The sequence below is a fragment of the Carcharhinus amblyrhynchos genome, chromosome 5, assembly GCF_965287045.1.
Source record: "Carcharhinus amblyrhynchos chromosome 5, sCarAmb.v2.hapA, whole genome shotgun sequence".
Classification (NCBI taxonomy): domain Eukaryota; kingdom Metazoa; phylum Chordata; class Chondrichthyes; order Carcharhiniformes; family Carcharhinidae; genus Carcharhinus; species Carcharhinus amblyrhynchos.
The window spans coordinates 100,311,582-100,433,477 of NC_137328.1; the positions used below are offsets into that span (position 1 = coordinate 100,311,582).

General features: G+C 41.3%; 2 protein-coding genes and 1 non-coding gene across 10 annotated transcripts; 1 reads left to right on the forward strand and 2 right to left on the reverse strand.

Annotated features, from left to right (window-relative positions):
• The first annotated feature begins 5,858 nt into the window (after positions 1-5,858).
• aggf1 (angiogenic factor with G patch and FHA domains 1) lies at positions 5,859-53,417 on the forward strand. Of its 4 annotated transcripts, none has more exons than XM_080189319.1 (16): positions 5,859-5,919; positions 6,035-6,108; positions 16,895-17,080; positions 23,988-24,081; positions 24,437-25,284; positions 27,034-27,165; positions 29,405-29,581; positions 33,765-34,077; positions 38,168-38,273; positions 41,050-41,101; positions 41,965-42,066; positions 44,080-44,245; positions 46,579-46,661; positions 49,083-49,207; positions 52,002-52,101; positions 53,098-53,417. In XM_080189319.1, exons 3-16 carry the CDS (start codon positions 16,910-16,912, stop codon positions 53,323-53,325), a joined length of 2,697 nt encoding a protein of 898 aa, XP_080045445.1. In that variant the 5' UTR covers positions 5,859-5,919; positions 6,035-6,108; positions 16,895-16,909; the 3' UTR covers positions 53,326-53,417. The 4 variants fall into 4 exon arrangements, with proteins under 4 accessions (XP_080045445.1, XP_080045447.1, XP_080045449.1 ...); XM_080189320.1 differs by having other exon boundaries at positions 5,890-5,914; XM_080189321.1 differs by lacking the exon at positions 33,765-34,077 and adding an exon at positions 31,936-32,005 and having other exon boundaries at positions 5,878-6,108.
• Positions 53,418-53,498: 81 nt separating this feature from the next.
• On the reverse strand, positions 53,499-101,174 carry LOC145343236 (KH homology domain-containing protein 4-like). Of its 5 annotated transcripts, none has more exons than XM_080189325.1 (14): positions 101,067-101,174; positions 97,100-97,358; positions 94,719-94,841; positions 90,424-90,503; positions 88,268-88,320; positions 87,013-87,167; positions 84,501-84,712; positions 83,495-83,555; positions 81,142-81,202; positions 72,153-72,490; positions 67,393-67,560; positions 62,436-62,542; positions 59,071-59,159; positions 53,499-54,507 (listed from the first exon to the last, which is right to left on the reverse strand). In XM_080189325.1, the coding sequence occupies exons 1-14, from the start codon at positions 101,093-101,095 to the stop codon at positions 54,233-54,235; spliced, it is 2,010 nt and encodes a 669-aa protein (XP_080045451.1). In that variant the 5' UTR covers positions 101,096-101,174; the 3' UTR covers positions 53,499-54,232. The 5 variants fall into 5 exon arrangements, with proteins under 5 accessions (XP_080045451.1, XP_080045450.1, XP_080045452.1 ...); XM_080189324.1 differs by having other exon boundaries at positions 100,924-101,156; XM_080189326.1 differs by having other exon boundaries at positions 54,353-54,507; positions 59,031-59,159; positions 100,924-101,156.
• On the reverse strand, positions 65,153-65,279 carry LOC145343597 (small nucleolar RNA SNORA47). Its single transcript, XR_013886749.1, has one exon. It is a non-coding gene; the product is annotated as a small nucleolar RNA SNORA47 (small nucleolar RNA).
• Positions 101,175-121,896: the final 20,722 nt, after the last annotated feature.

Genomic DNA, 121,896 nt, shown 5'->3' on the forward strand with positions numbered 1-121,896 from the left:
GAATTCTCGAGATCAGTAAGCATGATTCTGCAGATTGTCAGGCAAAACATCCAGAATTAAAAATAAGTCTAAAACCTGGGTGAATTTCATTGTGAAAAACGGCAAACACGCAAAATTAAAATTCCTCATTGATCACAGAGGGGGGAAACAACTCCCAATTAAGGCTTCAGTAAAAGGTCAAAAACTCCATTCCTGGGAAAAAAAAGTGAGAAACTACAAAATTACTCATGTACACGATCATCTTTCTGATTGATTTAAGGCTGGATTTGCTGAGGCTTCAGATCCATTTTTTTCTCAATTAACCCCTTTTCTCTTCAAGGGATGAGTGAAACATGCTGCAGCTGAGGAGGGAAGAGGGTTTGACTCAGGCAAACCATTAAAGTGAAACAAACGGTGGGTTTGTCCTTTGGCTTGTCACACTTGTCTTTCACTGAGCTACAAACTGCCCTGCTACTTACAAGGGGAGTGGGTGTGGTGTGGGAGGAACATATCATGGTCTGTGCGCAAGATCTGCAGACTAAGTTACAGTCAATGTCAGACTGTAATACCTGTCATTTTTAAGGATGCTTTCGGATGGAACCTGGCACAGAAAATCATGCCTTCCATTTATTGGAATGTCATACACGTGCTTCCCCCAACAGTGTAAATAAATGCAGATGCATTTTCAATCTGTGCGGGCCTGGTTGGGATTTTCCTCTAAGACGCATGGCCATGGGCTGCAGTGTCCCCACATGTGATTGCTGTGGTCCTTGGGCTGCAACAGAAAACAAGTAAAATAGTTAAGCTTATGTGACTCCTTGGCACGAAGATAGCTGTTGCATAAGAGTTGCAGTTATCTAAACGTATATTGCTCTACACTCAGGTACTGAAAAATTGGTCCTGGAGCCTACAGTTGAGCCTCAATATTTCCTCCAACTTTTTCTGGAGACCTAGATTGATCCAGGAAAACTACTCCAGCTTCTGCTGCAGGGCAGCCGTGACTCCATCTTCTGTTGTTTGAGAGCTGTCTTATCTGACTTCAGCCTCTGAAAGGTCAGTAGCTCTTCCCAGTTTTCAGCTGATTCTGTGCAATCCTTCAGCTATATTGCTGCCCTTGAAGTACTTGCTTTATTACTCTTGGTCGCTAGGTGTTGGGACTTCATGCTTCTCAGTTTCTTATGACGTATATTCAGGCAAGCTTATCTTTGAGGTCGGTTTAGCTCAGCTGGCTGGACACTGGTTAGTGATGTCAAGTGACACGAACAGTGTGAGTTCAATTCCTGTACCAGCTGATGTTATTGATGAAGGCCTCACATTCTCAACTTTACCCTTTGATTATGTGGTGATTCTCAGGTTAAATCGCTACCCTTTGAGGAGGAGAGCAGCTTGTGGTCATCTGGAAATATAGTGACTTTACCTAACCTTATCCTTTTATCATTGTGTAAGCTAATTTTGCATTACACAGACTTGTATGTTTGAAACATTCTGTGCCTAAAATCAAATGGTGCATAAAAGATAAAAGATATGAGATGTTAACAAGATTGTTGGCATTTTTGAAATGAACAGGCATAAATGTTCCATGGACTATTTGATTTTAGGCACAGAATGTTTCAAACATACAAGTCTGTGTAATGCAAAATTAGCTTACACAATGATAAACAATGAGCAGAGGGACGTACATATACCCTGATTGCAGTAGCATTTTCCAATGCTCTCTTCACTTGTGAGGGGCATATCATCAGCACTGGTGTCACTCTCTACAGTCATGTCCAAATCTTTGGGATTTGGATGTGTATTGATTCCTTCTGCTCCTTGAGGCCCTCTGCAGATGGAGAAAGAAATCCTCAACCGACGCTTGGCTAGACCCACCTTATCGTGTACACATTTGACGCATGGTGGGTCTTGAGATCAAGCATTGCAATGTCCTTTTTAATTTATACAATCGCTTATCATCCAGGAATCGGACATGAGTGAGCTTTGCTGCACTGACTAGTCATCTTCTTGGAGATATGGATTGGATTGAAATCAATGCCAAAAACAAGTCCTTTTCTCCACTGTTACAAGAAGCCTGTCTCCATTATCACCCCTCTAAATCTCTGCTCTGCTAACCAATCCCACCCACAACTTTGAGGGCTCTCTACCCCCTCTCATTTCCAGCTCCAAACTCTCCACCTTTCCCTTCAGTGTCTAAACCCTCCCCCTCTCCTCCAGCCTCCACCTCTCCCTCCAGCCTCTAAACCCTCCTCTCTCCTTCAGCCTCCAAACTCTTCCTTATTCCTTCCAGCCCCCAAACTCTCCTCCTTCCTCCAAACTCTCCCCTTCTCCCTCCTTTCTCCAAACTCTGCCCCAGGAACCCTTCTTCTTCTAAGTGGGGGTTAGGGGTGAGTGAGTGATGGGATGTGGGGGGGGGTTGCGGAGAGGGTGGTGTGAGTGAGTAGATTTGGGTGGTGAGGTGGAAGGGCTGCTGAGGGGATGGTGTGGTGTGATGGGAAGAGAAGGAAGGGGCGAAGAGAACCATAGAATACTTTTGGGGCAGAAGAAGGCCATTCAGCCCACTGACTCTGCACTGACTCTCTGAAAGAACATCTTACTCATGATAAAAATTACAATAACTGTCAATTTAAGACCATCAGTCAGGCTTGTCATGTAGCTGACTTGTGCTCACTAGGAGCTCCATAAGTTCACATCCAAACAAAGGAATATGTCCAGAAATTGCACTTTTTTAAAAATAAACAAAAGTGTGAAGGACAATGACTCTCCAGTATATTCATCATGGCAACATTTCAACCAAGCTTAACTGCCTTGCCAACAAATCAGCATTCCTTTTCTCGTGCTTTTTTCTTCCTTTTGAAATTTGGCATTCTTGCATTTGTCCTGGTGAGGGCAAGATGAAAATCTTCAAAAGCATGTCTCTTCTTCCATCAGGCTTTTGAATTGACCTATCATGTATTAAGCTGATCTTTCATTACACTTTATCTGTAACTGCAACATTATATACTGCATCCCCTTCTTTTCTGTTCCTCTACGTACTCAATGAACAGTATGTTTTGTCCGTATAGCACGCAAGAAGCAGTACTTTTCACTGTATCCCAATGCACATGACAATAATAAATCAAAGCAAAAAAAAATCGTTTTTAAGCAATACTCAAGTTCTGTGTCACCAAATGAGTATGAGTATGCCTTCAGGCCCACCAGCCAACTTAGCCCTTCCATAAGATCATGGCTAATCTTTTACTTCAACTCAACATTTTCATAATACTTTCATTGTTCTTAATTTCCCTGGTATTCAAAAATCTATTAATTTCTGTCTCGAATACACACAAGAACACAAGAACACAAGAAATAGGAGCAGGAGTAGGCCATCTAGCCCTTCGAGCCTGCCCCGCCATTCAATAAGATCATGGCTGATCTGTCGTGGCTCAGTTCCACTTTCCCGCCCTCTCCCCATAACCCTTAATCCCCTCTCTTATCAAAAACCCATCAACCCGCGTCTTAAAAATATTTAGCGAGGCAGCCTCCACCACTTCAACGGGCAGAGAATTCCAGAGATTCACCACCCTTTGAGTGAAGAAGTTCCTCCTCAACTCCGTTCTAAACCGCCCCCCCCTTTATCTTGAGGCTGTGCCCCCTAGTCCTACTGTCTTTTTTGAGCGGGAAGAGTCTCTCCACCTCTATCCTATCCATCCCATTCATCATCTTATACGTCTCAATGAGATCTCCCTTCATTCTTCTAAACTCTAACGAGTACAAGCCAGCTCTCTGAGGTAGAGAATTGCAGAGATTCATAACCTACTAAGTAAAGAAATTTCTCCTCATCTCAGTCCTATGAGACTAACCCCTCTTATTCTGAGACCCTATGACACTACATGACCCATGTTCTATCCCCAGCCAAGGGGAAACTTCCACACAGTATCTTCAAGCACCTTCAGGATTTTACATATTTCCATGAGCATACCTCTAAATTCTAGGAAAGATAGCACAATACACTCCTGGGACAAATCCCTCATCCCCAAGAACCAGTTTAGCGAATTTTTGTTGCACTCCTTCTATAAGGCAACTTTATCCTTTCTGAGGTAAGACCAAAAACCGTGCACAGTACTTTGTCAACTTGCCTTTCCTCTTCACAAATTCAATATCAATTACATCGTGTTTCTAATTGCAGTGTCGTTTTGCTTTCTCTTGGTTGGCAAGAGTGTCTGTAAAAACTCACAAGTTCCTTTTATTTATTTGTAGGATATGGGCGTCACTGGCTGGCCAACATTTATTGCCCATCCCTAGTTGCCCGAGAGCAGTTCAGAGTCAGCGTATTGCTGTGGCTCTGGAATCACATGTAGGCCAGATTGGGTAAGCACGGCAGATTTCCTTCCCTAAAGGACATTATAGAGATTTATAAGATCATATGGGGCATTGATAAGTTTAAAGTTTATTTATTAGTGTCATAAGTAGGCTTACATTAACGCTACAATGAAGTTACTGTGAAAATTCTCTAGTTGCCGCACTCCGGTATTGAGGGAGAATTTAGCATGGCCAATGTACCAGACCAGCACATCTTTCAGACTGTGACACTGTAGCACCCAGAGGAAATCCACACAAACATGGGGAGAATGTGCAGACTCCACATAGACAGTGACCCAAGCTGAGAATTGATCCCTGGCATGCGAGGCAGCAGTGCTAACCACTCTGCCGCCCATTGCCAAGGTCTTTTCCCTAGGGTAAGGGGGTCCAAAACTAGGGGACATATTTTCAAGTGAGAGAGGAAAGATTTAACACAGAGGGTGGTGCCTATGAGGAATGAGCTGCCAGAGAAGAGTATAATTACAACATTTAGACCAGCACATGGATAGGAAAGGTTTAAAGGACTATGGGCCAAATGCAGGCTTTTGGGACTAGTTTAGGAAACAAACAGGGTATATCTTTGATTTGATTTATTATTGTCACCTGTATTAGCGTACAGTGAAAAGTATTGTTTCTTGCACGCTATAAAAAGCATACTGTTCATAGAGAAGGAAACAAGAGAATGCAGAGTGTTACAGTCATAGCTAGGGTGTAGAGAAAGATCAACTTAATGCAAGGTAAGCCCATTCAAAAGTCTGATAGCAGCAGGGAAGAAGCTATTCCTGAATCGGTTGGTACGTGACCTCAGACTTTTGTATCTTTTTCCCAACAGAAGAAGGTGAAAGACAGAATGTCTGGGGTACATGGGGTCCTTAATTGTGCTGGCTGCTTTACTGAGGCAGTGGGAAGTATAGACAGAGTCAATGGATGGGAAACTGGTTTGTGTGATGGATTGGGCTACATTCACGACCTTTTGTAGTTCCTTGTGGTCTTGGGTAGAGCAGGAACCATACCAAGCTGTGATACAACCAGAAAGAATGCTTTCTATGGTGCATCTGTAAAAGTTGGTGAGAGTTGTAGCTGACATGCCAAATTTCCTTAGTCTTCTGAGAAAGTAGAGGCATTGGTGGGCTTTCTTAACTATAGTGACACCATTGGGGGTGGGGGGGGGGGGAAACCAGGACAGATTGTTCGTGATTGCAGCGACTCTAGTAAGAGTTAAATAGGTTTTTCCCCTGACAATCCTCAATGGCTTCACAGACATCAATCAGTAGATTCCAAATAAATGCCAGATATTTTTATTCAATTCGAATTCCACCATCTGCTGTGATCAGATTCAAACCTGCGCCCCCTGCAACATTAGCTGAGTTCCGGGATGAACAGCCTAGCTATAGTACTACTAGGCTATCAGCTCCCCTGTCTGGGGCACAACTTCCCACCCACCTTTAGAGTGTAAAGCCACACTCTGTCCTGCAGAGGGGGCACCATGGCCAAAGGGGTGACGTGACGTTAGTTTGACGTTAGGCGCTTCCGACTGATGTCAGCACGCTGCGGGGACGTCGGGCGGGCAGAAACTAAGATGGCGGGCGGCGTTCCGCTTGTAAAGTACAGCCGGCTTGTCGCCGTTGTTTCTCGGTTTGATGGAGCGCGAAGTGAATTGTGCTTGCGGGAAGGGTGCAGTGGGTGCTGGGCAGTAACGTGATTTATTTGCTTTTTTTAGGTTTGTCATGTGAGGGCCAGGGTCAAATCTCGTGCTTGAGTTGGGAGCTGGGCCCCTTCTGGTTGATTTTCATGGTAAGCCAGAGAAGGGGGAAAGTGAGAGAGAGCCCCGGGCCTCCCGCTCCAAAACACCCCATAATGTGCATTAAGACAAGGGGACTGGGACGGGAGCGGCAGCTTGTCTGGCAGGAGGCAGGGCAATGTTCTGGGTGTTGATAAGAATTGAGTCCCGATCTACTCGAAATGTTAACCTGCATCTCTCCCTGTGTATCTCCAGTATTTTCTTTTGATTTTTATTTATTATTGTCGCATGTATTACTATACAGTGAAATGTATTGTTTGTTGCATGTTGTACAGACTGTTTTCTGTCCTATTTCCAGTTTTGATGTGGATATGCTGGTGTTGGACTGGGGTAAAAACAGTAAAAAGTCTGACAACACCAGGTTTAAGTCCAACCGATTTATTTGATAGTAAACTCAAGCTTTTGGGGTTTGTCCCTTCGTCAGGTGAATGGAGAGTTCTGGCCTCAAACAGAGCATATAAAACACAGACGGTTTACGGATTACTGATTAGAATGTGAGTCTTCACACCTAACCTGCTGTTCAAGTCCTAAAGTGGCCGACAATGTGAGTGGAAGGAGCACTGATCACAGGTTAAAGAGATGTGTATTGTCTCCAAACTGATCACAGGTTAAAGAGATGTGTATTGTCTTGGAGACAATACACATCTCTTTAACCTGTGATCAGTGCTCCTTCCACTCACATTGTTGGCCACTTTAGGACTTGAACAGCAGATTAGGTGTAAAGATTCGCATTCTAATCAGTAATCCGTAAAGTGTCTGTGTTTTATATGCTCTGTTTGAGGCCAGAACTCTCCATTCACCTGACGAAGGGACAAACCCCAAAAGCTTGAGTTTACTATCAAATAAATCGGTTGGACTTAAACCTGGTGTTGTCAGACTTTTTACTCTATTTCCAGTTTTGCAGTTGGGCTCAACAAGTAGTTAAGGCAAACAGCATTTTGGCCTTTATTGCAAGGGGGTTGGAGTTTAATGATAGAGAGGTTTTATTGCAATTGCACAGGGTGTTGGTGAGGCCTCACCTGGGGAACAATGTATAGCTTTGGTATTCCCCCCCCCCCCCCCAATATTAATAAGGATATAGTGGCATTGGAGGCAATCAGAAGGAGATTCACTAGGCTAATTTCTAGGATGAAATGGTTGTCCTATTAAAAAAGTCTAAATGCCTTAGTCTGCGTACCTTGGAGTTTAGAAGGGTGAGAGGTGTAAAACACACAAAGTAGGAGTAGGCCATTTGGCCCTTCAAGTCTGCTCAGCCATTAATTTTGATTGTGGTTGATCATTGAATTCAATGTTCCAATTTCCCCATCGCTTGATCTCTTTAGCCTCAAGAGCTATATCTAATTTATTGAAATCAGACAATGTTTTGGCATCAACGACATTCTTTAGTCGCGAATTCCACACGTTCACCATCCTCTGGGTGAAGAAATTTTTCTTCACCTCAGTTCTAAAAGGTTTCCCCTTGTTCTCAAACAATGACCCCTCGTCCAGGAGTTCCCCCACCATTAGGCACATTCTTTCTGAATCTACCCTATCTAACCCTGTTAGAATTTTAAAAGTTTTATGAGATTCCCTCCTCAGTCTTCTAAACTCTAGTGAGTGTAATTCTAGCCAAATTAGTGTCTCATATGACAGACCTGCCATCCCAGGAATCAGCCTAGTAAATTTTTGCTGTACTCTTAGCTTAATCAAACATATAAGACCCCGAAGGAGCTTGACAGGGTAGATGGTGAAATGTTGTCACTACTGAGAGACTCTCGAACGAAGGGACATACAGATAAGATAATAGGCCAATCATTTAAAACTTGAGATGTGTAGAAATTGCTCCTCACAGAGGGTGCTGAATCTCTGGAATTCTGTGCCCCAAGGTGTGGTGGAGGCTGGATCATTAGAATTATTTAAAGTGGAAGTGGATAAATATTTGATAGCCCACTATTTATTGATCTATGAGGAAATGGCACAAAGGAGTTGGGGCTGGTATAGATTGGCCATGATTGTATTAAATGGTGGGGCAGGCTTGACGGCCCTGGTGGCCTACTCCTATTTCTTGTGTTCTCTGACAAAGTAGGTCATGAAGCAGTCGTACTTTACAATTACCAACTCATTGTAAACAGTTGAAAGAGTTTTCTTTTCGTTATTTTTACTTCACTTTTAAAGTTACAAAGCCAATGCTCAAAGTGGACCAGGCAGACCCAAATCCATTCCTTGCTTGCTCCAAAAAAACAAATTCAAATTTCAGTTGAATCCAATTCATGGTCCCCACAAGAGAGACAAACAAGATCTAAGCTGACAAGATAGGGCCCCCTGTACATCATCCTGAGCTTGATTTTAACCAAAAGGCCACAAAGCAATTTAAACCAGTTGAAAAAGTGTCATGCCAGGTAGCATTACTGCAAATGTTTCCACTAAGCAACAAACTGCCGGTTTGTGTGCAATCACAACACAAAAGATAAATTAGATGTATGAAGGCATTATTAAATGGTTCAGTTCTCCCTTATCAGCTCAATGTATTGCAAAGGAAATTCATATTGTGTGTATGTGCACGTGTATACAAAGCATTCCACAAATTGGACTGATATTGACTTGTCAATATTGGAAGTACAATGTTTTGAAGTGCATTTGGATTAGGAGCGTCAAAGGTCCAACAGTCATCTTGTGTCTGGGAGCACTGTTAAATAGGGGTACAAAAGTTCCAAGAATACTGCATGGGTATATTTTGGAAACACTTTGAAAAGAGGCTGTAGGCAAGATTTGAGATTGATGGAACAACTTTGATTTGATTTATTATTGCCACGTGTGTTAGTATACTTTGAAAAGTATTGTTTCTTGCGTGCTATGTTGACAAAGCATACGGTTCATAGAGAAGGAAATGAGAGAGTACAGAATGTAATGTTACAATAATAGCTAGGGTGTAGAGAAAGATCAACTTAATGCAAGGTAGGTCCATTCAAACGTCTGATGGCAGCAGGGAAGAAGCTGTTCTTGAGTCGGTTGGTACATGACCGCAGACTTCTGTATCTTTTTCCTGACAGAAGAAAGTGGGAGAGAATGTCTGGGGTGTGTGGGATCCTTAATTATGCTGGCTGCTTTGCCAAGGCAGCGGGAAGTGTAGACAGAATCAGTGGATGGCAGGCTGGTTTGCATGATGGATTGGGCTACATTCACGACCCTGGGGTAACACAGGAAATGAGAAAGCTGTTTAGCCCCAAGAGCCTGTTCTGCTGTTAAATGAGATCATGACTATGACTTAACCCAGTATACCCATCTATATTCCTTGACAACTTTGATTAACAATCACATTTTCAGCTTTAAAATTAACAATTGATCTCGCAGCAATTTTATTTTATTCATTCTTGAATTGACATTTCAGAAGGGCTTTCCACCTTTTGTGTGTAGAACTGTTTCATGATTTCACCCCTGTGAAATTGTCTCTCTCAAATACAATTTATAGCCTATGCTCCCTGGTCCGAAGACTCCATAACAACACTTAAGCTTGGCACCATCCATGACAAAGCAGGCCACTTGATTGGCAAATCATCCACAAATGTTTCACTCCCTCTAGCAGCAGTATGTGCCATCATCAAAATGCACTGTAAGAACTTATCCAGACCTTTCAAAGCCGTGACTCCTACCATCTGAAATAACAAAGGCAGCAGACATATGGGAACACTATCACATGCAGCTTCCCCTCCAAGCCACTCACCATTTCACCTTGGAGCTATATAGCCTTTCCTTCATTGTTACTGGAACGCTTTCCTTCCTAACAGCAATGTGGGTGTACTTACACCACAGAGACTGCAGCAGTTCAAGAAGGCAGCTCTCGAGCACCTTCTCAGGGGCAATTAGGGATGGGCTATAAATGCTGGCCTATGATGTGTTGACCACATCTCTTGAATGAATAAAACAAACAGCAGAAGTAGTTTCTCTCTCATCTACCTTTGATCCCCTTAATATCTTTGAGTCAATCATCCAGAATCGTGTTGATTTCTCCTGCAATATCTGCTGACAATTTAAGCCTTGGAATCCCGGTATTGTGGTAAATTCACTCTGCACTCTCCTCCATGATCAGTATATCCTTCCTAAGATGTGCTGAGAGCTGCTGATAGTATGCTCGGTGGGATCTTTCCTAGGCTTTGTATAGCTGAAGCATGGCATCTACCCCCTTGAATTCTAATCTTCTAAATGTGAAGGCCAGCATTCCATTAGCCTCTTTAAATTATTTTCTGTACCTTTGCGTTACCTTTAAACGAGCTGTGTGCTATCACCCTGAATCTTTTAAACCTCACTAGCTTCTCACTGTTTCGAAGGTACACTGTTCTATCGTTTTCAGGCCCAGATTGGATGATCACTACATTTGACTACATTGAAATCCATTTGCAACAGGTTTACCCAATACTTTAGTCTATCAGTATTTTATAATTTTTTCCTGCTTCCACCTTCACTGCCTGCAGTGCCACCTTTGTGTCATTGGCAACTTTGGATGTGTAGCTTTCTAACCATCATCTAAGTCTTGAATAAAATATGTTGAATAGTTGAAGCTCTGAGGCAGATCCTTGTGGGACACGATGAGCCTTGTTTTGCCAATTAATATATCTACCTATTATCCCTGCTTTCGGTCTCCTGTGACTCAACCAATTTTCTAACCAGGTAAATAATTTACCTTCTATTCCATAGGTTTCAATTTTAGCAAATCTCTTTATGAAAGTTCACATAAGTAACACAATAGATGTTCTCCGCGTCATTCAGAAATTCAGATTCGTCAGGCATGACCTATCTTTTACAAATCTGTTGGGTTTCTTTGGCTGAACAACTTGAAAATGTTCAGCTAACCTATCCTTATTATCGCCACTAATAATTTCCCAATAGCAGATGTTAGGTTAATTGATCTATAATTGACAGGTCTTTGCTAATCCCACACTCTAAATGTGTACACACTGCTAAATGTGACTCATCACTCAATTATTATCTGATACAGAGCACTGAAAGTGATCTGGAAGTAAGCGAGATGAGGTTCTGCAGTGCAGTTGAACTGAAGGAACATTTTGACGCATTGAGAGGTCAGTTTCTGGAATGTTTTTAAGTGTACAATAGTAGAGTCAAGTGAAGCAGGGACGCAAACTGCAGTTTGACCCCTTTTAAGTCATCAGGTTCCAACGCCTTTGCTGCCACCATATTCTGACCCATCTTAAAGACACATTTAGTGTCTTTAAATGCCCCATCAGTGTCTCCAATGGCTCCTAGTTTCTGGACATGTTTCTGCTTAAAAACCTTCAAATATAACTGCTGCTTTAACATGTTGGACTGGGTACAAACTCTCCTTAATCATTCCTCATCAGAATCAAAAAATATGACACGTGAGTGAGTTTGCCATTTATACAGCCTTCATTAAACAAGCTTCCATGAATGCTGAACAAATTATCTTGTAAAATTTTAAACTAAATCCATAATTTCTTAACAGTCCTTTGGATAAAACAAAGAAACCTTTCAATACTTACAACATGAGGATAGGTACCCTTCAACTTTTATTGATACACGTGTACTGACATTCAGCAAACTAAACATATTCAGAGAGCATAGATGCGATTGAAGGTAAGAATTAACAGTTGGACCCAAGTTTTTCTGAGGGGCCTTGGCCTTGGAGCCAAAAAACTGAAGTGAAGGTATTAAAGTGACCAATTCTAATTGTGAAATGTGCATTTTAATTTTTGTAAAAAAATGCAGTTTTTAAAGCATTTTGATTTAATTGCTTTATGGACAGTGACAGACAATAGAGAATTTCATTGTTAGTTGAGGCAAACTGTAATACCAAAGTGAAGTTTGTTGATAGGAAGTATGTGTAACTTTATTGAAACTGTTAGTGGTATAGTTTCCTGTGCAAGCACAGGAGATGTAACCTCCTTCCTTCCTTCCTTCCTGTCCAGAGTTCCAAGCATTCCTTCCCAGTCAGACAGCAACTTACTTGTACTTTAAAGTTAATGTATGGTATTTGCTGCTTACAGTGTCATCGTCTGTACATTGGAAAGATTAAACATAGGTTGGGCGATTGCTTTGCAGAACACTCCTCTCACTCTAGCTTTTGGTCACCTGTCATTTTAATTCTCTGGCTTATTTTTATTTCTTTGTCCTTGGCCTCCTACACTATTCTAATAAAGCTCAGCGGAAATGTAAGCAACTTATCTCAACTTTTAATCTTCCATCCATTCATTCCACCCTAGACTATTAGAGATCTCCTCAGCCTTTTTACCTCTCTCCATATGTTTACTTCAGAGGCAATTTAGAGACTTAGATGATAGGAGAAAGAGTTACACATTCAAGTTTGTCAATGAAGCAATGACAGGTGGCATTGTAAGCAGTGTAGTCAGAAAAATAAAATTAGATATTAATAAATAAAATGAATAGCAAAACTGGTAATAGAATTTCAATATAGGCAAGTGTCAAACAATCTTTGGACCTAACAGGGCAGCTCAGGCTGCTTTCTAAGTGATAAAAAGCTAGAAGTAGTTGGGATCCATATACATAGATCATCAAAATCAAAAAAGTTGGTGGAATGCCTACCTGTTATAGCCAGAAGCTGAATGCAAAAGATTGGTTCGATGTCGTGCTGCAGAAATTACAAATCCTGGTTAAACCACATCCCGAGTACTCTGTTCCTGGGCATTGCATCTTTTGAAAGGAGTGCAGCATTTGTTGTTTATAATGATACTCGACTTCAAAGAGCAAATTACGAGGAGAAATTGCACAAACTACATTGCATCTCCTGCAATTTAGACAATGGGTGAGGTGATTTGATAGGTATAAACATATTTCTGCTGGTTGGGTCATGTAGGACAGGCACATTGTCCAAAAATGAGAGCCAGACCTTTCAGGAATACATTTAGGCAACACTTCTACATGCAAAAATTTGGTAGAAGTTTAGAACCATCTCCCACAAATGACACTGCAAGCTAGGTCAGTTGTTAACTTTGAAACTGAGATTGTTGATTTCTGTTTGCCAAAGGTATTGAGGCATATGGAGTTAGGACACTAGTCAGCCATGACCTAATTGAATGGCAGAACAGGCAGGTTTTGCTCTGTGTTGCAGGAACAGCCCACACCGTTCACTTCTCTGACAGATATCCACAGACTTCCCAAGGACTTGGTGGCAAAGATTCCCTCTGATTTGGCATCTGTTTCAGCATAACACCATCCACAGAGGACTATAGTCTGAGAGCTAGATAGTCTCATCAACTGGATTGATGAATCCTCACAGATATGCAGTCTAAACCAGGCAGTACAGAGCGAAATGTATAAATTAGATTGTGGAGGAGCATGGATCTTTGGCAGTAACTTTGGGATTGCTGTGTTTAACTGTAGATGTGTGTATTCCATAGAATGCTGAGAGATCTCTAATAGTGAATGCTGCTGATCTCTTTTTTCTCTTTGCAAATTCTGTGCTTTTACATAGAATATACATCAAAGAAACAGGCCTTTCACTTTGATCATAGTCATATTTATTTGTTTTAAAATTCATTTAGAATAAGGATGACCACCACAAAAATCTACAATTTCCATCCAAAACAAAGTGGTTGGCAGTGCAGTCTTGCTGCAGATTGTGACAATTCGAACGTGACAGGCAATTTACAATGGCCAAACGTGCTCTTGACTGCAGTTAGAGTTTTGTGAGGATAGGAATATGCCTGGTTCCTACACTGAGCTGGCCAGCAGGTTGGACTTGCAGGGGCAGAAAGCTAGTTTCTAAGTTGGGCTGCAAATTACCCCCTCTGATCCTGTTACTTTCCCACTGTCTCCTCATAACCTGTACTTCCTGATAACCTGCACATTTAAGGTGAGTAGACACCTGCAGGATGGTAACAAGGACAAATCTGCAACTTTAGTTGAAACTCTGAATGGAGAGAGTAGTAATACCATCAGATCAAGTTAACAGGGAGGTGGAACAGGGCTAAAACAAAACCCGGCAGATAAATTTTTTTATAGCTGCGTGAGGTAAGATAAGCTGAAAGGATGCGCAACAAATCCTTGGTGTTCCCGTGTCGCAAGTTGTCCACACTCCCAAAAGTGTTTCTTTCACCCCTCATTTACCTTGGACTTTTGGGTTCCCATCCTGTGGGTCCCTGGCCACGAATTGTACCTGCTGTGTTCCTACATCTGCCTGTGGTCAGAAAGTAGATCTTGGTCATCTTTGTGCAGGTCAAATGAGGTCCAGCTGTTGAGAACAACTGGGCCAAGGTTGGGTGGTCCACCTACTTCAAGGAATGGTGTGCATCATACGTACACGCTCTCGATTAATGTCTGAAAGATGTGGAAGGGTAACTTGTTTCAATAGCTCATATACCATTCATTTCATAATTAAAGTATTTGTTGTCAGTCCTTTGTTAATGTGTATCTTGAGGCATCTTGAGGAGAATTGTTTGGTAGAGCAGACGCAGCACGGTTTCGTTAAGGGGAAGTCGTGTCTAACTAATTTATTGGAGCTCTATGAGGATGTGTCTAGGGCAGTGGATAGAGGAGAGCCGGTGGATGTGGTCTTTCTTGATTTTCAGAAGGCGTTTGACAAGGTGCCTCACGAGGTTATTGCAGAAGGTCAGGGGGCATGGAGTTGGGGGTAGGGTGTTAGCATGGATAGAGGATTGGCTGTCAAATAGGAGGCAGAGAGTGGGGGTCAATGGGTGCTATTCGGATTGGCAGTTGGTGACTAGTGGAGTGCCTCAGGGGTTGGTGCTGGGGCCTCAGCTATTCACCATTTATATAGATGATCTGGAGGAGGGAACCGAGTGTATGGTGTCGAAATTTGCTGATGACACCAAGATTGGTGGAACAGCAAATTGTGCAGAGGGTGTGGAGAGTCTGCAGAAGGATCTAGATAGGCTGGGCGAATGGGCCAGGAACTGGCAAATGGAATTTAATGCTGGCAAATGTCAGGTTGTCCACTTTGGTAGGAAGGACTATTACTTACGTGGCGAAAAACTGCAGCATGCGACGGTGCAGAGGGACCTCGGGGTCCTTGTGCATGAGTCGCAAAAACCCAGCCTGCAGGTGCAGCAGGTGGTCAGGAAGGCGAATGGGATGCTGGCCTTCATAGCGAGGGGGATTGAATATAAAAGTAGGGAGGTCTTGCTGCAGCTGTACAGGGCACTGGTGAGGCCGCAGCTGGAGAACTGTGTGCAGTTTTGGTCGCCGCACTTACACAAGGATATTTTGGCCTTGGAGGGAATGCAGAGGAGGTTTACTAGGCTGATACCAGAGTTGAACTATGAGGAGAGGCTGAATAAACTAGGCTTGTACTCGTTAGAGTTTAGAAGAATGAAGGGAGATCTCATTGAGATGTATAGGATGTTGAATGGGATGGATAGGTTAGAGGTGGAGAGGCTCTTCCCACTCAGAAAGGACAGTAGGACTAGAGGGCACAGCCTCAGGATAAAGGGGGGGGGGGGGGGCGGTTTAGAATGGAGTTGAGGAGGAACTTCTTCACTCAAAGGGTGGTGAATCTCTGAAATTCTCTGCCCGTTGAAGTGGTGGAGGCTGCCTCGCTCAATATTTTTAAGCTGCGGGTTGATAGGTTTTTGATAGGCAAGGGGATTAAGGGTTTTGGGGAGAGGGCGGGAATGTGGAACTGAGCCACACAGATCAGCCATGATCTTATTGAATGGTGGGGCAGGCTCGAGGGGCTAGATGGCCTACTCCTGCTCCCATTTCTTATGTTCTTATGTACATTAATGAGCTTCCTTATACCTGGTGATGGAAACTGCTAAGAGAATGCAATTGGGTACTGGTTTGCAGTCACCTCAAATCTATGATCCCCAAGACTGGTAATTAATAGTTAATTAGAAGTCATGGAAGGTATCTGTTTGGTGGTTAGAATTGTGATTACCTCATGTACTTTTGAAATTACCCATCAGTTTCTAATGTGGTACCAGATGATTTTTTTTGCTGGGAAGTCCAATGATTTTTGATTTTTGCCTTCTGTATCAGCTTTCTAATTCAACAGAAAGTTTGAAAAGATGGTTGAACACTTAGAAAGTACAGGAAAAAGTCCTGCTGGCATATTCTTATGTACTTTGTTCTAGTAATCTCCTAAGTTTATTATATTTCTGATTTTATTTTAATTAAAATTTAATAATACCCGTTAAACCTAGTGCTACCAGATTTATTGTAGGAAATAAAACAATGTCACGGCCTGGAGCTATTCAAAAAGTTGCCTCACTACCGCCACCACCTCAAGGACAACTTGGGATGGACATGAAATGTTGGCCTAGCCAGCAATACTCACACCCTGTGAAGGAATGAAGAAAATAAAATGTCATGCTTTGCTGTGATTAAAAGCAAGTATTAGGTGTGGCTCAGTTGATAGCTTTCTCACTCTGACTCACAAGGTTCTGGGTTCAAGTCCCTCTTCAGGGTCTGAGTATAAAAGTCAAGACTGATCCTCCAGTGCAGCATTAAGGGAGCACTGCACTGCCTTAGGTACTGCCTCAAGACATTAAACTTGAGGACTCGTCCACCTACTCAGGTCGCTGTCAAGGACCTTGTGGCAATATTTCGAAGAGGAATAGGAAAGTGTTAACCCAGTAGCCTAGACAACATTTATCCCTCAAACATTTCGAAACAAAAAACAGATTATCTGGTCATTACTGCGCATTTGGATATCATGTTTCCTACATTGCAGCAATGACCACGCGTCAAAAAATAAATCACTTAATGTAAAGTGCTTGACTTCCGGTGGTTGTGAAAAGTTTAAATGCAAGTCTTTCTTTTAAAAGGCTGCTTTGTTCTGATTTTGTGCAGATTTAAGGTTTTAAGATGGCGACCACAGACGGGGACCTATACTCAGATCCTGATTCCGGGCTTCAGAATTTAAGGCAGAAGGTTAAAAATCTCCAGGAAGAATTAACATCTTGTAGAAGTCAGATTCACACTTTACAGAAAGAACTAAATCGCACAGAGTGTTACAATGAAGACCTACAAAAGCAGGTAAGTTTCAATATTGTCAGAAAATGTATACAGTGATGTCTGGTGTAATATTAAAAGTCTGAATGAAATGTGTCAAATGATAGCTTTTATGTCTCTACCTAATCTAGAATTGTTGCAGCGCAGGTGGAGGTCATTTGGCACATTATGTTGGCTCTCTGATGGAGCTATTCGTGTAGTGTCACTCCTGGCTTTTCTCTGCAGCCCTGCAAATATTTCCTTTTCAGATAAACATGCATTTCCCTTTTGAATGCCTCAGTTGACCCTGCTTACACCACATTCTAGACCCTGACTACTTGCTGCATGAAATTAATTTTCTTCATGTTGCTATTGCCTCTTTTGCCAATTGCCTTAAATCTTTTGCCTCTGGTTCTCAATCCTTCCTTCAGTAGGAACGGTTTATCCCTATCTACTTGTGATTTTTAATACTTCTATCAAATCTACTTTTGACCTCTTCAAGGAGAACTAACCCAACTTATGCAATCTCCAAGTAACTGAAGTTCCTCATCCCTGGAACCATGTGAATCTTCTCCTCGCCCTCTCTAATTCCTTCCTAAAGTGTAATGCACAGAACTTGATGTAATGCTTTGGTTGAGGCTGAACCAGTGTTTTATACAAGTTTCAACATAACCTTTGTACTCTATGCTCCAATTGATAAAACCCAGGATATCATATGCTTTAACTGCGCTCTCACCTTGTCCTGTCACCTTCAATGATTTATGCACATATACATTCAGGTCTTGCACCTACTTTAGAATTATACCCTTCATTTTATTTTATCCCTGCGTTCTTCCTACCAAAATTAATTACATTACACTGATTTCATTTGTCACTTACCTGTGCGTTCTACCATCCTGTCAAATCTACTCTTGATCTCTTCAAGGAGAACTGTCCCAACTTTTGTAGTCTTTAAGTAACTAAAGTTCCTTATCCCTGGAACCATCTTGTGAATCTTCTCTTGAAGGTATATGGTGGTTGAAGTTCTTCACCATCTTCCTCATGGTCGACAACACTTCCAAGTTTTGTATCCTTCAGAAACATTGAAATTGTGCACCCTAAGCCAAGGTCATTAATATGCATTAAGAAGAGCAGGAGTCCTAACGCTGATCCCTGGGGAACTCCACGATCAGCCTTCGTCCGCTCTGATAAATAACAGTTTACCACTAGTCTTTGTTTCCTATCACTCAGCCAGTTTTGCATCCATGTTGATACTATCCCATGACCTTTTTCACAAGACTTGAGCAATATCTAATACATTCTGGAAGTTCATTAACCCTTGTCAACCCTCTGAGTGTTTAACTAACTTGCAAATTAGTTAAACATGATTTGCCCTTAACAAATCTATTCTGGCTGTCCTTAATTAATCTTCAGTTTCCCAAGTGATTTTTAATATTGCCCAAAATTGTTTCTAAAGGCTTCCCTGCTAAGGATAAACTGACTGCCCTGTATTTGCTGGGCTGATCTTTACATCCTTTTGTTTTGAAGAAGTGCATAGCATTTGCAATTATCCAATCTTCTGGCACCCTCGAGTCCAAGAGAGATCAGAAAATTATGGCCAGTGCCTTTGCTACTTTCGCTCACTCCCTTCAATATCCTTGGATGCATCCAATCCAACCGTGGAACCTTATCAATTTTAAATATGGACAACCTCTACACTGCTGTCACCTGATTAATGCAGTTAATTAGAAAGCAGCAGCCTGTTATACTCTAATTTGTCCGCAATTTTAAATCTGATTCAATTTGCACTAAATTTTCACTTTGCAGCGTTAATTCAAGTACCGGAATAATTCAGTCTTTTTGTACAAAAGTGACTAAATTATGAGCAAGCCATTTGTAGCAGCTCTGCTGTGGCATTGTTCATTGAATAAGCTGTTTCCTGACATGTAATCATTGATTTAATGGTTGAATGAGAGCAATTGAAAAGTTTATGAATGAAGGTGGTCTTTTATGTTTAACATTTGTTAATATTATGTTTACATTTTAATTCTAAAAGCATTGCTTTAACAAAATGTTTGTTTATCTATGTACTCAGTTTCAAAAGTTGCCTTTTTAAAATTTAGGATAGTAGTGTGATGTTCCAAGTGAGTATAGGTGGATGGGTTTTAGATGGCTTGATAGCATTGAAATGGAATCATGGAACGTTGAGGAAGTGGTGCAAAGTGTGTGGTGTCATTTAGAAATGAAGCAGCATTAACAGGGTTCTTTGTTTTCAGAGTAGTGACAAGGTTTACTACAGGAATGTGGAAGAACAGTTTTAAGTGTAGAATTGATAGGGATGTTATTTTTGGGTGCAACAACTTTTGGAGTGGTGTGCTGGCAAGTTATTGGAGTGTTGGGGAGATGAGTTGCTAAGTGTCATCATCGGACTGAGGACTCCAGAGAATAGGAGCAGAGGGTTTATGGTCCTTGAGTACTAACTCTGATACTATTGGTAGAGGGTGTTGGAGGATGTGGCAGCAATAGGGTTTGTACATGTGTATAGGGATTGGAGGAGAGTGCAAGGATTGACCACCCTTTCAGGCAGTGAGTTCCAGTTTCCAATTTCACCCTCTGGGTAACTGGTTATTGACCCCTCTACAAGTGGTTGAGGGGTTTCCTTCCTATATACCCAATTTATGTCCCTTTTAATTTTGTACACCTGGATCAGGTCCCCTTCAGCCTTTTCTGGTCTAATGAAACAGCTCCAGCCTTATCAGTCTCTCTTCACAACTGAAGCACTCCAGCCCAGTTAATATCCTGGTGAATCTCCTCTGCACGCCCCCTAGTGCAGTCACATCCTTCCTATGGGGTGGCAATCAGAACTGCACACAGTATTCTAGCTTTGGCCTAATGAGCATTTTATTCAGCTCCATCATTACCTCCATACTTTTGAGACTATGTCTTAGCTAAAGAAGGCAAGCATCCTATGCGCCTTCTTAACCACCTTATCTGCCTGCCCTGCTGCCTTCAAAGATCTATGGACATGAACTCCACTGTTCCTCTGGTCCTGTACTTTCTAGGGTCCTACTGTTCATTGTATATCCCCTTGCCTTGTTAGTCCCCCCAGAAAAAGCAACCGCTCAAACTTTGTTCTGTTTTGCACATGGGTGACTTTTATATGCGTACTGACTAGATTAACCAACTTGGCAAGGGTAGTCTTGAGGAAGGATTAATAGTGTATGAGGGATTGGCTCCATAACATGCTGCTGTAAGAGACAATCAGAGAACTGGCTACTGTTACATCTGGTATTATCTAATGAAGAAGGATTGATAATGGCCTTGTAGTTAAGGATCCATTTGGAAGGAGTGATTTCAGCATGATAGAATTTCACATTCAGATTGGAACTGAGAGAACAGAATCACATACTTGAGTTTTAGCATTGGGCAAGGGTAATTATGCAGGCCTAAGGAAAGAGTTAGCCCAAGTGGACTGGGCAAGAGTACTAAAGAGGAAGTCTAGAAGACAGTGGCAGTTGTTAAAGATATCTCAATTAAGGTACCTTTCTGAGAGGAAGTGGAATTGTAAAAGGATGAAAAATCATCCATGGCTTAAGAATATCAAAGATAATATAAGAGTAAAAACAAGGACATGTAACACCACAAAAGTTAGTGGCAGCGTGGAGGATTTGGGAGAATTTCACACATCAACAAAAAAGTAACTAAATACAAGATCAAAAATGCTAAAATGGACTATGAAAGGAAGCTAGCTGAAAACATAAACACAACACCAGATGTGTCTGTAAAGAAGAAGAGAATAGTGAAAGTAGATGTTGGCCCTTTGGAGGATGGAAATGGTGGGGTAATAGTGGGAAACTTAGATGGCAAAGGCACTAAACCAATACTTTGTCTCTGCCTTTACAGTAGAATATAATTCTGTCCCAAAAACTGCAGTTAATACAATAGAACTTGGTGATGATACTATAACCAGGGAGAAGGTACTCAGTAAACTAAGGGCTTAAAATAGGTAAGTCCCTGGGATCTGATGGCCTGCACCCTAGGGTGTTAAAAGAGGAGACAACAGAGAGATGTATAAGTTATGATATTCCAAAATTCCCTGGATTCCAGAAAGGTACCAATGGACTGGAAACATGTTAATGTGACGCCATTATTCAAGAAAAGAGAGAGGCAAAAAGTGGGAATCTTGACCTGTGGTGGGAAAGTTGCTGGAGTTAATTGTTAAGGAGGAGGTGACTGAACATCTGGAAGAGCAAAGTTCAGTTCACCAGTGTGAGCACGGTTTTGTGAAGGGCAAGTCTTGTTTGACAAACCTGTTGGAGTTCTTTGAGGATGTAACCAGCAAGGTAGATAATAGGGGTCCTGTGGATGTGATCTCTCTGGACTTCCAGAAAGCATTTGATAAGGTGCCACACAAGAGACTTATTCAGAAGGTTTGACCCCACAGGGTTGGTGGTAGAGTAGTGGCTTAAATTGAGAATTGGCTGACTGATAGTTGGGATAAATGGATCCTTCTTCAGTTGGCGATCTGCATTAGTGGGGTCTCACGTGGTTCAGTTCTCGAACCGCAACTATTTACAATCTATATACAAGCAGGAACAGAGTGTAATTTGCTGACGACACGAAAATAGGTGGGAAAGCAGACTTTGATGAGGTGATAAAAAGCGTACAAATGGATGTTGACAGGCTAGAGGAGTGGGGCAGAATCTGGCAAATGGAGATTAATGTGGATAAATGGGAAGTTATCCATTTTGGCCAGAAAAATCAGGACAAATTACTATTTAAATGAGAAACAGATTCAAAAGGCAAAGGGATCTGAGTGTCCTTGTGCATGAGTCTCAAAGTGAGTATGTAGGCACAGAATGTTATCAGGAAGGCAAATGGAATATTGGCATTTATTGCAAAGGGTCTAGAATACAAAAACAGAAGTGTTACAATTGTGTAAGACCACGCTTGGAAGATTGTTTTCAGTTTTGGTCACCTCCTTTGAGGAAGGATGTAGTGGCACTGGAAACGGTTCAGATAAGGTTCACTGGATTGATTCCAGGTTTGAAGGGTTTGTCATATGAGGAGCAGTTCAGTAGCTTGGGCTTGTACTTGCTGGAGTACAGAAGAATGAGGGGGGATTTGATTGGGGTATATAACAGGATTTATAAAATAAATGTTAACCAAATGTTCCACCTTCTAGAACAGCCTAGAGCATAATTGTAGAGTAAGAGGGGGGAGGTTCAAGACACAGATAAGGAGAAGCTACTTCTCTGAGGGATGTGAAGCAATGGAACTCATTGATTCTGCATCCACTGCTCTCTGGGGCAATCATTGGATTCAAGAGAGAGATAAATATTTGATCAAAGTGGGATAAAGGGCTACGGGGAAAAGGCAGGGAAGTGGAGTTGGGATGAGATGGAGATCAACTATGATCATATGGAATGGCAGAGCGGGCTCGAAGGGCTCAATATGCCTACTCTTCTTGCCCCTATTTGATCAGCCCGTTCATTTTGTCCTGTAATTGAAGGCTTCCCTTCTCGCTAGTTCCTGCACCACCAAATTTCATGTAATCTCCAAATTTACCCATTTTACTCACACATTCATGTATGGATCATTAATGTGCACTATGAACAGCAAGGGACTTGGCACCAATCCTCGTGATATACTATTGGATACTGACTTCCAAAAACAATCTTCGACCATCATCCTCTGCCTTCTGCCACTAATCCAATTTTGGATCCAATTTGCCAAATTTTCTGGATCCCATGGGCTTTTACAAAGAATAGTGTAACACAGGAGCAGGTCCTTTGGCCCACCAAGCCTGCGCTGATGTGTGTTTTCTATCCCTCTTTTCACCTCCCATTCGTGTATCTTATCAAGGTAAGTCTTGAATGTTGTTAATGTGCCTGCACGACCTCCATTGGCAGTGTGTTCCAGAACCGGTCTCCCATAGAGGATCTTGCTTTAGTGAAACCCATGTAGGCTACATGAACTGCACTGCCCTCATCTGCACACCTAATCACCTTCACAAAAAATTCAGTGAAATTTTTTACACACCTGCCCCGACAAAGCCATGCTGATGACCTGTGATTAATCTTTGACTCTCCAAGTGGAGATTGATTGTGTCCCTTAGAATTTTTCTCAGTAATTTTCCTAACACTGATGTTAGACTCACTGGCCTGTAGTTACCTGGTTTATCTCTGCTTCCCTTCTTGAATAATAGTATCACATCAGCTATCGTCCTGTTCTCTAGCACCTCTCCTGTGACCAGAGAGGGTTTGAAAATGAGCGTCAGAGCTTCTTGCCCCTCACAGTAGCATAGGATACATCTAGTTTGGGCCTAAGGATTTATCCACTAAAACCTCATCTCTCCCAATGCTAGTTTGTTTAATTATATCACAGTACCTCTTCCTGTTTTTTTTTAATACCTACACTGTCGTTTAGTAGATATATAACTAACTAATAGATTAATGATAGACCTTTTTCATGCATTAATGATCATTATTGCTGACTGGTTGTAGAATGTTACCGCATAAAGTAGTTGAGATAATAACAAAGCTCCGTTTAAAGGAAGCTAGTGAGCTGCACGAGGGTTGTTGCAGTTAGCATATCTTCACACCCATACTGTTTTTTACTGTTTGGGGAAGTAGTAGAAGGATTTCCAAGCTGATTATCAACTCATTGAACCATCGTGAATGTGCTTTCCATGGGGAACAAGTCCTGGTGTTGAACTGAAATGCAGAGCTTCTTAGCCAGTGATGCTGGTGCTACCACTGCACCACAAGGCCTCCCCACCACCCAAGGGTAAAAGAGGTAGAAGGATTCACTGAAGGAGGAACATCAGATCAGTTGAGCTGAATGGCCTGTCTTTGTGCTAGAAATTCTATTTCATACTGATGCTTTAAAATAGCAGTTAAATATATCATCAACTGGTATTTTTAATAATTAAAAGGCATGCAAAGAAGTAAAACTTTGTTCCTGTTCGCAGGTTAAAGATCTCAATGAAAAAATCCATGAAAGAGAAAAGGACACAGTTGATGCAGGAGTTCAAACCTATCTTTGCACTTCTCATCACTATAAAGGTAGAAGTTGAGATTTGTCTTGGGCGAAATAAAACTTGACTACTAAGAGAGTGCTGAGAGACAGTTTTCTGTCTGCAACCTTCCTGATTGTTTCATTATGAGAAAAAATCAAGCTTATTCATCAGCTGCAATATTTTTAACTATTCAGAAGAAGTATTGGAAGTAATTCCCACGATTGGTTGACAGGTGCTTCTAGCAATTCCAGATCTGTTTACAATATTAGTAGTTTGATAAAGAAATTATAGTATAAAACCGATTTAGGAAAAGATAATTAAATGATTCAAATAAACTAGATATTGTAGAAACGCTAATGTGTGTTAATCTCATTACAGTACTTTGTCTTTCTGTTTTCTAGACTATTACCATAATGAAGCACAGGAATTTCACTGCCATTTGAATAGCGATCAGAATGGCAGGAATGATGTTTCAAGCCTTCAAATTCATGGAGCCTGTGGAAAAGACCAGGATCTAATTTGGGCCTCTGCTCAGTTTCAAACACAAACACATACAGCTAGCTACACAGGACAGGCTCAGACAGACAGCCAACAGTACACAGGACAAGTGCAGGCAGACAGCCATCAGTACACGGGACAAGTGCAGGCAGACAGCCATCAGTACACAGAACAGGTGCAGGCAGACAGCCATCAGTACACGGGACAGGTGCAGGCAGACAGCCATCAGTACACGGGACAGGTGCAGGCAGACAGCCATCAGTACACGGGACAGGTGCAGGCAGACAGCCATCAGTACACGGGACAGGTGCAGGCAGACAGCCATCAGTACACGGAACAGGTGCAGGCAGACAGCCATCAGTACACGGGACAGGTGCAGGCGGACGGCCATCAGTACACGGGACAGGCTCAGGCGGACGGCCGTCAGTACACGGCTCAGGCGCTGTTGGACTGCCATCAGTACACGGCTCAGGCGCTGGCGGACGGCCATCAGTACACGGGACGGGCGCAGGCTGACGGCCATCAGTACACGGGACGGGCGCAGGCTGACGGCCATCAGTACACGGGACGGGCGCAGGCTGACGGCCATCAGTACACGGATCAGGCGCTGGCGGACGGCCATCAGTACACGGGACAGGCGCCGGTGGACGGCCATCAGTACACGGGACAGGCGCAGGCTGACGGCCATCAGCACAAAGGGTATCCTGAGAAGTCAGATGGGTGTGTAGATTATAACACTGAAAATGCAGAGGTAGGTATTATTTGTCACGATTGAAACCAGAGTTAAGAGGAAAATATTAACATTTCCTAATTCTTTTTGTTATACTGTCTTATTGAAGTATTGATACTTGAATAAAATACACAATCAGCAATGCATGTAAAGGTATTATACCTTGTATCTTAATTGTGCTGATCAGGGTTACATAATTCTGTCAGTTTCCCTCATGATGCGAGGTTCACCTAAGATATAACTCAAATAGGTCTGCCAGTGTCTGAAGTGAATCGTTTTTAGGCTGGTTTTGAGGGGCAGTAAATACCTGTGCAAACACACCCACCAGCCTTCTGTATGAACCTCTTTCTCCAAATCCCTGACAGCAATTGGCAAGCCAAGAGAATTCGAATTCTAATCAGTGTTGTTAGGCAGCTAGTTGCAGGAATAATGCTGTGACTGGAGATGTGTGAAAATTCAGTTTTATCACTGTTGTTTACTACTATCACAAAAGCAACAAATCAGTTAGAACTGTATGATGCATCAGTGAACCAATACAACCAATCTTTTTAAAGAAAGCCAAGGCCAACTTTAATAATGAATGCACTTAATTGATCAAGCAACTGCCAAATGCCATCTCAAATGAGCAAACCGTACATCTAGAGTTCAAAGGTCGAATTGGGCGCAAGTTCATTGTGAGATCTATTCAAGTTAACTGCTAGCAGTTTTAGATTTTAAAGGCGTTTGCATATAATGTCACTCTTGGAGTTACCTGCCCGATTTTGTTTGCAGGCATATTGCCACAGGGCAGGTTATTGTACTGTGATAATTGAACCATCTATACAGTTCTTAAGCAAACACTTCCACATCTGCAATCTTTATCATAAATGACACTAATATACTGTAACAGCTATTAGTGGTATAGAAGGTTCCCTCCCCTCGCATATGATCGCTATCCCTTTCAAAACTACCATCGTTTATTTTCAAAATTTCGATGCTACCTCACCCTTACATTAACATCTGGTCCACCTCTCATTTAAAATTCTTTCGGGGATGTGGACATTATGACAAGGCCAGCAATTGTTACCCATCCCTAATTGCCCTTGAACTGAGTGGCTTGCTAGGCCATTTCAGAGGGTAGTTCAGAGTCAACCACGTTGCTGTGGGTCTGGAGTCACATGTAGGCCAGACCAGGTAAAGACAGATTGGTAGACAGTAAACCAGAAGTTTTTACAACACTTAGTTATGGTTGTCGTGGCCATTATTATTACTGAGACTAGCTTTATATTCTACATTTATTAATTAATTTCACTAGTTGCTATGATGGGATTTGAATGGTCCCCAGACCATTAACCAAAGTCTCTGCATTACTATTTCAGGAAGACTCCATTACACCACCATCTGTTTATGTTTAAATCATGACCTTGTTCCTTCATATCTTCTGAAATCCTACACACTGCATCCTGAACTTTCAACTCTTTGTCCCACCATTGGTAGCTATGCAGTTATCTGCCTGGGCTCCACACTTTGAAATTTTTGGCCTAAAGCCAATGTGCTTCTCCATTTTCCACTCTTCAAAATACACTTCTTTGTCCACAATTTGAGTCATTCCTCCCATTGTTTCTCCTTTGGTAGATGATTATTGTAGTGATGCAGTTGCACTTTGCCCAAAATTAAACCATGAACCATTATCAATGGTAGTCAAGATAAAATAAGTTCAGCAAGCCTGGAGATCCAAGAGGTGAAATGCTTTAGTCCATTTATTAAACCAATGTTGTCTTGCCTTTCAAGGACTTGGAAAATACATCATTAGCAGACAGTTTACGTGCTACTGCAGAAGCTGCTATGTCACAGACGGGTTTCACCTATGATGAAAGCAGTGGGTTGTATTATGATTACAGTACTGGCTTCTACTATGATTCGGTAATGTTTACTACTACATCTTGTCCTTAAATGTTCCCTTTGTTTTGGTATTGAATTCACATTTTAATAAACCAGTACTTTTTAAAATAACTATTAATGGGCTGTATTTTATAACAAAGATATTGAAATTAAAAAATGAAAGTATGTTGATCTGTACAAGACTTTAGGCATAGTTTGAGTAACTGGATAGTTTTTAGCACACTTTTTTAAAAAGATATTGGAACCGTAATGGAGATGTAATTTGGATTTGTAGGAAGGAGAAGAGAAATTTGTTATAATATGCTGAATAGATTAAAGTTGCATTCATTGCAACAAAGGATGCATTTGATTGGAAGTGCTTCAAAAATGCAAATAGATTGTTTCCAATGTCTGGTGAATTTAGGGAATTAGAAATAAATGGGATGAGGATGTGTGTGAAATTATAAGATCTTTTATACAAAAGGTTATTAGAATATGTAATGTATTATAAGTGACTACTGAAGAAGAGTCAATGATGGCAGTTAATCTAAGTTTGGAGAAACTTCAGGAACAAAAGTATTGAAAGATATGGAAAAAGAAGGAAATGAGGTTGGCGTACAATAGAAAACTCTTATGTTGCTGGCTCAGAGGTCTGTTTCTGTGCTAAACTTTCCATGATCTCCATTCTATAAAGATGCATGCACTTGTTTTTAAATATTTTCTATAAGTATTTTACAGCTGCATGTTTTGATGTTTGGTTTTTATAATTTGCTTATCAAACCTTGAATCCAACCAGTCTGAGTCAACTTAATCCATAAGCAATATAGGTGTCCTTGCAAAATTAATGATCAGGTCTTACATAAACCTGTGTTATAGAATTATGGAGCTCAAGAAGAAGCCATTTGGTCCACCTTGCCTGTTGTCTGAATTAGTCCAAATCCTTTGTGTTCCAGATCATAATTTAAGAACATAAGAAATAGGAGCAGGAGTAGGCCATCTACCCCTTCGAGCCTGCCCCGCCATTCAATAAGATCATGGCTGATTTGAAGTGGATCAGTTCCACTTTCCCGCTTTCTCCCCATAACCCTTAATTCCCCTGTCTATCAGAAACCTATCTACCCATGACTTAAATATATTCAGCGAGGTAGCCTCCACCACTTCAATGGGCAGAGAATTCCAGAGATTCACCACCCTTTGAGTGAAGAAGTTCCTCCTCAACTCTGATCTAAACCCGCCCCCCCCCCGCCCAACTTTGCTAAGTGAAAATATTTCTCCATATCTCCCACAGCTCTTTTGATAATTATTTTAGTTCTACGTCTTTGGGTTACCAGCCTTCCTGCCAGTGGATTGGTTACTACCTATCTACTCTATTAAAACCCCCTTGTGATTTTGAACATTCCCGTTCAATATATCAGACTGCTGTAAATTTGCAATACCATTTATAATTTCAAATTTGGATGCATTGGTCATTTTAAAAAGAGTACAATTGTAATGTTGAAAATTGTTTAGTAATGGCTTCGCTGTACTTCTCTGATAGCCCTGCTGACCTTCTATTTGTGAGTAGCTGAGCATTATAGTCTAGAAAAATCCTAGGATCAATTAGCAGTTTGACCCATAGTCTATTCACTGAGCTGATGATAATTAGGGAGAGGCTGCAGTTGGGAGCAGCACTCTGGAGCTGGAAAGAAAGGAATTGGCCAGAACCCTGTTCTGACTGTTTTCAACTAAGCACTGTTGGAAATACACGTGTCTGAATGCTCCCAAAGGATAGAAGCACATAACTGTGGTACATCACATTTAAAATAGCTTGCTCTCTGTTTCACATAGCTCAAGAATAATAGTCACATGAAAACGTACCCAGTAATGGGTCAATACTTTCAGGACAGGCAAGGTGAGGGCATAAAATAACAAAAAAAAAGCATTGTTTATTAATGTCACTTTTTTAAACATCCCCTTTACTTCACTTATTTTGTCTCTTACTACTTCTGGCCCCATTTCAACCAGAAAAAACATACGGGTTGCTTGCTCTTGACTAATCCCACCTGAGATGTGCTGCTATGCTCATAGTTGGCACACCCATTATTCACCACCTATGAAAGTATCTGGTCCCTGCCTGATCCTTTTTTTCTCTCCACCTTTACCAGAATTTTCCATTTAGAATCACAAAGTTCTCTGTGTGCTTCTGCATATAGACTTACCTATTATCACCCTGTGATGAAGCATGTTAACACATCAATATATTACCAAAATTTGTAACCAGTTATTTGTTTATATTGTGAAGACAAGTCAACTTTACTATGACCCAAACACTGGAATTTACTATTATTATGATGCTGAGAGTGGCCTGTATCAGTTTCATTCTCGAGTGGATCTACTGGCATACTGCACAACAGATATAACAAAAAAGGTTAAGAAAAAACGCAAAGGAGTGGAAAAGCTTGCATCAAAGGAAGAGAAGGTATGTTACATTTAGATGTATTTAATGTGACTGTGATTAAAATTAATGTAATTCAACCTGCAAAGCTGCACACTAGAGGAATAAATTAATTACCTTTTAAGAGTTCAAACTTGTTAGTCTCTTAAGATCCAAGTGGAGTTTCTTGCACACTTTTATGCCATGAATGACTCCATGACTTTTAAGTAGCCTCATCCTGATATCCCACCTTCAGTGTTAATCCCTGTCATTGGTAGTGATGTCTAACTGTTAACTGTTACATTTTCTGTGCAAAGTTAATATTTCTGAAAAGCTTAACAAAGCTACATGAGCATGACTTTCACATCTCAGCATCCAGCTAGTTGAGAAGAATTGGAATTTGTCATAAAAATCCATTTTAAACCCAGTTTTGTTGAAGCATTTCCAGAGATTTGTCAGAAACTTTGAAGTGACTCAGCTATGGGGATATCTTGGTATAGAATTATAGATTTTTTACATTTACCAAGAAACAGTGCCACTTTTGGAATAGATAAATAGTAAGCATGTGCTAGACAGACTGCAGATATTAGGAACTCCTTGCAAGCAACATGGTGATTAAAATGCATAAGTACCAATATCCTCTGAACACAGCCTGTTGCACACTGTCTTTCCCTCTGCAACCCAATCATAGTAAGCACAAAACAATGAATAAAAGAGCCATGTCCTCAATCATGGACTCCAAATGGTGCCTTCTAACTGCGGTTGTTCCAACATTTGCACTTCCTTGTCGGCTATATGACAGACGTGCTTCTGGTGTGATGCAAGGACTGAAAAAGGAAAGCTTGAAACCTTAAGTTGGATTTCCAAGTCCAATTCCTTGTACCAGCTTTATTCAACTCCAGCTCCTTTATTCCACTCCTCTTGCGAAGGTTTTGGCTGAGATATGACTGCTGTGAAGCTGACTATACTAAGTAGTAAGATAATGTGAAAGGAGCCCTTGCACACTGTTGCCTCCCTCCCTTTTTACTTCAATGAGTTCTATCTTTCAGCTCGGTCCTTAGTCTTACATGTGGACTGTTCCCTTTCATTACGTGTAGAAACTCAAACCAGGCAAATAACAAAAGGACTGATCATCTTTTGAAGCCATATTAAGCCGCATGATACCTAACACTGAATAGAAAGCACTATTTTAAAAATGAGGAAACCTCGGTCTGTACATTTCTCCTGAGCTTTATGATGACCTGGTATCTTGGAACCAATATCAACAAGATTCTTTGGTAGTTTTCCATCCCAGTCAATCCTCTGTTATATATCAAAACAACAGTACTTCCATCTATCCAACGGTATGTGTGCTTCAAATAGCCCTCTACCCTATCTAGAAAAGAACATTGGTGATTCTTGAGTGATTTTCTTTTTAAGACCATTGTTATTTCTCTTCATTCTTGTCCATCCCATATCTAATCTAGAGCAACTTTTAGGTGTCAGCCATGAATGTGGTCCAGATCTATGGACCACCCTGGTGTTTTATAAATGGCATAATATGTACTCCATTTTCTTCATTCATTAAAACTGCCCACCTGTGCAATATTTTCTGCTGGCTTTTCCAACTTGAAGATGTCAGATGACAGTTCATCATAATGCTATTTCAGACCTGAGGATATGGTGAGCTAGAGCAGTGTCTCCGATCACATAACTAACTGTAATCAAGTATTATCACTTTTACATTTTCAGTTGGAAAATATCACAATTCCTGTTTTGCAGAATGATTGTTGGAACATAACTTTTCACTAGCAGAAACTTGTGAAAATATATTTCAGTTTTTCATCTATTAGTCTTGAGATACATCTTGATGGGACAACATTTTGAGTAAAAGAGCAGTCAATGGCTTGTATATGATCTGTGCATGCTGCATAAAATTATTAATATTAGATTTGAATGGAAATGATTTCATTTTTTGCATTTCCATTTCTTTCAGAATCATTTTCCATTTTCTTAATTTGTCTAATATGGCATTTTTGTAAAATAAGAAATAGGAGCAGGTGTAGGTCATCCAGCCCATTGAGCCCAGCCCTCCATTCTGATCTGATTCTGGCCTTAATTCCACTTTCTTGCCTATCTCCATAGCAATTGACTCACTTGTCAGTCAGAAAAAACAGTTACAGATAAGGACAGGTGTACAACCCCAGGGCCATCCCCAGTTCTTCCTGTAACCAAGGGACAGAAAATGTCCAAATCTTGCTCAGGATGTGTCTTGTCCCTTCAATTTTTTTTCAATTAAGCTGGACTAAGACAGTGTTGCACTGTCTGTGGTAATGAGCGTTAACACATTGATGCTCTGCCAAGGCCTTTGTTTTTTTAATGTCCAACTGCTCATTAGATTCTGTTCCTCCTGTCCCCAGGTGCTGCAAGTGACAGAATCAATGGCTAAATTGAAGATTTCTTCTTTGGGATGGTCAGAATCAGCAACAGGTAGACTAATGACAAAAAAAGTAGATTTCTGCTGGACTGTTCTACAGTGGTTAATGATAGAACTAAACCATTAGTTATCCATGCCAAACAGAATCCAAATATAGTAAACCCTTAATACTACAATACTTAATAATAGATGACTTGCAGAGATATATAAGATAACCTCTGAGGCACAAACTACCCCTGCATTCTTTTTCTATTGTTTATTAATTATCTTGGATTCAGCATTGAAATCTTGATGTGGTACTGAAAAAAAATCATTCATACAAGTAACTCTACTGAAATGCAAGTGTTTTGTGGTAGGGATACAGATTAGTAAAGGTGTTTCCAGATCAAAATTTGGAGCCATCACTGAGAGCATCAAAAATGGACGATAAATTATATGAAGCTCAATGGACTTTGAATATTAATATTGCTCAACTCACTTTATAGAAAAGGGGAATGTTATCTTGCACAATGGACTTTCAATTGGGTAGAATGGGATGGATAATATTTATTTGGCAACAAGTCTTTCAGAAAAGACCACTGCAAAAGAAGCAAATCACCCTGATTGTGCACTTAATATAGAGGATAAGACCTGCCATGTGTTTCCAGTTTGCCCAATATTTTGCTTCATATTGTAAATGATTTACATGATGCGGCCTAAACATCACTGAAGTAGCTGGAAGAGTTATGATATCAAGCGGGGGGAAGCATTTATTCAAGATTAGTATCTTCTGCATCCTTACATTCTCACAACAACCTCCTTCTCAGCAGCATGTCCTGGCCTATCCTGTACAGTGTACTATTATTAAGTTGTTTGGCCATGCTAATGTTGTTTAAGATTGTACATCAGTGCATTATCAACATTTTAAAAGGTCAAGTTATCTGTTGGTGTACCTTAATTTTGTTTTAATTAAAAATAAAAATCTGCTCAAAATCCAGCTATCATTCACCTTCCACTGCTATTGTGTTACAGTCTGGAACTAATAATAATAATGTCGTGGTCAATACTAGTCTTCATCCTTCCAACAGCACAGCCTAAGTAGATCTGTACTTCAAGTCAAGTTGCCCTTATGGTCCATCCACTACAGTTCCCATGGCAGGCAGAACGGGAAAATTCCCCCATGACTAAAAAGGCATCTCAGTTCCTGTTTTTAAAGACTCCAGTTAATCCAAAAAAAATGCAGTAAATCTCAATGAATATAACTAATCTTTATTTTTCCTTAGTGACTTTTACTCTGAAAGTTTCATCTCTGTTCTCTGTTTTCGCTGTCAATCAGTTTTCGTTTCTGTTCATTGCTGTGAGCATCACTGGCAAGGCCAGTCTTTATTGCCCATCTCTAATTGTCCCAGAGGTGGTGACGAGCTGCTTTCCTGAACTGCTGCAGTCCATGTGGTGTTGTGGCATCGATAAACCTACCATTAGGAAGGAGTTCCAAAATTTGGAATTGAAGGAAAGATATGCTTCCAAGTTGAAATGTTGTGTGAATTGGAAGGAAATCTCCAGGTTGTGTCCCAATCACATTTAGTTTCTTAATTCAAATAGCAGCAGTTGATGATATGCAAGGATGGACTGCGAATACAGACTTGAGACATTTTGTCCATTATACGCAAAACATGTTGCATCGCTTGCCTGAAATTTTCACTGCTGCATGTAAATGTCTCCAAAGATCAGAGCCTTTTGAAAGTTTTAACGTTCCATTTGTCATTGACAAATATCATAAAACACTTTGGAAATAGGCCCTTGAAATTTGATATTTCTATTATTTCCTCTAAGGATATTGAAGCTGAAATGCTGAAAGCTTCAGGTAATTACAGGTCCTGTGACCCAGAAGAGAGTGAGGCATTGTCTGAAGAACCAGCAAACAAACGAACAAAATCAAACGAGAACATTGATGATCAAGATGCATCCCGTGAACTTAGTCCAAAAATAGAATATGTCCACGATGAAGAGGATGTTGAAGTGAAATTGGAAGAGGCTGCATTTGGAAGCGAACCAGAAGAAGGAGAAATTACAGACTCAGACAAAGATCATTGTACAGATGAAGTCTCTGAAGAAGAGTCAAGTGAAGATGATAATGAGAGAGAAGGTGAGTGAACTTACTGTGTGATTGTATTCAGTAATAAATACCATTTGGATTTCTATAAACCAGAAACAAGAATCAAACAATTGTGCAGACTTGAATTTATGCTGTGGCAATGTGGATTCTTTTAGTCACAAAATAATGAAAAAAATGAAACGGTAGAAACAGTGATATTCCACTTCCTTGGCAAATGCAACTCTGTGCTAGTTTGCTCCTTAATCTCCACTGCCTGGATCCACTAAAATTAGCATAAATTATTAGGGTGGTCTTGTCATTTAAATAACATGCCATTTGTTTTTTTATCTGAAACAATATTTAAACACAATTTTGTTTTTCAGTCTGTTTCCAGTGATCCTAAATTCATAATATTATTAACATTGCTAGTTCTTTGCCTATATCATTGCATGTTCACTAAATATGCACATGGGCAGATAAGTTTGTGTAGTATTTTGTTTTGTGCTCAAAACATGATGTACATACCTTCAACCTCATGCACTTAGTTTGACTGTATTCTGGCAGTCTATTGATCTCCCTGCTCCTTTGCAAGGAACATTAGCTTCCAAAAGTCTCTAATTCTGTCACAAGCACAAGACAACACTTGTTCTATTTCATTGAAGCATGTGTCTTAACTAATAAGAAGGAAGTCTTGGAAATCACTGCATTTCAGTCTGCTGTTCACATCTGACGCTGCTTGCTCTAATGAATTGAAGTCTCCAACTTGACATGTCTTTTGTGCTATTTCCTTTTCTCTGAAACCTGTTTGGTATGATCATGCAGGGTTGAGATATTTTGAAAACACTAGTGTCATAATTCTGTTCTGCAGGACTGGCAGCCTGTCAGGCATGGCACGTTTTTAAAAAAGGGATAAAAATTGAGTCAACTTTCTGAGGAAGGTTTTAGTAGTTTCCACTGCTGTCACCACCTTCCAGTTGCTTGCAATGTGAGCAAATCAATATTGCTTTGGAAGATAACAAAATTCAAACCAGAAAATTGTGGTTTGATATTCCATAATATGCCAAATATTGTTTTAGGCATTTACTGTTGTCATCCTTCAGAAGTTGTTCTGGAACCTCCAGAAATTAAAGGTTAATCTCCTGGATACTTCTGAGTTGCAGAGGAGAAAAATCACCAGGGCGTTTAAAAAAATGTTTTACTTTGATTCTCTTTAAGCATCTTTGTAGGTTTTATCAATGACAGAGATGGAGAAAAGGGCTCTTTTTGCTGGGGAGAAGTTGTTGGAGGTGGGATTATGATGTGATGGAATCTTCAGGAAAAGTTCTAACCTGAGTCAGCAACCTTAGCTGAAAGCAGTGTGAGTCAGCTGTGCTTATTCATGAAATGCAAGAAATATTCTACAGTGAAGGAAAATGTCTTCCCATTTAATAGATTATTCTTAGCTTTATGCTTAACAAAGCAGATGGTATCATGAGCTCAACTAAGTGTATTATTTTCCTCAAAGGATTTCAAACAGCTCTGATCAAATCTGAGATGTCTTCAAGGCAAATCACTAAGGCTTATCACATATTTTCACTCTTTCTCAGTGCTTCAGTGCATAATATATTCTCCAGGCATCTGGATCATGTTGAAGTAGGAATCACTGGATGCTCTGTTTCTAGTCCAATCCATCTTGCAGTGACACTTCTGTTTTCACAGTCCAATTCATTCTTAGTTCATTCTTTTTGACAGTCTTCCCTGTTGTAATCCACAATGAGAATCAGACGACATGCTTCATTTACTTTTATTTGAATCTTCACTTGCTCTGGACAATTTTCATCTCTTGATGGCTTCTGGGACAGAAGGGTTCACATAAGCATCCAGATCATCAAAGGAATTGAGTTGCCTTAGTTAGTTCTCGTACAAGAGCTTGTAATAGACTTTCAGTTGTTGTATGGGCTTTTCCTAGAATTACACGTGAAGGCTTCTTGAAGCTTAAACAGAATCTCTCTTTCATAGTGGTAATGCTTGTGATCGTTCTCGGGTTAAGCTTTCCTGTCCGTTAGATGGTGGTTGTAACTTTCACATGTCTGTTTTAGAAACTTTCGCCATATCAGCTTGTGTATATTCTTTGTTCTCTGGTAATAGTGATTTCAGCAACACTTTATCACCAAGATCGTATAAGAACATAAGTAATAGGAGCAGGAGTAGGCCAATCAGTTACATTAATACTGTGGCTACAGGACCAGGTCAGAGGCTTCTACAAAGAAGTTATTAATTGAATGGTACTTTCTCACAAGCATATTGGTGTTAAAAGTCATAAAACAGAATAAGCTATCTAATTATAAAATGGATTTAACTGTTCAAGGTGCAGAGCCACACAAGTCTTTAATGATCTGCATTTGGCTCCAGGTCAGCAGGATGCTAACACTTTCTAGGTGGAAGCAATCATAGGTTTGGGAGATGCTGCTGAAACCTTGGCTGGTTACAATAGTGAGAAGTCTCACAACACCAATATCTCACCGTTGTTGTTAGGTTAAAACTCTGGAACTCCCTACCTAACAGTCTGTGGGAATACCTTTATCACATGGAATGAGGTGGTTCAAGAAGGTTGCTCATCACTAGCCTCTTTCAGGATAGCTTGGGGTGTGGGATTAAAGAAGATGCTCATTTGGACAGTCAGTGCATACAAGATGGTCTGAGTGGCTTCCTTCTGTGCTGTAAGGATTCTATGGATTCTAAGTGCCATTAGCAATAGGCAGTAAATGTTGGCCTTGTTCACAGTGATGTTCACGTTTTTAAAAAAATCTTTTGTTACACAAATTCATCTTTTAAAATCATAAAATTTCAGTTTTTAGTTGCTCAAAGATTTGAACAATTAAAACTATTCTAACTTTAGGCCATTTTTGTATGGCAAATGGTTACATGATTTTGTTTTCCCAGTTAGACATAGTTGCATTTCCCTAACAGGTTCATGCATAACACTTGTTGATCATCAGAGATGTTTATTAATCCAGGTTTAGTGATGATTGCCTATATCTTCAGGACCTTCTTTTAGTCCTGCTGAGTTTATCTGCAAGTTCACCGTATAATTCAGTGCAACCCCTTCATCTTGAAGTGGCCTAAGCTCTGTCTTAATTTGTTGATCATATTCTGTTTGGATCCTAATATATACCAGAATAGCAAATATTTGACACATTCTTTACAATTTCTCCAATAACTCCTCACACCTAAGGTCAAGGTGATGCTAAGCTCTTTCAGTTTATATTCTTCATGCTGCACTTAGTGGCATATTGCAATGAAGAAACTCTCTAGCAGTCCCTCTCTTGTTGATTTCATTTCTGTGTAACATAAAATTGCCCTCCAATGCTTCTGCACTGTCCTTTTCTTTGTTTTACTGTTTCTGCAAATAGTTTTTGGCTTAACGAACTGAGATCTATATGTTTTATTTCCTCCTTCACCCTGACCTCTATTCAAGGAAATAGAGTCAATCATGGCAAAAATGTTTTCGTGCAATTGGTAAGTTTGAAATTATTCCCAATGATAGGCCGTAGAGAACAAACTTGAGTCTAGATTTGTTTCATTTTAAAATGATTCACAGAAGCTAAACCCCCAAAACCATGGGCTCTTATTTCGTGTAGTAACCTTTTATGTGACACCTAGTTAAATGCCTTTTGAAAATCCAAATGATACCCTCTATTCACGCCAATTTCAAATGTGATGCAACACTACCAATCTTGGGCTAACCTCCAGCATTGTCATGATTTTGACCTGCTGCAGACTAATGTGTGCGTTGTTGTTGTTGAAATATTAAATATTCATCAACACTGAATATTGACAGCGACTAGCCTTTAAATCAGAAGAAAATAAAGCACCACTGTAAAGAGCCTGTAACCTGACTTTAGCATGTACATTATTTGGTGCTGGTCAGTTTATATTTCTGATTTTCGATATTTGAAATATTTTATTGTAGTCTAATGTCATCTTGCTAAATATGTAGGACTTTCATTTGATTAGCATGACACAAATTATGAACTATCTTAAAGCAAATATCCATGTGATGCACTAAAGCTTATCTTAAAGGTCTTAATTTTGATTGTCCTATCTGTACAATTAAGATTAATCATTTCTGCCCTATTCCCAATTGCTTTCCAATGTATAGGTCAGCTGTGGCCTCCATGCATTCGTGTGATAGTGGTGCGATCACCAGTTCTGGAACCTGGTACACTCTTCATCATCACTGCAGTAAAATCAGCTACAATTGGAAGGTACTGGACAGAACATTATCAATCTTGGTACTGCTATGCCGGTTAAGCAAGGTTAGCCAGTAGAAGGTCAGATGTTAGATTCCACGGTAAAGAATTTCACCTGGCCCGTGCTTAATTGTTCGAGCAATTTTTTGTTGGCAATGGGAATGTTCTCTTTAGTTTAATTATTATCCTGTTCTGCTATCTTGTGATTAAATAGCAAAACACATTCTTGGCTTTATTTCTTCAAATGGTAACGCTAAGAGACATCAGAACTTTCACTATTGCTGTAAAGAAGGAGGCCATTCAGCCTATCATGTCTGCCTTGGCAGACATTGATGTCTTGAGAATAACCTTTTAGAAAAAAAAGTAGGTATTGTTCCTGTTTTCTAAACTGAAAAACTTTTTGAACTCTACTTCTGGAACATTTGCTTCAGAACAGGTTGTATTTGATAGGTCTCTATCGTGTCACAAATATTCTGATACTTGTGGGTTTCCACCAGACTTGGATTTAAATAGTGCCTTTCATGAGGTCATCTCTGGAGCTCCTTTTGGTGTAGTGATCAGCAATGTTTTCAGTAATATGTCCTTAGAATAATAGAACCCCTACTGTAAAGGTGGAGGCCATTTGGCTGCTCGAGTCTGCACTGACTGACAGAGCATTTTACCCAGGTCCACTCCCTTGTCCCATTCCTGTAACTCCATGCATTTACCCTGCATATTTACCTAACCTACATATCGTGGGAAGTTAAGAGGAAATTTAATGTGGCCAATTCACCTAACCTTCCTATGGAAGGAAACCGGATCACCCGGAGGAAACTCACGCAGACACGAGGAGAATGTGCAAGCTCCACACACGCTGTCACCCAAGGCTGAAATTGAACCTGGGTCCTTGGCATTATGAAGCAGCAATGCTAACCACTGTGCTCCTCTTATTACAGTGCAACTTGTTTTTTTTATCCAGTACTGTGAAGAAAGTTGATTCAACCACTTTCTAAAATACATCAGGATTGTTGTCTGCAAAGCTTCCTACTCTGCTATTACGGTATTTGAACAAATGAGGAAGGGCCTCACGCCCTTTGTTCATTTGCTTCCTCCTAAGTTTGCCTTCCACAAATGAATCTCCTGTTCTTTAGTCTTTGATTTCGAACACCTTGTGCCCGTCAATTTTTGTGCACGTCTACTTAGTTTTTACCACTTCAGCTCTCATCAAGAGAATTGAATTGCAACTTCAGAATAAGACCTTAAACACATCATGAATAAATTTGATCTTGTGGCTTAGATGCCTGGCATAAGAATGTAAAAGTAACATCCAGTAGTTTTCTTTCCTTCAAGACTATGGGATATTAGTTCGCCCATTTTGAATGTCTGTTCTTTCTGTGGGGCTTACCAGTGATAAATTCTTCAAGGGAGTAAATCTTATGGGTTTACATGCCTTTAAACAATTAAAGATGTTTTATTTAATGATCCTACCTGGATAACATAAATGCTGCAATTTAGCCAAACATAATAGCTATCTTTTTACATATCTAGGTAGCAGTCTTTTTTTGCCAAAGAAGAATAGAATTAAGAGCTTGTCAATTTAACTTTAAAACCAGAAGAAGACTAGGTAAACTGCAATACTGATGCACTCTGTTGAGTTTTTACTATAAAGTCTGAAAGGTACCTGCACCATAATGAGTAAACTACTTCTACGTGTTGCTTACAAGAGTAGTCAGTGAATAATGAGTGCTGTATTTATATCTAGTATTGGGATGTATAATTCTCATTCTAACTTCTAATTTTATATCATATAATATTGATTATTAATTTATCATTCTTAATCAATTTCAGCAAATTTGTGTTTAGCATGGGCGACGTGGTAGCACACTGGGTAGCACTGCTGCTTCACACTCCAGGACCTGGGTTCAATTCCCAGCTCCGGTCACTGTCTTTGTGGAGTTTGTACATTCTCCTCATGTCTGCATGGTTTCCACCGGGTGCTCCAGTTTCCTCCCACAGTCCAAAGATGTACGGGTTGGGTTGATTGGCCATGCTAAAATTGCCCCTTAGTGTCCTGAGATATGCAGGTTAAAGGGATTAGTGCGTAAAATATGTAGGAATGTGGAGGTAGGGCCTGGGTGATCTGTGATCAGTGCAGACTTGATGGGCCAAATGGCCTCTTTCTGCACTGTAGGCTTTCTATGATTCTAATTAAAATTCCAATTTGCAAAACTACAATATTGAACATGCTGAATATGGGGGTGGCAATATTTGAATTAATGTCTTAATACTGCAGAAAATACTTGGTTTTTTGTTATAACGTGATAAAGGGCGGCTGACAGTCCTCTGGATATTTACCGGTTAAACACATTCTTTATATCCAATTTTTTTTTTAATCTTCTGCGGTCACAGCCTCCTGCTTTGAATGGGACATGACAGCTGATAGTTATGTTGAGATGTAGGCTGGGATTTTCCGGTCCTAGCCACAGTGGGAATCACAGGTGGGCAGAAAATTGGATGGACCAGCCAAAGATCCATTGATTTTTGGGTGGGATTTTCCGGTCCCATGGCAGGTGAGACGGGGAATCTTGGCTGTAGTGATTTTGAGAACAAGCCGAGAATATGCTGTTCCCTTAAATGATTTTATCAACTTTGTGTGAAATCATCTTGACTTGTGTTACTGGAACTCCAGAAAATGAAAACAAATGCAGCGTAGTGTATGTGATTTAAGTTTTCAAATCCCTGACGGAAGTAAAGAAAAATGCAATGTGCATTTTGTTTTAATTTGTTAATTGTGATTCTTTCTACTTAACAGAGAGAAAGATATGGGCCATGCAATCAGAATAGCTGAAATTGGAGTGAGTAAGGTTAGTAATGTAATCACATTAAATTGTAAACATGAAAATAGAATGGCATTAAAAATATTGAGACTAGTTTCAATGTAAAAGCAAATATTTTGTTTTCGGCAACAAATGTAATATTTACAGAACTTCCTTTTCAGTGGCATATTAAATTACCTACCACTTGAAATCCATTTTTGGTACGTGTGTATATATGGTACATCTCAGATTGTGAATTTTTTAAAGTCCCAAACTACGAGTATGTTTATTTCTAAATCTTCTAATTCCTCTCTCTACAACATCTATTTATCCCTTCCTAACAGCACTGTGGGTGTAGTTACAGCACAGGAACTGTTATGGTTCAAGAAGGTGACTCACCACCACCACCCCCTTGAGGGCAGTGAAGGATGGCAATAAATGCTAGCCTAGCCAGTGATGCCCAGATCACTTAAAATTAGAAGCTGAGTGATTAATCAACGCACGGATGAGATAGCTTTAGGAATCTCGCCCATAAGTTCTCATGTATGGGGAAATATTTTATCACAATTTGTCCCCTGTTTCTTCACTGTTAGTGACAGTTCATTGGGTTAAAACCCTGGAACTCCCTTCTGTGGAAGAACTGCAGGGATTCGGGAAGTCATCTCACCCTCACCTTAAAGATAATTAGGATTGGGCAATAAACTCTGGCCTAGCCATCCTGTGAACAAATAAATAAAAAGAAATGTAATATTTTCACCACCATGGATTGATACAGCCTAATGGTGCTGGGAACTGCAGGTGTAACTTTGCATCTTAACATTCTATGCTGTTATAAAGTAGTTTTACATTTTTTACGTGTTGACATATTGGTCTTTGGTTTTTTTTAATGTCCTGGTTTCCTTTTCGTTTAGTTCCATGCTGAAGTATACTTTGACCGAGATCTACAGGAATACATGCTGGTAGACCAGGGGAGCCAGAATGGGACTGTGGTCAATGGGAACAGAATCCTCATGGTATGATTGTTATTGTAATAGTTACTAAGATGTTTTGCTAACCTTCCTCAACATTGTGTGTGGGAGTGTGAACACTTACCATCTTACCAGAAAAGAAGAATGAAGTTAGTTTTGTTCTGAGAAAACTGTTCTGTGCAGAAATTAATACTGTTTTGAGTTCAGAAAATTCTTCATTATCACTTCAATTTTATATATTAAATTTATTCATGGGGATGTGGGGGTTGCGGGCAATTATTGCTCATCCCTGATTGCCCTTGTATTGAATAGCTGGCTGGGGCATTTAATAGTTAACCACATTGCTGCAGACCTGGAGTCAGATGTAGGCCAGACCAGGTGAACCAGATGAGTTTTTACGACAATCGACAATGTTTTCATGGTCACCATTCAACTTCTAATTGCAGATTTTTATTGAATTCAGATTTCACCATCTGCTGTGGTGTGATTTGAACCAAGGTCCCCAGAGCATTACTCTGGGTAACTCAGGATTGCTAGCCAGCGACAATACCTCCAAGCTATTGCTTTCCCTTTTCCTTAAATATGTGTTTTATCACAGTATGTTCTGCGTGTACTCTTCATGGTTTTTCTTTTTGGCCATGTGGGCATTCTGTGAGTTGTCAGACAATTAGAATTCTCAACTCAAAGCCTCCACACCCAATGCTCAGCCCGAGCCCTTCTCATTATATAGTTCTCTGCTCTAGTGACCGCAATAACAGTAACTGGATTAAACTTTATTGTGTGGACAGAACTTTGCATTCACTTTAGGAGACATTCTGCAGAAAATGATCTGCTTCTAAGATTCTAGTTTGACAATCAAAGGCAAAAAATGCACTGCTTCTCAGAAGTGAGCAGAAGCTAAAGTTAAGATTTATAAGGTTGACTTGGGAATTCTTAACTTCCTTGAAGCTACACAGCTGCTTATGTTACTGAATATCATCAGTCATGAGATCTGGTTCTCCAAGTCTTGGGAAGCTGATGCTTTATCAAGTTAAACCTACCACCATTTCAGTTCAATCCTGAGTATACAGGTTGGCATCAGTAGATAAGATATGTGATGCAATAGACTCAGACATTGTTCACTCAGTGGCCCAGGGAGGTTTTACACAGATTAGAACGTAAGAAGTAGGAGCAGGAGTAGGCCATCTAGCCCTTCGAGCCAGCCCCGCCATTCAATAAGATCATGGCTGATCTGAAGTGGCTCAGTTCCACTTTCCTGCTTTCACCCCATAACATAAGAACATAAGAAATAGGAGCAGGAGTAGGCCAACTAGCCCTTCGAGCCAACCCTTAATTCCCTTGCCTACCAAAAACCTATCTACCCGTGTCTTAAATATATTTAGCGAGGTAGCCTCCACCACTTCAACGGGCAGAGAATTCCAGAGATTCACCACCCTTTGAGTGAAGAAATTCCTCCTCAACTCCGTTCTCAACTGTCCCCCCTTATCTCGAGGCTGTGCCTCTAGTCCTGTTGTCCTTTCTGAGCGGGAAGAATCTCTCTACCTCTACCCTATCCATCCCTTTCATCATCTTTTACGTCTCTATAAGATCCCCCCCTCATCCTTCCAAACTCCAACGAGTACAGACCCAGTCTATTTAGTCTCTCCTCATAGTCCAACCCCCTCATCTCCGGTATCAGCCTAGTGAACCTCCTCTGCACTCCCTCCAAGACCAAAATATCCTTGGATATTAGTGCAACACAAAACCCTTCATTTAACTAATATTTAGATTTTTGGAAATATTTCTTGATTTTAGCCTGCAAATTAATATTAAGATTTCAGGAAGATCGTTCTCTGCTAAGTGTTTTGTTTGATCATACAAAAATGAAAACACCTTCTGGTTTATTTCTGATCTGTGGAAATTATTCAAAATACACCAATTTCAGTCAGATCTGTGTTTGGTATTCATTTAATTCAAGTACTCTACACCTCTACTATTCTGTGATGTTTTAACTGCAAAATAACATGTAACTAATATTTGCTTGTTAGCCATCTATTTAATGTTTGTAATTTTTTTCAGCCAAAAAATAAATGTGGTCCTCATAGGTTGGAGCATGGTGATGAAGTGAAATTTGGGGAGACAGTATTGTCTTTCCATATCCATCCAGGAACTGATACTTGCAATGGTTGTGAGCCAGGCCAGGTTAAAGCACACATGCGTCTCAATAAAAAAGAAGTATTTACAGGTATTTGAATATGGTAATTTCTTTATACTTATGTTTTTGCTCTATATATCCACTCTTGTTCTAAAACTGATGAATTATTAATAATAATATGCAATTATGCCCTGATTCCTCACTAATATTATCCCTGTTTGCCTGTTAACTGATTTGGCAAAAATGAATGTTTTGTATTGAATCAACCCTTTGAGCCGGATTTATCTACAGTTGCCTACTGTTAACATGCATTTGGGCAGTGAGAGGAAGAGCTGAGCAACTATTCTTGTCCTGTGCAGGTATGATCAGTTGCAGCTGGAGAATGCATGCTGAATGCTCAACTGCAGATGGTGACACATCACAAGTTTAAAGTGACTTGGACAGACTGCTCAGAACAGTGATTCGCATCTCAATATTCCTGTTATTCCCTGTTGTGCAAAAATCATTCTAAAAGTGTCAGTACCTGTAATACCCCTTTTACCTGTAAGCAGTATTGCAATTGGAATTTTAAGTATTAAAAAACTTACCATATAACAGCTACAAATTTCTTTTGGCACTGTATTGGCACAGAGTTGATGTGCCTAAGCATGCAGTTGCATGACAAAGCCAGTGGGTGGTAGTCCAAGAATAGGTTTACCTTTAATAGCAGAATCTCAAACTAAGGAGGAAAGGCAAGTGTCAATAACTTATAAATACTCTATTGGCACTAAGTCCATACCTCAGATATTCTCTGCCAACTTTCTGAAGAATTTCTTAGCCTACCCATCCTGTTGGAACACGTGCCTCAACATAGAAGCAGCAAATATTTAAGGTGAAGAATTGAGAAACCTCAGTGGTGGGAAAAGATGCCCTTGGCTGCATTTTGTAGCTCCTGCAATGTCTCCACATGACCATCTCCCTCATTGTGAAAATGTAAATCCTGTTATTGAACTGAAGCCTTCCATCTCCACTGGAAAATGATTATTTCCTATTGAAGGGTTCCAATCATAGGGGCATGGATACAAAACTAATATGAAAGATTTTGAACTAAAATAAGAGTAAATATGCAAAGTTACGAAGCTGTACAATTCACTTCAGTGGTTAACGATTGCACTATAAATCGTCATTTTTTTGTTTTACTTTGTCGCGTGTATTAGTACACAGTGAAATGTATTGTTTCTTGCGCATTATATAAACAAAGCATACCGTTCATAGAGAAAGAAAGAGCGCAGAATGTAGTGATAAAGTCATGGCTAGGGTGTAAAGAAAGATCAACTTCAGGCGAGGTAGGTCCATTCAAAAGTCTGACAGCAGCAGAGAAGAAGCTGTTCTTGGTTGGTACGAGTATCTTTTCCCCGACAGAAGAAGGCGGAAGAGAGTATATTTCTGGGATGCGTGTAGTCCTTGATTTTGCTGGCTGCATTTCTGAGGCAGCAGGAAGTGTAGACAGTGTCATTGGATGGGAGGCTGGCTTGAGTGATGGACTGGGCTTTGTTTACGACCCTTTGTAGCTTATCATTTAAATGTAGTTTAGTAAAAGTATCTGCAGTACAGAAACAAATATTGCATCTGTCCATGTAATATTTATGCTCTATACAAGCCGCCTCTCGCCCCTTTTCTTTCTCTTACCCCACCAACATATGTTACTTCATTCCTCCATGTGTTTCTCTAGTTTCTGTCTAAATGCAGTTCACCTTAACTAGGTCTTGTCTGTGTCAGTGTTTATTTTGTGTTTGCCAAACTGGTTTGGGTAAATGGCCTGTTTCCATGCTGCAACTTTCAAATTTACCTCTGCCACTGAAGGTGGGCATAAGTAATATTTTTGCCCCATTTGTTTGTATACCTCAAACACTAATGCCTGGATTTTAACAAAACTTGGTACACTTGGCCCAAAGAAGAACTCAGTTTTGGCAAATATGTGGATACAGATCTTGGAATTTTTTAAAAGAATCTCTTAACATTGGGAGGCCGGGCAAATATTGACTTTTTTAGAATAATGTGCATTGTTTTATTTAGTATGTTGTTTATTTTAGAATGTTGCAGATTGTCTCAGCGCCTGTGGTGGAATTTGTCACATGTCAAAATTTGAGCAGTGTATTCAGAGCAGGTTGTTGGATGTGAGTGTGGATTGACCTGAAGCCACTTCAGTGAAATGGAAGTTCTTAATGAAAAGGTCTTTTTAACCTTTTATACTGACAGAATACCAACAAGGGAGGGAAAAGGGGGAATCCTGGAGGAGGAGCTATGTGTGTTGGATTAACACAGTGTGACAAAGAATGCACTCTACTGAGTGCCATCTTCACACTTGTTAGGGCAGAATCTATTGCTTGTCGTCTTGTAATGTCCTAATCTGTTGTATTGCTTTTTCTTTTGTTTTTCGTTAGCTGCTCCAGTGCTGAGTAAACAGGACAAAGATAAATTACGACGTCAAGAGTTAAAACAGATTCAGGTCAAGTATGGATTGCAGGTGTGTTTTTGCTGAATTGTTTCCATCAGCTCACTGTAAAAGTTAAAGTTTATCTATTAGTCAGAAGTGAGACTTAGATTAACACTGCAATGAAGTTACTGTGAAATTTGCCTAGTCGCCACACTCCACCTGTTTGGGTCAATGCATCTAACCTTAGCAGTTGCATAATTAAAAGTCTTTCTACCAAACATTTGACAAGTTAAAATACTGATCACTTTTTCAAAAATGCCTTTAAAATGGTTGCACTCAAGGTTTTTTAAAATTTATCCATTCATGGGACGTGGGCATCACTGGCTAGGCCAGCATTTGTTGCCCATCTCTAATTGCCCTTGAGAGGTGATGGTGAGCCGCCACCTTGAACCACTGCAGTATGTACACCCACTTCTTCTTTGGCAGTCCTTCAGGGTGGAGGGTGATTTGCTTCCACTCTGGGGAGTTGGGTTCTGCAGTGGTTAATCTGCCAATCCCAGAGTCGCAGACTCTACCACAGGTTTGACAGGTGGTGTTTGATGAGGTGGGTGGGTGGGATATTCTGGATTCTGTGCTGTTTTTCTGCTGTTCGCATTTAGTCTCTGTGACACACGGTGACACTCAAGATGATTGGTACCTTCATGGATACTACTTCTTCAGTTTTTGCGTTCTAAGGCAAGTGATTTCCCCATGTTGATGGGGATGTTGTATTTAATTAGGGAGACTTTCAGGGTGTTTTTTAGCATTTCCCCTGTCCTCCTAATGATCACTTGCTATCACAAAGCACTTGTTTCAGGAGCCTTGTGCCAGGCATGCAAACAATATAGCCCACACATCACAGCTGGTCGAGCACGATCAGTGCCTTGATACTGGGGTACTTGCCTGGGAGAGGACGCTCACATTGGTACACTATCCTGCCAGTGGATTTGCAAGAATTTGCGGAGGCAATGTTGGTGATATCTCTCTAGCGATTTGAGGTGTTTGCTATACATTCTCCATGTTTCTAATGCATATGGGAAGGTGGGGACCATGGCTGCCCTGTAACAATGAACCTGGTGCTAAATTTGAGGTCTCGGTCTTCAAACTCTGTTCCTCAGGTGTCTTAAGACTGCATTGGCGTGTTGATCGATGTTGGATTTCATTGTCAATGTCAGCCCATGCTGATAGGTGGCTCCTGAGGTATGGGAAATGATCTACATTGTCCAGGGGTTCAGATAGGGGGAAATTGTTCAACCTCTGACATCTGACAGCACAGTAGCATAGTGGCTAGCACTGCTGCTTCACAGCTTCAGGGACCTGGCTTCAATTCCCGGCTCGGATCACTGTCTGTATAGAGTTTGCACATTCTCCTCTGGCTGTGTGAGTTTCTTCTGGGTGCTCCGGTTACCTCCTGCAGTCCAAAGATGTGCAGGTTAGGTTGATTGGCCATGCTAAGAAATTGCCCCTTAGTGTCTGGAGATGTGTACGTTAGAGGGATTGGTGGGTATAATATGTAGGGATATGGGGATAGGGCCTGGGTGAGATTGTATTTGGTGCAGACTCGATGGGCAGAAGGGCCTCTTTCTGCACTTCAGGGTTCTGTGATCTCCAGGCCAGAATCAAGACCATCCCAATTTCTGCCATTGAGCTGCAGCCTGTGCATGTACACACATCCAGAGGCCGAGCTACAAACCATCGTCAACGCATTCACCAAGGTCTCTGAGAGAATGGGCCTCGCACTAAACATCCAGGAAACAAAGGATCTCTACCAGCCAGTTCCTGCCACACAAACTGCCCCCCTGACTATCAAGGTGAATCCCTGGAAATCCTTCTAACGCAGCAATAGTGGGCAGTAAGAGGAGAGATTCCTGCTCAGCCCTGTGATTACTGACATGATGGAAAGCTGCGATATGCTTGTAAAAACTGTGTTGTAACAGCAGCATAGACTCCTTGACTGATTCATGTGACTCAATACCACCACCACAAAATGTATGTAAATACTGGATAGTTGGGACACTGGGTTTTGTTGCGGGGGGGGGGGGGGGGGGGGGGGCGGGGGGGGGAGAGAGCTGTGAGGCTGAACAAGTCTTGAGCAAAAAAACGCTCTCGATTCCAGCTTCACCAATTGCCTTGGCTCCTATCTTTACATTACTCTGACCAGCATCTCTTTTTGCTGATCTGTCTTCTCAACCCCTCATGCATTCTTTGATCTGTCCCTTTGGTTCGGTTATCTCCTTGGTCGCTAAGTCCAATTAATGCCCTTGATCTGGACCCTCTGGGACACTAAAGAATTTTTCATAAAATGAGCCCAGCAGGTCACAGTTGAGATTAGTGTAAAAGATCTGGATTATCTCAGTTCTCTAAAATATACTGGGTGTTTCTACATAAGTAGAAAATCTGAAATTCTCTTTCTGATGTGTCATATTTGTGTTAATTTTCAAACAATTAGTAGAACTACCATTTTATATTTAGAACAGCACATATGAAGAAGACGTATTAAAAAACTCAGTATACAAGGATCGAGCGGCAAAACGCAGGCAGGTTGTTGGAAGTGATGGCATCTACAGAAGAGATGATGCTCCAGCTTCAGTCAATGTGTGAGTATATAAATGAGCCCAGTTGTGACTCCACACTGAAAATTGGTGGAACTTTCAGATATTCCCAAGTAATTACTTGTTCATTTTCAGTAGAGAATGTTAATTGCCTACCAAGAATGATATTTGGCGTTTCATAGACCAGTCTTCAAATAGAATAATGTTATAATGCTGTTGGATAAAAAGTCATTCAGGGTATTATCCATTTAAGAGATTCACACTCTATTTGGTTATATGGCCTTTCACCATTGTATTATTTATTAAGCATTGTTCTAGGTTGCACTTTGTTTGCAAGTGGCAGCATTGAAAACCCAAAAAACAAAAGCATTGTAAAAAATTTCTAAATTAACAATTCTATTTAGACTGAGGGCTGATCTTATAGAGGTGTATACGATCATGAGCGGCATGGATAGGATGAATGCATTCAGTGTTTTTCCCAGGGTTGAGGAATCGAGAACTACAGGGCGTAGGTTTAAGGGGCAAAAGAATTAATGGTAACCTGAGGAACGTTTTTACGCAGAGGGTGGTACATACATGGAATGAGCCTGGATATCCAGGTTCTTTATCTGGAGTCATGAATAAAGTCAAAACACTATGGAATTGTCAGCTGCAGTTTGGAAAACAGATAGTTTAAGCAGCTTGAAAAAGTTTGAAAGTAGATGGGTCCAATATACTGCTTCGAGGAATTTAATATTCTGGGTCAAAATAATTGACTTGGCTGTAGCAACTTCCTATATGTCACTAGACAAAGAACAAAAACAGCCCGGGAAACAAGCCCTTCGGCCCAACGAGCCTGCGCCGCCATTTTAACAATACCAGTCCCCCCCCCACCCATGACCCTTATCTATTGTTTTATGGCAATCCACATTGAGGGAAACTAATTTAGGGACAATTTATTACTTCCAGTCAGCCTAATAGCACATCTTTGGGGTGTGGGAGGAAACCGGAGCACCTAGAGAAAACCCATGCAAGCACGGGGAGAATGCGCAAACTCCCACAGACACTGGCCCAAATCCATGTGTCTGCACAGCAAACAGTGATAGTCACTGAGCTGTCGTGTTGCCCAGCATCTGGTCCAGTTTAAGCACACACTAACGACATGAAGCACTAGGCCAATCTCGAACATTCAAGAGCAGCCCAAATACGACCCATCGCGTGTATGCCCCTCATTGGACAACAAGGCGGATCGACTTAAAATCTGTGAATGAAAAGAGAAAAAACATTATTATCATACCATCCACTTACATTACCAGGGATGTCCCAGTGCTAATGAACCTTATTTAAAACAATGTCCTATATCCTCCCATCTCCAACCCACTCATGTGCCCAAGTTACTCTTAAACAACTCTAGCGTGCTTGCCTCCACCACCTTACTTGGCAGAGCATTCCATACCCCCACTACCCTCTGTGTGAAAAACCTCCCTCTAATATCTGTGTTATACCTCTCCCCCCTTACCTTAAGTCCATGTCCCCTCGTACTGTGTGTCTCTAACATAGAATAAACAGAGGTAAGCTATTTCCTATCTATACCCTTCATAATCTTTATATACCTCTATTACATCCCCCCCCCCCCCCCCCAGTCGCCGTCTTTCAAGGGAAAACAGCCCCAATTTGTTCAATCTTTCCTCATAACCCAGTCCTTCCATATCAGGCAACATCCTGACATTTTGATGTTATTGTTAGGTACTTGATGTCAAGAGTAGCCACTCTCATCTGTTAGTTTCATCTAGTGGAAACAATCTCTCTGCTTCCATCTTTTCTATTTCCTTCATAATCTTGCATGTTTCTATAAGGTTTCCCCTCATTCTTCTGAACTCCAGTGAGTACAGTCCCAGCCTACTCAATTTCTCCTCATAAACCAAACCTCTTAACTATGGAACCAACCTCATGAATCTCCTCTGCACTCCCTCCAATGCTTGAATATCCTTTCTTGAGTAAGGAGGCCAAAACTGTACATTACTACAGGTGTGGTCTCACCAGCACCTTTATACAGCTGCAACATAACCTCCTTGTTTTTAAACTGCATCCCTTTTGCAAAGGACAAAATTGCATTTGCCATCTTAATTGCCTGCAAACTAGTTTTTTGTGATTCGTGCACAAGGACACCCAGGTCTTTCTGCACAGCAGCATGTTGCAATTTTTTACCATTTAAATACTAGTTTATTTTGCTGCTATTCCTACTGAATGGATGACCTCACATTTACCATCATTATACTCCACCTGCCAGTCCCTTGCCCATTCACTATCTATATCCCTTTGCAGATTTTGTGTCCTCTGCACACTTTGCTCTATCACTCATCTTAGTGACATATGCAAATTTTGACACAGTACTTGGTCCCCAACACCAAATTATCTATGTAAGTTGTAAACAATTGCGGTCCCAACACTGATCCCTGAGGCACACCACTGGTCACTGATTGCCAACCACTCTTTGCTTACTGTTAAGTAACCAATCCTCTATCTATGCTAATACATGACCCATAACACCGTGCACCATTATCTTACGCAGCAAGTGTTGGTGAGGCACCTTGTCAAATACCTTCTGGAAAGCCAAATGCACCACATCCGCAGATTCCCCATTGTCCATCGTGCACGTAATGTCCTCAAGGAATTTCACCAGATTAGTGAAACATGACCTGCCTTTCATGAATCCATGCTGTGTCTTCCCAATGGGACAATTATATCCATGACATCTGGATATAAAACATGTTTTGATGTTCAAATTTACACATAAACTGCTGTCTAAAGACAAAATGGAAACCATCAAAGCACTAATTTTTGTATTTATTGATTTTAGGGAAATCGGTGACAGCAACAAAGGGCGAAAGATGATGGAGAAGATGGGATGGAAGAAAGGAGAAGGACTTGGCAAAGAGAGTTGTGGAATTAAAGAGCCAGTAAGTTGTCCTTCCCTTTCTCCAGAGAAAATTGTTAGATATAGGTTTTTTGGATCAGCAAGATTGGAAGCAAATGATGACTTGAGACTAAACAGATAATTATTTATTGTATTTTAAATGACAAAACTATAATATGCAGTTGTTCTTTAATAGAGAACTTGATTGTAAATAGCTGGCTTTTTTCAAACTCCTTCCATGGAAATTGAGTATTTTCTTTTATTGCCCTACGGACAACGGGGAACCTGTTGACTGTAGTGCATCTGGATTTCCGGAAAGCATTTGACAAGTGCCTCACCAAAGGCTGCTGTACAATATATTAGCATGGAGAGGTTTGGTTAACTTAACAGAAAGCAGAGAGTGGGGGATAAATGGGTGTTTTTCTGGTTGGCAACCAGTGACTAGTGGTATGCCTCAGGGATCAGTGTAGGGACCGCAAATCAACTTGCATTATTTGTTACCCAAATTTGTGTTTAACATCTTTTGCCAACAGTCCATTTATCAAACTAGAGGGCATTGTGAGCTCCCTTTAGTTCAGTAGGAAAAACATACCTATTGGTATGATACTGAGCAATACAAATTAGGAAAATTCCATGTCTGACACTTCTGGAAGATTTTGGTGTGTTTGACATTAATTGGAGATGGGAGAGAGGAAAAACATATCAGGGTTCTCTTTATTGATCACTACTGAGTAATGATGCTCAAAAGTATGTGCACATCAGGTGACAACATTCTCTGTCCAGACTTGCTAATGAATTTGGATACCTTTATTACAGTTGTGGTGGAAGTACGGTAAAGGTAAATGTACAGATGCTCAAATATATTTCTGGATTGTGGTCTAGTGCAAAACCTTTTGAGAGCAGAGTCGACATGTAATGTTCAAAAATTGATAAATTTACATTTAGGTTTTATTTTACAGCTTTTCAAAGGAAAGTGGAATAAATGTATCTAATAGCGCATCCACTATGTGCCCATTATTATACTATATCCATTTTTCAGATTCAAGTTCAACTTCTTCAGTCACAAGCTGGCTTGGGAGCTACTGCACCAATTTCCATTGAAGATGTGCAAATGTTCAGATCCAAAAAACACAAAAATTGGGCCAAAGCTAGAGAGAGATTTGCTGAAACTTTTCAGCAAGCCACAGAGCAAAAGGCAGAAGTGAAAACATCATGGGTCAAAGGTGAAAATGTAAAGGAGCAGTCTGAAGACTCTGCCATAAGTTAACTTGTAAATAAGTTTCATCAACTGGTGTTTCACTTATGTACTAATATTTTTAAATTAAATATGTTTATTCACTAATTTCAAGTGACTTTGTTGCTACTCACATTACTATGTTCCAGTCTTAGGATGCCCAGCCTACTTTGCTATATATATATATATATGTATACACACACACACACACACACACTATACTCTTTCCATGAAGAATTTCACCTGAAAGTAAAATCTCATCAACTAACCGCATCCCCTCACATCTGATAATGTTGTATATGTTTTTGCTCCAAAATGAATATTGAAAGAGGTGAGGTAACATTTCTTGAAACTTCCCATTACAAATGCAACATAAATAGCATGACATGAATAAAGTCCCAAATATTACTGAAGCTGCTTCTGCCCCTTCAAGTTAGAGCAAGGATTAATGTCTATTACTAGTCACAATGTCCAGTGAATTGTCTAAAAGTGTCATGCAGTAGCTTTTAATAGACACAAAAAAATTTTGCTTTGTATTTCAAATGTGAGTTTTCAACACAAACACATCTTTTTCACAGCTGTATTTAATACACTAAACTCTTGCCAATTACAACATAAGATTGGTGCATGAATCATGCTGCTTGCAAAGTACAAGTGGAGCGGGTAAGAAAGCTGGAGTTTTCACTATGTCCTTAATTCTGGAATTGTTTGTTGAAGATAATCTGTGACTTTAGTCTTCACATTACTGTAGCTAATGGATGATAAAAATGCCAATAGGATGGTTCTTCACATTTCTGCACCTTATGTAAAAGTCCATTTTACGATGGTCCATTACCATTAAAACCCAGGAATCCTGGCATATTGAGTAATAGTAGTGCACACATGGGCTCATCTGTACAACTGCCATTTAGCCACATGTGAAGAACATACATTTACAACATCAGTTAGGTGCCATCCAGAAGGGCATGGAATTTTGGGACCTTGGTAGACCATGTTGTTGCTGGTGGTGATGATGAGGAGGATGATGTTGATGTTGGATAGAATACTGAAAGTAGGGATGGTACATATTGCGTGATGCATTTCCAGAAGGCCGGTATCTCCCACTTCGCTTATGCCGGTCATCATCCTCATCTGAAGAATCCTCTCCATACTGGGCCAGGGCACCTAGGCTATCAATGGTCTTGTCTTGCTTGTGGCTTGGAGAAGAGACATGACCTAAATTTTAAAATAAGAATCCCCAAACACCATATAGACAAAGCCCAGAAATATTAAATATAAAAAAATTAGTTTGTGGGAAAGAGAACACATTGTTAATGTTTACAGAAAGTTAATGTTAAAATGAATCATTTGTACAGCACACAATGAAGATGTCAGAAAACCATATCAAGTTGACAGCAGCAGGTGATGTCCCATCAGAAACATGTAAGAGAACACAAGACAAAAGGGAGAATTAAATTCAGGTCAATTGCTACATATCACTATGCTCATATTGTAGCACGATTTGAAATTTTACAGCATGCAAATCATAGTTCTAAACAATGCCCCATCTTTGATCAATCAGTTTCACAAATGCCATAAACAGTATTACAGTAAATGTTAACTTTCACCAGACTGAACAAATTAGGCATACCTCTCTTTCTCCCCCAAAGACTTAATAATGTTTACAGTTTAACAGCCTGGCAAACAGGCCCTTTGGCCCAATGAGCCTGTGCCACCATTTTAACATTACCAGTCCCCCCTCCACCCATGACCCTTATCTATGATTATGGCATTCCACATTGAGGAAAACTAATTTAGGGACAATTTATTACCTCCAATCAGCCTAATAACACATCTTTGGGGTGTGGGAGGCAACTGCAGCACCTGGAGAAAACCTAGGTCATTAAAAGATTATACCATAAAAGTAAGCTTATTTGTATAAATGTGCAAAATTGTGTAGGTTCCTATACCAAAGCCTTTAAAATACCAGCTGGATAAATCACATTTCTAGGGATAGTAAAGGAAATAGCATCACTTAGTTTTTTTAACTAAGCAAGCTGGTGTTGGCACAGGATTTGATAACTGTAAATCCCCTGGCTGGGAGACCTCCATATTCAGTATTAAATATTTGAACAGTTTACTATAAGTGCTATTTCACCAACGTACATGGTGCAGTCCAGGCTTGTATGTCTCACACCAGTTTGAGTTTCACATAGCACAGTCCTGTTGTTAAACACCCACTAAAAATCCATATGTATTCTTTCTTCCTTTAACCAGGGAAAATAAATAGTCTGAATGAAGGCTTATTTATGGTCATTATCAACTATAAAAGGCATGCTTCTACAGGTGTAGTATGATACAACATATGCAGTCGTCATGCTAAAATTGAGAATTGTGTTCTGTCCAATGTACCAATTGAAAATTCACTCCAATTACAGGAACTGCAGTATCCAGGGTTGGTTTAACTCAGCTGGCTGGCTGGCTTCTTCTTGTTGCAGAGCGAGGCCAATGGTGTGGGTTCAATTCCAGTAATGGCTGTGGTTATTCTCAAAGGCCAATCTTATCAACCTTGCCTCTCGCTTGAAGTATGATGATCCTCAGGTTAAATTACCACTAGTCAGCTCTTCCCTTCATGGGGCAGCCTATGGTCATCTGGAACTATGGCGACATTACCCTTGTTTAGTGTCATTTAAACTAGGATTTGAACTTAACATTCCCATCAGATCTGAAATGTTTCTTTAATAAATTCAATGTAGTTTAACCTATCTCTTCACCCTGATTGGAATATTGTATTTCAAAGTCAAATCTCAGTTCCATTGCATGGTTCAAAAACCAATGTACTTGTTTTCACTCTGAATTGACATTCTCCTGTTCCCTAAACCTACTACTTTCTGTAAGAGCACCATAGTTAATTTTTTTCATTCTTTATTTTCAAACATTGGTATCATGTTAGTGAGACATTAAATTCAATTTCAATAACTTTTCAGTTTCCTGTAATCTCAATTTGAAGAAAGCTTTTGTTAAGTAAAATGAGGCTCTTCAGACATTCAGCTGAGAAACATAGCCAGTTTACATATTGTACTGAAACTTGCTTCTCCAGCTGACACAAAATATTTTCTTCAGACCAAAACTGATGCACCTTTTTTTCCCATTAACTACACCAGCAACAGAAATGAGAAACAATAAGCACTAGTTAAAAACCCAAATGAACCAATCATACCACAAGAGACTTTATTAGTAAAAAGAGAACTAGTAAAGTACTTGCCGTAGCCAAACAACTGTCATTGAAGCATACAAAATTTTGAGGGGCTGTTTCCCCTTTCTGGAGAGTCTAGAACTCAGTCTCAGGATAAGGATTAGGCCATTTTGGACTGAGATGAGAAGCAATTTCTTCAGAGCATCCTGGATCTTTGGAATTTGCTATCCCAGAGGGCTGTGGATGCTCAGTCACCGAGTTATTCAAGGATGATAAATTTTCAGGAAATCAAAAAATATGAAGATTAGGCAAAAAAGTTGAGCTGAGGTCAAGCATCAACCACAATCTTATTAAATCAGTGAGCAGGCTCCAGAGGCAGTAGGGCCTACTCAGTTTTTGTAATTCAACACATGCTGTCACTTGTTTTCTTCCACAGGGATCTGTCATTCCATACCTGCTGTTTTGAAGATACTCCAATAATAACAGAAGAAGCTCAATGACATCCACAACTGCCTCAAGTACCAGTAGCTAACAATATATAGGGGGCAGCTATGTATCTTATTAGCCCAATGAACCAGTCTACAGCTCCAACTCCCATATAAACAAACCGCACATACAATATGTTACTGGAACAGTTCCCAATAGAAATGGGGACACTTCTACAAGAAAGAGAAGTATATGAAAATAATTCCTTACATATACCAATGAAGAGAGTACTTCAAACAGAAGGCACCCTTCATTTCTTTAACTCTCCACTGCACAGTCATTGATATAGGGAAAGTCTACATAGCTTCGTGCATGGTAGGTCATGTTTGACCAATCCGTTAGAGTTTTTCGAGGAGGTTACCAGGAAAGTGGATGAAGGGAAGGCGGTGGATGTTTTCTATTTGGATTTCAGCAAGGCCTTTGACAAGGTGCCTCATGGAAGGTTAGTTAGGAAGGTTCCAGTCACTAGGTATACATGAGGAGGTAGTACATTGGATTAGACACTGGCTCAATGGAAGAAGCCAGACAGTAGTTGTGGAGGATTGCTTCTCTGAGTGGAGGCCTGTGACTAGTGGTGTGCCGCAGGGATCGGTGTTGGGTCCATTGTTGTTTGTCATCTATATCAATGATCTGGATGATAATGTGGTAAATTGGATCAGCAAATTTGCTGATGATACAAAGATTGGAGGTGTAGTGGACAGTGAGGAAGGTTTTCAAAGCTTGCAAAGGGATTTGGACCAACTAGAAAAATGGGCTGAAAAATGCAAAATGGAATTTAACACAGACAAGTGTGAGGTATTGCACTTTGGAAGGACAAACCAAAGTAGAACATATAGGCTAAATGGTAGGACTCTGAAGAGTGCAGTTGAACAGAGGGATCTGGGAATACAGGTACAGAATTCCCTAAAAGTGACGTCACAGATGGATAGGGTCGTAAAGAGTGCTTTTGGTACATTGGCCTTTATAAATCAGAGTATTGAGTATAAAAGTTGGAATGTTTTGGTAAAGTTATATAAGGCATTGGTGAGGCCGCATTTAGAGTATTGTTACAGTTTTCGTCACCTAGTTACAGGAAGGATGTAAATAAGTTTGAAAGAGCGCAGAGAAGGTTCACGAGGATGTTGCCGGGACTTGAGAAGCTGAGTTACAGAGAGAGATTGAATAGGTTAGGACTTTATTCCCTGGAGTGTAAAAGAATGAGGGGAGATTTAATAGAGGTGTATAACATTTTGATAGGTATAGATAGAGTGAATGCAAGCAGGCTTTTTCCACTGAGGCTAGGAGAGAAAAAAACCAGAGGGCATGGGTTAAGGGTGAAAGGAGAAAAGTTTAAAGGGAATATTGGGTGGGTGGGGGCGGTTTCTTCACACAGAGTGTGGAATGAGCTACTGGATAAAGTGGTAAATGCGGGGTCACTTTCAACATTTAAGAAAAACTTGGACAGGTTAATTGATGAGAGGGGTGTGGAGGGATATGGTCCAAATGCAGGTCAGTGGGACTAGGCAAAAAATGGTTCGGCACAGACAGGAAGGGCCAAAAGGCCTGTTTCTGAGCTGTAATTTTCTCTGGTTCTATGGAAATCAGTGTCCGTTGTACTTTTGTATTTTGCCAGTTTTTAGTGCGGAAAGGTCATACCATACACTGGCTGAACAGCAAAGTGAACTTACCTCTAAGGTGGTATACATGATTAATCAAGCAAAGTTAAAATTTAATATCATCCATCCATTAATAGCTCAACAAATAAAGTCCCAGATGTGGTTGCTGATCTCAACTAGGGCAACAATGCACAAGTGATCTCAGCATCACTGGAGAAGGACAAAAAGAGGTGAAAGGTTTGCACAGCAAAATCCAATATGCTTTGTGTCTGTTATCAATGTGGTGACAACTCTATCAAAGTGGATGCCTTGACAACAGGGTAGACTGGCAGCAATCCTAAGTAAACTTACAAGTGGAAAAGCCATTTGTATATCCAAGATACAGCACTTTAGCACAAGTTACTTCAACTGGATAAAAATTAATATATTTGGAACACTAATCTTGGATAATCCTGAAAAGCTTAGGATATAGATTGTATCACCTTGAAAGGACTTCTTTGTTTAAGTGTGGATGGTCCTCACCTTGCATGTTTAAAGAATGCAACATATGCATTGTGGTCTTCGGCATTTCAGAATGATCTCCATGGTTGGGCAGCAGGGGCACCAGATGCCTGCAAAATACAAGAATCATCCAACTCTCAAATATCTGATCATAGTAGGAATTGCTACAATTTTACATTTCTCCAGTAACACAATTAATGCAGACAAATGGTCATTGTAAACCTGTCATACTTTGTATTTCATTAGCATTTTAAATCTAATGGAAAACTAAATGATAAGTGCATGTTAACATGATTTCACACACACTGGAAGGGAAAAGGGCAGCACGGTGGCACACAGGTTAGAGCTGCTATCTCACAGCGCCAGGGACCCAGGTTCAATTCCAGCTTTGGGCGACTGTCAGTGCACATTCTTCTTGTGTCTTTCTGGATTTCCTCCAGGTGCTCCGTTTTCTCCCACACTCCAAAAATGTGCAGGTTAGGTTGATTGGCCTTGCAAAATTGTCCCTTCGTGTCAAGGGGATTAGCAGGGTAAATGCATGGCGTTGTGGGGACAGGGCCTGGATGGAATTGTGGTTTGTGCAGACTCGATGGGCCAAGTAGCCTCCTGCACTGCATGGATTTTATACCTTTACAAAAGTAAAACATGTGAACATATAAGGTAGATGATACTTCAGCTATATGGCATGCACTATATCAGAATTAACTTAGTTACTACCCAACTATTAGAAACATAGACATAAAAACATAAGATAGGAGCAGGAGGGGGCCATTTGGCCTTTCGAGCCTGCTCCACCATTCATTAAGATCATGGCCAATCATCCAACTCAATAGCCTAATCCTGCTTTTTCCCCATAACCTTTGATCCCATTTGCCCCAAGTGCTATATCCAGCCGCCTCTTGAATGCATTCAGTGTTTTGGCATCAACTACTTCCTGTGGTAATGAATTCCACAGGCCCACCACTCTTTAGTGGAGAAACGTCTTCTCACCTCCATCCTAAATGGTCTACCCTGAATCCTCAGACTGTAACCCCTAGTTCTGGACTCTCCCAACATCGGGAAAATCCTCCCTGCATCTATCCTGTCTAGATGTGTTTGAATTTTATAAGTCTCTATGAGACCCTCCCTCATTCGTCTGAACTCCAGCAAAAACAATCCTAACCCAGTTGATCTCTCTTCATACATCGGTCCCACCATCCCTGGAATCAGCCTGATAAACCTTCACTGCACTCCCTCAAGACCTAGAACGTCCTCAGAAAAGGAGACCAAAACTGCATGCAATGCTTTTGGTATGATTTCATCAAGGCCCTGTATAGTTGCTACAACATATCTCTGCTCCTCTACTGGAAACCTCTCGCAATGAAGGCCAACGTGCCATTTGCCTTATTACCACCTGCTACATCTGCACGCTTACCTTCAATGACTAGTGCACAAGGACACCCAGGTCCCTCTGCACACTCCCCTCTCCTCATTTACACCCACTCAGGTAGTAATCTGCCTTGTTTTTGCTTCCAAAGTGAATAACCTCACACTTATCCAAATTATACTGCACCTCCCATTGATTAGCCCACTCACCCAATCTGTCCAGATCATTCTGAAGGATTTCTGCATCCTCGTCTCAGTTCCCCCTCCCACCCAATCTGGTAACATCTGCAGACTTTGAGATGACGCATTTTGTTCCCTCATCCAAATCATTAATGTATATTTGTGAATAGCTAGGGTGCCAGCATCGATCCCTGTGGCACCCCACTAGTTACTGCCTGCTAATTTGAAAAGTACCCATTCATTGAGTTAATACGTGTGACAATAATAAATCAAATCAAATCTTTGTTTCCTCTCTGCCACCTAGTTTTCTATCCATCTCAATACACATTCTCCAATCCCACGTGTGTTAATCTTGCACAATAATCTCTTGTGCGGGACTTTGTCAAACACTTTCTGAATGTCCAAATACACCACATCTACTGGTTCCCCCTTGTCAACTCTACTAGTTACATCTTCAAAGAATTCCAACAGATTTGTCAAGCATGATTTCCCTATTTTGACAGTATGAAGTCTCACAACACCAGGTTAAAGTCCAAGAGGTTTATTTGGAATCATGAGCTTTTGGAGCACTGCTTCTGATAGACAGGGAAATTAAGGGTTATGGGGAGAAAGTGGGAAAGTGGAACTGATCCTCTTCAGATCAGCCATGATTTTATTGAATGGCGGGGCAGGCTTGAAGGGCTAGATGGCCTACTCCTGCTCCTATTTCTTCTTTTGTTCTTAAGGTCCTTCATCAATTATTAGAACATTTAGAGCTTTCCTAAAGATTTTTTGAAAATGTCCATGACCATTTTTACTGTTGTATCTCATTCATTTCTATATGGCATAATATTTCAATGGTATTGCAGGAGGTTCTTAGATTAGAACTACTTCATCTGATAAGGATGAGTGTACAGACACTGAGATCTAAAATAGTAGAAATAGAATAAATAAAGTTGAGTTTATTCTCTGAAAATATTTTGACATTTTTGATAGTGTAGGCTAAGTCACAACAGCCAGAGGCTCAGAAAACTATTTGCTAAGTGTTTGCTAACTATTTGCTCTAAGAATTTCTTGGGGAGAATGCGCAATAGTAAAACGGAAGGAGGTACAGGATTAGAAATGTTTAAGACTTGTTCACTGTGGACTCAACCAAATTTACATGTTTCAAAGTATAAAGCAGGGGTCTCCAAACTACGGCCCGCGGGCCACATCCCAATTGGAATTTGGAGACCGCTGGTATAAAGGGTATGTTTCCTTATCTTAGGTAGCAGTTGCCCATCAAAACAGCACCCAAGGCTCACAGGTCCAGATCTTATGTTGAGCCATGTGCAATTCCAGCACAGGCCTATGCGTGGCAGGGCCTAATGCCAGTGGCGGGAGCAGGAAAATGAGGTGATCCAGCAGGTGCTAGTTACAACTGTACATTCTTAGTGATAAGAGTATTTTTGCTTTAAAAAAAACAATTCCTTGCCGCAAAGCTTGTTTGAATTTTAAGGTTTTAGCTCTCGCATGCCGTCAGCTTCATTGTATCAAATTTTCTGGCTCCATGAACCCTATGGTCAACAGGAGTTCAGGGGTAAGTCACAATGTGCTGCTCCTCTATCAGCTGCAAACCTTCATTCCAGAAAAAGGGAAGAAGCTGCAAACTTTCCCTAATTACAACATTTGCACAGCTACAATGGTCCTAATCCTAAAAACTCCACCCACGCAGGAAAATCCTGGAGGTCTCTGGGCAGTGATAAATTTGGTTCACTGGGTCCTGTCCCTTTTCCTTAACTTCATGGCCTGGAAAATTGGCCCTTATGGATCAAGTTAAAAATCTCTCAAACATTTTACAATTGATACAGAAAACTACTTACCTTTCTTTTCTCCTTCTAAAGAGGGCAGGATCAGCAGCTATCTTCATCCCAGATTCCATATCCTGACTGCTCCTAGTACCTAGATTAGTCAAGTGAAATGGTCCGTGCTATGAGTAGAAAAAAGGCCACAGAAATCAACAGGCGTGATTGCATACAAAGCAGGAAACAAATTCGATTATGACTAACGTACACCAATATTAAATTATTTTTCTAATGCAAACAGGATTTTAGAGCTCTTTAGAATTAGAAGGGGATCTGCATGGGCCTCAAGTTCTGGCTTTAGATGGTCATTGATCACTGAATGAGTGAACAAACAAAACAGCTAATAGCATACTTTTAAAATTCAAACTACCAGCCTTTTATTTACTGAAAAGATAAAAATTGAGTATACATCTCATGTTATAAAGCAGCATTTCCTTCCCTGCTGTCAATTGAGCAACACCTTGACACAGAACATCAACTTAATTGTAACCAATGCTAATAAAATTGTTACAAAAGCAAAACTCTGAAGAGTCCTACCAGCTCAAAACTGCTGAGTTTTCCAGCATTTTCTATGCTAACACTGATCCACAATAATCCAATCCTAAACCTGTATCTGGATTTTTAATCAATCCATTGCAAGTGAATATGACTGAGAAACAATTTGCACCAAATATTTCCCTTAAACAGAGCAGTGCTGTAAGCTCGCACTACTGTTTACATTAAGAATAATCTCTAAAGGTGAAACAGATTAAACATAACAGAGGCGATTCTCTCATCCCAGTGCGCTTTTTTTTAGTGCAGCAGGCCAGGAGATTCTAGCGATGCCCAATTCACATGTTCCGCACTAGGCCTGAGCGCATCTCTCAACGCCAGATTTCCGGCACCATCAGCTCCAGAAATAGATGCAGAGCTGTCTAATGAATGCAACCCCTAATTTAAATATATTTTAAATTCCATTAGCATTTATTTAACATTACCAGGACTGAAATTTCCAGGCCCACCAGCATTTCCCACCTGCCAGGAGTGAATCCTTCCCATGGAGTTTATAGTAGCTCTTTGCTGACTGCCCAGTGGTTAGGCACAGGGGTGGGGGTATCCCTTGGCATTGGTATCTTGGCTGTGCCAGCCTGGGCCTCCTGGCACTGCCCATTAGGCATGGGGCAGTGCCAAGGGGTGAGGCAATTGGTTGGGGGGAGGGGTCTGCTGCCACCATGCTGTCAGCATCAGTGGGGGAGGGATGGGGGCCAGCAATCAAGGCTGGTCATCCAAGTTTTTTTGGTGGGGGGGGAGGGGGCGTGGGATGGTGTTGCATGAGAATAATAAACAATCAGAAAAAGATAAATACTTCCCTATGATAATGGATATACAGAGCATAGATATTATTTTACATATCTACATATGTATCAATAAATTTTGAGGCCTGGAGTATATACATACAAATTATTGAAGATGGCAGGACATGCTGAGAAAGAGATTAATAAAGCATACTGGATCTTGGCCATCACAAGTAGGGGCGCAGGCAAAGAAAGGCACGCAAGAAGCATCTTTATACAGTATCAGTTTGGCCTCAATTGTAATATTGTGCCCTATTCCAACTTTACCAAGGATGTGAAGGTATAGAAATAGGAGCAGGAGTAGGCCATCTAGCCCCTCGAGCCTGCCCCGCCATTCAATAAGATCATGGCTGATCTGTCGTGGCTCAGTTCCACATTCCCGCCCTCTCCCCATAACCCTTAATCCCCTCTCTTATCAAAAATCCATCAACCCGCTTCTTAAAAATATTTAGCGAGGTAGCCTTCACCACTTCAACGGGCAGAGAATTCCAAAGATTCACCAACCTTTGAGTGAAGAAGTTCTTCCTCAACTCCATTCTAAACCGTCCCCCCTTTATCTTGAGGCTGTGCCCCCTAGTCCTACTGTCCTTTCTGAGCGGGAAGAGTCTCTCCACCTCTATCCTATCCATCCCATTGATCATCTTATACGTCTCAATGAGATCTCCCTTCATTCTTCTAAATATGAGAAAGTTTGGCAAAGATTTAAAAGAAAAATTCCAGGGATGAGGATTTTAGTTACATGGGCAGACAGGAGACACTGGGGCTGTTTTTAGAGAAGGGACAATTAAAGAGATTTTCTAAAGTGTTCAAAATCATAAGGATTTCAACAAGCTAGATAGGGAGAAACAATTCATACTGGCAGAAGGGGTAAGTAAGAACCAAAGGCAAATTGGGGAAATAATTTTTTTACTAATCTGGAATGCACTGGCTGAGAGCATGGCACAGGCAGATTTAATTGAGGCTAAAGGATCTGGATAATTATCTGAAAGAATAAAGGGCAGCAAGGAAAAGGCAAGTGGGAAGGACTAGGTGAGTCACTCTTGCAGAGCACGAGAATGGACATGACTATTGCCAGCCCTGAAACCATTCTATAAGAGATTTTCACCTGAAGTAACTAATACTGTGTCAGTTCATTTAATGATGAACGAGTAAATACTTAATTAGGAACAGTAAAGAATAAAGAGCAAACAATAAATGACTATGTTCCATGAAATGGTGACTTGTAAATTGCTAATATCATACAAATTATATGCTGATGGAGACAGCAGTAAAATATGAAGGTTGAAAAACAGAAGTATTTCCATATTCACTCAATTTATCCAAGGAAAATGTTAGTTCATAATCTTCGAAAAGAATGGGTTTGATGGGATGTTTCTGACCTATGAAGCAGTGTATGCAGCAGTGATGTGCATTAGCAACAATTATGCACTGTAGCTTAGAACACATTGCTGGCATTATTTTAATATTGGAGGTCTCTACCAGTAAGTGCAGCACAGTTAAAAAGCTGTCTCACCTTCTCAGTCCTCCAGTGCATTCACAAATGTGGATAAATGAGTTACTTACATTTTTTATTAAAATAATGTACAGAAGATTCGTCAAAACAGCAAAAATCTACCACCTTATAAAAACTGATTATGTGTAGATAGGATCCCACAAAACAGTCACACTAACACGATGACTAAAATGAAAATGTATAATTGAATAGGGTTATTTATATGGGGGTTTATTTTTCAACATGACATTTAAAAAAGGCAGATCCTAACCGTAATTACTTGACTCACATTTATACAAGGCCTTTAACACAGTAAAACATCCTAGGGTGCTTCGCAGTAACATTCTCATGCCACGTAAAGGAGACATTAGTTTTCATCAAAGAGATAGATTTTAAAAAATGTTTTAAAGGAAGAACGAGGTAGCAAAGTTTAGGGAGGGAATTCTAAAACATAAGGTTTTGGTAGGTAAAGGCATGGCTGAGAATGGTAGAACAATTAACATCAGGGATGCTGACAAGGCCAGAATTAGAACAGCACACATATGTTCAAAGACTGCATGGCTGGAGATTAGGGGTAGGGACAAGGCTATGAAGCGATAACATAAGAAATAGGAATAGGCCTGGGCCATTCAGCTTTTCAAGCCTACTCCAGCATTGGCTAAAATCATCAACAATTTTCTACCTCAATTCCAACTTTGCATACTATCCCTGTATCACTTATTGAGTGGCACAGTGGCAAGACTGCTGCCTCACAGTACCGGGGACCTGGGTTCCATTCCCAGCTTGGGTCACTGTTGTGCAGAGTTTGCACATTCTCCCCGTCTGCACGGGTTTCCTCCGGGTGCTCCGGTTTCCTCCCACAGTTCAAAAGATGTGCTGGTTAGGTGTACTGGCCATGCTAAATTCTCCCTCAGTGTATCTATTGATAGATACAATTTATTGACTGAGCATCTATTGATATCTGGTGTAGGGAATTCCTTTAAGTGAATCTCAGCCCTAAATGATTGACCCCTTTTCCTAAGCGTCTTATGCTTTGCTCGAGGCCCCACCAACCAGAAAAAACATCCTTCCAGCATCCAGCCTATCAAATCCCTTAAGTACTTAATGTCTCTATGCAATCATTTCGCATTTTTCTAAACTTCATGCAAGGTAGGACGACTGCAATATTCAACTTCTCATTGGACAGTCTTCACATCTCAGGAATTAGTCCAGTGAACTTTTGTTGCACCCTCCAAGGCAAGTATGTCTTTCCTTCTCATGGAAGCAAAGACTATATATAGTATTCTACATATGGTCTCAACAAGACTCAATATAATAGTAGTAACACTTCTTTACTCTCGCATTCCAATTCCTTTACCATTGCTTTCTTGTTGTACCTGTGCTCACTTTCTGATTCATGTCCAAGCAATCAGGTCCCTCTGATTACCAACATTTAAAAGAAATTCTACTTTTCTATTTTTTCCCCAACCAAATTGAATGGCTTCACACTTCTCAGCACATATTCCGTTTGCCTTTTTCTTGCCCACTCATTTAACAGTCTCTTTGCAGTCTTTTTAGAGCCATTTCTCACCTTACTTTCACTGATATAGAATGTAAGTATTTGAATTAAATTTGAAAACAAGAATGAGAAATTTAAAATTGAAACACTGCTTAACCAGGAATGCATTGGAATAATCAAGTCCATAGATAACAAAGGGGTACAAGGCACAGAATTGACTATTCTTTAAGATTATTTAATCAGCAGATTTAAATGTTTGGTATATTATTTTACTAACTGGAAATCCCCATAAAATTTATCCCAGCAGTCAAGACAAGTTGCACAACATGGAACAAGCATCGCTCATTCACCAAAATTCAACTTAACCCATTTTCTTTTTAAAAGTATGCAATTAACTTTTATCATTAGCCTTGCTTATTTTTTGATATCTTATTAGTTACATAAAACAAGATCTTCTTTACTGTGTCACGTAATCGCAGTTCTTACCACCTCCAATAAAAGGGAATTGTCCAGTTGGATCACGCATTGACCATCATGTCAGTCATTATGCTCTCTCCTTCTTGAGCATCACCTATCAGATCCTGAATGCAGCTAATTATTTGTAACATATCAGTGGCTTTTTCCAGACTCACACATTAGGAGTACACCTACCTGATATCCAAGAAGTCCTTCTAGTGAATTTACTGCTCTTTCTTCAGTAAAACGTCTCTTTTGTGGCTGAGAAGGTGTTGGCATTGGGTTACTCGTACCTGTGGCCTCGAACTGAAACTCTGAGCTGGACATAGTCACTGGCATTGCCGTGGAGTTTACAGGTTGGACCTATGAACAATCAACAAGATACTTACTAATACTACACCAAGACTGATGAAGTGGTCAATCCACCCCAAATATTTGACAAACACAAAGACTTGCTTTTATATGAATGGTTCTCTAATAAAACTCTTCATGCAGATTCAGACACATTACTGATGTTCAAAATGCAGTGGTTAGGATTCCAACAACTCAGAAGACCTGAATTCTGATCTCACCATGCTAAGTCAGGAAATTGAAATCTTGTTAATTTATAGATTGGCATTAGAAAAAAACCTATCTACTAGAAAACGAACCTACCATCTTACCCAATATGAGATACATGTAATCCCAAGTCCCAAACAATGTGGCTAACTTTTAACGCCCTCTGAAATGATATCTCTTGTAAGCCACTCAATTGAAAAGAAAGCTTAAATTTCATCCTCTTGTTGGCAACTACAAATGGTCAAAAGTACAATCCAGTCAGCAATGCACACATCCCATTGCAAAAACAACTTTGAGCGTGAGATTTTCACTTTTGTTTCATTTAATCAGTGAAAAACTTTATTAAATTCTATTTCTAACAATAATTCTGCCCCACAGTTCTAACTCCTATCTCCACAATTGCAGCACATCAAGTTCTACTCTGGACAGCATAAAAAATGAAATGCCTAAAGCACCAAGGTGCAGAGCACCAATGAAAATTCAGGACAAAAGATACAATAAATACATTGAGAAAGAAAAAAATCCATAAATATAACTGTATAAATAAACACAATGGTGCCAAGTTTATCATAAGATGCACAACAGTGCAAATAACAAATTTACAAAGCTCAATGGCAACACAGGAACAGGTGTAGTAAACCAGTTAGCTTGGCAAGCCTGTTGCACCAATTAATGAGATTGTGGCACTTCTGCAAGCTAACTCCATATTCTTGCCTTGGCCCCATATCCAAAGGACACAATAACACAAGAAATAGGAGATGACGATTTGGCCCATTATCCTGTTCCACCACTCAATACATTCATAGCTGATTATAGGCTTCAACTCCTAATTTCTCGCCTGCTCTTCATATCCCTTAATTCCAAGATGACAAAAACGTGTCTATCTCAGCCTTAAATGTATTAAATGATGGAGCATTTACAATCCTCTGGGTAGAGAATTACAAAGATCCTTTGAATTATAAAGATCCTTTGAGTGAAGCAATTTCTCCTCAAGTCAGTCCTAAACGATCAGCCCCTTATCCTGAGACTTGTGCCCCATTGACCAACAGAAACAATCTCTCAGCATCTACCCTATCAAATCTCTCACACAGGGCCCTGTATTGTGCAGACAGAAGGAAAAATGTCCTCACATTAAGCCTTTCTCAATTAAACAAAAGCTAGGAGACTAGCCATCCCCTTCTTCATTCCCCATGTCAGTGTACTGACCAATGGGTCAACCTGCCTGGTTTGAAATTAAACAAAAGCTTGGCAGTTAAGTTAACCAAGGTGCATTCTCCACAGCAACACATCTACCAGAGTCATTTGCCAACCAATTAACGCACACTTTGCATGCAGTATAAACTGTTATTCCCATTACAATTTGGTACTCTTGTGAATCTGCCCTGATGGGTGCAAGATGAAAAGCTTCATCAGCATGTCTCTTTTTGCAGCAACACAAGTCTTTAGTGTCATGACTTTTTTTTCTAAAGCTGCTTTCATGCTTAGGTTAGCTTTATTTTGATTCATAATTCATTTTCCTGCAAGTCAGGTATGTTATCCGCTTTTACTATCGTGAAGACTGACACAAGGTAATTATTCACCAGGTTTTAAAGGCTCCATATTATCCTTGACTATCCTTTCGCATACTAATGATATCCTTCAAGTTTCAGGAAAACTGTTGTAATATATACAGCCAACTCTCATCATTCACTAGGGTTCCATTCCTGCAAAATCTCCAAGGGTGAAATTGTGAAAGGTGAACTTACGCATGTGCAGTGGGCACTCTCTATGTGGGAGCAGTGAGGTTCTTTTTGCGAAATTTCTAGTAAAGTGAGAGTTGTTGTTGCATTTACACTTGTGTGTAGTCGAAGTTTTGCAATTTATTGTAATGTTGCGGCACAGTGGCTAGCACTGCTGCCTCACAGCGGCTAGCACTGCTGCCTCACAGCACCTGGGTTCGATTCCCGGCTTTGGTCTACGTGGAGTGTGCACATTTCTCCCTATGTCTGCATTTAGAGTGTATTCCATCACATTCCCGACTTGTGACTTATAAAGGAGTCAGGGAATTACTCAATGCAAAATTCTCAGCCTCTGACCTGCTCTTACAGCCACAGTATTTATATATTGGTGGTTCAGTTCAGTTCCTAGTCAAAGGTAACTCCCAGGATGTTGATGGTGGGGATTCAGCAATAATAACACTGAATATCAAAGGGAGATTGTTAGATTCTCTCATGTTGGAGATGGTCATTGCGTGGCCCTTGTCTGAATGTATGTACATGCATTTATTCTCTTACCCGATCTGGCCTACATATGACTAAATCCACAGCAATGATTTGACTGTTCCAAAATAGGGGAAGGTGTCTGTGCAGTATTGTCATTGGACTAGCAGTCTCATATTCAACTCCCGCCACAGCAGATGGTGAAATTTAAATTCAAGCGTGGATAGAGGATTGGTTGTCAAATAGGAGGCAGAGAGTGGGGGTCAATGGGTGCTATTCGGATTGGCGGTTGGTGACTAGTGGGGTGCCCCAGGGGTCGGTGCTGGGGCCTCAGCTATTTACCATTTATATAGATGATCTGGAGGAGGGAACCGAGTGCAGGGTGTCGAAATTTGCTGATGACACCAAGATTGGGGGAAAGGCAAATTGTGCGGAGGGTGTGGAGAGTCTGCAGAAGGATCTAGATAGGCTGGGCGAATGGGCCAGGAAATGGCAAATGGAATTTAATGTTGGCAAGTGTGAGGTGGTCCACTTTGGTAGGAAGAATGGTAGGAAGGACTATTACTTACGTGGCGAAAAACTGCAGCAGGCGACAGTGCAGAGGGACCTCGGGGTCCTTGTGCACGAGTCGCAAAAACCCAGCTTGCAGGTGCAGCAGGTGGTCAGGAAGGCGAATGGGATGCTGGCCTTCATAGCGAGGGGGATTGAATATAAAAGTAGGGAGGTCTTGCTGCAGCTGTATAGGGCATTGGTGAGGCCGCAGCTGGAGTACTGTGTGCAGTTTTGGGCGCCGCACCTGCGCAAGGATATTTTGGCCCTGGAGGGAGTGCAGAGGAGGTTTACTAGGCTGATACCGGAGTTGAGGGGATTGAGCTATGAGGAGAGGCTGAATAAACTAGGCTTGTACTCGTTAGAGTTTAGAAGAATGAGGGGAGATCTCATTGAGACGTATAAGATGATGAATGGGATGGATAGGATAGAGGTGGAGAGACTCTTCCCGCTCAAAAAAGACAGTAGGACTAGGGGGCACAGCCTCAAGATAAAGGGGAGGCAGTTTAGAACGGAGTTGAGGAGGAACTTCTTCACTCAAAGGGTGGTGAATCTCTGGAATTCTCTGCCCGTTGAAGTGGTGGAGGCTGCCTCGCTAAATATTTTTAAGAAGCGGGTTGATGGGTTCTTGATAAGAGAGGGGATTAAGGGTTATGGGGAGAGGGCGGGAAAGTGGAACTGAGCCACAACAGATCAGCCATGATCTTATTGAATGGCGGGGCAGGCTCGAAGGGCTAGATGGCCTACTCCTGCTCCTATTTCTTATGTTCTTATGATAACCACAAAACCATTATCTGTTGTCATAAAAACCCATCTGATTCATTAGTGCCCTTGAGGGAAGGAAATCTGCCATCCTTTACCAATGTGACTGACAGGTGACTCCAGATCCACAGCAATGTGGTTGATTCTGAAGTGGTGTACTGGCCATTTAGGGATGGACAATAAATGCTGGCCCAGCCAGCATCACCCAAACCCCATGAATGAATTTTCAAAGACTATCAAAGGATCCAAGATTTGAATCCTTCATCTATGCACAGTTAATAGAGTTAATGTCAGAACAAGTAACATAATTATTTTAACTAAAACTTATTTCTAGTCTGAGCTCCAAATGTGTAGCAGTGGCTTAGAATTTGAAGCTTTTCCCCTCTTGTTCACAGAACCATCCATTTATCACAAATTGGCTTTACAAACAAGACAGGAATAATCATTTTAGAACCAATTCATAGGTAGGCCTTTGAAACCCTCACATGAAAGAAACAAGTCAACAAGCAAGAAGCCTTTTGGAAGATATGTCACTTTGATGCCACTATATTGCCTGCTAACCCTAATTATGGGAATTTGGGACTTAAAAATGCAATCCATTCAAAACTCTAAACTACTGTACTGAAAACCAAAATGGTGGAATAAAGATTTTAAATCTCATTGAATACTGATTTTTTTAACAAATAATTCCATTATTAAATGACATGATAGACATAAGTAATACACAATATATAGCTTTACTACTTTTTAAGAGAGCCAACAGTAGATGCAAAAGGAAGCACCTCCTAGTTTATTTAACTAATATTGATATTTATCAATTCAGAAAAACAAAGTAATGAGCAAAATAGCTGACGGTGTGCAAACAGTTCATTTCCTTTATGCTCTTACCTGCTGCAAATCTGTTCCAGTTTGATGTAAAGGCTGTGGTGTGTAACAAGGTCCTGGTATTGGTTGCGGCATTTGAAAGTTGTTCTGAGATCCTGGATTCATGATCCCTGACATTACTTGGTTCTGAGAGATCTCTGCAGGCAATCCAGGAGTGTACGGTGTTGGGACAGGCTGCCTGAATTGCTGTGTAGTATACTGTACATTTGTGTTAGCAAATGTGTACGGGACAGATGTCTGAGGCTGAATGGGATATGGCTGTGATGTCACCACTGGAGGCAAAACAGAGACAGGATTCTGGGTAGGGTCCATAGCTGGAGATGGTGTCACCATGGAGTAAACTGTAAAATGTTGAAGATTTCAAAGTAAACTTAAGGTTAAATGTTGCCACGCAATATTGAATATTTAAAAATTAATCTGCTTGAGATTTCATATACAGCAACATAAAAGACTTGTTTATTCAAAAGTAATTTAAACGAATGAACAGGTTAGCAAAGGTTTGCCAGCTTCATTCAAGGACCTGCATTAAAATTAATTTAATCATTCCAGACTATAAAATGAAATATATAAAGTGTGTGCATGCATGCATGTGTAAATGAATAGCAAGCTGTCACAACTGGGTGTAAATAAGTTAGATTTGAGAATTCTGTGTGTTTTTCCAAACAAATTTCTCTCATTAGATTCTAATATTTCATTCGTTATAAACAGCTGAAATACCAGTGGTACGGTTGAGTCAAATATTAAATTTGTAATGCAAGGAAGATTTGGTTGACAATCATTAACAATGTCTATATTAATGTCAACTGCATTATCTTTATCCACCCTGTTATTTGGAATTCCCCAAGGTTGGCCAAGCATGACCTTCTGAAATTTATGCTGGCTTTATAAATAGTTGTTTTCCACATAATCCACAACCACTTGAATAGACTCCATTATTTTTCCTACGAAGCTAATTAGCCAATATGACTTGTTTTGACTTGCTTTGACTTGCTGTTTTAAAAACAGCTCTCCCCTAGTTCTCAGGCAATATTCCCTTTACATATGTAATAGTCTCTGATATCTCTTCCCCAATTTCTTTAGTATTCCTGGATATAATCTACCGAAAACAGGGGATTTAACCTCTCCATACTTATGCTCCTCTGTATGGATTACAGAGCAATCCATATGGAATACTTGGTAACTTACTGGGAATGAGTATGGCTGATCAATTATCTGGCCCCACTACCTTTAAAATCTTCTTGAGGGTTACTTTTTGATTTTCAGAAAGCCACTTCTTTATTCTCACTAACTCCTGTATTAGGTGAAGAAGTCATTGCAGCATTATATTCTGTATTTGTGCTCAATTTGTTTTAGGGTTTTGTTTATAGATAAAATAGTACAAATATCAAATTCTGCGTATGTGCACAGACACACAATATAAATATATTATACACACATGTAAATCTTTCAACTTGGAATCTATAAATAAGATACTTTATTAATTACAAATAAAAATCCCAGTTTTCAAAATGAAAACTTTAATACTTGGTAGCTTATTGGGAATGAGTCTCACCATCTGCAGCCCCCTTAAAAAAAATATTGCAAGCAATTAGCACTCTCCAGCATTTTTGATTTTTATCTGCTAATTTCAAGTTTCCTTCCCCTCTACTTCTCTGTTTTAAGCAGGTGTTTTATGTCAGCAGACTGATTTCCGAAAGTCCAACTGTGTAACAAGAGGAATGCACACAAATTAATGCTGTAATGCCAAAGTAACCACCACATAACAAATGGTTTAATTCACATATTTTAGTGATTGTTCCACCTCCTCGCACGACCTCCATATTTGAGACTGGTCAGATGGGCCAAAGGAATATTAACTGTGGATTTGTGCCCATAATAAAAATATAGGACAGGTGCTTTATTCTCAAATTGAACTGAAATGGGAGAACCAATCTTTATTAAAATTAAAAATAAACAGAATTCAAATACAGCATACTTTCAAGCAAACATCATGCTACCATTTGGCTATTAACATGTCAATACCAACTTTTTCCCTTTTTATAAAAGCTTTACTGTTCATATGTCAAAGAGTTGTTTTATGGGAAGCATGAGGAAGCCTTTGGAGCTCTGCTTAGTTGTTAAGAGAACGTTCCCATGCCACTTGGAACACCAGAATAAATGCAAGCCATTGGCCAACAGTTTCTTAGGTGTGTGAACCATGAACCACTGCATTAAATAACATTAACATTCAATCTGGTTTCATTCAGATTACAGATGATCACAAGAGTACAATTTTCCAGAGGAACTATCCTCAGAGCTTTCTCATGCTGATTTAAGCCCGTTACCAGATGGCAACTCCTTTATAGAGTCCCTTCCACAAAGCAGTAGCTCCTTCATGGATACCTAATAAAGTCTACAACCCTCCTGTTCACCAGCACGTGTGCAAATTTTATCAATTTCTCACCTCCTCTCAAACAGCCTCCTCTTGAAGTGACCGGTGATGGTGCAACCCAAAGTGTCCTACATGGACGTGCAGAAAGTGTTAGAATAACTGCTCCAGCTCCTCAATCACAGGTTCCTTCCCTTCTGCCCTTGCTGCTTCTCCAATTATACATTCCACCTCTGGTGGAGCAGCAAGAGAGGAGGAAACATGATGTGTAGAGCTGAAACAGCGAGTATGGAAGAATTAGACTGTGCAATTGGAGGAGCAGCTCTTCACAAATTCTGTCCCTCTCATGTATGGGGTGGAGGGGGGGCAACTTACTCATTTTTCGCAGATCACTTCTTTTTCAAGGGCTTTTTTTGGGGACTTCAAGGGCAAATCCACCCAATGTCCCCTGCAATTTAAATCTTGATAGAGACATTCAAGGGGAATCTAGGCAAGTCTGAGGGAGGAAGAAACAGAAGGCTACACCATTAGCCAAAAATAAAATGGGATTAGAGAAAACTGATATGGAGCAAAAACACCACAGAAACTGTTGGAAAGAGGGACCTATTTCTGTGTGAAATAGGTATGTTATCTCTCCAGTAAACATTCAGGCCAAGTAAGTATATATCTATATATTCCTTATTGTCATCCTCTCCAGCGCTGATTATACACTTGAGGGAGCCTATTATATCAGTTGATTGGACGGTTGGTTTGTGGTGCAGAGTGACGCCAACAGCGTGGATTCAATTCCCACAGCGGCTGAAGTTATTCATGAAGACACTGTCTTCTCAACCTTGCCTGAGATGTGGTGATCCTCAGATTAAATCACCACTAGTCAGCTCTCCCCCACAAAGGATCATCTGGGAATACGATGATTTAACTTTATGTACTTAATGAATATCTTTATGTCTAGTTTCATTTTCATCCTCCTTCCTTTATTCATCCATGATATATAATTACTGGCTAGATTGTTCATGCTTTATAGTGGGATTTTGTTTTCCTGGATTCTACTGATCACTCTTTGAAATGTCTCCCACCACTATTATTTTCCAGTTTGTCAGTAAAATGTTCCAGTTTAATTTCCCTGGATCCATTCACATACCCTTAAAATTGTTTTTTTTCTCTCAAATTAATTACTTTATATGTTCATTTCAATTTTTGTTTTCACCACAATTGAGGCCATCCAATCAGCAACCACTTCTGCATTTCTTCCTTCCACTAGTTCACTGAGCCAAATTTATTTCAACATACTCTGCCTGCCCTAGTCCTGAACTTGCAAGTTTCTCCAACTCCTCTCCTATCTCTCCTCATCCCCCTCCAAGTTCATCCATTAGGCCCACCCTCTGGTCTCTCAAACATATTCAATGAGGAGTGCAAAAAATCATGCAAGGAGCAGCATCTGGCAAACATAAAAGAGATGCCAACATGATGAAGCTGCATAAGACTGTACATGTACCAAATGGAGGAAGCAGCTTTTATAGACAGAGCTAAGTGATCCCACCAACAGATTGGATCAAATCTCTACAATCCTGCCACATCCAGTTCTGAACGGTGGTAGACAATTAAACAACTAACTATAGAAGGAGCTTCTGCAAATAGCCCCAGCTGCAACAACGAGACTGCTGAACACATCTTTGTAACAGACTAGGTATTTGCAACCATCTTCAGCCAGAAGCGCCAACTGCATGATCCATCTGCACCTCCTCAGATCTCAAGCTTCACAAATGCAGGCTTTCAACCAAAAGACTCATGCCACATGATACCAAAATATGGCTAAATGTACTAGATACAGCAAAATCTATGGGCCCTGACAACATTCTGGCAACAGTACTGATTACTTGTGCTCCAGAGCTATCCACACCAAAGTCAAGCTGTTCCTGTACAGCTACAACAGTGGCATCTACAACGTGGAAAATTGGATGTGATGGTAATAGAGGGATACAGAGGAAATTTACCAGGATGTTGCCTGGGATGGAGCATTTGAACTACAAGGAGAGACTAGGTAGGCTTGGATTTTTTTTTTTAAGAGCATAGAAGATTAAGGAGGAGGATCTGATTGATGTGCATAAGATTATGAGGGCTATGGACATGGCGAGTAGACAGCAGCTGCTCCCCTTGTTGAGGGGTCAATCAGAAGTGGGCACAGTTTTAGGGTAGGGGGCAGGAGATTTGGAGGGGATTTGAGTAAAAACCTTTTCATTCAGAATTGTGGGAATTTAGAATGCACTGCCTGGGAAGATAGTTGAGACTGGAAACTTTACAACCTTTAAAAAATATTTGGATGATAATATTCAAGGATATGGGACAAGTACAGGAAAAATGGATTAGTGCTCCTTTAATGGTAGATATTGTCAGTGCACAGTCAATGGGCCAAAGGGTCTTTTCTGCACTGAACTCTATGATTCGAGCAATTATCCAGCAATGTCCAGTCCATAAAAGCACAATAAATCCAGTCCCGCCAATTAGCGCCCTCTGAGGTTACTCTCAACTATCAGCAAGGAGATGGAAGGTGTCGTTGACAGTGTTATCAAGTGATATTTACATTTGTTCAATTTGGTTCCCCCAGATCCACTCGGCTCTTGACCTTATTACAGCCTTTGTCCAATCATGAACAAAAGAGCTGAACTGCAGAGGTGAACTGAGAGTAAATGCCCTCGACACTCAAAGGGTGGTGAATCTCTGGAATTCTCTGCCCGTTGAGGTGGTGGAGGCTGCCTCGCTAAATATTTTTAAGACGCGGGTTGATGGGTTTTTGATAAGCGAGGGGATTAAGGGTTATGGGGAGTGGGCGGGAATGTGGAACTGAGACACGACAGATCAGCCATGATCTTATTGAATGGCGGGGCAGGCTCGAAGGGCTGGATGGCCTACTCCTGCTCCTATTTCTTATGTTCTTATGACATCAAGGCAACTTGCGACTGAGCATGGTATCAAAGAGCCAAGCAAAATTGAAGTCAATGGGAATCAGGGAGAAAGCTCTCCATTGTCTGGAGTCATAACTAGTCCAAAGGAAGATGGTTATGGTTACTGCAGATTCAGTTCCAGGACATGACTGCAAGAGTTCCTCGGGGTAGTGTTCTAGGCCCAGCCATCATGAGCTGCTTGATCAATGATCTCTTCCCCATCAGTAAGTCAGAAATGGCGATGTTCACAATGATTGCACAAGTATTGAGACTCATTAGATACCAAAGCACTCTGTGACCATAAGCAGCAAGATCTGGACAAGGTTCATACTTAAGCTGTTAAGTAGTGACCAACATCCCACACCACACTAGTGATAGGTATTTCCAACAAGAGAAAATCTAACCATCTCCCCATGACATTCAATGGCATTACCATCACTGAATCACTCATCAACCAGAAACTTAGCTTGATCAGTTATACAAATACCATGCCTACAAAAGCGGATCGGATTCTGGGAATTTTGCAACTACTAATTCATCCCCCAACTCCCCAAAGCCCACCCACCATCCACAAGGTACAAGTCAGGAGTGTGATGCAATACTCTTCATTTGCCTGGATAAGTACAGTTCCAACACCAAGAAAAACACCATCCAGGATAAAGAAGGTTACTTGACCTAATATTCACTCCTCTCATCACTGACACACAACAGCAACAATGTGTACCATGTATAAGATGCACCTGCAGCAACTCACCAAAGATGCTTCAACAGTAGGCCCAGGACAGCAGACACATGGGAACACCACCAATCAAGTTCCTCTCTCCAAGCTACACACCAGCTCGACTTGGAACAATAACAGCATTCCTCACCATCTCTGCATTAAAATCATGGAATTCTCTTAACGCACTACTGACATACCTACCACAGATGAACTGCAGCAGTTGAAGCTGGAGGCTTATCACAACATTCTCAAGGGCACTTAGGGAGGACAATAAACGTTGGCCTAGTCAATGGTACTCTCGTCCAATGAAATAAAAAAATCCATTACCCACTGCTGTAGGTCTGGCAAACTTGCAATTCCCAATAAACTTCTGACCACCTAACATTCCCTCCTTTTCCCTGTGTCAGTCAATATTTTTGTTGGTCCTCTTTCTTCAGATATTGTCCCCCCTCTCTTTTAAATTTGTCATCACTCCTTTCCTCAAAAACCTAACCCTTGATCTGACTGTGCTTACAACTGTCACTCCAACTCCTACCCCTCTTTCCTCTGCAACATTCTTGAATGCATCATTGTCCCCAATTCTGTCCCAATCTTTTCTGGAACTCTACATTTCAATCCCTCCAATTTGCCTCTGCCACAATACGGAGATGGATCTAATCAAAGTCACAACTAATATCTGACATGACTAACAAAGGGATTTCTCCTTGTCCTTTTTGATCTGTCTACAGTCTTTGACATAGTTGTTCACACCATCTGCCTCCAATGCTTCCCCAAAGTCAACTAATTGGGCAAGACTTCTTTCACCTGGTTCCATTCTTATCCAGTTGGGATTTGAGTGCCAACTGCAATGGCTTTTCTTCCTGCTCCCACACCGTTATCATTGATGTCCCCCAAAGGATCTTTCAACGTCACTTGTATTTCTGATCTCAGCCATGTTCAAAACACATTTGTTTTCATCTGATCCAGAGACAAGCTTCTCTGCACCATAAGGCCATATTTTTCCTCCTTCTCCGTAAAAGCACTCTTTCTGGTTGTATCACAGCTTGGTATGGCTCCTGCTCTACCCAAAATCACAAGAAACTAAGTGAATGTAGCCCAATCCATCACGCAAACCAGCCTCCCATCCTTTGGCTTTGTTGATACTTCCCACTGTGTCGGCAAAGCAGCCAGCATAATTAAGGTCCCCATGCACTCCACACATTCTTTCTTCCACTTTATTTACAAAAGTCTGAGGTCACATACCAACTGATTCAAGAACAGCTTCTTCCCTGCCGGCATCAGACTTTTGAATGGGCCTACCTTGCATTAAGTTGATCTTTCTCTAAACCCTAGCTAAGACTGTAACACTACATTCTGCATTCTCTCGTTTCCTTCTCCATGAACGGTTATGTTAGTATAGCGCACACAAAACAATACTTTTCACTGTATGCTAATACATGTGACAATAAGAAACCAAATCAAATCATAAACATCATCCGACTTTGTTCTTGATTCAGCTCACCTGTTGCTGAAACTCTTGTTACCTCTGGACTTGACAACTGTGACACTCGATCAAGTCGCTTTCTACACTTCTAAATCCTAATGGATACAAACTTAACTTCTCCAAATTTTGCTCATAAGACAACCCACTCCTGCCACCAACCTAGTAAACCTTCTCTGAACTTCTTCTAACATAGTCACATCTTTTCTTAAATAAGACGACCAATACTGTAAACAATACTCCAGATGTAGTCTCACCAATGTCCTATGCAGCTGAAGCATAATCTCCCTACTTTTGTAATTAATTCCCCTCACAATGAATGACAATATCCTATTAGCTTTCCTAATTATTTGCATATTAGCCTTGTGTGATTAATATAAGAGATCCAGATCCCTGTGCACCTCAGAGCTCTGCAATCTCTCACCAGTTAGATAATAAACTTATTTATTCTTCCAGCCAAGATGGACAACTTCATATCATATTCTATTTGCCAGATCTTTGTGCACTCACTTAACCTATTTTTCTGTTGCCTCATATCCTCTTCACAATTTACTTTTCTACCTACCTTTGTGTCATCAGCAAATTTAGCAACCATACCTTCAATCCCTCATCCAAGTCATTTATACAAGTTGTAAAAAGTTGAGGCCCCAGCGCTGATCCCTGTGGAATACTACTTGTCACTTCCTGCCAAACAGGAAAAAAAACCCGTTTATGACAACTGTTTCCTGTTAGCCAGCCAATCTTCACTCCATCCCAATATGTTACCCCCTACACTTTAAGCCTTTATTTTGCACAATAACCTTTTACAAGGCATCTTATCAAACGTCTTCTGGCAATTTTAAATACAGTACATCCACTGGTTCCTCTTTATTCACAGCACATGACTCCTTCAAAGAACTCAGATTGGTTAAACTTGACTTCCCGTTCACATGGACTCTGCCCAATTGTCTTGAATTTTTCCATGTATCCTTCTATAACATCTTTATTGACGACTTCTAACATTTTCCCCATAACAGATGTTAGGTGAAATGACCTGTAATCTCTTGCTTTCCCTCTCCCTCTCTTTTTGAAGAGGAAAGTTATATTTGCTCTCTTCTAACAGAACGTATCCCAAATCCAGTGAAGTTTGGAAAATTAAAACCATCAACTATCTCATCAGTTACTTCTTTCAAGGGTGAAGTCCATCACGATCAGGGAATATTGTCAACCATTGGTGCAGCACCACTTTCCTGGTGACTGTAATTTTCCTCAGTTTCTCCCTCCCTTCTATTTCCAGATTTACAGTTATTTCTTTGGCTTCTGATCAAGCAACTTCCAGTTTCTGAATTCACATCCTAGTTTTCAAATCACGACATGGCCTCACACCTTCCTACCTCGGCAAAATCCTTCAGCCTTACAATCTTCCAAGCTAAGTTGTAGTAAGTAAAACATATGGCTTTCATATTGTGTTTCTCAAAGTTCACATGACTCCAGAAGGATACCTGATGGTGGACCCATTCCTGATGTAATCTGGCTTTGGTATCTAGAATACTCTGCATACACCTTTAAAAAAGGAGACAGTATTCAAAATGAGCATTATATAATTATTTCAGTTAAATTAATATCTGGACTTACTGTCTTAATGACTTATTCTTGGACACTGAAATATTCATCATTAATTGCAAACACCACCAGCTAAAGTATAATCTACTCAGAATGCAGGATTATACCAACATCTCGCACAATTCCCTATCAATAAAGAGTGGTTTGTTAACCTCTTCCACTTGCGTTCAGTCAACTCAATCACCCTATGGTCAGGCTCATACTGTACACCTTAAGAAACAATATTTCATTGGAAAGCAGTTATCAATACGATTCTGTTTTATTTAAATACTAGAAAAATCAATTTAGTTTATGGCAACTACATAAATTAAAAGGGATCAAATTAAATTTTGCCCAGTATTCATCTTTTAGTTTTAAGCATAATTTTAAATCACATCCAAAGTGAAAATTACACCTTAATTGAAAGTCAACAGTCACTCAGTGAAAAGATTAACACTAAATATAGCATTCCCTTATCTAATACCTTTAACGTAGATAAACATGCTAAGGTGCATAATAAGGCGCACGTAAAAACCAGAAGGCAAGCAAAAGAAAACAAACTAAAAAGTATTCTCTCATATCTCACTAACTAATCTTACTCACACCAGGCTAACAGGTATGCCTACTGATCATAATTTTTAGAAAGAACATCCTGCATATGCAAACTTTGTCAAAGTGCTGGGTTTTAAGGAGGATCTTAAATGAGAGGGAAGTAGAAAGACAACAGTCTTACAGAAACAATTCCAGATCACAAGGCTTAAGTGGCCAAACGTCCTGATACAATGATTAGGGCAAAGGACGCACAAAGGTTCATAGTCATAAGGACAGACCCAAGGAAAAGAGATCCGTAGAACAAGGGAAGATCAGAGAGATAGGAACAAATGAGATCACAGAAGAATCTAAATGCAAGGATATGAATTTCAAGTTTAAGACTTTGGGGGAAAACAGGAGCCAATGGAGGTCCCATTAACTACACTACAAAAATACTTAATAGGCTGTAAAACCTTGTGATGTCCCGAGGTCACAAAAGGTGTTAGATAAATGCAAGCTTTTTTGCATATTATTCTTCTTACAAGACTGTAGAATACACCAATTTAAGATTAAATCTGGCATCATTCCCAATCACTTCAATATAATTTAAAATCTCATTTAAAATTAGTTTCAATTAAGCATTCTTCAAGCTTTTTTATTGTTTCTCTAACTTTCCTTAAATGGATGGACTCTATCAGAATCTAGCCACGTTAATGATCGAAAACATGAACAGAATATGCTGGAAAATCTCAGCATGTCTGACAGCATCTGTGGAGAAAGAAAAGAGCCAACTTTTCGAGTCAGGGTTACCCTTCGTCGGAGCTGTTTGATTGCTCCACATCTTGACAATCGAAGTCGGTAAATGCTCAATGCTTCACTGCCCCTTACTAGATCTTACCTAATACCGCCCAGCTTACACAAGACCTTAAAACTGTATTGAGTAAAATACTTAGGACACTTTGGTTTCAGAGTGTATTTTTTAATCTTCAATTTCTTTCTCACTTTTCTCTGAAAGAAATGGCACACGTGGCAAGAGCTCCACAGATAGCAGTCGCCTTCAGCTTCATTGTTAAATTGGGAACTTCTAAAGTGAGTAGTGAGTTATTTGATTGTGGTGCTTTCACAGCCATGTGCAACCACGTCCTCATCTGTCATACATGCAGTTACATAGAAGTTTACAGATTACAATTAGAAGCAGAAGACCAAACAGACTTGTCTCTTCCTTAGTTGATGCATGTTAAAGCCAACTCAACATTCCCCTGCTGCCTCAGTTAAGACTGACTGTCATATTTACAAATGACAGAATATGGAATCTACCTGCTCTATGCTCTTATAGAAAAAACATTACCAACTTATTGTATGAACGTAGGTGTTACTTTCTACTGGAAGATGAAAGCACCACTGGAACGGACATTGAGATATGGATCTATAAGTTTAATAGTAAAGAACCCCTTTCTGATGTGAACAGTTTGTGAGCTTATGTGAAGTGCCAATTTGACATTTCAGGACTGTTCATTAACCTACAAGGTAGTTCTTATGAATGTACAACATTAGGGAATAAAGCGTATTGCATATTGCCACCTTGTACTTCAATCAGAGGGAGGATAGTCTGTTAAGAGAAGAGTCACTTGTACTTGGAAAAATTGCCATATTTCTCTCAATAAAATTAAACTTCAGCATATCTCAGCCAATCTGACTGACTACCAGATCAGGTCTACTCACTGTCTGAAGCAAGTTTTCACAAAGTGTTTTTGCTGATGCCAAGCCTTCTGGTTTAGGATGACTGTGAAAACACAAAAAAGGTTATGTAAAGAGCAACACACCAAGGATATTGAATATTATTTTTTCTTAGGTTTGAAATTACAACTTCAATAAAGGAAAACATTACTGCTTAAGGAGTTGCAGTGGCATGTACATGTTCATAGTAAATATACCACACTAATGGTTATTGACAAGGAAATAACTATTTTTGTATTTAGATATTACATTTCCTCAGAATGTTACAAAGCACTTCAGAGCTAATTAATTAGTTGAAATGAGCTCAGTGCTAGTTTGCAGGCAAATACAGTAGCCAATTTTATGCTCAAGATCCCTAGAACAGTGATTAGATAAATGACCAGATAACAGTTTTGGTAACATTAATTGTGAGATGAAGATTAGCCATGTCCCCATGAAGATTGCTCGCTTTATTGGAAAAGTTTGAAAGAGCAAATGAACTCTTAGTTTCACTTCTCAACCAAAAGACGATAACAAACAACAGTAAATTGTGTTGAGTTGTATAGCTGACATAGTCCAGATGACCATAAACTGCTTTCTCATTTGAGGGGGAGAACTGACTGGTGGTGATCTAACCTGAGGATCTTCACACCTCAGGTGATGAGCAAGGTTGAGAAGGGGGTCTTCATGCTGGTTCTATTGAGGTAATAAATCAGGAAGTTGCTAGACAAAGTCACTATAATTTATACTCTCCTGTCCTGCTCTGGGGGAAGCTATTCAATCTAATTCCCCAGAAACTCTACTGATCTTCCACTGACTTTTCAGCAATGTTTCCACATTTTACAGTCAACCTACATTCACCTCACTGAGAAATGTATCATTAGAAATAACATTCCTTCCATCAGTAAAATTAAGCTGCTGTAGAATAGCAATGATAAATTGCAATGTATTTTTCTTCAGAAATTAGTAATTTTTCTAGTTTATAATTTTATTTAAGGAAAAATAGACTTACGCGATATAAATATACATAGGTTCAAATGCCTCTTTTCCAGATGTTGGCTCAAGGAACCCTGACCCTTTTCCTCGGAGGAGAACTTTGGCTCCTGTTTCATTTTGTATATGGTGCAGAAAAGATGCTCGTGGGCCCACCACTTTTTTCTTTACATTGAATTCTGGAGGAGCATGCTCTAGACCCACAAAGATTTTGTCCTGAACAAAATTCATCTATAAAATAAATGCATTTCAGCACACAAAATTAAACTCAAATACACTTAACTCCCTCTATACTTTATAATACATGCAAAAAATATCTAAAATGAACTTGATTTTAATTAACAAACCAAGCTGAAAGCATAAACAGCCTTGATATTTTAAAGTGATCGATTTTTTGGCAAAATCTTCAAGTTTACAGTTTGCTGAGGAGCATTTATAAAGATTACAATGCATAATAACATGCCAAATAACACTGCCCTCAGGAAGCAAAGCAACAGTCAACAAACATAATATAGTGTTGAAAGTTACTTCTTCGGTTACTTCTTCAGTTAACCAATCAACAAATTTAGACCATAACCACTGCTCCCATTTATCAGAAAGCAGATGCAGATATTGGGAAGATTCACCTACTGCCATATGTACCTCCTCTGAATTTTTCTTTTTGCTCATTTGTCCCATTGTCAACCCTTTTTTGGTCCTTAGTTACATACTCATCCCTTTAGTTGTTTAAGTACAATCCTCCTTCCTGGCACAGATATTCTTGTTCTTTCCTCCACCACTCTTCTGCCCACCATCCTTATCTTATTAACTCTGTACTTGCTTGTAGGCTGCTAAATCTCTCGTTTCTTCCAGTTCTGACAAACTATTGTTTTTCTCTCTCTACGGAAGCTCCCTGTTCTGCTGAATATTTCCAGCATTTTGTGATATTACCCATCATTTGAATCATTCATTTCATAGCTCCCTAAGTAACTGAGTAACATACAAAGGTTAGACACCCCTACTCCAAAACGTCGATTAGGTGAAAAAGTATTTACACCAAATCAAGTTGGTAATTCATACAGGCACAATTAAAAGCAGGATAAAACTTGAAAACTTAACTGTTTCAATTTGAAATAGAATTACTTTTAAAATTTAGTGTAATTATTTAGCTGCTGAATTAATCCCAATCACGCATCCTCCATATTTCAAAGTTTTTAAAAAGAATTGTGGACAAGCTACAAAAGCACAAGTTTCAAATATTTAAGGTATAGCTTACATTAACACGCATCAGACACTTCTTCAAACCTGCCTTTTTTGACCATCCTTTTGGTTATCTGACAAGATATCTTCTAATATAGCTCAGTGTCATATCTTGTTTTATAATTTACTTCTAAACTGTCGTGTTAAGTTTTTATTACATTTGAGGTACCATATAAATACAAGTTGTTGTGATCTAGCACCAGTTTTAACAATGTTTCATCAAAACAGAGGAAGCTCTATTTTTCACTTAATTGTGTTGATTGCAAATTGAGATTATTTGCAGCCAACCTGTGTACAAATGAAAGATATTTAATTGCCCACCATCGATAGCCTTCACTTTTAGCACAATTTTTAAGAAGGACAAATTTAACTCCTGCTAAAAGGCAGATTTATAATACACAGACAAACCTTGTCCTAAGACCTGAACTGACTTTGCAGCAACAAAGACTATGAATCTTCTTGAGATTATGTATTGAGTGCACGTGGGACTGCGGTCCAAGTTCAGTGTTGTGTCACACTTGCCAATTCTCAGGAGTTATGTTAGACCACTTGAACATATCTTAAACATACTGGAAATTAACTTAGATGTTTAAATAACAGAGATTCTCCCTTCAATGGACTTCAAATATTTAAATTTTGAACCTTAATGTTAGAATTCCATGCTTGGCATGCGCACAAATGTTCCAGTCTCCTGGTGAGAATGATTAGCGCTTTCGCCAAGACAGAGATACACAAAGCAAATAAGTCTATTGGAATTCTGCAGTATCCAATTTTAAAATCCCTATCAAAGCAGGTTTAACCGTTTGTTATCCAATTCAATTTGAACAAGAATATAAACTGCTTTGTATTTTAAGTAAAGAGTGTAAACTTTAGAAGTTCTGACACTGGACTAATAGTACAGAATTATTCTACATCGCAGTCACATCAAGACAAAGCTGTTAAAACTAAATTGGTCAGCAAATTTATGCTTGGATCAGGTATTTGTTAAACTAGTCATTTACAAATAATTCTGTCACTAATATTAAGGCACACAGTGGTTAGCACTGCTGCCTCACAGTGCTAGGTTCAATTCCCAGCTTGGGTCATGTCTGTGCGGAGTTTGGTCATGCGAAATTCTCCCTCAGTCTACCTGAACAGGCGCCCGAATGTGGGCGACGAGGGGATTTTCTTGATTGCAGTAACTTGATTGCGGTATTAATGTAAGCCTACTTGTGAAACTAATAAATAAATTTTTTAAAAAGCCAGCACAGTAAGCACAGACTATTATAGTGTTTAGCCTAAACCATACATACCCATGACTGTAACTCGGGCAAAGAGTTGTATGGACAGTCATGTTCAGTCACAGGACTGCTCGTTGCAGTAGATGTCACTACAGGTGGAAGGGGTTGTTTGATGGCTTCTTTTGCTAATGCTTCACCAATAATCTCTTTGATCCTATTTACTGCCCCTGAGATGAAAACAAATCAGCAGTACTTGATGCACATCATTTTCTCGGAATAAAAGTTAAAAACAAAGTAACTGCAAGTAAAAAATCTCTAAATGCTTTCAAAAGGTATTCCCAAACAAAAGTTACTATACCATCTACTTTATTAAGAGCACCAATGCAATAACTATGACTCAATTAAACAGTGACCTGCTAAACTCCATACACCAGCACAGAAATTGCATCAGGTCTGCATGAAAAGAACCTGTACAAAGGAGCAACTCCTACAATAAATGTATAACATGAATATTGTTATATTAATTACGACCTGAACAATTAACACATTATCTTTTAATCTGCTGACCAAAATGAATACCTACACCATGTGACATCCTGTAACCTCTGGAAAATACCCAAGTGGACAAATTCACATGAATAAAAATCATAAAATACATCATTAAAATCTACTGTGCTCCCCAAACTTCTCATAAGTTGTGCAAAAATTATGAAATATGAACGTGCTTATTTGAAAACCACTATTTTGTTACACATTTGTCCAAACGTTAATTTTTTTTCAAATGAAATAGAATTAAGGTGAGGCATTACAGTCCTTTGTAGCAGATTTATAGGATGAGTAGGTGACCCAAAGACAGATTTGGCCTCTTGCTGTATTAAGTGAGCCATGTTCATTCTGGGGACAGTTCAGGGAGCAGATGCGGCTCCAGAACATGCAGGAAGCCTAGCCTTGACGGCCTCCCAGAAATAGCCCATTGTTTATATATGATCCTGACCATGAGTGTCAATGACCATTTTGGTATGATACATGGAAGTGACCAACCTCACAGATCTGCACCCCACTTGACACCTTCACAAGCGAGGAAAATTAGAGGGGCAAAGTAAGAGGATACAAATCAACTTAGAATCTACATTTAGCAAGATCAACAAAGACAAGCTTATTTATTTAAACAAAGGATAGTCTGTTATTTGTCACAAAGTATCCAATGCTTTGTAGCTCCAATGGTCAAGACACCATTTATTGACTGTAACTAACACCCATATAACACAAAAATTACTGAAGTTTAATCAGTAAAAATTAGACACATAGCAATTTCAATGAGTCTTACTGTCCACACTCTTCTGCGTCTGTGCCTGTATGCAAAGGTAGAGGGGTCGATCCCTAAAGAAAGAATAATTATTGACTTATTGACTCTATCTACGATTCTAGAGCGCTTTAACTTGAATGTTACTAATGCATTATAATGGCACCAAAAATAAAACAGACTAAGCTCCAAGACAACATGCACAAACTGTACTTCTAAGTACCTAAACTAGTCAATTATCTGTTAGTAACAAACGAGCCAGGCAAGAAGACTGTTTTGTAAATAAAAGATTTGCATTTTATACAATGCCATTTGCAACATCAGGATGTCACAAATAGCTTCACAACCAATTAAATATTTCTGAAGTGTCGTTATTGTTGTAATGGAGAAAACACAGCAGACAATTCGCACACAGCAAGGTTTCACAAATGATGTATAATGATGACACATAATATGTTTTAGTAATATTGATATAGGAAAGTTTCCTAGTTGAGCTAACAATGATTAAATTTCACCTAATGTGCATCTGATTAAAACTACTTTAGAAAAAATACTCAATTTATATAGTTCTGTTCACAACCTCAAAACATCCCTAAGTACCTCACAGCCAATCAAGTACTTTGAAGGATAGACATCATTTTACTGTAGAAAACATGATAGTGTACTGTAGGAAACATGACAATTTGCATACAAGGTCCCATAAACAACAAGATTATTTGATTATTATGTTTCAGTTTTAGTGTTATTTACAAAGATACATTCTATATTGGTCACTTATACTGCACAAAGGAATATAGAATGCAATTTCAAGGAAGACTTATCCTCAACTGTCAGTGGATAGCCAAATAAGGATCAATCCTATCAGATATGATGCTGTACTCAAAAAGGATGATAGGAGACACACAACAGATAAAATCAACCGGGATTAACACTTGCAACTGCATTACTGCAGCTGGACCGCAGCACAGCTGTAAGATTATTCAAGTAAACTTAAAATTTCCATGGTCTATCCTGTCTGGACACAGGTGGTGATCACAACTCAAATGGATCAGCAGCAACGGACTCGACTCATTCAAGAACCCAGAGGCTGCACTGTGAAGATAGCAATTTTCCAGAGGGGGTGAAATGAATGTGAATGCGGGGCATTTTTCATCCAAACCTACCTTGTGATCTTATGAAAATATTACATCCGTCATTAAAAAGGTACAGAATTCTGTCAGTTGATAATACAGAATCAAATATTGCTGAGACAAGCTGCCAAAGAATTTTATCTTGCACTCATCAGGGTGAACACAAGATTGCCAAACTTTGGCATGAGCTTAAACAGCTGCATGAGTTCTAAGTGAAGGAAAATGAGCTGTTTTAAAAAAAACTTTGTCCAAGATTTGAGATATATTTCCTTCAACTAATTGTTAAGTAGCTCTGCTTTGATTCCTCTAGAAACCATAGGTAGTTCGCTATTTCCATTTTGAGGCCTTCAAGGGAAGGGTGGTGGGGGCTGAATTTTATTAAAGGTAGCAAAATGCTACGTTGAAATAGTAAAGGTTACTACAACACAATCCAAAGAATTAAAGTTTGCGGACTAAATCTTCTGAGGTATATTTATAAGCATCGTTATACAGCACAGAAAAAGGCCCTTCAGCCCATCATGTCTGTGTTAGTCAAAGATGAACCACTCAATGATTCTAATCCCATTTCTGTCAATTACATGGGGATTATAAAACCAAGGGGCGAGTTTCTAAAAATCTTGATTCATTTTTCACGTGTCATCAGGTATCCCAGATGTACATTATACAATATTCTACATTATAGGCAAAACAACCTAAAGAAAAACAAAAGACATACCATTTAATCCCATTTATTCAGCTCTGTTGAAATAAGAATTACATAAATATACATCATATATAAGCAGCACTGCAGTAACTTGCCAAGCTTCCTTCAACAGCACTTTCCAAACCCACTAGAACCTCAAAGGACAAGGGCAGCAAATGCATGGGAACACCACCACCTGCAAGTTCCACTGCAAGCCACACAGCACCTTGACATGGAACTACATTGAAGTCCTTCACCATCATTGGGAATCCCTTCTTATCATCTGTGACAGTACCTATATCACAGACCGCAGCGGTTCAAGAAAGCTCAGCACCACCTTCCCCAGGAAAATTGCAAACGATCCTTACCCTCGTCCTGCCATTTGCTTCGCATCTGCATTCATGTAACGCCCTCTGGTGGAAACAGCAGCACCACTGATTTTGTTTATCTGAAAAAAGAATATTTTGCTTTGTATATATCAGATTGTAGCAAACACTATTAGTACACAAGAACTTATTCAGTGTAGCATTAGGTGGAATATGATGTGCCACACAAGAATCAATGCTGGAATTAACTGCTGTTCACAATTTAGATTAATAAGTTGGACTTCGGGTGTCATCTGCAAATTTAGAAATTGTGTTTTTGATTCCAATTAGAGGAGGGTAGTAAATATTGTGGAGGACTGCAACAAAATACACAAGTACATTAATAAACTTGGAGCGAACAAATGAGCAAATTAAGATTAACACAGATATATATGAAGTTGTACATTTTGACTGGAAGAATAGAGAGGTCACTTATAATTTGGAAGGTGCATGTCCTGGTGAGATATTGGAACAAAGGGAGCTTGGAATGCAAACTCACCGATTGCTAACAGTTGTATTGCAAGTTAGCAAGATGATTTCTAGAGGGACAGAACTGGTAAGAAGTTATGCTAAGCACGTATTGAACTTTGATGGACCGTACAAGGGCATAAGAACATAAGAAATAGGAGCAGGAGTAGGCCATCTAGCCCTTCGAGCCTGCCCCGCCATTCAATAAGATCATGGCTGATCTGTCGTGGCTCAGTTCCACATTCCCGCCCTCTCCCCATAACCCTTAATCCCCTCTTATCAAAAACCCATCAACCCGCTTCTTAAAAATATTTAGCGAGGTAGCCTCCACCACTTCAACGGGCAGAGAATTCCAGAGATTCACCACCCTTTGAGTGAAGAAGTTCCTCCTCAACTCCGTTCTAAACCGCCCCCCCTTTATCTTGAGGCTGTGCCCCCTAGTCCTACTACCCTTTCTGAGCAGGAAGAGTCTCTCCACCTCTATGCTATCCATCCCATTCATTATCTTATACGTCTCAATGAGATCTCCCCTCATTCTTCTAAACTCTGACGAGTACAAGCCTAGTTTATTCAGCCTCTCCTCATAGCTCAACCCCCTCAACTCCGGTATCAGCCTAGTAAACCTCCTCTGCACTCCCTCCAAGGCCAAAATATCCTTCCGTAAGTACGGCGCCCAAAACTGCACACAGTACTCCAGCTGCGGCCTCACCAATGCCCTACACAGCCGCAGCAAGACCTCCCTACTTTTATATTCAATCCCCCTCGCTATGAAGGCCAGCATCCCATTCGTCTTCCTGACCACCTGATGCACCTGCAAGCTGGGTTTTTGCAACTCACGCACAAGGACCCCGAGGTCCCTCTGCACCGTCGCCTGCTGCAGTTTTTCTCCACGTAAGTAATAGTCCTTCCTACCATTATTCCTACCAAAGTGGACCACCTCGCACTTGCCAACATTAAATTCCATTTGCCAGTTCCTGGCCCAATCGCCCGGCCAATCTAGATCCTTCTGTAGACTCTCCGCACCCTCCGCACAATTTGCCATTCCACCAATCTTGGTGTCATCAGCAAATTTCGACACCAAACACTCGGTTCCCTCCTCCAGATCATCTATATAAATGGTAAATAGCTGAGGCCCCAGCACCGACCCCTGGGGCACTCCACTAGTCACCATCCGCCAATCCGAATAGCACCCATTGACCCCCACTCTCTGCCTCCTATATGACAACCAATCCTCTATCCACGCTAACACCCTACCCCCAACTCCATGTCCCCTGACCTTCTGCAATAACCTCTTTGAGGTACCTTGTCAAACGCCTTCTGAAAATCCAGAAAGACCACATCCACCGGCTCTCCTCTATCCACCGCCCTAGACGCATCCTCATAGAACTCCAGTAAATTTGTCAGACACGACTTCCCTTTAACGAAACCATGCTGCGTCTGCTCTATCAAGCAATTCCCCTCAAGATGCCTCGCTATTTCTTCCTTGATGACGTTGCCATCTTATAAAAAGGAAACAGATGGGGGGTTGGGGGACGATACAGAGAAGATCCATAACGATGATACCAAAATTGCACAGGCGTACACATCAGGAAAGAACTGACAGACTGAGTCTCTTCTCTCTTGAATAAAAAGGCTGAGAGGTGAACTAATAGATACATTTAAAATTGTGTGAGGTTTTGACAGAATGAACAGAGAATGTTTACTCTTGTATGAGGATCAACACAAGATAGTCACCAAGAAACATTTTTACCTAAGGAGTGGTGAATATGTGGAAGTCATTACCACAGGGAAAGTGGTTGGACAAGTAGTATAGATATATTTAAGGGAAAGCTAGATAAGTATATGTGAGAGATGGAAATGGAGAGTTTCAATAATGGATTTAGATGAGGAAAGACAAGAGGAGGCTGAATGAAGCATAAACACCATCATGGACTAACTGGGCTGAATGACCCGTCTCTCTCATATGTTCTGTGAGATCCTATGTTGCTATTCAAAATACTTAGCATTACAACTGACTGATGAGGCGACGAGTATCATATTGAGCACATGTAAGCTGAAGGATGACTGACAAAAGTATTTTTCAAAATATTGCCAAGATCTTTGGGAAGGTTTAGAGATTTACTAGAATTATACCAGAGTTGAAACACTTCAGTTATGTGGAGAAGCTAGAGGCTGAAACTGTTCTTTTTAAAGCAGAAAGGGTGTTTTCAAAGTAATGAGGAAGGAAGGTTGATTCCCTGTAGCACAGATTATTTATAAACAAGATTTGGAGAAATTACTTTACATCACCAGTTAGATCATCTGGAACACTTGCTAGTGGGAGCAAATTCAATGACTTTCAACTGGGAGTTGGACAAATACTTGAAAAGGAAAAACAAGCAAGATTATGGAGAGTGTTCCCTCAAAGTAGCGCAGTCAAATAGCAGCCCAGAGGTTCCCACACAGGCCAAATACAAGTCAGCATCTTAATATCACTGTGCATGCACAGCCTTGTAACAAGTCTCAAGGGGTCTGTGCACAAAATGAATCAGCCGCAACCTACAAAAAAAAATTAGAGGGCCAATAGATAGAGGGCAGAATGATAGGGAATGGGATAGCTTGATCTTGGGATTGGACATAGCTCGGCACAACATTGAGGGCCAAAGGGCCTGTACCGTGATGTAATGTTCTATAGCACTTTTGTTATGTGACAAGAACAGGGATGTGGGACCAATCAGAAAGTTCTTTCAAAGAACCAGGATAGGCAAAATTGACTGAATGTCCTCCTTCTGTGTTGCATGATTCTACTCTATGATTCTAATTGCCTCTCAGCAATTAATAACACACACAAGGTTTATAATTATTGAACTGTCAAGCATGAGATTCTGCCTTAGTTCATCTACAGCTGCAACTCTCAGCCATGCCTTGTTACCTCTAGATTTGACTGTTCCAACACACCCCAGCCAGCCTCCTACTGTCTATCTTCTGTAAACATCTGGTCGTCAAATGTTCCACTGCATGTTTCCTAACTTACACCAAACTCCAGATTAAGTAATGCTTATTATAAAATTCAATGCTCATGTTTTTCCGTCTCTGTACTCTCCTGCAGCCCTACAATTTATTTCTCTATAAAGTTCTTGTGTGCCCTATTCCATTGCGGAAATTCATCACTGCAGAGTCACCAGAATGTAAAATTATAGGCATGCATATGTAACGAAGGAACCCCTCCCATCCAGTTTTGGGTGGGTGTTCTAATTCCTGCTCAGCAAAATAGGTTCTTCGCGGCTTTCTGACACGCAAATAATCTGGGCAATTTTAACAACCTACCCGCTCGGCATATTTCTTGGGTATGCAAAGACTGAAGTAAATAGGAAACTCATTGGAAAATTAGCCTCCAAAAGAGCAATTAATCATAAAAGACTCTCCAACTAACTTTCACATCCAGGCTGCACTATTCTCAAACGGAAAGTTCCTTGAGCATACCTGATTTCAATCGCTCCACAACTGGCAACTATGCCTTCAGATACCAAGGCTTTAACTCTGGAACTCCTTCCTTAAATCTCTTCACCCCTCTACCCCTCTTTTCTCCTTCGTGTCCCTTAAAAGCTACCACTTTGACCAAGTTTCCAGTCAACTGCTCCAATATTTCTTATGTAGCTTGATAATTTGTTTTACAAAGCTGCTAAAGGTGTTATACAAGTATAACTTGTGTATTTATATAAACATTTGCATTAAAAGATTTACTTCACTCATTCCAAGTTATTTTCAAATTTTTTAATAATCTCCACTCTTTCATAAACTGGATATAAAGTATCTGAAAGACTCATTTAAGAATCTTGTTAATTACTTACTTCATCTTGAGTGTGTCCTCTCGTAAGTAGATTTCTACAGACAACAGGAACATCATTAATTTCAATTTCAGCAAACACCATATTTTTGTTCTTTAGATGGGACATCGACTTTGAAGACTTTGACTGGAAAGAGAAGTTATCAAGTGAATGGAATTAATTGCTTAGGAGATTTTTAACACAAACACTACCCTCTTAATAAACTAAAAGAGTTAATTCCTTCATGCATTGTCAAGTTAGCCCTCCACCAGCAAATGACAGCATGTAAACTTTATTCCTAATTCATCAGAAAATGTAGGTATGCAATAAGAAAACACGCAAAGTAGCTAAGTCTTGAGGTAGAGTTGGCTGAATGTCCTGGACTCATTTCTACCATATTTTGATCTGGAACCTATGTTTAAAAATCAACCAATGGTTTTTCATTTCAGTGGTAACAGTTTCACCCGTTTTCCTTCACCTCAGGACATAGCAGTTGACCAGGATGATCCAACCTCATTGGGGGTCAGTTTCGCTCACTGAGCTGCACAGCTGGTTAGCTACGCCAATAGCGTGAGTCCAATTCTTATACGGGCTCATGAAGGCTTGCCTTCTCAACCTTGTCCCTTGGCTGAGGTGTGATGACCTTCAGGTTAAATCAGTGCCTATGGTCATCTGGGACTAAGGTGACTTTATCTTTTAAGAATCTCACTGTTGGATAAGTGTATGAAAGGGTTCAGAGCCATGGCAGTTAAGGTACAGAATGTTCTATTGCTGATTCCATATTCATTTCATGAGTCCCCAGAGCAAACCTGAGAGTCAGGATCCTGTGACAAAATGTAATCTGACTTTCGTGTAGGTGGTAATTTGTATTTTGCTACATGATCCTTGAAGGGTTTAAAATCACTGAGTCCAGCACAGTTCCCCTGTGAAATGATTTCAGCACATTTCCCTGCAAAGTTGTTTCTGTACAATTCTCAATTACAGATGGGCTGCCTGAAAAACCTGAACTAAGGACAAGAGGACGATAACCACAAGGAGGTAGTCATAACAACTGTTGTACATGTTTGGATTGCAGAAGGTATGTAGACATGCTTTATTATTTATCAGAATTAGGCAAGAATATACAGGCTGTAACTGGTTGAGTATATTCATCTGACTTAAATGAAGTAATCAGGACTATTAGTTACAATCAGATATCAATGACTTCAGAACAAATATATACTTGTGATTGGTTGAGATAACCAATTGCATGAGATAACCAAAACTATATAATTGTTCATGCTCAAGTGGTCTGTATGCCATCTCATGGAGGTAGATTTCCCTGCTGTAGTTTGAATAAAGGCTGTTTTAATACTCCCAAAACTTTGGTCTCTCGCAGGAAACAAAATAGGAGTTTGCTGGATAGATGTGAAGTTCCCTAACAATCCTCAATTCCAGTTCTTCAATCCACAATTAGAGATTGTGGTGAAATGTCACACTAACATGTGAAAAATCAGCAGAAACTCAAAGAAATAAAACATCTGGGGCAATTTTAGAGATCAGAATAGATCAAGACAGATAATCTGCTGGCCAAGATCATAGAATCCTTCAGTGCAGAAGGAAGCCATTTGGCCCATTGAGTCTGCACCAACACTCCCATCCAGGCCCTATCCCTGTTACCCCACATATTTATCTGCAAGTCCCCCAGCACTAAGACGCAATTTAGCATGGGCAATCAACCTAACCTGCACATCTTTGGAGTGTGGGAGGAAACCGAAACACCCAGAGAAAACCACGCAGGCACAAGAAGAACATGTAAAATCCACACAGTCACCCGAGGAATTGAACTTGGGTTCCTGGAGCTGTGAGGCAACAGTGTTAACCATTGAGCCACTGTGCGCATGTTGTGTTTTTTATAGACAAATCATACATTCGAGTGGACACAAAGGTTGAATGTTTGAACTGAAAAACGACACCTTGGATAATGCTCAGTGTCAGCCTAGATAAAATATGCATATTTGTATTTGGACTTCAACACAACTTTGACTCATCCAAGGCTTTGGATCCAAGTAAAGTGTAAAGTACAGAATGGGCAAAAACACCATCACTTAGTCATTAATTTTTGTACACATGTTTTGTCATCCTCAGAAACAAATTTCCTTCCCTGACTGATCAAGAAGAAAACTGAATGTTTTACTGATGCACTGAAACAAAATATAACAATTGACTGAAATTAAATAGAAAAATATGTGCAATCATGTAAATATGGAACAGAAATTAAAAATGTATATATTGCGCCAACATATATACCTATAAAATTTGCACTATTGTGAACTGGTATACTGTTTAGTGTTAAAATGATAGCATAAAGCGTAAAACTGTATTCTTCTTGTTCAATAAAATGTTAAAAACAATGCGTCACTTACTCTGTTACTTGAAGTCTTTGGTAACTTCAGTTTCCCTTTTGCCATCAACATGGCAGTAATTCTAGCTGCGGCGGCAGCAGCTGCATCTAACGCCTCTGATGAAGACTGAGGAGATTGACTGACTGATGGAGGATCAGAAAGACCTCCACCATGAACTGCGACTTGCGGCATTGTGACAGGAAAATTATTTATTTGAGACTCTATCGACACTGCCATTGATACAGGAATTGATCCTGGACAGTCCCATTTACTACGGCGCCTAGAGTAACAAAACATGTTGCTTGTTAATATTACTTGTGAAAATCATTGTTAACTTAGGTTAGTGCTAAAAGAGATGATCTAGCCTATTAGTTGTAGTTCCAACACATTTCATGACATTTCTCCTGCCTTGACAAAGTGCTCCAACCAAATTCACACAGCAATTCGCATCCAACTACACATGACTTTTTATTTGACAATAACTGAATAAGGAAGATCATGTGTCTGACTAAATTAACTAATTTCAGCCAAGGTGATGGATGCTACAAATAACCTCAATGTCTCAGGTTAGGAAAAAGACAAATCACCATGATTGCTAAAAATTATTTCCTTTTATAATTGCTGCTATGGAGGACAGTCAGGATGAAGTCAGTCTCTGATGTACTATCCTCTGCAAACGAATAGTCTGCCAATATGCACCAATTTTCACAAGAATAAAAGTAACGTGGACAAAGAATACTGGACTACAACAGCTCCCGTTGTACTGTGTTGTAACATAGCAAGGAGAGTCAATGCCTTCAACACCAAGAGATGCAAAGTTAATTGGCAAGATTAACAGAATAAAAATACTAATGCCAATTTTTAAAAACAAGAAATATATAACCCTTCATAAACTTATTTCTGAGAACTATGCATAAAAATGCTGACTGAACATGCTAGTCTAGACTGACATTACTCTCTCAATGGCAAAAACCCAATATACTTTCATAGTCATATCTTAACAGAATCATCTGCTCTTCTCGGCTACCTCTTGGAGTCAAGGATGACTTGCTTCCACATGCAAAATGAGTTCTCAGGTGACTGATGAGTCCAATGCATCACCTACAGTCTCTGTTACAGGTTGGATACACAGTGATTAGAGTGCCCGAGTTGCCATATGTTCCTCTCACTATTGATGCTTGGTTTCAGCTTGCTTGTGACAAAGGCAATTTAGTCCTAAACTTTGGTCAGTTCTGTCCTACAGATCCACTCTGGCCCAGGTTCAGTTCAACACCACCTCACACAGGACCCTAATAAGTCAGAGCTTTCTCATTTCAATCTCATCAATTTTCTTCACTACTCCTTGGGTGTTTAAACCCTGCAGTACTTCTTCATACAAGTGTACATTGTTTGTCAGGTTTCAAATCAGTTCAACTACTGGGGAACAGGAATAGGAGAAGCAGCTTACAGCTGAACCCTAGCTATGACTGTAACATACATTCTGCACCCTCTCGTTTCCTACTCTATGAACAGTATGTTTTGTCTGTAATAGCACGTAAGGAACAATATTTTTCACTGTATGTTAATACATGTGATAATAATGAATCAAATAAAATCAGTCCTAGCTTCAGATAATTGCAAGTACACTTCCATTATACAAGTTTGGGGGTCAAATTACTTATAGCCAATGCAACAGTAACTGAAGCCTATCTGGTTAAAATATAACTTACTGACAAACAAACAGTAAAGCCAACTGATATGGAGGTATATGTATATAACTTTAAAATCAGTTCACCCATAATGCTCAAAATTGTGAAAAATATGTTGGAAACGACATATAGTCATTACAGCTAATCTTGCTAGTCAGACACACGAGAACATTCAAGGCACCATTCCTAGCATCAGGATCAGTTTCAGTTAGGCTGGTGGGTATAAACTATTTTTATCAAAGGCCCAAGACAGCTTTTAGTCCAGTGAAATGGAACAGTTTATTCTATTTCCTCAAACTGTTAAGATAGTAAGTTAGAGTGGAAGGCACTGTTTAATGGAAGTAATTTTATCAGAATTCTTCATTTTGAACACCAGTTTAAAAAAAATTGAGATGCAAAGCTCCAGCACAATGAGATCCGAAAGAGCAAAACGTGAACAATGTTAACGTATGAGCATGGAGAGAGGATTGGTTAACTAACAGAAAACAAAGAGTGGGGGTAAATGGGTATTTTTCTCGTTGGCGATCAGTGTCCAGTGGTGTGCCTCAGGGATCAGTGTTGGGACCTCAACTGTTTGCAATTTACATAGATGATTTGGAGTTGGGGACCAAGTGTAACGTGTCAAAGTTGACACTAAGATGAGTGGTAGATCAAAGTGTGCATAGGACACAAGGTCTGCAAAGGGATTTTGATAGTTTGCGTGAGTGGGCAACGGTCTGAGAGATGGAGTACGATGTTGGTAAGTGTGAGGTCATCCATTTTGGTAGCAACAATAGCAAAATGGACTATTGTTTAAGTGGTAAAAAATTGCAGCATGCTTCTGTGGAGGGACCTGGGTGTCCTTGTGCATGGATTGCAAGAAGCTCGTTTGCAGGTGCAACAGGTAATTAAGAAGGCAAATGGAATTTTGTCCTTCACTGCTAGAGGGATGGAGTTTAAAACAGGGAGGTTATGTTGCAGCAATATAAAGTGAGGCCACACCTGGAGTACTTTGTATAGTTTTGATCTCACTTGAGAAAGGATGTACCGACACTGGAAGGGGCACAAAGGAGATTCACTAGGTTGATTCCAGTGTTGAGAGGGTTGGCTTATGAGGAGGCACTAAGTAGACTGGGACTATACTCAGTGGAATCTAGAAAATGAATGAGGAGGAATCTTATAGAAAATTATGAAGGGAGGCAGGGACGTTGTTTCCAATGGCAGGTGAAACTAGAACTGGGGGGGGGCATAGCTTCAAAATAAGGGCGAGTAGATTTAGGACTGAGTTTAAGGAGGAACTTCTTCAACCAAAGGGTTGTGAATCTGTGGAATTCCCTGCCCAGAAGCAGTTGAGGCTACCTTTGCCTTTTTTCAGGCAAGAATAGATAGATTTTTGAATAGTAAATGAATTAAGGTTATGATGAGCCGGCAAGTAAGTGGAGCTGAGTCCACACAAAAAAAAATCAGCCTTGATCCTATTGAATGGCCGCAGGCTCGAGAAGCCAGATGGCTTACTCCTGCTCCTATTTCTTACGTTTCATCACAAAAAACTTTTTTTAAAAAAATCACAAAAGTTCACCGCACACAATCAAAAAAATCGGCGTTAGTAACAGAGCCAATACAGGTCAATAAGAATTGGTGAAAGTGCGACAACATTGAATTGAGGAAAAGCGGAGATGTAAGATATTTTAAAAGTTCCTCACAAAATATGTTTGTGTCCAATTTAGGGTGGCAGCTGCAGACTTGAGGGATTGACATATTTCAGAGCTTAAACATGATTTGTTTTGAATATTTATCATCAAACCTGCAAACGAGACGACGCTGAAACCTGACAAGTTTGATCACCGTCAAGTTTTTAAATCCATCGCCCGCCTCCCCTCTGAGCAGCCAGCGGCTGGGGGCGGGGGGCAGCTCAGTCCCGCCGCTTCCCTCGGGCTGCTCCCGGCTTGGGTGGGACTCACAGCCGAGCCCGGGGCTGCTTTCGGTGCGGGGGCAATCTCTTCACGGGGGTAAACTGCCTCACACATCGGCTAACCGGCTCCTCTCCTCCCGCGGCCCCACACTAATGCTGCCCCAGCCCGGCTTGGCCCGGCTCTGTCCGGTTAACCCCGGCCCGGCTCGGTTTGCCCCAGGATGGCGCCTTCGACGCAGCAGCTTCTTGTTCGAAAACAAACACACCAACTCGCGTCAACAGCCGCATGGCCATGGCGGCAGCGGCCGCCTCCTCCTATCCCCCTGCACCCGTTCGCCATCTACCAGGCGGCCCTGCCTGTTTCTCAGTGGGTGAAGGCGGCCTGTCGCGCACCACCGCGCTCTCTCACCCCGTCCACTGTGGCGATCCAGCCGACATGGTGAAGCAGCCGAGCTGAGACTGCGCCAAACGGCCCGCGCCTGATGGCACGGACCTTCACCACGTCTCCCTAGCAGCAATGCAGAATGGCCTGGAGTCCTCCGAGCCGCTGGGTGGAACCGGAGCTGCCTGGAGTCCTCCCGGCCGCTGAGTGGGACTGGAGCTGCCAGTTGTCTTCCCCGCCACTCGGTGGCGATGGAGCTGCCTAGAGTTCTCAGTATCCCTGGGTGGAATTTGACATGTCTGGAGTCCTCCCCGCCGCTGGGTGGCGCTGCCTACAGTTCTTCCAGCCGCTGAGTCGAGTTAAGAACATAAGAAATAGGAGCAGGAGTAGGCCATCTAGCCCTTCGAGCCTGCCCCGCCATTCAATAAAATCATGGCTGATATGTCGTGGCTCAGTTCCACAGTCTAGCCCTCTCCCCATAACCCTTAATCCCCTCGCTTATCAAAAACCCATCAACCCGCATCTTAAATATATTTAGCGAGGTAGTCTCCACCACTTCAACGGGCAGAGAATTCCAGAGATTCACCACCCTTTGAGTGAAGAAGTTTCTCCTCAACTCTGATCTAAAGTGCCCCCCCCCCTTTATCTTGAAGCTGTGCCCCCTAGTCCTACTATCCTTTCTGAGCGGGAAGAGTCTCTCCACCTCTATCCTATCCATCCCATTCATCACCTTATACGTCTCAATGAGATCTCCCCTCATACTTCTAAACTCCAACGAGTACAAGCCTAGTTTATTCAGCCTCTCCTCATAGTTCAACCCCCCTCAACTCTGGTATCAGCCTAGTAAACCTCCTCTGCACTCCCTCCAAGGCCAAAATATCCTTGCGTAAGTACGGCGACCAAAACTGCACACAGTACTCCAGCTGCGGCCTCACCAGTGCCCTGTACAGTTGCAGCAAGACCTCCCCACTTTTATATTCAATCCCCCTCGCTATGAAGGCCAGCATCCCATTCGCCTTCCTGACCACCTGCTGCACCTGCAGGCTGGGTTTTTGCGACTCATGCACAAGGACCCCCAGGTCCCTCTGCACCGTCGCATGCTGCAGTTTTTCGCCATGTAAGTAATAGTCCTTCCTACCATTATTTCTACCAAAGTGGACAGCTTCACACTTGCCAACATTAAATTTCATTTGCCAGTTCCTGGCCCATTCGCCCAGCCTATCTAGATCCTTCTGCAGACTCTCCACACCCTCCGCACAATTTGCTGTTCCACCAATCTTGGTGTCATCAGCAAATTTCGACACCATACACTCGGTTCCCTCCTCCAGATCATCTATATAAATGGTAAATAGCTGAGGCCCCAGCACCGACCCCTGGGGCACTCCACTAGTCACCAACTGCCAATCCGAATAACACCCATTGACCCCCACTCTCTGCTTCCTATTTGACAGCCAATCCCCTATCCACGCTAACACCTTACCCTCTGACCTTCTGTAATAACCTCTCGTGCGGCACCTTATCAAACGCCTTCTGAAAATCAAGAAACACCACATCCACCGGCTCTCCTCTATCCACCGCCCTCGACACATCCTCATAGAACTCCAATAAATTCGTCAGACACGACTTCCCCTTAACGAAACCGTGCTGTGTCTGCTCTATCAAACAATTCTCCTCAAGATGCCTCGCTATTTTCTCCTTGATCATGGATTCTAACATTTTACCTACAACAGACGTTAAACTAACCGGCCTATAATTCCCTGCCTTTTGCCTGCCACCCTTCTTAAACAACGGCGTAACATTAGCAGTTTTCCAATCTTCTGGCACTTCCCCGGAATCCTGCGACGTTTGGAAAATAATCACCAAGGCGTCCACTATCACCTCCGCATGTCTTTCAGAGCCCTTGGATGCATTCCATCCGGTCCTGAGGACTTGTCCACAATCAGTTCCCTCCAGTCTTTCGAGCACTGCCTCTCTAGTAACAATAATGTCATTCAGACCCTCCATTCCTACCATCTTTCCATCGCTAACACCCGGCAAATTATTCACGTCCTCCTCCGTGAAGACCGATACAAAAAAGTTATTCAAGGCCTCAGCCATTTCCCCATCCCCTACCACTAAGTCCCCCCTCTCATCCTCTAAGGGTCCAACGTTCACCCTAGTCAGCTTCTTCCTTTTCATATATTTATAAAAACTCTTACTATCCTTTTTTATATTAAGCGCTAGCCCAGCTTCATAGTTTATCCTACCCTTCTTTATCAACTTCTTCATCATTCTTTGTTGATATTTAAACCTCTCCCAATCCTCTTCTCGCCCACTACTCCTAGCTACTCTAAACGCATCCGCTTTTAATTTAACACTTTCCTTTACCTCCTTCGTTATCCACGGCTGATTACCTCTCCTCCTACGATCCTTTTTAACCATCGGAATAAATTTCTGCTGAGCACCAAGAAAGATCTCCTTAACGATTCTCCACTGTTCCTCAGCAGACCTACCTTCCAATGCGCTCCCCCAATCAAGCTGTTCAAGTCCTCCCCATGACTGGGTGATACCGAAGCTGTTTGGAGTCCTCCCCACCGCCGGGTGGCCCGGAGCCTGCCCCAGGCAGGTGAGGTTGGTGAGCAAACTGCACACGGTACAGTGATGCAGCAGGACATAGGCAAAGAGAAGGGGAAAAGGAACGTAGTAGTGATTGGAGATAGTGGGGTGAAGGGTATTGACACTGTCCTTTGTCACAATGACAAAGTGCACAGAAGGGTGTGTTGTCTGCCTGGTGCTCGGGTACAGGATGTCGCAGCTGGGCTGCAGAGGAATCTGGAGTGGGAGGGTGAGAACCCAGTTGTGGTGGTACATGTGGGTGCCAGCGACGTAGGCAAAGTGCGGACTGAGGATCTGGGGAGGGAGTATGAGAAGCTGGGAATGGAATTAAAAAGTAGAACCGACAAGGTGGTTATCTCTGGGCTACTGCCTGAACCGAGTGCAGACGGGCGTAGGGTTGACAGGATAAAGGAAGTGAATGGGTGGCTCAGAGATTGGTGTGGGAGGAATGGGTTCGAATTTATGGGGCATTGGCACCAGTATTGGGGTAGGTGGGACTTGTTCGGGCGGGATGGGGTTGGTCTGAATCGTGCTGGGACCAGAGTGCTGGCGAATCGAGTAAAGAGGACTGTAGACAGGGCTTTAAACTAATTAGGGGGGGGGAGGGTGCGAGGGTAGGTGATGTTAGGAGGTCTACAGTTAAGGATAGGGTACAGGTAAGGGAAGAGGCTGAGGATGTCCCAAGTGGTGGCGTTACGGCAAATAGGGTCCAGAAGAAGGCTGGGATGAAAGCGCTTTATCTGAATGCACGAAGCATTCGGAATAAAGTGGATGAGCTGGTGGCGCAGATCGACACAAATGGATACGATCTGGTGGCCATTACAGAGACGTGGCTGCAAGGTGACAGGGACTGGGAGATGAATGTACAGGGCTATCAAGTGTTTAGGAAGGATAGGCAGGAGGAAAGAGGGGGTGGCGTAGCTCTGCTGATTAAGGACAGCATCAAGGTGGTAGCAAGGGATGATATCGGAGCCAAAGAGCAGAAAGTGGAATCGTTGTGGGTGGAGATTAGGAACAGCAAAGGGAGGAAGACGCTGGTGGGTGTCGTCTATAGGCCCCCGAATAATGATCTGGAGGTGGGGCGGGCTGTTAACGCGCAAATAAGTGCGGCGTGCGGGAATGGGACGGCCGTAGTTATGGGGGATTTCAATCTGCATATTGATTGGTCGACCCATGTTGGACGAGGTGGGCTCGAGGAGGAGTTCTTGGAATGCTGCCGGGATAGTTTCCTGGAACAGTGTGTGTTGGAGCCGACGAGGGAGCGAGCTATCTTGGATCTGGTGCTATGTAATGAGGCGGGTAGAATTAGGGACCTTGAGGTGAAGGATCCTCTTGGAGAGAGTGATCATTGTATGGTGGAGTTTCTGTTGCAGATGGAGGAGGAGAAAGTGGGTTCCCGGACACGTGTCCTTTGTTTGAATAGAGGGGAGTATGGTAGGATGAGAGAAGAATTGGCGAATGTGGACTGGGGGAGCGCGTTGGAAGGTAGGTCTGCTGAGGAGCAGTGGAGGATCTTTAAGGAGATCTTTCTTGGTGCTCAGCAGAAATTTATTCCGATGGTTAAAAAGGACAGTAGGAAGAGAGGTAATAAGCCGTGGATAACGAAGGAGGTGAAGGAAAGTGTTAAATTAAAAGCGGAGGAATTTAGAGTAGCTAAGAGCAGTGGGCGAGAAGAGGATTGGGAAAGGTTTAAATGTCAACAAAGATTGACAAAAAAGTTGATAAAGGAGGGTAGAAGAAGCTATGAAGCTGGGCTAGCGCTTAATATAAAAAAGGATAGCAAGAGTTTTTATAAATATATAAAAAGGAAGAGGCTGGCTAGGGTGAACGTTGGTCCCTTAGCGGATGAGAAAGGGGACCTAGTGGTAGGGGATGGGGATATGGCTAAGGTCTTGAATAACTTTTTTGTTTCTGTCTTCACGGAGGAGGACGTGAATAATTTGCCGGGTGTTAGCGATGGAAAGGTGGTAGGACTGGAGGGTCTTAATGACATTACTGTTACTAGAGAGGTGGTGCGCGACAGACTGGAGGGGCTGATTGTGGACAAGTCCCCAGGACCGGATGGAATGCATCCGAGGGTTCTGAAAGAAATGGCGGAGGTGATAGTGGATGCCTTGGTGGTTATTTTCCAGACGTCGCTGGATTCCGGGGAAGTGCCGGAGGATTGGAAAACGGCTAATGTTACGCCGTTGTTTAAGAAGGGTGCCAGGCAAAAGGCGGGGAATTACAGGCCGGTTAGTTTAACGTCTGTGGTAGGTAAAATGTTAGAATCCGTCATTAAGGAGGAAATTGCGAGGCATCTTGAAGGGAATTGCTTGATAGGGCAGACGCAACACGGTTTCATTAAAGGGAAGTCGTGTCTGACAAATTTACTGGAGTTCTATGAGGATGTGTCTAGGGCGGTGGATAGAGGAGAGCCGGTGGATGTGGTCTTTCTGGATTTTCAGAAGGCGTTTGATAAGGTACCTCACAAGAGGTTACTGCAGAAGGTCAGAGGACATGGAGTTGGGGGTAGGGTGTTAGCGTGGATAGAGGATTGGTTGTCAAATAGGAGGCAGAGAGTGGGGGTCAATGGGTGCTATTCGGATTGGCGGTTGGTGACTAGTGGGGTGCCCCAGGGGTCGGTGCTGGGGCCTCAGCTATTTACCATTTATATAGATGATCTGGAGGAGGGAACCGAGTGTAGGGTGTCGAAATTTGCTGATGACACCAAGATTGGGGGAAAGGCAAATTGTGCGGAGGGTGTGGAGAGTCTGCAGAAGGATCTAGGTAGGCTGGGCGAATGGGCCAGGAAATGGCAAATGGAATTTAATGTTGGCAAGTGTGAGGTGGTCCACTTTGGTAGGAAGAATGGTAGGAAGGACTATTACTTACGTGGCGAAAAACTGCAGCAGGCGACGGTGCAGAGGGACCTCGGGGTCCTTGTGCATGAGTCGCAAAAACCCAGCCTGCAGGTGCAGCAGGTGGTCAGGAAGGCGAATGGGATGCTGGCCTTCATAGCGAGGGGGATTGAATATAAAAGTAGGGAGGTCTTGCTGCAGCTGTATAGGGCATTGGTGAGGCCGCAGCTGGAGTACTGTGTGCAGTTTTGGTCGCCGCACCTGCGCAAGGATATTTTGGCCTTGGAGGGAGTGCAGAGGAGGTTTACTAGGCTGATACCGGAGTTGAGGGGGTTGAGCTATGAGGAGAGGCTGAATAAACTAGGCTTGTACTCGTTAGAGTTTAGAAGAATGAGGGGAGATCTCATTGAGACGTATAAGATGATGAATGGGATGGATAGGATAGAGGTGGAAAGACTCTTCCCACTCAAAAAAGACAGTAGGACTAGGGGGCACAGCCTCAAGATAGAGGGGGGGCGGTTCAGAACGGAGTTGAGGAGGAACTTCTTCACTCAAAGGGTGGTGAATCTCTGGAATTCTCTGCCCGTTGAAGTGGTGGAGGCTGCCTCGCTAAATATTTTTAAGAAGCGGGTTGATGGGTTTTTGATAAGAGAGGGGATTAAGGGTTATGGGGAGAGGGCGGGAAAGTGGAACTGAGCCACGACAGATCAGCCATGATCTTATTGAATGGCGGGGCAGGCTCGAAGGGCCAGATGGCCTACTCCTGCTCCTATTTCTTATGTTCTTATGTTCTTATAACTGGGTAATGCTGAAGCTGCTAAGAGAGCTCTTCACCACTGAGCGGCGCTATCGCCAGTGTGGAGCAATGAGGTCTTAATAAGGCGTAAGCAGTATTTTGGATTGGAAAAAGGCTTGTGTTTGATTATAGTACCTTTCACAAATCATAGGACGTCACATAGAGTTTCAAAACCAATCAAGTAATTTTAAAATATAGTCATTGCTGCAATGTATGAAATACAACCTCAAATTTGTGCACACATTAAACTTCTACAAACAACAATGTAGTAGACCAGACAATGTAAGATTCAGGGCTAAATTATTGGCCGAGGCATTAGGAATAATACCTCTACTCCCCTTTGAAATATTGCCATGGAGCACCTTATGGGCAAACGGAGCCATGGTTCATCCAAAAGACATCTCCAACAGTACAGCTGCAGTGCTACCTGAATACTGCATCTGTGGTGTCAACTTTGCCTTTTGTGTTCCAAGTCCGTGAACCTGGATTAGTTTGAGCCCTCAAACTTATGACTTGGGCAGAATGCTGTCAACTCAACATGTGGCATCACAAGAAAATAAAAGGGTGGCCTGGTATCACAGTGCTGCCTCACAGCACAAGAGACTCAGGTTCAATTCTTGCCTTGGGTAACCGTAGAATTTGCACGTGTTCCCCTCTGGGTGCTGCAGTTTCCCCCACACTCCCCTTGTGGGATAAATACTGGGGATAGGGCTTGGTTGGGATTGTTCGCGATGCAGGCTCCCTACACTAGGGATTCTATGATTCTAAGATAATTATGAATGACAAAAGCCATTTGAACTATCTTAAGTTACATGCAGCCCTCACAGGCAGCTTCCGGTTAAATGTTTCATGTTTTATCTTCAAAGATTCTGTTTTGGAGTTTGCTGTGTTTTGTGTGAGGAAAGACTTTGTATTATCCATCCCTTTGGCTAGTCTGAGCGTATGTTCCTTTATTCTACTTTCACTAGAAGGTAAGTTCACATTTAGTTTTCAGGTTGACAGAAGCCCCATAACTCCATGCATTTACCCTGCTAATTCCCCTAACCTACACTTCTTGGGACACTAAGAGGCAATTTAGCATGGCCAATCCACTTAACCTGAACTTAATTGGACTGTGGAAGGAAACCGGAGCAATAGGCGGAAACCCTTGCAGATGTGGGGAGAATGTGCAAACTCCACACTGTCTGAGAATATAAACCTAGAAAATTAATCATGTAACATATGTTTTTTAATTTTTTATTTTATTGGTGTCACAAGTAGACTTATGTTAACACTGCAATGAAATTACTGTGAAAATCCCCTGTGGCACCTCTTCTGGTATACTGGGGACAGAATTTAACATGGCCAATGCACCTAACCAGCACATCTTCCCAACTGTGGAAGGAAACCGGACTACTCGAAGGAAGCCCATGCAGACACAGAGAAACTGCAGACTCCTCACATGATCCAAGCCGGGAATCGAACCCTGGTTGCTGATGCTAGTGGCAGCAGAGCTAACTATTGTGCCACCATGCCGTTCCCCCACTTGTTGCAGAATCTTTTTGTACTTACTCTATAATACCTCACTGTAATTGAGTAACTCCATTTGTACATAGCAATATTTTTAGAAAAAGTTGTTAAAGATTAGTTAAGCTTAGATTTTGTAACTTGTCTACTGAAAAGATTTGTAAGACACAGATTTAAAGTAATTTTCCTCATAAATTGTGTACTAGATCTTATAGCAGTTTATTTCTTAAATGGGAATAAAAGAATATCTTAAATCTTTTTAAAAATGAGCTATGACGATAACTGCAGTGTATTAGTAATAGTCATGTGTCGGTTACACGACACTTCATGGAGCTGTTTTTACTTTGGGTGATGCACATATGTCTTCAAAATCAAAATCCAGTTGTTTGAGTAGAACTGGAAAAAACAGTAAGCTAGCTTATTTTTCTTCTTCCTTGCACTTTCTCCCCTTACCTTTCACCATCAGAAGACATTTCTCCCCCGCCCTCCCATTTGTGTTCAGGTCAGATGCAGTGATGAGTACTCATCTCCAAGTAATTTTCAATCCGCTCACCACGTGCACCAGTGTGACTGGTTTGTTGCTTGACATTGTCATGAATTCAATGAGATGGACAGCATGACAGCATTGTGGATAGCACTGCTGCCTCACAGCGCCAAAGACCCAGGTTCAATTCCTGGCTTGGATCGCTCAGTGTGGACTTTGCATGTTCTCCCTGTGTCTGCGTGGGTTTCCACCGGGTGCTCCGATTTCCTCCCACAATCCAAAAATATGCGGGTTATGTTGATTGGCCATGCTTGGTGTCAGGAGGGCTGAGAGGGTAAATGCATGAGGTTATGGAGATAGGGCCTGGGTGGGATTGTTGTCAGTGCAGACTTGATGGACTGAATGGCCTCCTTCTGCACTGTAAGGATTCTATGATTCTATAATAGTGCAGTGATGATGCATGCTTATTTATTCTATTTGTATATTCTATTCTTATTAAAAAGTATAGTTTGAAGTTAATTTCCTTTGTAAAATGTCTTTTTTAATTCATTTTGTGGAAAGTGGGCGTTGGTGGCTGGGGTAACATTAATGGTTCGTACCCTCACTGCCCTCCATTTTAGAAGACATTTGAGAGCCAATCACATTGTGGATCTGGAGTCACATGTAGGCCAGACCAGGTAAGGACAGCAGATTTCCTTCCCTGAAGGACATTAATGAACCGGATGGAGTTTTACAACAATTGACAAAGGTTTCATGGTCATCATTAGACTTTTAATTCCACATTTTTATTGAATTCAAATTTCAACATCCACCTTGGCAAGATTTGAAACTTAGTCCCCATACCTTGCTCTGGATCACTAGTCTATTCACAATGCCACTCCCTCTACTGGTATTTAAACCAGTCCTTTATTTGTGACTTAACATATTTTGTGAATTTGGACCTGATCCAAACTTTGTAAGTGCCACCTATGTTGCTGTCTCAGTGCTGGTTACTCCACTCTGCAAACTGTAGCTCTTTGTGAATTCTTCTTCATAACAGCAACGAGAAGGATTGGGTGCACAAAGTTGAAACTGTTTTGTGAGAAATCCACTGCATGCGAACTACAAACTCTACACCATGGGAGGAGGCTCATTGGCAGAATAACCTATTTCTTTGCCATTAATACTAAGCATCTTCTGTACTTCTGCATTTCCTCCTTGGTTGTCAGCCGCAGCATCTGAAGGATATGTTGCCAATTCCAGGAAGTTGGAACCAAAGCAGGAGTGCACCTTCAGGGTCCACATAAGCCACCTGGCCTGTACTATCGGATTTCCTCTTTACTCCTCCCTTACCAAAAGTGGGGCATCCTAGACCCGGAGTCTGTGGGTAATCCCACAAGTTCAGTTTCTGCCTCCAGATTATCACTTTATGATTAATAAGACCTGGCCTTCAGAATAGCTCGGACTTTCAACTACTTCTTCAGTGCAAACTTTTCTGATACAGCATCAACAAATTCAATTGTAACATAGGGACAGGAGCAGGCCATTTAGCCCCTCATTGGGATCATAGCAGATCAGTATCTTAACTCTATCCGTCTACTTTGCTTATCTTTTTATATTTCTGCCCAGTCCCAATTTATGGGCGAAACCTTGTCAAAAAATGGTAGAGTGTTGGTTCTGGCATGAAAAACGGAGTGTTTCCCGTCAATAGTGCGGGGGTTTTCAGACCAAACCTTATGCCTCATTAGCAATAACTTTTATGCTGATGAGTTTCACGCTGCTTCAGCAGCACATTTGCTCTGATTCACCTGTCCTGCAGTGACTTAACTGAGAAGCTCCACATAAACAGCTCCCCAGCATTTGTACTCCAAGACTGCAGGGGATGGCAAGCAAGAAGGCAGCATATGCTTTCCGGAGGGGGCCCTCACCATGATGCTGGATGGAGTGGAGCAGAGGCAGAACACATTCTACACCCACTCCAGGAGACAACCTTCCAGCATGAATACCACCACCCCACCTCCCCATATGTGCGTGCACGCACGCGCACACACACACACCGCAGAATGCAGTGGCAGCCCTCCTCAGTGCAAGCTCACTCCAGAAGAGGACGGCACAGCAGTGTCAGAAGAAGACGAATGGTCTTCTTCACTCAGCCAAGATAAGTGAACCGCCCCCCTGGTCTCACACTGGAACCCCTCGCACACCCCTTTTACCCCCAACCCTTTCTCTCACTCAACCTTTGCCAACACCAGCTACCAGGTTCACCCACTCCCTCCTACAATCACCATGTTCCCCCAGATGCTATGCTCCTCACACTCCAGCTCCCATGCAAGCCCCATGCCTGACACATCTCAATCACCATCTTAAACGTCAACACTCCCAGGTAAATACTTCCTCACTGTGTTATTGCAGGACAAACTCAACCCCTAACCCTGAATTAAATTTATCTGCTCTCCCCCAAGTCCTCTCTGATGCACCTGAGCAGCACACACCATGGAGGGTGCTGGATGCCTGAGTGCTACTTCCGAACTCCCCCTTGGAGGTGAAAGTGCCAGGTTCACACTTATGTAGAGCCGTTGTAATTGGCACTGACGTGACATCACACTGGGTCCCGCAGAATAGCCAGTGAGGGGGAGAATTCTGCAGAGTGTTCACTAATGACATGCTAATGTATTAAAATGAGCTTCCTGCAGTCCTGTGGCATGTTTCACGCCACTCCACTGGCGAGAGGCCCGTAAGATCAGGACTCGGAATCACACTGTCTGGACCTTGAGCACATGCTGTCATTTGTGCAGATGGAGAATGTGGCCTCAAAACAACCTCCAATGTTTGGATTAGTGTCTAATTGCTTTGTATGAGAAAATGTTTGACATTCTCACCTTCTCGTTTGTATGAAGGAATATTTCTCTCCTGAATGGCCTGGCACTGAATTTAATATTATGACCTTTTACGATAGACCCTCCCACAGCAAAAATAAGTTTATCTTTATCTACCCGAACAGTTTCTCTCAAATCCTAAAAATCTGAAATAAATCACCTCTTAACCTCAATCAAATCACCTTTTAATCTCCGGATTTTGAGCACGTGCCATGCCATTCCCACAGGCGGAGAGTACGGACTCAAAATCGCTTCCATTATTTGGGTTAGCATCTACGCTTTTTATGAGACAATGTTTGACATTACTCCCACCCCTTAACCTCAATCAAATCACCTCTTAATCGTCTCTAAAGAGATTACAAGGCATTTATGAAATCTGTTCTCATAATCTAGCTCTTTCAGCCCTGGTAACATTCTGGTGAATCTGCATTGCACACCCTCCAAGGACAATATATCCTTTCCGTGTTGCAGTGCCAAGAGCTATGCACAGTCCTCCGGGTGTAGTCTATCCACCCTTCGTATAGCTGCAGCAAAACTTCCTCTAGTTCTCTCAGTATAAAGGCTAACATTTCATTTATCAAGTCAGGTATTTGGCTGCACCTCCAGCCGTACCTTCAGCTGGATATGTAAGGAGCCATGTGTGTCTTTTCAAACCTAAGTTCTAAAGGAAGAATTTCTTCATTTTTTAAAAATCAGAAAGCTACAGAGAGTTTGAAATTTACATGGCAATTTTAGCTTTTAGCTGAAAGCAGTTAATTTGGAATAGTTTTTCCTGTCCTGTTCCCAACAATCTATGATTTTATCAGTAACTGTTAAAATCAGCAGGACCCTGAATGAATAAATGTAAATAATAGGAAAATATAAAATAAGAGAGGACGTTGATGACAAGGGAGTAAGTAAAATTATAGAATGAGAGTCTAAAAGGATAGTTAAACAAAAAGTGAGAGGAAATTCTATTCAAAATATGTTAACATTTCTAGAAAACAATGCAGAGTGCCCACAATAAAACAGGAACTGGAGCTAACCATGTGATGGGAAAAAAACAGAAACCATGGCTACAGGAAAATCAGGAGTAAAAATTAAATATTGTGATATATAAAAGAAAAGATAGAGAAGTAACTTAACTCATTCAGAATAACATAATGCATTTGAAAAAAGGGACTCAGCTACGAGCAAGGTAAGAAGTTAATAGAATCCATATCGATGAAGGTTAAAGATAAGGATCTATAACACTGATAGGTATCATCTACAGACTGGAAAGAAGTGGGAGGAAGAAGTAGGCAGGCAAATTAGGAATTGATTAAAAACATAGGATAATGATGATGGGGGATTTGAAATACTCAAGTAGGTCGGTAAAGGGGGTAATGGAATACAGATCTTAGAATATACGCAGGTCTCCTATTTGACCCGATATGTCAAAAGCCTATCACTAATATGAAGTTTGCAAGATTGTTATGTTTTAGGGCTGCGGATGGGACTATCCGGCCGCGCTTGCCCCAAGATTGGAAAATCCTGCCCACTACAATTCCCACGGCAGGTGGGACAGGAAAATTCCACCCTGTGCCTTTAATGTAGGTCAGGAGTTCAGTGACCCTGCCAAAACCCAAACTGGACAGCACTGAGCAGGTTATTGCTGAGCACATACTGCTTGGTAGCACTGTCGATGACCCCTTTCATCATAATAATGATGATTGAGAGTAGACTGATTGGGAGGTAATTGGTCGGGTTGGATTTGTCTTGCTTGTTGTGTACAGGACATACCTGGGCAATGTTCATATTGTTGGGTAGATGCCTATGTTGTATTGTACTGGAAGAGCTCGCCTAGGGTGGCAGCAAGTTGTAGAGCACAAGTCTTCAGTACTATTGCCAGAATGTTAACAGGGCCCATTGTCTTTGCATTTTCCAGTACCTCCAACCATTTCTTGATTTTTTTTACTCAGAGAGTAGTAAGGGTGTGGAATGCCGTGCCTGCAACAGTAGTGGACTCGCCAACACTAAGGGCATTTAAATGGTCATTGGATAAACATATGGATGATATAGGAATAGCATAGTTTAGATCGGCTTTAGATTGGTTTCACAGGTCGGCGCAATATCGAGGGCCAAAGGGCCTGTATTGCACTGAATTGTTCTATGTTCTATATCACATGGAGTGAATCAAATTGGCTGGAGACTGGCATCTGAGATGCTGGGGACCACTGGAGGAGACCGAGATGGATCATCCACTTGGCACTTCTGGCTGAGCCTTGCTCCAAATGCTTCAGAGTTATCTTTTGCACTGATGCGCTGGGCTCTTCCATCATTAAAGATGGAGATATTTGTGGAACCTCCTCCTCCAGTGAGTTGTTTAATTGTCCACCACCATTCATGACTAGATGTGGCAGGACTGCAGTGCTTAGATCTGATCGCTTGGTTATAGGATCGCTGAGCTCCATCATGGACAGATGCATCTGCAGCCGGCAGATTGGTAAGGATGAGGTCATGTATGTTTTTTCTTCTTGTTGCTTCCTTCACCTCCTGCTGCAGACCAAGTCTAGCAGTTATATAATTTAGGACCCGACCAGCTGGATCAGTAGTGCTGCTGCTGAGCCACTCATGGTGGAGGACATTGAAATCTCCCATCCAGAATACATTTTGTGCCCTTGCCACCCTCAGTGCTTCCTCCAAGTGTTGTTCATGGAGGTACTGATTCATTAGTCAAAGGACATGGTAATCAATAGGAGGTTTCCTCACCCATGTTTAACCTGAAGTCATGAGACTTCATGTGATCCAGAGTTAATGTTAAGGACTCCCAAGGCAACTCCATCCTCACTGTATACCATTGTGCCACCACGAGTGCTGGGTCTGTCCTGTCGGTGGGACAAGACATATCCAGTGATGGTAATGGTGGTATCTGGGGTGTTAGCTGTAAGGTATGATTCCGTGAGAAAGACTAGTCTGTGAGAGAGTCTCCCAATTTTGGCACTAGCTTCCAGATGTTAGGAAGGAGGACTTTGCAGGATGGACAGGGCTTTTGTTTTGCCGTAGTCTTTTCCGGTGCCTAGGTCGATGCCAGGTGGTCCACCCGGTTTCATTTCTTTTTTGAGACTTTGTAGTGATTGATAAAAATGAGTGACATGCTAGGCCATTTCAGGGGGCAGTTGGGAGTCACCACATTGCTGTGGTTCTGGAGTCACAGGTAGGCCAGACCAAGTAAGGACGACAGATTTCCTTCCCTAAAGAACACTAGTGAACCAGATGAGTTTTTCCAAATGGTAGAGCCCTAAGAAATATTAGCACACAGAGGAATCTAGATGTGCAGATCCACAGTTCCTTGAGGTGGCAACTCAGGTGAACAAAGTGGTCAAGAAGGCATATGGCATGCTGACCTTCATTGGTTGGGGCGTTGAATATAGGAATTGGAAAATCATGTTGTATAAGACTTTGATTAGGTTTGGTTAGTGACTAGTCAGAGTCTTTTTCCCAGGATCGAAAGGTCAATTACTCAGGGACATAGGTTGACAGTGAGAGGAGGAAAGTTTAAAAGAGATGTAAGGGGCAAGTTTTTCACACAGAGAGTGATGAATGCCTGGAATGTGCTGCTGGAGGCAGTGATGGAAGCAGATTCTATAACAATGTTCAAGAGGCATCTGGATAGATACCTGAATAGACAGGGAATAGAGGAATATGGACCTCGCAGAGGCAAGAAAATAACAGATTAGAGAAGCATCTGTGTCGGCATAGACTTAGTGAGCTGAAGGCTGTGTTCTTGTGCTGTACTGTTCTTGGTTCTTTACGTTAAGTTGATCTTTCTCTATACCTGAGCTTTGACTGTAACACTACATTCTGCGCCTTCTAATTTCCTTCTCTATGAAAGGTACACTTTGTCTGTATAGTACACAAGAAACAATACTTTTCACTGTATACTAATACATGTGACAATAGTAAATCAAATCAATTCAAAATTACCGACAGATTGCCATTCTGCTTCTACTTCTTCTCAGAGCTCCACATTTCTGGCTGGAATTGCCGATCCTGGCATCCATAGAAATGCAGAGCATACAGTCCCTCAAAGAGTTCCATTGTTGCACTAGGGCATCAGGAGAAGATAAGCCACACCTCCTTTTTATACTATTAGCTGCCAGAATCTAGTGTTAGGGTCTTGCACCAGAATACCAAATTATATGAGGAAGCCAGACTAGATCCCAACATTTTTTCTATTTTGGCATAAATATGATGAAAGAATACTTTACGCCAGGAGTAATTGCACTGACAAATTAGGGAAATTTAATTGATAAACAAACTTCATTTAATAACACAGTTTACATATAACTCTAACGAATTAAGCAGCTTAACTATTAACAGTTGGGCAATATATAAAATTGAAAGGAAGCAACTTTACTTTCTAACTTATGACTTTACTTTCTAACTTGTTATGGGGGACTTTAACTTTGCAAATATCGATTGGAAAAGCTATAGTTCAAGCACGTTAGAGGGGTCAGTTTTTGTCCAATGTGTGCAGGAAGGTTTCCTGACACAGTATGTAGATAGGCCAACAAGAGGTGAGGCTACATTGGATTTGGTACTGGGTAATGAACCAGACCAGGTGTTAGACTTGAAGGCAGGTGAGCACTTTGGTGATAGTGACCACAATTCGGTTACGTTTACCTTAGTGATGGAAAGGGATAGGCATATACCGAAGGGCAGAAGTTATAGCTGGGGAAAAGGTAATTATGAGGCTATTAGGTGAGATTTAGGATACATAGGGTAGAATAGGAAATTGCAGGGGCTGGGAACATCTGAAATGTGGAGCTTAGTCAGGAGCAGCTACTGCGAGTCCTTGATAAATATGTACCTGTCAGGCAGGGAGGAAGTGGTCGAGCGAGGGAACCGTGGTGTACTAAGGAAGTTGAAACTCTGGTGAAGAGGAAGAAGGAGGCTTATGTAAAGATGAGACGTGAAGGCTCAGTTAGGGCACTGGAGAGTTATAAATTAGCCAGGAAGGAGCTAAAGAGAGAGTTAAGAAGAGCTAGAAGAGGATATGAGAAGACTTTGCCGGATAGGATCAAGGAAAATCCTAAAGCTTTCTACAGGTATGTCAAGAATAAAAGATTGGTTCGAGCAAGATTAGGGCCAGTCAGAGACAGCAGTGGGAAGTTGTGCGTGGAGCCTGAAGAGATAGGAGAAGCACTGAATGAGTACTTTTCGTCAGTATTCACACAGGAAAAAGTCAGTGTAGTCGAGGAGAATACTGCGATACCAGGTAGTAGACTAGACGGGATTGAGGTACATAAGGAGGAGGTGTTGGCAATTCTTGACAGTGTGAAAATAGATAAGTCCCCTGGGCCGGATGGGATTTATCCTAGGATTCTCTGGGAGGCTAGGGAGGAGATTGCAGAGCCTTTGGCTTTGATCTTCACGTCGTCATTAGCTTCAGGTATAGTGCCGGAAGACTGGAGGATAGCAAATGTTGTCCCCTTGTTCAAGAAGGGGAGTAGAGACCATCCTGGGAATTATAGACCAGTGAGCCTTACTTCTGTTGTGGGCAAAGTTTTGGAAAGAATTATAAGGGATAGGATATATAATCATGTAGAGGGAAATAAATTGATTAGGGATAGTCAACACGGTTTTGTGAAGGGTAGGTCGTGCCTCACAAACCTTATTGAGTTTTTTGAAAAGGTGACCAAAGAGGTGGATAAGGGTAAGGCAGTTGACGTGGTGTATATGGATTTTAGCAAAGCGTTTGATAAGGTTCCCCATGGTAGGCTATTGCAGAAAATGCAGATGCATGGGATTGAGAGTGATTTAGCAGTTTGGATCAGGAATTGGCTAGCTGATAGAAGACAGAGGGTGGTAGTTGATGGGAAATATTCAACCTGGAGTGCAGTTACAAGTGGTGTACCTCAAGGATCTGTTTTGGGGCCACTGCTGTTTGTCATTTTTATAAATGACCTAGATGAGGGTGTAGAAGGATGGATTAGTAAATTTGCTGACGACACCAAAGTCGGAGGAGTTGTAGACAGTGAGGATGGATGTTACAGTTTGCAGAGGGATATAGATAAACTGCAGAGCTGGGCTGAGAGGTGGCAGATGGAGTTTAACATGGAAAAGTGTGAGGTGATTCACTTTGGTAAGAATAACAGGAGTACAGTATATAGGGCTAATGGAAGGACTCTTAGTACAAAGAACAAAGAACAACCCAGCACGGGAAACAGGCCCTTCAGCCCAACGAGCCTGCGCCGCCGCATCACCCTACACCTATTCTACCCTGCGTGTCTACGAATGGAACCCCTAACTTAGCCAGATTCGGGGGAGAATAGTGTCAATTTGGTAAAACCAATCAGCCTAAGAGCACAGCTTTGGGGTGTGGGAGGAAACCGGAGCGCCCGGAGGAAACCCACGCAACCACAGGGAGAATGCGCAAACTCCCACAGACACAGGCCCAAATCCATGTATCTGCACAGCCAGCAGTGCTAGTCACCGAGCTGTTGCGGCGCCCGTCTACCGGCCCAGGATCAAGCACACACACCGACACGAAGTACTAGGCCACTCCCGGAACTTCCAAGAGCAGCCCACGCATGACCCACCGTGTGCATGCCCCTCGTTTGACACAAGGTGGACCTCCACCTGCGGAATAAAAAGACAAAAACGTTAATCTTACAAGTCTGCTTTTCTGGTGTCTCCCAAGGTTCTAACCTTATTTAATAGCCCCTACCATAACCCTCCATCCTCGTTTCACTCGTGTCTATCTAACTGAACCTTAAACGAGTCCAATGTTCCTGCCTCCACCACCCTACTCGGTAGCGCGTTCCATACCCCCACAACTCTCTGCATAAAGAACCTTCCTCTCACTTCCAAATTATCCCTCTCCCCCCTCACCCTTAAATCATGACCTCTCGTATTTGTACCCAGTCTAGGGAGCAGTCTCTCACTATTAACTCTATCTATTCCCTTCAGTATCTTGTATACCTCTATCATGTCCCCCCTCAATCTCTGTCTTTCCAAGGAGAATAGTCCCAGTTTCTCCAACCTTTCCTCGTAACCCAGCCCCTCCATGCCAGGCAACATCCTGGTAAACCTCCTCTGCACCCTTTCCAGAGACTCCACGTCCTTCCGGTAGTAAGGTGACCAGAACTGGACGCAGTACTCCAAATGCGGTCTAACCAACGTTCTATACAACTGAAGCATTAGACGGCAGCTTTTATACTCTATACCCCTTCCTATAAAGGCTAACATTCCATAAGCCTTCCTAACAACCTTCTCCACTTGTGACGCAACCTTCATGGATTTGTGAACCTGCACTCCCAGGTCCCTCTGTATGTCTATACTCCTAATCTGTCTACCTCTTATCACATAGCTCCTCTCTGCATTATTCCTTCCAAAATGCATCACCTCGCATTTGTCAGGATTAAATTCCATCTGCCACCTATCTGCCCAATGCACCAACCTATCTATATCCTGTTGTATCACCTGACAATCCAGTTCCGTACCCGCCAACCCTGCCATCTTGGTGTCATCAGCAAACTTGCTGATCACACCACCTACGCTCTCTTCCAAGTCATTTATGTATACTACAAAGAGGAGAGGTCCCAGTACTGAGCCCTGCGGCACACCACTGGTCACTGGCCTCCAGCCCGACAAGGTCCCCTCCACAACTACCCTCTGTCTCCTATTACCCAGCCAGTTCTCAATCCACCTAGCTACCTGGCCTCGTATCCCATGCGCCTTAACTTTTTCTATCAGCCTACCATGAGGGACTTTGTCAAAAGCCTTACTGAAATCCATATAGATGACATCAACGGCTCTCCCATCGTCAACCGTTTTTGTCACCTCCTCAAAGAATTCTACCAGATTCGTAAGGCAAGACCTCCCTCTAACAAAGCCATGTTGCGTATCCCTAATCAGGTCGCAATGCTCCAAATGCTCATACATCCTACCCCTAAGTATTTTTTCCATTAATTTCCCTACCACCGATGTCAAACTCACCGGTCTATAATTTCCAGGGTTATCCCTACTACCTTTTTTGAACAGTGGTACCACATTTGCTACCCTCCAGTCCTCTGGGACCTCACCTGTGTCCAAAGAAGAGACAAAGATTTGCGCCAGAGGCCCAGCAATTTCATCTTTCACCTCCATAAGCAGCCTGGGATAAATACCATCAGGCCCCGGAGCTTTATCCATCCTTACGCTACCTAAAAGCCCTAGCACTTCCTCCCTCGTAATAGATATTTCCTGCAACTGATCCTCAGCTCCCTCCAAGAGACCGCACGATTCCGAACCCCTCTCCTTCGTGAATACCGACGCAAAGTATTCATTCAGGAGCTCCCCCATTCCCTCCGACTCAGTACATAACTCTCCACTTTTGTCCCTAAGAGGACCAATTTTCCCTCTAACTACTCTCTTGCTCCTAATATAGGAATAAAATGCCTTTGGATTTTCCTTAATCCTACCAGCCAAAGCCATTTCATGCCCTCCCTTCGCCCTTCTAATTCCTCTTTTTAGCTCCCTCCTACTCTCTCTATATTCCTCCAGCGCACTCTCTGTACCCAGTTGTTTCGACCTAACATACGCCTCCCTCTTCTTCCTGACCAAGTCTTCAATGCCCCCTGTTATCCATGGCTCTCTAATCCTACCTTTCCCATCCTTCCGCTTAACCGGAACATACCTCTCCTGCAACCATTTCATTTTGCCCTTAAAAGCCTCCCACTTGCCAACCGTGGACTTGCCAGCTAACAGTCCCTCCCAATCAGTGTCCTGCAGCTCCCTCCTAATCCTGCTATAGCTCGCCTTTCCCCAGTTCAGCACACTCCCGTTCGGCCGGCACTCATCCCTTTCCATTTTTATCCTAAAGTAGACAGACTTGTGGTCACTGTTAGCCACATGTTTGCCTACCTCTACCTCACCCACCTGCCCCGGCTCATTACCCAACACTAAATCAAGTATAGCCCCTCCCCTAGTCGGGCTAGTTACATACTGCTCTAGAGACCCTTCCAAAACACATTTCCCAAACTCCTCTCCCTCCGTACCCCCAGCTCTAGGCCCCCTCCAATTCACTCCAGGAAGATTAAAGTCACCCACTACAACCACTCTATTCTTCCTGCACCTGTCCAAAATGCCCCTGCAAATGCCTTCCTCCACTGACCTCGGGCTGTTGGGTGGCCTATAGTACACCCCTAGCAATGTAATCTCTCCCTTTTTATTCCTCAACTCCACCCACAGTGACTCAATCCCTGTCTCTTCCATATCGTCCTCCCTCTGCACTACTGTGATGTTTTCCTTTACTAACAGTGCCACCCCTCCACCTCTCTTCAACCCTCCTCTGTCACACCTAAAACACTTGTACCCAGGAACATTCAGCTGCCAGTCCTGCCCTTCCCGTAACCACGTCTCCGTTACAGCCACCACATCTAACAGCCTCACAAACATCAAGGCCCTAAGCTCATCCGTTTTCCCTGCCACACTCCTAGCATTGAAACAGACACAGTTCAACCCACGAGTGTCCCTCGGAACCTCCTTCTCCCTGATAATTTTCCTTTCACCCGACTCTCTCCCAGCCACCTCCCCAGCCCCCCTCCTTATTAGTTTAAACCATTCCTGAACACCCCAGCTAACCTCCCCGCTAAGACACTAGTTCCCCTCCCGTTCAAATTCTCCCCACCCCTCCTGTACAGTTGCCCTTCTCTCCTAAACACCTCCCAGTGATCCACAAAAGTAAAGCCCTCTACCCTACACCAATCCCTCAACCATGCATTCAACTGCATGATCTCGTCATTCTTTGCCCTGCTAGTACTGGGCAGCAACCCAG

Excerpts from the sequence above, each read along its gene's own strand:
- aggf1 (XM_080189319.1), top strand. The coding sequence starts at position 16,910 with ATGGCGACCACAGACGGGGACCTATACTCAGATCCTGATTCCGGGCTT. Across the intron at positions 25,285-27,033 it reads ATAACACTGAAAATGCAGAG|GACTTGGAAAATACATCATT; the intron begins GTAGGTATTATT and ends TTGCCTTTCAAG. Across the intron at positions 34,078-38,167 it reads AGATGATAATGAGAGAGAAG|GTCAGCTGTGGCCTCCATGC; the intron begins GTGAGTGAACTT and ends TCCAATGTATAG.
- LOC145343236 (XM_080189324.1), bottom strand. The coding sequence starts at position 100,997 with ATGGCGAACGGGTGCAGGGGGATAGGAGGAGGCGGCCGCTGCCGCCAT. Across the intron at positions 87,168-88,267 it reads GACGCAGAAGAGTGTGGACA|GGGCAGTAAATAGGATCAAA; the intron begins GTAAGACTCATT and ends TTTTCATCTCAG. Across the intron at positions 62,543-67,392 it reads AAGGACTTCTTGGATATCAG|CACGGACCATTTCACTTGAC; the intron begins GTAGGTGTACTC and ends TTCTACTCATAG.